The sequence below is a fragment of the Larus michahellis genome, chromosome W (genome assembly GCF_964199755.1).
Source record: "Larus michahellis chromosome W, bLarMic1.1, whole genome shotgun sequence".
NCBI lineage: Eukaryota > Metazoa > Chordata > Aves > Charadriiformes > Laridae > Larus > Larus michahellis.
Window position 1 is genome coordinate 24,670,958 of NC_133929.1, and position 144,179 is coordinate 24,815,136.

The following is a 144,179-nucleotide window of genomic DNA, read 5'->3' on the forward strand; positions in this document are numbered from 1 at the left end:
GAGAGATGGGATAACCTACTATCTGGCAGTGACACCCAATTCCTACATCTTGGTTACTCAAAGATAAATCTAATGAATGTGTTCATCTGCAAGAAAGCTGCCGGGTCTCCTTTCTTTGCGGGATTGTCTCCAAAAAAGGAGAAATCACACTTGTGTATTTTGCTTATGTAGGTTAACTGTTTTAGAAAAATCTGTATGTAAATTCTTTTTATTCAGCAGCTTTTAGAGAGTGTTTGTCTCCAGGAAAAGGTTTTTTCCCCTGTAGTAACAATCAATTTTTCAAAGCCTCATTAAAAGGCATTAAAGGGTAGCTGCATGTTCTTAGCTATATATGCCTTTTGATCTGATGTTTTTGTGAATGATTTTGGCTTTCAAAGAGTATATCTGTCTATGTGTTAGTCATGTACTGGCAAATCCTGCCCTCTAATTTGACCAAGAGTGCAGAAAATGGAAAAGCAAATGACCACTGAAGTTGCTTGATGGACTCGTACCTTTTGGAATAGAATTACAGGAGCATAATGGTTGTGAATGGAGAATGAAGTCAATAACTGGATACTTATGAATGTGAGGGAGACCCACGTATAGATCGTTCAGATCCATGTCTTCTACTCTGTCAAGGAGCAAATGTCCCTTCACCAGCACTGAAAATCTATGCAAAATTAGTAGAATTACTCAATTTCTGTGTCAGTCAACAGATACCATATAAATTTGATGGATAAAACCAGGGGTCACAGCAAGCCGTTCTTAGATTATACCTCTTGCATCACTGGAAGAACATAGGAACATTACCCGCTGAAAGGTATATATATTCATAAGGAAGATTCAGTATGATTTTTTTGCAGTTATTAATAGCAGCACAACTCAAATTTAGGATTTGCTTAGTGTATTGGGGCATATCCTGTTATGTGCTGCCTTGGGCATGTACAAGCTGTGGATCTGGTGACAGCTATGTTAAGCCTCACACAGTCTAAAGAAGAAAAAGCTATCTTTCACCATGTGATATGTATCCAGGTGGTTTGGTGTACAGAGTAAGCCAATGTTTCCAGGGATGTCTCTAATTTGCACTGTCACTAATGTGGTCTACATAGACCTTCAGGCATCTCATAATACTTACATAGTACACAATAACTATGCTTGCTTTGTTCTCCAATACATTGCTTACCAATACAGCTCAGAAAAGTGTGGTTTTGTTGAGTTTGGCTTTTTCCATGAGACAATAATGATTGTGACTTGATTTTTTTTGATAATGGAGAAATTTCAAAAGAAAAGTTCCTTTCAGCTATTTGGCCATTTAATCTCTCTCCTTTTTCCATTTAAAATTTCAGTCACTTGTGCCAAACTTGACTTGATGTACATTGACAGTCTGATTTTGCAAACTCAGAGTCTGAGTTCTTAAACTTCCTACTATGAATGCTTTAGAAGGCAGAACTGTTATTGTATCTCCTACTCTATCCCTTACTTTTTACAGCTTACAGATAATTTATAGAAGGACTTTTAACCCTGGACATCCCTGAGTCCTGTGTTATGTTGATAGCCAGTGTGGGAACAGCTCTTTCAGAAGAGTTCTAGGCAGACAACTTCTCAAAGCCACCTCTGCGTCCATTCTCCCAATTGTCTTCCACTGGACTCTTCCTGTTTTACATTTCATCAGCAACAATTGAAATTAAACTGTTTGTGGCAATGGTACACAAAACAGAGAGAACCCATGCAGGTGTATAAGGTGGGTAGGTAGCAAAACACGTTTTTTTATTTCTAAACTGATCTTGTCCAATCTGGGCATTTTGAAGACAGTTAAATCCCAGCTGTACTGTTAATCATTTTTCACTGTAATAAGAATTGTGCTTTAAAAGCCAAAGCTTCTCTCTCAAAGGGATATGCCAGAGTTATTGAGCTACATTTGTGTTACAAAGTGCAAAAGACAGACCAAAACACTTCAGTGCTGAAAGATTTCACCCCCTCCTTTGTGTTTTCCTATTACTTTTCCCTCTAATTCAATATCTTGAGGAGGGATTGAAGGGAAGTGGTTGTTAACCTATTTTTAAAACAACTTAAGAATAGTTTTTAATTTGCTGGGAAAACTATTACAAACGAACAAGCCATAAAAATGTTTCTTCATGTCAAAGTGTGGTATGTGCCTAAAGCCTTCTTTATTGTTCTGATGTTTTAGAGCAATGCCTGACTTTTTCACGGTCTTGGAGATACTTTAGCCAGAGCTACATATACAATTATAAACCAATAAACACTTACTAAATGGAAGAGTTATCTACTACTAGGACTCATCTGAAGTCCCAAACCAATAAAATGTGAACTGAGACTTTTTATATGTGTTACTGTAACCTCACTGCAGGCATCTCAGATACCACTAGTATCAAAGTTAATAATTATTTTTGACATCTGAAAATAGTGGTGAATAAAGCTTTCAAAATACTCATATCTGATACTTTTAACAACTACATCAATTAGCATGATGGGGCTGGAATATCTTTCCTCGTGATTACTATGATTGCTGACTCAGCAGGGCCCTTACATTTTTTTTTTTTTTAGATGTTGGCTGAGGAGAACACATGTCCTGCTGCTACTCCATACAGAAGAAGCATCATAGGCTTTTGCATGGGATCAGGCCTTTCTTTGACTGGACCACAACAACGTAAGCAGCAGGCAGGCGTACTGTGGTTATACTGGGATTGCACCCTTTGTGGCACATAATCATAGAATCATAGAATGTATTGGGTTGGAAGGGACCCTTAAAGGTCATCTAGTCCAGCCCCCCTGCACTAAGCAGGGACGTCTTCAACTAGATCAGATTGCTCAGAACCTCATCAAGCCTGGCCTCGAATGTCTCCAGGGATGGGGCCTCCACCACCTCTCTGGGCAACTTGTTCCAGTGTCATAAGACAGAACAGAACTATTGAGATCCTGTATTGGGTTTGCATGGCAAGATTTGGGGGGGGGGGGGCAGGGCTGCAGTGGTGGCATCTATTAGGAGACCAGGGGCTGCCCCCATGTCAGACAGAGCCAGTTCCAGCAGGCTGCAAAACTGCCACTAGCCAAAGCTGAGCCAATCAGTGAAGCTGATGGCACCTCTGTGAAAAAAACATATTTAAGGAAAGAGTAAAGTTGTGAGAGAGAAGAGTGAGGAAAAAAATGTGAGAGTAACAAACCTGCAGACACCAAGGTCAGTGAAGGAGGAGGAGGAGGTGCTCCAGGTGCTGGAGCTGAGATTCCCCTGCAGCCTGTAAAGAAGACCATGGTGAAGTAGGTTGTCTCTCTGCAGCCAGTGGAGGACCTCACACTAGAACAGGTGGATATGCCCTGAGGGAAGCTGCAGCCCATGGAGAGCCCACACAGGAGCAGGCTCCTGGCAGAGACCGCGGCCAGGGGAGAGGAGTCCATGCAGGAGCAGGTTTTCTAGCAAAAAATGCAGCCCGTGGGAGACCCACGCTGGAGCAGTCTGTTCCTGATTGACTGTATCCCATGGGAGGGACCTCATGTTGTAGCAGGGGAAAAGTTTGAGGTGAGGAGCAGCAGAGATGAAGTGTTATGAACTGACAGCAACCCCCCCATACCCCATCCCTCCTGTACCACTCAGCAGGGGAGGAATGGAGGGAAGTTGAGCCTGGGAAAAAGGGAGAGGGTGGGGGGAAGGTGTTTTTAGTTTTGTTTTTGTTTCTCACCATCCTAACTCTATTTTTAATTGGCAATAAATTAAATTATTTTTCCCCAAGTTGAGTTTGTTTTGCCCATGACAATAATTGGTAAGTTATCACCCTGTCTTTATCTTGTCTTGTCCTGCTGAGGAGGGGGAGTGAGAGAGTGGCTTGGTGGATGTCTGGCAGCCAGACAAGGTCAACCCACCACTTCTAGCACCCGATAGAACCAATGCAGCCACACAGACAGAGCTCCTATCAAAGCATGCTACCACCCAGGTTTCCAGCTGTGGGATGTGTGCAGGGATATTCCTGGAGGTGGAGAGTTATTGAAGGCAAGCCTGTGGGAGGTGTGACCAGATAGATGAATTGCTCTGCTTGGTGGCTGGGCTGCAGGAGGAGGTGGGCAGACTGAGGAGTATTTGAGAGTCTGAGAAGGAGATTGACCAATGGAGCTGTGCTCTGCCATTTCTGATGCATGCAAGCCAACTCAGTGTGGCCACTATGGAGGCAGGTCCAGGATCTGTTTTGTGCCAGGAGGAAGTCAGCGTTACAAAGAACAAGAAGGGGTGGAAGAAGGTTACAGCACGGAGCTGTAAGAGAACCCCCTCCTCACTCTCTCAGCTACCTTTACAGAATAGGTACAAGGCTCTGGGTATGGTAGATGAAGGAATTAATGAGATAGGAGGAGCCTGTGCAAGCACTGTCACCAAGGTCAGATCAACCAACCCCTCACAACAAGACCTGCATTAAGATCAGCGCCGAGAAGAAACAACAATGAGTTATGGTCATAAGTGGCTCCCTCCTAAGCAGGACAGAAGCACCCATTTGCAGACTGGACCCTCTTTTCAGGGAAGTTTGCTGCCTCCCTGGGGCCCAAATTAGGGATGTCACCACAAGACTGACGACCTTAGTACAACCTTCAGACTACTATCCATTCCTGCTCTTTCACGTGGGTACTAATGATGTCGCAACAAAAAGTCTGAGGTCAATCAAAAGAGATTTCAGAGCCCTGAGAACAATGCTAAAAAATTCAGGAGCACAGGTAGTGTTTTCCTCAGTCTTCCCAGTAATGGGGAGACACTTTGGAAGAAGCAAGTGTGCCCAAGACATCAATACCTGGCTCCAGGACTGGTGCCTTTGCCAAAACTTTGGGTTTTTAAACCATGGAAGAGCTTTTGAGGCACAAGGTGTGCTGGGGCCTGACAGGATCCACCTGGCCCAATGGGGAAAATGCATTTTTGGGAGTAAGCTGGTGGGACTGATTGAGAGAGCTTTAAACTAGAATTGATGGGGGAAGGGGATACCAACAGGAGAGCTGAAGGTAAGCCAAGGGTTGGCATGTCATTGCCTGAGGGTGGCAATGCTAATGGGAGCATTTATGCTGCTCCAGGGAGCACTGAGGACTTAGGAGCACATCTGAAATGCTTGTACACCAACGAACACAGTATGAGAAACAAGCAGGATGACCTGGAAGGCATTGGTCAGTTCCCAGAGCTTTGATGTCATTGATATTAGTGAGACTTGGTGGAATGAGTCCCACGACTGGAGTGCTGGGATAGAGGGCTGTTTGGGAAGGATAGGCAGGGCAGGCAAGGTGGAGGTGTCACGCTGTATGTAAGGGAGAGGTTTGATTGTACAGCCCTTACAGTTAGGGATGATGTAGTTGAGAGCCTCTGGGTGAGGATTAGGGGGATGGAAAACAAGGGAGATGTCGTAGTGGGTGTCTACTACTGATTGCCCAGCCAGGATGTAAGCACTGATGAGTTATTCTATAGGCAATTAGGAGAAATCTCTGGATTGGTAGCCCTTGTCCTTATGGAAGATTCTAACTTCCCAGACATCAGCTGGGAATACCATACTGCTGTGGCAAGCAAGTCTGTGAAATTCCTGAAGTTTGTGGGAGATAACTTCTTGTCGCAAGTATTCAGTGACCAACTAGGAAAGATGCCCTCCTAGACTTGTTATTTGTGAATAGAGAAGGACTCATGGGAGATGTGATGGTAGGTGGCTGTCTTGGCCACAGTGATCACAAAATAGTTTAAAATTTTTGGTGTAGTGAGAAAAATGGACAGCAGAGTTGCTACCCTGGATTTCAAGAGAGCTATTCAGGGAGCTAGTTAGCAGTGTCCCCTGGGAATCTGCCTTTGAGGGCTTAGGAGTCCATGAGTGCTGGTCAGTTTTTAAGAACCACCTTTTAAAAGCACAGGAGCAGGCAATTCCATTGTGTTGAAAGTCAAGCAAGTGGGGCACAAGACCAGCTTGGCTGAACAGGGAACTCCTTGTGGAGTTCCTCAAGAGGAAAAAGAAATTGTGCGATCTCTGGAAGCAAGGTCAGGCTTCGCAGAAAGATTACAGAGTCGTAGTTCACATATGCAGGGAGAAAGCACAAAAGGCTAAAGCTGAACTAGAGTTGAAACTGGCCAGTGTTGTGTCAGGCAACAAGAAAGGCTTTTTAAAGTATGTCAATAGTAAGAGGAGGTCTAAGGAAAACATTGGACCAATACTTATTGAAGATGGTCACCTGACTAATAGGGATGAAGAAATAGAGGAGGCATTCGATATTTTTTTGCCTCAGTCTTTAATAATACTGATCGACCTAGGGCTGCCCAGTCCCCTGAGTCAGAGGACCACGAGTGTGGGAACAGTGGCTTTCCATTTGTGGTCACTGAAATTCTAAGGGATCAGCTGAATGACCATGGGGCAGGATGGGATTCATCCCAGAGTACTGAAGGAGCTAGCAGATGCTACAGCAGGACCCCTCTCGATCATCTACCAAAGGTCTTGGGAGTCTGTGGAGGTCCCCACTGACTGGAAGCTAGCCAACGTTATTCCACTTTACAAGAAGGGCGTGAGGGAAGACCCAGGGTCTACAGACCTGTTAGTCTAACCTCAGTACCTAGAAAAATTATGGAGAAGATCATACTGGGTGCTATTGAAAGGCGTTTAAAGAACAATGCAATCATGAGGCACAGTCAACATGGGTTCACAAAGGGAAATGTCGTGGTTTGGGTTGGACTGGCCACTGAATGAATGACAGCTGCTCTCTTCAACCTCTCTCCCTTCAGAGAAGGGAGAGAAGAATGAGAGAGAGACTTATGGGTTGAAAAAGCCACTAAACTAATGAAAAATTAATAATAAAATAATAAAAAGAAAATATAATAATATTGAGAAGAAAATAATGAAATATATACAATATATACAAAACCATATCGAGCTCCCAGGATGACAATCGCATCACTGGCAGTTACTGGGAAAGTCCCAGACCAGTGTCAGCAACTGATGGGAACTGGATTCCGGATCTGGGTTCAGGAACACATGGAGCAGGATCAAAGGCAGACAAACAGACAGAGTCTTCCTCAGATGCCGGCCATTGAAGAGAGAGGCTGACCCCTTTGATCCCTCAGCTTTTATACTGAGTATGAGGCAGATGGGATGGAATACCCCATTGGTCGGTTTTGGGTCACCTCTGAACCCTGACTCTTTACAGTCAGGTCTCTTTCCTCTACCAACTGAGATAACTTTGTTTTTTCATCTTTTAAGATTTTTAATTTAATCCTGCAACTCTACAATACAAAACTTACTCTCTTCCATTGGTCCTGTCTGCTCCTCCCCACAGCTGTGACCCCTCTACGCTCTTCTGCTTCCGACCCTCCAACGTGGCACACAACAAAGTTAGCTGACCTTGGTTGTTATAGCAATAAGTATAAGCAAGAGCCTCTCTGCATACCATTCCTTGGTATTAAGTATAACCATAAGGCGTTATCACTCTGGAAGCAGATGCTGCCTGAAGAATATGCCATTAATTTCAGAAAGTGCAGTTAATTAGAAAAGACTTAAATGAAAAAGGAAAATTACTGAAAAGAAAATTGGTTCTGTTTTACCTCAAACCAGGACAGGAAAGTCCTGTTTAACTAATTTAATATCCTTTTATGATAAGGTCAGCCACCTAGTGGATGAAGGGAAGGCGGTCGATGTAGTTTTTTTTGGATTTTAATAAGGCTTTTGGTACTGTCCCTCACAGCATCCTTCTGGACAAGTTGTCCAACTGTGAGATGAGCAGATACACAGTGTGCTGGGTGAAGAACTGGCTGAAGGGCAGGGCTCAAAGGGTTGTAGGGAATGGGGCTACATCTGGCTGGCGGACAGTCACCAGCAGTGTTCCTCAGGGCTCAATTCTAGGGAGAGTTCCGTTCAATATTTTTATCAATGATCTGGATGCAGGAGTTGAATGCACCATTAGCAAGTTTGCTGGTGATACCAAACTGGGAGGTGCTGTTGACTCTCTCAAAGGACAAGAGGCCTTGCAGGGGGATCTGGATGGATTGGAGCATTGGGCAATCATCAATGGCATGAAATTTAACAAGTCTAAATGCTGGATTCTGCACCTGGGATGGAGTAATGCTGGGCACAAGTATAGATTGGGAGAGGAGTGGCTGGAGAGTAGCCCTGCAGAAAGGCATCTGGGGGTGCTGGTTGCCAGCAGGTGACCAATATGAGTCAGCAGTATGCCTTGGCAGCCAAGAGGGCAAACCGCATCCTGGGGTGCATTAAACACAGTATAACTAGCTGTTCAAGAGAGGTGATTATCCTGCTGTATTTAGCATTGGTGCGGCCTAAACTTGGGTACTGTGTGCAGTTTTGGCCCCTGCGAATGTGTCCAGAGGGGGCCAACAAAGCTAGGGAAAGGTCTGGAAGGCATGTCCTGTGAAGGAGCGGCCAAGGACACTGGGTTTATCTAGTTTGGAGAAAAGGAGGCTGAGGGGCGACCTCATTGCTCTCTACAGCTTCCTGAGGAGGGGAAGTGGAGAGGGAGGTGCTGATCTCTTCTCCCTAGTATCCTGTGACAGGACACGTGGGAATGGCACAAAGTTGCATCAGGGGAGATTCAGACTGGACATTAGGAAGCATTTCTTTACCGAGAGGGTGGTCAAACACTGGAATAGGCTTCCTAGAGAGGTGGTCGATGCCCCAAGCCTGTCAGTGTTTAAGAGGCATTTGGACGATGCCCTTAATAACATGCTTTAACTTTTGTTCAGCCCTGAAGTGGTCAGGCAGTTGGATTAGATGTTCATTGTAGATCCCTTCAAACTGAAAATCCCCTCCCCTCCCCTCCCCTCTCAACTGTTGAGTACCTCAGAACTCTCCAGGAGTTCCCTGTCTTTCTTGAACTGGGGAGCCCAGAACTGGACACAGTACTCGAGATGTCGCCTCACCAGGGCAGAGTAGAGGGGGAGGATGACCTCCCTCGACCTGCTGGCCACACTCTTTGTAATGCACCCCAGGAGACCATTGGCCTTCTTGACCACAATGGCACACTGCTGGTTCATGGTCATCCTGTTGTCCACCAGGACTCCCAGGTCCCTCTCTGCAGAGCTGCTCTCCAGCAGGTCAGCCCCCAACCTGTACTGGTGCATGGGGTTATTCCTCCCTAGGGGCAGGACCCTACACTTGCCCTTGCTGAACTTCATTAGGTTCCTCTCTGCCCAACACTCTAGCCTGTCCAGGTCTCGCTGAATGGCAGCACAGCCTTCTGGTGTGTCAGCCACTCCTCCCAGTTTTGTATCATCAGCAAACTTGCTGGGGGTACACTCTGTCCCCTCATCCAGGTCGTTGATGAATATGTTGAACAAGACCAGATCCAGTACTGACCCCTGGGGAACACCGCTAGCTACAGGCCTCCAACTGGACTCTGCGCCCCTGATCACAACATTCTGAGCTCTGCCATTCAGCCGGTTCTCAATCCACCTCACTGTCCACTCATCTGATCCACGTTTCCTAAGCTTACCTATGAGGATGTTATGGGAGACAGTGTCAAAAGCCTTGCTGAAGTTGAGGTAGACAACATCCACTGCTCTCCCCTCGTCCACCCAGCCAGTCGTTCCATCCTAGAAGGCTATCAGATAGGATTTCCCCTTGGTGAGTCCATGTTGACCATTCCCAATGACCTTTTCCTCTACATGCTTAGAGATGACATCCAGGATGACCTGTTCCATCACCTTTCCAGGGATGGAGATGAGGCTGACTGGCCTGTAGTTTCCCGAGTCCTCCTTCTAGCCCTTTTTGAAGACTGGCTTGACGTTAGCTTTCCTCCAGTCCTCAGGCACCTCTCCTGTTCTCCATGACCTTTCAAAGATGATGGAGAGTGGCTTGGCAATAACATCTGCCATCTCCCTCAGCACTCGTGGGTGCATCCCATCAGGGCCCATGGATTTGTGGGTGTCAGGTTTGCCTAAATGATCTCTAACCCAATCCTCTTCAATTGAGGGAGAGTCTTCCTTACTCCAGGCTCTCTCTCTTACCTCCAGGGTCTGGGATTACTGAGGGACGGCCTTAGCAGTAAAGGCTGAAGCAAAGAAGGCATTCAGTAACTCCACCTTCTCTGCATCCTCTGTCACCAGGGCACCTTCCTCATTCAGCAGCAGGCCCGCATTTTCCCTAGTCTTCCTTTTACTGATGATGTACTTGAAGAAGCCCTTCTTATTGTCCTTGACATCCCTTGCCAGGTTTAATTCCAAGCGGGCCCTAGCCTTCCTCGTTGCATCCCTGCACACTCTGACAATGTTCCTATATTCCTCCCAAGTGGCCAGTCCGTTTTTCCACATTCTGTAAACTTCCTTCTTCCATCTGAGTTTTTCCAGAAGCTCCTTGCTCATCCATGCAGGTTTCTCACTGCCTTTGCCTGATTTCTTGCTCCTAGGGATGCATTGATCTTGAGCTTGGAGGAAGTGGTGCTTGAATATTAACCAGCTCTCTTGCACCTCCTTCCTTCTAGAGCCTTAGCCCCATGGGATTCATCCAGGTAGGTCTTTGAAGAGGCCAAAGTCAGCTCTCCTGAAGTCCAGGGTTGTAATTCTACTTTTTGCCCTGCTTCTTCCATGCAGGATCCTGAACTCCTCCATCACATGGTCGCTGCAGCCAAGGCTACCCCCAACCTTCACATCCCCAACTAGTCCTTCTTTGTTTGTCAGCACAAGGTCCAGCGGTGCACCTCTCCTCGTTGGTTCCTCCACCGCCTGTGTCAAGAAGTTATCATCAATGCTCTGCAGAAACCTCCGGGACTGTGCATGCCTGGCTGTGTTCTCTTTCCAGCAAATGTCAGGGTAATTGAAGTCCCCCATGAGAACCAGGGCCTGTGATTGTGAGGCTATTTCCAGCTGTCTGTAGAAGGCCTCATCAACTTCCTCTTCCTGATCCGGTGGCCTGTAGTAAACACCCACAACAGCATCTCCCATATTAGCCTGCCCCTTAATTCTTGCCCATAAGCTCTCAACACGTTCTTCATCCAACCCTAGGCAGAGCTTGATACATTCCAGTTGCCCTCTCGCATAGAAAGCAACTCCACCACCACGCCCTGCTGGCCTGTCTTTCCTAAAAAGTATGTAGCCATCCATGACAGCATTCCAGTCATGTGAGCTATCCCACCACGTCTCTGTAATTGCAATGAGATCATGGTCCTGTGACTACACACAGATCCCTAGTTCTTCCTGATTATTCCCCATGCTGCATGCGTTGGTGTACAGGTATTTCAGAGAGGTAGTCGAGCATGCGGGTTTCCGTGGAGGGGAGCAAGAGGATGCACCACAGCCATTCACACCCTTGAGGTGGTTGGCCTTCCGGATCTCATCTTGGGAGTCAGCTAAGAAACATTTGTCACTGCTCTGGTTAGCCTGGCTTATTCCCCAGTTGAATAAGTTGATGTGAGCATTGCCACCTTGGACTCCACCCCCTGAGTCCTTCAGTTTAAATCCCGCTTCACCAAGTTGGCCAGCCTGTTGCCAAAGATTCCCTTGCCCCTTCTAGACAGGTGGATCCCATCCCTCTCTAACTGGCTGTATTCATCAAAGAATGTCCAATTGCCATAAAAGCCAAAACCCTCACAACGGCACCAGCCATGTAGCCAGGAGTTGATATGCACTATCCATCTGTTTCTGGCTGCTCCCTTTCCTCTAACTGGTAAAATGAAGGGAAAGATAACTTGGGCACCATTTTTTTTTTTCACTTGCACCCCCAGGGCTTTATAGTCTGCCTTAACTCTGCCCAGGTTCCGGCTTGCAGTGTCATTCATGCCCACATGAAAGAGTAACCATGGGTAGTAGTCTGTGCTCTTGACAAGTTGTGGCACCCTCTCAGCAACATCTCGAACCTTAGCTCCCAGGAGGCAGCATACCTCATGTGATTCCCTGTCAGGAGGACAGATGGGCACCTCAGTGCCCTTTAACAGGGAGTCACCCACTACTAGCACTCATTGTTTTTTATGATATCTACTGTGTGCTGCTGGTGCAGGTCCTCCTGGCAGACCTTGCTCCTGGGTGTCTATAGCTGTTAAAGCCTTATATCTGTTTTTTGTTGTGATGCTAGAGGGTGGGGGCTGAAGCGTAGTCCTGCTTTTGTGGGTCATCAGGGTCCAAGGTGCCTCATTCTCAGTGGTATCTGCTACAGGAACATGGTTATGAAACCACCTATCTATCTTTGTCTCGGCTCCTCTGATACTACGCAACCTTTTAACATTTTTTTGCAACTCGGCCACCTGACGTAACAGATCATTGACCTGTGCACACCGTGTGCAAGTACTTACCTTTCTGCCAGGAGAAGGAGAAGGGTCTGGGCACTCACTGCAGCCTACCACCTGTACCGAAATCTCCCTCCTTATCAGTTCTGTCTGGGTATCAGGCATCTGAGGTGAGCGCCCACCATTTTGGCAGAGACCTTGAGCACTTCCCTGGGCTGTGAACCAACAAGCAGGCTGCAGGGCCCGTCCTGTGTGCCCCTCCCTGACTGACATGCCATGCCCTGTTTGCCCGCCCTGGTCGCTAGCGCCCCCTAGGGCCATTTAAATCTCCCATGGTTGCTTCTGGCAATGCCTACGCTGCCATGTCAGCCTTGCTTGCGAGAGCTGCTGGCTCCTGATGAGGCTCTCTGCTCTTCCTCGGGTTTCCCTGGCTCTGGGAACCCCCTGTCTGCCTCAGTCTAGCTCCCAGCCACAGAACTTACTGTTGCTGTCACTGCGTTCCTCACCAGCTGAGTGCTGCTTTTGGTTTTGCCATCTTTAAATCTCCTGCGGTTGCTTCCAGCAACACCCACACTGCCATGTCAGCCTCACTCGCGAAGGTGCCTTGTCCCTGAAGACATCTTCCCAGGAGTTCACATCCACTAGTTCCTTAAACAACTGAAAGTTTGCTCTCCTAAAATTCAGGGTCCTGACTCTACTCTTCACCTGGCCCATAGCTCTCAAGATTGTGAATCCCACCAGGGCATGATCACTGCAGCTCAGGCTGCCACCAATCTTGACCTCTAATTACTTCATCGGTGTTGGTGAGCAAGAGGTCCAGTAATCTTTCTCCTCTGGTCAGGCTTTCTATCACCTGGATTAAGAAATTATCCTTGATGCACATCAAGAGTCTCCTGGACTGCTTACAGCTTGCTGTGCCGCTTTTCCAGTAGATGTCAGGGTGATTGTAGTCCCCTAGCAGGATCAGGGCCTGCGATTGTGATGCTTCCCGTAGTTGAAGTAAGAACACTTCATCCACAGGCTCCCCTTGGTTGGGCGATCTGTAGTAAACACCAGCGACAAGGTTTCCTTTGTTGGGTTGACCCCTAATTTTTACCCATAAGCTGTCAACCTATTTTTCAGACAGCTCTGTGCATTCGGTCCATTCTTTTACATAGAGGTCAACCCCCCCGCTCCTCTTTCCTTGTCTATCCCTTCTGAACAGCTTATAGCCATCGATGCCAGCACTGCTCAGCAGTAGCCAAAACACTGGTGTGCTATTAACACTGTTCTAGCTACAAATACAAAGCACAGCGCTACCAGGCTGCTATGGGGAGAGTTAACTCCATCCCAGCCAGACCCAATTATTTCTGCAAGTCAAAAATCCTCTCCTGATTAGCTGTCTGCCCTGTCAAGAATGGCTTTTTCTCCTCAAGCATCATGCTGTCTGCCCCATAATATTCTGGCTGTGGAAGAGGGTCTACATAACTTTGATTTTCAGCAGTGTTGAAAAAATGGGGGGGATAACCTTTGCAGCCCGCAATTCCCAATGCTTGGGGAAGGCTGCTTAGTTTCATGGGTAAAAAAATGTACTATATACTGTAATAAATACTCACACTGGGTATTTCTATATACATGTGTTTACCACCTTGGGCAGTTAATTTCATGTCCATTTTTCCTTTCAAAAGCTGGCTAATAACGAAGTCATCGTAGCCTTTGACATTATGTGCTAGGAAAGCGTAGCCCCAAAACTTTGTGTCCATAAACAACTGAATAAAGTCCATGAGACGCGTATCCCCCTTAAACTCCCGTTCTCCTTCAGTTTTCCTTTCCATCCCTCCTTCTTCTTAATCCCAAAGGGCATCTCTGTGAGCCGACACAGGCAGGATGCAGGAACAACCACAAAACCACGGATGAAAGGCAAATAACAAATTTAATCTCGATACCTCGCAGACCGGGGGATCTCCAAAGCAGCACCCGAGCAGAGGCACCCAAGCAGACACTGCAGAGTGAGAGAGAGTGTGAGAGTGTCCGAACCTGCTGTTCTCACCTGTATTTCAGGGATTCAAGCAGGCATAGTTTTCCACTGTGCTTTGATCTTCTCCGACAGCGGGGCAGGAATCTCAGGCATGTTCGATAAGGTGCCTCTAAGTCCATCTCCGGCCTATGTTATTTAAGTGCAGATGTTCTACTTGTCAAGCACACAAGACCAAACAATTAGTGTGATATATGTGTTTTTCAACACCCCATGTGCGAGACACTTGAGCATGTTTACAGTCCTCTTTGCTGATCTTCTGTTACTTCCCACATTCTACCCCCTCGCTCAAGAGACCTCTTCCGCTGGGGCTGATAAATCTGGAGATGTTCATTTAGGCTTGTGGGGTGTAGCGCAGAGTAATTTACAGAGGCGTGCAATAAACACATATAGAGAAAGGAATAAACATATCTCTACAATAATACTTTGAATCAGGTGTCTTGTTCCTCCTGTCAGGGAATTAAACCACTCAGCCAGGCAGGCACCACCAGTAGGTTGTTTCATTTGATGCGTTAAGTCCTGTAGAATGTTGAATGTCATGCTCTATGCTGGCTGATTCATTAGTTATGTTGAAGCCACACATGCTTTCAAAATCAAAGCAGCATTTCTGGTGTTGAGGGAGGAAATAGTCCACCATCAGTCGATTTTGTAATAGTCATTGGCATACAGCTATTATCTACTCAGAAAAGATAGCAATGAGAGACATTAATATCAAAATCACTTAGCATAGTATAATTCTATAACACAGCTGCTGGGGTTGACACACCACTGAAACAAGTCGTCCAAAGATCTGCAGCTGTTAATCTTCCATTAATATAAAGAGGCTAACCAAATCTAAGTATTTACATATTGATTTTGCAGAGATGTATGTAGGGCATGTGCCTGTAGTATAAGAATTCAAAGCACGACAAGCCAGGGGAGGAAAACAGGAGTGTTATCTCCTTCCAGTAATACATACGTGTTGCTCCAGCTCCTTCAGCCAATATTACTCTGGGTTTGATAACCTGATGTGGGGTAATTGCCCATACAGATTGGAGAGCTGTGGCTTGTGCTTTTTCAGACTGGACTTCAATTCGATGTCCTTATGAAGTTCAACAAGGGCAAGTGTAGGGTGCTGCACCTGGGGAGGAACAACCCCATGCACCAGTACAGGTTGGGTGCTGACCTGCTGGAGAGCAGCTCTGTGGAAAGAGACCTGGGAGTCCTGGTGGACAACAGGATGACCATGAGCCAGCAATGTGCCCTCGTGGCCAAGAAGGCCAATGGCATCCTGGGGTGCATCAAGAAGACTGGGGCCAGCAGGTCGAGGGAGGTCATCCTCCCCCTCTACTCTGCCTTGGTGAGGCCACACCTGGAGTACTGTGTCCAGTTCTGGGCTCCCCGGTTCAAGAGGGACAGGGAACTGCTGGAAAGGGTGCAGCAGAGAGCTACAAAGATGATTAGGGGACAGGAACACCTCTCTTATGAGGAAAGGCTGAGGGATTTGGGTCTCTTCAGTCTGGAGAAAAGACGGCTGAGGGGTGACCTTATCAACACTTATAAATACTTAAAAGGGTGGGTGTCAGGAGGATGGGGCCAGGATCTTTTCAGTGGTGTCCGGGGACAGGACAAGAGGCAATGGGCACAAACTTGAACATAGGAAGTTCCACCTAAACATGAGGAGGAACTTCTTTACCCTGAGGGTGGCAGAGCACTGGAACAGGCTGCCCAGAGAGGTGGTGGAGTCTCCAACTCTGGAGACATTCAAAACCCACCTGGACGTGTTCCTGTGTAACCTGCTGTAGGTGACCCTGCTCTGGCAGGGGGGTTGGACTAGATGATCTCCAGAGGTCCCTTCCAACCCTATGATTCTATGATTCTATGATTCTATGATTCTATGATTGGGTTCGTGATACCAATAACACCGTTCCAATGCTATCTCCTCTAGATAAGGCACAGGTATTTGTCAAAGATACCTGAAATACAAGAACTCGAGAATCTGATATTAACAAAGGATGTAAAATAAGAGGAGAAGTTGGGGTATAATGTATAGGGGGAGCCTTGTAATGCCTTGGACCAAAATCCTACAGGTTCTTTCTGATTTTTCATCCCGGTCATCTGCCACAATCCCCACGAGACTATATCATCTGGAATTGTTACTTCTAATTCAAAAGGATATCCTCACTTAGGAGTGTATAATTGTGCATGCTCAATCAAAGCATTTTTGCAGTCATCAAAGGCTTCTTGTTGTTGCTTGGTCCCCTGCCAAACAACTTTCTTCCTAGTTAATTTCTGCAGAGGGCACATTAATATCACCAGATGTGGGATAAAAGTTGTCGAATATCCTAAAAGTCTCAAAAAGGTACTTTTGTATATACTGTATCTATTTCATTATTTTCCTTTTTATTTTATTATTAATATTTCATTAAAGTAGTTTAGTTTCTTCTAAACTCGTAAATCTCTATCTCTCTTCCTCCTTGTCGTGGTTTTGGCCAAATTGGCCAATGGCTGGCGACGCATGCTCTCCCCCCCACCTCTCGCACATGGAGAGGAGGAGGAGGAGAGATAAAGAGATATATACAATGCTTTTCTGTTTCCGACCCTCCAATGGGGCAAATAACAAAATTAGCTGACCTTGGTTGTTATAGCAATAAGTCTAAGCAAGAGCCTCTCTGCGTACCATTCCTTGGCACTGATTGTAAACATTAGTCTTGTCACTCTGAGAACGAACAGTTTTCTGCACAATATGCTGTTAATTTCAGAGAGTTAGAAGAGGCCTAGCTAAGAAGTAAAATTACTGAACAGAAAGTTGGTTCTGTTTTACCTCAAACCAGGACATTCCAGCTCTTATTCCATACCATTTGCGCCATGCTCAGATGACTAATACTTTTATCTATCAAATCTATAGATATATATATATAGAAATAGATATATGCAGGTTACTCAACTATGATTTATCTACAAAAGTCCACTAAGTCCGTTTAGTTCATAACTGTAGAGTTTCATCTCTCAGAGGAGGATTCTCAGGGTAGGAAAGATGAATGAAATTCATTGTGGTCCATGCCCATGGGTAGTATGTCCATCTTAAAGAGTTTTGCTGGATGGCACTTGATGAAGCTGTCTCAGGTTTCATCACCACTATGTTCTCCATTCTCCGGCATCACCCACCAAGTACATCCAGGTCCTTGAGCAAAAACAGTCCCACGAATGGGTTTGCCTTTGCCTGAGGCAGGAAAAAAACAAACAGTTTTCCCCAGCATATTCCTTTCATGCACCACAGGGACTTTATCCCCTTCTACTGTATGTAAAAGGTCTGACTGAGCAGGACCAACTCGATTGATGGATCCCCTGGTGTTAACTAACCAGGTAGCTTGTGCTAAATGCTTGTCCCAGTTTTTAAAGGATCCACCTCCCATTGCTTTCAGGGTGGTTTTTAACAGTCCATTGTATCGCTCAATTTTCCCAGAAGCTGGTGCATGATAGGGGATATGATATACCCACTCAGTGCCATGTTCTTTGGCCCAATTACTTATAAGACTGTTTTTGAAATGAGTCCCATTGTCTGACTCAATTCTTTCTGGAGTACCACGTCACCACAAGACTTGCCTTTCAAGGCCCAGGATGGTATTCTGGGCAGTGGCATGGGGTACGGCATAGGTTTCCAACCATCCGGTGCTTCCTTCCACCATTGTCAGCACGTAATGCTTACCCTGGCGCGTTTGAGGGAGTGTGATGCAGTCAATTTGCCAGGCCTCCCCATACTTATCTTTCAGCCATCGTCCCCCATACCACAAAGGTTTTAACCATTTAGCTTGCTTGATTTCGGCACATGTTTCACAGTTGTGGATAACCTGCGCAATAGCATCCGTGGTTAAATCCACCCCTCGGTCACGGGCCCATTTATATGTTACATCCCTTCCTTGGTAACCTGAAGTGTCATGGGCCCACCGAGCTAAGAATACTTCACCTTTATGTTCCCAGTCCAAATCCGTCTGGAAAATCTTAGCAGCCTGGTCCACTTGCTGATTGTTTCGATGTGCCTCAGTGGCTCGACTCATGGGTATGTGGGCATCTACATGGCATACCTTCACGACTAGTTTCCCTAGCCGGTCAGCAACATCTTGCCATAATTCAACAGCCCAGATGGGTTTACCTTTGTGCTGCCAGTTGCTCTGCTTCCACTGCTTTAACCACCCCCCAGAGCATTGGCCACCATCCATGAGTCAGTATAGAGACAGAGTATTGGCCACTTTTCTCATTCAGCAATGTCTAGGGCCAGCTGGATGGCTTTTACCTCTGCAAATTGACTCAATTCACCTTCTGCTCCAGCCACTTCTGCGACTCGCCATGTAGGACTCCATACAGCAACTTTCCACTTTCGATGCTTTCCTGCAGTGCAAGACCCATCAGTGAACAGAGCACACTGTTTCTCATTATCTGAGAGTTCATTATATGGTGGGGCTTCCTCAGCATGAGTCACCACCTCCTCAGGTGGCATTGTGAAGTCTTTGCCTTCGGGCCAGTTTGTGATCACTTCCATGATTCCTGGACGATTGGGGTTTCCTATTCGAGCTCGCTGCGCGATTAAGGCAACCCACTTCCTCCAGGTAGCATCGGTGGCATGATGAGTAGAAGGAACCTTACCCTTGAACATCCAGCCCAGCACTGGTAATTGGGGCGCCAGGAGGAGCTGTGCTTCCGTACCAATTACCTCTGAAGCAGCTCTGACTCCTTCATATGCTGCCAAGATGTCTTTCTCAGTTGGGGTATAGTTGGCCTCGGAGCCTTTATAGTCTCCACTCCAGAATCCTAGGGGTCGACCTCGAGTCTCCCCTGGTGCTTTCTGCCAGAGGCTCCAGGTAGGCCCATTGTTCCCGGCTGCGGTGTAGAGCACATTTTTAATGTCCCATCCTGTTTGGACTGGTTCCAAGGGCTACTACATGCACAATCTCTTGTTTAATTTACTCAAAGGCTTGTTGTTGCTCAGGGCCCCACGTGAACTCATTTTTCTTTTGAGTCACTTCATAGAGAGGTTTCACAATCTGACTGTAACCTGGAATGTGCAGTCTCCAGAAACCCACAATGCCTAAGAAGGCTTGTGTTTCCTTTTTGTTAGTTGGTGGGGACATAGATGTTATTTTGTTAATCACATCCATTGGTATCTGGCGACGACCATCTTGTCACTTAATCCCCAAGAACTGGATGTCTCATGCAGGTTCTTTGACCTTACCTCTTTTTATGGCAAAACCTGCTTTCAGAAGAATCTTGATTATATTCTTACCTTTCTTGAAAACTTCTTGTGCTGTATTACCCCACACAATGATGTCATCAATGTACTGCAGGTGTTCTGGAGCTCCACCCTTCTCCAGTGCAGCCTGGATCAGTCCATGGCAAATAGTAGGGTCGTGTGTTTCCACCCCTGGGGCAGTCGATTCCAGGTGTACTGGACACCCCTCCAGGTGAAAGCAAACTGTGGCCTGCACTCTGCTGCTAAAGGAATAGAGAAGAATGCATTAGCAATGTCAATTGTAGCACACCACTTGGCTGCCTTGGACTCCAGTTCATATTGCAGTTCTAGCATGTCTGGCACAGCAGCACTCAGTGGGGGTGTGACTTCATTCAGGCCACGATAGTCTACAGTTAGCTGCCAGTCTCCATCAGACTTTCGCACTGGCCATATAGGGCTGGTAAAGGGTGAGCGAGTCTTGCTGATCACTCCTTGGGTCTCCAGCCGACGAATCAGGTTCTGGATGGGAATCAGGGAGTCTCGGTTAGTGCGATACTGTTGTCAGTGCACCATGGCAGTAGCAATTGGCACCTGCTGTTCTTTAACCCTCAGCAGTCCCACCACAGAAGGGTCATCTGAAAGGCCAGGTAAGGTAGACAGCTGTGTAATGTCCTCAGTCTCTACAGGTGCTATACCAAAAGCTCACTGATACCCTTTTGGGTCTTTGAAATACCCTCTCTTGAGGTAGTCTATGCCAAGGATGCACGGAGCATCTGGGCCAGTCACAATGGGGTGCTTCTCCCATTTATTCCCATTCAGGCTCACTTCAGCCTCCAGTACAGTCAGATTTTGAGACCCTCCTGTCACACCAGAAATAGTGACAGATTCTGCCCCTTTATGATTCGATGGCAATAGGGTACACCATGCACCAGTGTCCACCAGGGCTTTGTACTTTTGTGTCTCTAATGTGCCAGGCCATTGAATCCACACAGTCCAATAAACTCTGTTGTCCCTCTCCTCCTCCTGGCTGGAGGCAGGGCAACCCTAATGTTGAGAACAGCATCTACAATTAGCAGATGAGTTCCTACAAGGACCGGAGCATCGCTTACCATGGACTGGAGCAGCCATCCTCCTGCAGAAATTCTTTCTTCCATCTGCTTTGCCTTGCAACTCAAGCACTTGTGCCTGTAGGGCCGGAGTAGGTTTTTTATCCCACTTACTCATGTCCTCTCCGTAGTTGCAGAGGCAAAGCCACAGGAAATCTCGTAGTGGGTCCTGTTTCCCTTGAGTTGATCTTGTAGGAGGGCGTTTTTTCTTAATGACTGCGACATGGTGTCTTCTCCCAACGGCTGCAACATGGGTCTGTTCAGGGGAAGAGTGGGATTCTTTCCCCTTCTCGGACAGTTTTTCAAGCAGCTCATGAAACAGCTTATCATTTTTCTCATTTTGCTCAGCTATTGACTTAATAATTTTCTCTATTGTCTCAGCCATTTTCTCGGTATTCTTAGCCTTTTTCTCAGTTGTCTCAGCCATTGCCTTGGTTTGATCAGCCATGGTCTTAGTTTGCTCAGCCATTTTCTCCACGGCTGCTACATGAAGGGGACGAGAGAGACTGTCTTCGTACTGTTGCACCTTGTTAGCCACCTCATTTACAGTTGGTGTATCAGTATCAGATCCTCCCCAGACCATTGCTGACAATGTGTGGGAATAATTTGATGGTGCGCTCTGCACAAACTTTCTCATCAGAGATCGTTTGCATGGCATTTCATCAGGGTCTACATTCACTTGCCAGTTGCTATAAATCACCTCTCGCACAGCCAGTTCTCTCAGGTACTTAATACCTTTCTCCATGCTGGTCCATTTGGTTGGACGGCATTCGATGTCATCCTTAAAGGGATACCTGCCCTTCACAGCTGATAGCAGTCGCCTCCAGAGACTGAGGACGTCTGCCTTTCTCCCAATCGCTTTATCAATCCCTCCATCTTTGGACAGGTTTCCCAACTGCTTAGCTTCTCTGCCATCTAAATCTGTGGTATCAGCTCCATTGTCCCAGCATTGGAGCAACCAGGAGACAAGTGTCTCCCCTTCATAACAACTAAAGTCTTTTCTTATATTTTTGCAAATCCTTCATAGAAAAGGATTTGATGATTATCTCTGCATCTGAGTCCTCATCCTGTGTTAATGTTGGCTGAGAAGATCCCTCTCCTGGATCTGCTTTAGCAGGACCTTTTCCTTTACCTGCCTGAGAAGGACCCTCTCCTGGATCTTCCTCAGAGGAACCCTCTCCCACGCTGTCTGGCTTGGGCTGGTCTTTGTCGTCAGAGGCAGGGGAACGAGCTAACTTTTTCTGCTTCCTGGTCACCGGGACAACTTGTGCCGGTTCTGCTGGAGTTTGAGTAGCAGCAGCGCTCGTTGTCGGAGCAGCCGGAGCAGTGACCGTGCTCCTTGTCGGGGCTGGAGCAGCCGGTGCCGGTGCGGGCGGGGGAGGGGCTGGCGATACAGGTGTGGGGGGGCAGGCGGCGGAGTGACTTTGACCGCAGGCTGCTGAGTGACTGCTGCCGGGATGGGCCGGGCCGGGCCGGGCCGGGCCGGGGCTTTTGCCGGTGCCTGTCGGGGGGCAGCCGTTGGCGCCGGTGTCGATATGGCCGGAGGCGTGGCTTTCGCCGGGGCCGGTGGAGGGGCAGCCGATGTGGGCCTGGCCGATGCCGGGGCCTGTGGGGGGGCAGCCGATGCCGCTCGGGCTGGTGTCGGGGCCGGTGGCGTTGTTTGTGTCTGTGTTGTGGCTTGGGCAGTAATCTGAGTTGTTTGAGTTTCTGCTGTAGCTTTCAGTGGGGGGGTCGTCTGAATTCCTACTGCAGCTTTCGGTGGCAGGGTTGTCTGAGTTTCTGCTATGGCTTTTGGAGGTGGGATTGTCTGAATGCCTGCTATCTTTGACTTTGGCCGTGGGGTTTGAGTAGCAATATCAGATGTCACATAATACTCACTCCTGCACTGATATTTAACAATAAACCACCCCTGCAACACATTCAGGAAACCCAACAACAGAATCACGTACGAATGAAAGTGACATTCACTCTCCAAACAGCCCGAAGGTTTTTCATCCCCTAATTCTGTTACTGTCACTTTGGCATAATCATCAAAGGGCAAAGTAAACTTTCCCCAGGTAAGACCAAGAGTGTAATTAGTAAAAGAATCCATCCCATAAGTGTAATTAGTAAAAGATTCCATCACGTGATGCCCAAGATATGCAAGTAGAACCGTTATCCAAGCAATTATTTTATATGTCTGAAGGCAAATCCACACCAACATAGCACGCTTAGAGCACCGCATCCAAACACAAAGAAGAAATAGACCATGCAATATATTCGACCAGTTAAACCCCACTGCATCAATTAACTTCATGCAAAGCTCTCTAAAGGCACGATACAAGATTTCATGTAAGAACGACATGATGTGAACTGTCTGTTCTCCCTGAGCAAACTGGAATTCAAACTATTCAGGCAATCTATCAGAGCTCCGTTTGTGCCCCACGTTGGGCACCAATAAATCTGTCGTGGTTTTGGCCAAATTGGCCAATGGCCAGCGACAGATGCTCTCCCCCCTGCCTCTTGCACACGGAGAGGAGGAGGAGAGATAGAGAGAGATTTACGAGTTTAGAAGAAACTAAACTAATGAAATATTAATAATAAGATAAAAAGGAAAATAATGAAATAGATACAGTATATACAAAACCATATTAAGCTCCCAGGCTGACGTCACCGTCAGGCACCGGGGAAGTCATAGAATCATGGAATCATTGAATCATAGAATCATTTAGGTTGGAAAAGACCCTTGGGATCATTGAGTCCAACCATCAACTCCACTCTACAAAGTTCTCCCCTACACCATATCCCCTAACACCACATCTAAACGAGTCTTAAACACATCCAGGGATGGTGACTCCACCACCTCCCTGGGCAGCCTATTCCAGTGTCTAACCACTCTTTCTGTGAAGAATTTTTTCCTAATGTCCAGCCTAAACCTACCCTGCTGCAGCTTGAAGCCATTCCCTCTTGTTCTATCGCTAATTACCTGTGAGAAGAGACCAGCACCAACCTCTCTACAATGGCCTTTCAAGTAGTTGTAGAGAGCGATGAGGTCTCCCCTCAGCCTCCTCTTCCTCAAACTAAACAGTCCCAGCTCCTTCAATCGCTCCTTATAAGATTTATTCTCCAGGCCCTTCACCAGCTTCGTTGCCCTCCTCTGCACTCGCTCCAGCGCCTCGATATCTCTCTCGTATTGAGGTGCCCAGAACTGGACACAATACTCAAGGTGTGGCCTCACCAGTGCTGAGTGCAGGGGGACAATCACCTCCCTCCTTCTGCTGGTCACACTATTTCTAATACAAGCCAGGATGGCATTGGCCCTCTTGGCCACCTGGGCACACTGCTGGCTCATGTCCAGCCGCCTGTCAATTAGAACCCCCAGGTCCTTTTCTGCCAGGCATCTCTCCAGCCACGCTGCCCCAAGCCTGTAGCGATGCATGGGGTTGTTGTGGCCCAAGTGCAGGACCCGGCACTTGGCCTTGTTGAAGCACATTCCATTAGCATTGGCCCATCGGTCCAATCTATCCAAGTCTCTCTGTAGAGCCTCCCTATCCTCATGTAGATCAACACTCCCGCTTAGCTTCGTGTCATCTGCAAACTTGCTGATGATACCCTCTATGTCCTTATCAAGGTCATCAATAAAGATGTTAAACAGAAATGGTCCCAACACCGAGCCCTGAGGGACACCACTTGTGACCGGCCGCCAGCTGGATTTAACTCCATTGACCACCACTCTTTGGGACCGCCCATCCAGCCAGTGCTTGATCCAGCAGATCGTATGCTCATCCAGGCCATGAGCGGCCAGTTTTTCCATGAGAATTCTATGGGGGACAGTGTCAAATGCTTTTCGAAAGTCTAGGTAGACAGTGTCCACAGCCTTTCCCTCATCCAATAATCGGGTCATCTTGTCATAGAAGGAGATCAGGTTCGTCAGGCAGGACCTGCCTTTCCTAAACCCATGCTGACTAGGCCTGATCCCCTGCTTGTCCATTATATGACTTGTAATGGCACTCAAGATGATCTGCTCCATGACCTTCCCTGCTACCGAGGTCAGACTGACAGGTCTATAGTTTCCCGGATCCTCCTTTCTGCCTTTTTTGTAGATGGGCGCTACGTTTGCTACCCTCCAGTCCATTGGGACCTCCCCAGTTAGCCATGGCTTCAGGTAGATAGTGGGAAGTGGCTTGGCGAGCACGTCTGCCAACTCTTTCAGCACTCTTGGATGTAACCCATCCGGTCCCATAGACTTGTGTGCATCCAAGCGGTGTAGCAGGTCACTGATCACTTCCTCTTTCATTGTGATGACCTCGTTCAGCTTCCCCTCCCTGTCTCCTAGCTCACGAGGCTGGGTGCCCAGGGAACAGCTAGGTCCACTGCTAAAGTCTGAGGCAAAGTAGGCATTGAGCACCTCAGCCTTTTCCTCATCCTTTGTGACTATTGTCACATTGTGTCCCAGGCTGGACTCATCGAGGGGTGGGAACTGGATTCCAGAGCTGGAGTCAAGAACACATGGATCGGGATCAGAGGCAGACGAACACACAGGGTCCTCCTCGGACATCGGCCATTGAAGGAAGAGAGCTGACCCTTCGATCCCTCAGCTTTTATACTGAGCATGGGGCAGATGGGATGGGATAACCCTGTTGGTCAGTTTTGGGTCACCTGTCCTGTCCACTCCTCCCTGCAGGTGGGACGCCTCTACGCTTTTCCGTTTCCGACCCTCCAGTGGGGCAAGTAATGAAATTAGCTGACCTTGGTTGTTATAGCAATAAGTATAAGCAAGAGCTTCCGTGCGTACCATTCCTTGGCACAGACTGTAAACATTAGTCTTATCACTCTGAGAACGAACCGTTTTCGGTACAATATGCTGTTAATTTCAGAGAGTTAGAAGAGGCCTAGCTAAGAAGTAAAATTACTGAACAGAAAGTTGGTTCTGTTTTACCTCAAACCAGGACACTCCTCTCCGTGTGCGAGAGGTGGGGGGAGAGCATCTGTCGCCGGCCATTGGCCAATTTGGCCAAAACCACGACAAGTTTTTAGGATGTCACCTACATACTACTGTGGCATGTGCCCTCAGATGTCTTTGCCTTCAGCAATACCAGTCATGCAGTTTGTTAGTAAATTGTCTTCTTGTCAGCTAATTTCCCTCAGCAACATTCAAGCACTGCTTATGCCATTATCTCTATGGATATTGCATGGTCTAATTGTTAAAATCAATCTTGGTTATTATATTCATAGTGAGTTGAGCATCTATGTTTTTGGTTTGTGAGTTAACAAGAATTTGGATTTTCCAAGGTAGGTTCATGCAATTGCTTGACATATGTACGCTCATCTAAAAACATCTAGCATTGCATTTTCAGGCTTCCAATTGATACGAGTATACATGACGTGTGGTTTTTGACATCTTAAATGCACAATTGTGGTCTATCCTCAGCTTTGGTCATAACCTTTAAACTTATATTCAAAGGCATCCAAAGTCTCAATTAAATATGAATCTTAGGGAGAGTGCTTTATTTTGTTAATCTTAAATATTTGTCAAATATCTTAAGTTAGAGAATTACATTTTATGCTGAGAGTTGGCACAGAAGAAAGGAATGTCATTAAAGGACCAATGTGCTACAACACAGACCTTAATTTTGGCAACTTTATTTGCAAATTGAAACATTTATTAATGGACCTTTCTCTCTAGTTAACAGCATTCACTGTTAAACTGGAGACTGCTGCCCTTTTTCTTTCTGATCGGTGATAGCAACGCTCCGACTTTATTAATAAATCTTGTGTACGTTCAGTTGTCCTAAGTACTCTCTAACTTGATTTTCCTCTACTGTGGGTAATGCTTTACTCCCCCTAGACTCTGCCAGTAGACACAGAGACCCGAGGGAGAACTTTACCAATGAAAACTGAGGCAAGGAAATTATTGAGTACCTCAGCCTTTTCCATGTCCTCATTCACTAGGTCCCCTGCCCCATTGTGTTGGAGCCCACATTTTTTCTTAGCCTTTCTTTTACTGCCAATATACTTAGAGAAGCCCTTCTTGTTGCACATCCCTCACTAGTTTCAACTCCAGCTAAACTTTGTCTATCCTAACTCCATCCCTGTGTACTTGGGTAATGTCTCTATATTCCTCTTGGGTAGCCCGTTCTCGACATCCAACTTCTGTGTACCTCCTTGTTGCATTTGAGTTCAGTCAGGAGTTCCCTGTTCATCCATGCTGGCCCTCTGCCACACCTGCTAGACTTCCTGCATGTCAGAATAGACTGTTCTTGTGCATTGAGGAGGTTCTCCTCTGAGATCAACCAGCCCCTTTGCTCTCCAGGGCAGTCTCCCATAGGAGCCTGTCAAGCAGATCACTAAATAAGCTGAAATTTGCTCTCCTGAAGTCCAAGAATGTGATTCTACTCTTTGCCTTGTTTCCTCATCTCAGGATCTTAAACTCCACCATCTCACAGTTGCTGCAGCCAAGGCTGCCCTTGATCTTCACATCCCTAGCCAGCTCTTCCTTGTTTGTAACAGATCCAGCAGAGCATCTCCCCTAGTTGGCTCTTTGATCATCTACATCAAGAAATTCTTTGGCACACTCAAGAAGTCTCCTGGATTGCTTGCACCCAGCCATATTGCCTTTCCAGCAGATATCAGGGTGTTTACAGTCCCCCATGAATACCAGAGTATGCACACATGAAGATTCCTTTAAACAACTGGAGTAAGCCTCATCTACTTCTTGATCAGGTGGTGTGTTGGATTAGCCTTGGCTAAGGGCCAAACTCCCACCCAGCTGCTCACTCACTACATCTCATCAGCAGGACTGGGGGAGAAAATAGGATGAGAAAGCTCATGGGTCGAGATAAAGGCAGATTACTTACCACTTACTATCGCAGGCAAAACACACTCAAGTTGGGGTAATTTAATTTATTGCCAATTAAAGTAGATTAGGGTAGTGGGTTCTCTACAGGCTGCAGTTCATGTCAGGAAAATCTGCTCTGGTGTGGGGTCTTCCACAGGCTGCAGGGAATATCTGCTGTGATGCCATGGAGCACTTCTTTCCCTTCCTTCTCTGACCTTGGTGGTCCCTTTTGCTGTTTCTCACTCTTTTTGTTCCCTCTTTCTGGTGGGTTTCTTTGCCCTTTCTTAAATATGTTTTCACAGAGGTGCCACAAACTTCAGCTTTGGCCTGTGGTAGGTCTGTTGCTAAGCCAGCTGGAACCAGCTGTGTCTGGTATGGGGCAGCCCCTTACCTCTTAGAATCAGAGAATCATCTAGGTTGGAAGGGACCTTTAAGACCATTGAGTCCAACCATCAACCTAGCACTGACATAAAACATCACTAAATCATGTCCCCAAGCACCACGTCTACCTGTCTTTTAAATACCTCTAGGGATGGCGATTCTACCACTTCCCTGGGCACTCTGTTCCAATGATTGATCACCCTTTCAGTGAAGAAATTTTTCCTAATATCCAATCTAAACCTCCCCTGGCGCAACTTGAGGCTGTTTCCTCTTGTACTTGGGAGAAGAGACTGACACTCACCTTGCTACAGCCTCCTTTCAGGTAGTTGTAGAGAGCGATAAGGTCTCCCCTGAGCCTCCTTTTCTCCAGGCTAAACAACCCCAGCTCCCTCAGCCGCTCCTCATAAGACTTGTTCTCTAGACCCCTCACCAGCCTTGTTGCCCTTCTTTGGACCCACTCCAGCACCTCAATGTCTTTCCTGTAGTGAGGGGCCCAAAACTGGACACAGTATTCGAGATGGGGCCTCACCAGTGCCGAGTACAGGGGGACGATCACTTCCCTGGTCCTACTCACCACGCGGTTCCTGATACAGGCCAGGATGCTGTTGGCCTTCTTGGCCACCTGGGCACACTGCTGGCTTGTATTCAGCCGGCAGTCGACCAACACCCCCAGGTCCTTTTCTGCCAGGCAGCTCTCCAGCCACTCTTCCCCAAGCCTGTAGCGCTGCATGGGGTTGTTGCGCCCCAAGTGCAGGACCCAGTACTTGGCCTTGTTGAACCTCATACCACTGGCCTCGGCTCATCGATCCAGCCTGTCCAGATCCCTCTATAGAGCCTTTCTACCCTCAAGCAGGTCGATACTCCCACCTAACTTGGTGTTGTCGCATCCCACTCTCAGGAAAGAGGGGGGGTAAGTGACTTCAGATTCGTAAATTCTCCACGGCGCGGACTAAGGTGAGATAAATCTCAAGGTCCATATAGAAACATTTATTAGCTTCCCAAAATGGTTAGTATAGGTCTTAACAAGTCCACAATAATTGGTTAGGTATATAACAAATTATGGCAAGTGGTGAGGTATGCATTGTGTTACTTAACAACAGGTATAGGGCAACTTATGGCAAGCGGTACTTAAGGTCATACTTAAGGTCGTTTCTTAGGGATAGAGAAAGAAAAAGACAGAGATAAAGAGATCACCGGTCCTGGTTCCAGCGTCTTTTTCAGGGAATCTTCCCAGGCATAATCTTCTTCTTTCTTGGAAAAATCTTCCCAGGTACGGTCTTCTTTCTTGGGAAGAATCTTCCCAGGCACTATCTTCTTCTTTTGTTTCTTCTTTGTTCCCCTCTCTAGGGGCACTTATGTTCCCCTTTTATGTTTGCTGAATGAGCATGGTCCACCCCCCTTGCCGAGGACAGCCTGGTCTCAGGTTTCTCCCTTCTCCCAGGTGATGTGTAGCATGATTTGGGTGGAGAGACGAGTGCCATAGTCATACATGTTTAGCATGATCTCTATAATCTTCATTAGCATATGCAGGGGCGTGCGCTTTCATATGCATTTCCCGGATAATGAAGCAAAGGTCACTCATTGGACACAATGGCCTTGAGAACTGAGAACTAGCAAGCTCACCACACGAGTGGCAGAACTATCCCGTCTTCACAAGACAGTTCTCCCACACTTTCAGGCGCCAGAAGTGTGAGCCTTATCAGTTCTTTGAAGGCCAGGCCTGCATTATTTATTTCCTCGCGAGTGTTTGAGGCATTCCATTGAAGGCTTGGAAGGCCTTCTGCCGCTCATCAGGGAATTTACGGTTCATCTCTTACAGAGGTAGACTGCAGAGTTCTGCACACCTCAATCCCCAACAGCTTTTCCAAGAATGATAGCCACGTGGAAAGTCTGATCAAAACACAACTTGCTCTTACTTTGCAGGAGAGTACCAACCCAGTCTAAAAATTTCACAGCATTCATGTCATTAAATTGACAGTAGGAAAGTATAAAGTTGTGCATGCGGACAGCTTTAAGACAGAGCCAAGCGTAATCGCCAGGTTCAAACAGGTGTCCTAAGTGGTCAAAATTTTGCTCTACCTCCCAAACAAATGTTTCATATGCTTCATTAAATCATACCTGGTCTAAATTAACAAATTTGTATTCTTCTACACATCACCTAGTCCTGAACCTCTGGATCACACTTGATGGTGTCATAAGCCCTTGCCAACAAGACGCTTGTAGTAACGCAAAATTCATTTAGCTTTTCTAATTAGCAGTTTTTGTTGTAACAGTTTTTTTCTGTTTTGCTAGCCTATGAGCCAACATCCCAGAATTAACAGGACCACCAGCCCCTTTATGCCCCCCTCCTTGGCTGCTACTACTGTACCCGATAATAATCATGGTCTTTCAGCTTTGCAACACCACCATTGCTCTTTCTGCTCCCCTTGCTCTTTTTGCAGTAGCTCTGGTCCATAGATTGCCAAGCTGTGTACTCAAAGCCTGAATCTTGTTGCTTCCAAAGTATTCATGGTCTAAAAACACAGGAACCTGAACAGTTCCCATCACGTTTCTGTCTTCTCCCTCCTGTCAGTCAGCTAGAGTTGTTTAAAATGTTCTATAAGGTCTTAATTGACCGAAGAATAAGAAAATACATGTAGCACAAGCCTACACCCCATAATATTCTTACAGGTAGCTGTAAGCTCTCTCACAGCTGTGGGCAAAGGGAGCTCCCACCACCACACTGCCTGCCTGTGTGACACTTACCTCAAAACATAGTTTCCCATTCGTGGGCCCATTGGCTAGTTCTTCTCATTCGCATGGTCTTTTGGCGAGAATCCCGTGGGGGCTTTTCCTTATTGTCCCCACACACACGTTTTCCTGAAGTTGGTATTTTGTCCTGGTTTTACACTTTAGCGGACCGTGTTGCCTGCATCTTGGAGCACAGTGGAAAGCCCAAAAGCTGCCCCGATAATAATGCATGTCCATCCTGTTGGGCTGGGGCCGGATGCCAGGGGCCTCTCAGTCCAGCTCACAGAATAGATCTCTTCTTTGCATGGGGAGGGGGTTGCACAGGGGTCCCTTGGTGGGCCTCCTAGGAGGGGTCTGTAGTCTTTAGGCATGTTCCAACTTGTTTGTGCCCCCCACCCCAAACATGTTAGGGCTTGTCAAGCACACTTGTAACATGGGTGGGGGGGACACAACCCCATCTTTTTACTTTTATTTTATTAATCTCTATTCACATTTATAAATATCTATCTATAAATGAACAGCACATATATTTATACATAATTTACACTCCTTTATATATCTATCTAATATAGGGTTTTTTTATACATGGTCCAAAGGAGATGGGCAGCCTATCAGAGGATGTTCTGAGATCACATGGGTATGATGGTGTCAAAAAATTGCAACCAGCCAATCATAGAGCACAAAAATGGAGGAGTGAAAACAAGGGAGGAACAAGCTGCTCTACTTTTCTCACAACTTCTTTAACTGTTTAATGTTTTCCATGCTCAATAGACTTTTTTTTGTTAGTCATCCATTATGACTAGCAGCATTTTAACAGCAGCAGTCAATTTTAACAAGAAAATACATATATAAAAGAAAAACAAACACCCATCCCATTTCCCATTCTACTCTTAATTAAAAACCCAAGTGAACAATTTTTTTTTCCTCTGAAAAGACTGTTTCAGATGTTCAGGATGCACTGTATATAAATCGCTTCTGAGTACATCCTGAGCAGGATTCTTTCTCTCCTTATCAGCCAAACTTTAAATGTTACTAGTTTATGGTTAACTGTTCTAGTAAGTTGTCTGCTAAAGAGCCAAGGGGAAAACTGTATTAGAAATGGTATGTATTTGAGCCAGTATTATGTTTTTATTAATATTATTATATTATTTTGTATGTCCCTAATGGTATAAAAAAAGGTATAAAAGGTTGGACCAGATGATCCCTGAGGTCCCTTCCAACCTGGTATTCTACGAGTCTATGATTCTGTTCCCAAGGGTGGTTCTTGGCGAATTGCATGTAAGAGCCAAATGCTATTCTGTGGGTAACAATAGGGGACTGAATTACTTGGCATCTTTGTATTAAAATACTTTTTCTCCCCTCTTTGCTGTACGTTACTCACTTCTGTCTGATGTTTGGAATTTGTAGTCGGGACAAATAAAGACCTAGTAAAGTGATTTTCTTGGAGTTTAAAAATTCCTGGAGGAAGACTGAGAAATATCTGACTAAATATTGTATACTGGAAAGGCAGAGAGCTGTTTCAAATTTGATTTGATGGGAGGAGTATATTATTCCTTGCATGGAATATCAGATCATGTTTAAAGATGAACCCCACCAGAGTGGAGGAAATTCTCTTCCAAAATTTTTTAAATATGTTGTACGAATGTGTGTACGCACAACCTTGATAATAGCCATCATTTTGTGTGCTAATTAGCAAAGCTTTGATAATTCAGGAAGTTCTGTAATTTTAAAAATAACATATGTTCTCTTATATAAAATGTAGAAGAAATTTAATGTAATATCTACAAGCTAAACTTTATTGATTTTGCTCTTTTCCTAATTTTCTATTTTATTACTTGTTATTGTGGGCCTATATACATAGTCTGCTTCTGTCATTGTGAAATAGTTATACAATACTTGCAAATGTAATGCATTGCAGTATTCCTGTTTGTGCTTCTGTGGATGCTTTAGTCACAACTACATAATAACAATGTAGCAATTACTTGTTTACTTCCATATTACTTTTCCACATAGTTTTTTACCAAAAATTGGTCTCATGATTCACTTCTCTACTGATTTCATTTCTGCCACCCCAGTATATTATTTTGTTTCAGTTCACTGTTAATGCAGTGTTAGCTCGCTCTGTGTACTTTCAAGGTAGAAACCGCTAGCTGTTTTCTTCATCAACTTTTTCCTCAGTCTTATCTATCACTGTTTCCCTTGTGCATAAAACTTGACATCCATGCCCTGTTTTAAGGGATTTGGGGGAGTTTTGTAGAATAATTTAGATACAGAACATAGTTTCACAAATTAATTGAAAATAAATCATTCAGAGGCTGGAGAGTACAGTTGCTATCATCGGTTAAGGAAGAATGGCTTGACTGATCTATTCTGTAAGGTCATATATTTTGTTCTATTCAGATATTTCTACAAAGTCAAATTTTTAACATGTAGTGAAATTATTATATGTAGGGCTGATATGGGAAACTTCTCAAGGTAATAAATTCCCATGCTAGGTGAATAAGCAAAGCTGGCCGTTAATGCTGCAGCTGCTGCTGATTAAGGGTAATTGATAATTGCTTACTTTCTCCAAGGTTGAGTTAAGTGGTTAGTAATAGGCAATTTAAAAAACATTTTTCACTACTTCTGTTCATTTAAGTGCAAACCCTGATGAGCACTAAGCAGTAAGGGAAAATACAGCTAATATTTTTTTGAGACCTTTAAGGTCAAATATGTAATTGAAATATATTGAGTAGGTGTTGCGTGAAAAGGGGCAAAGCGGTTTTGGCAGAAGATAAACCCCCTTGCATTCTAACACTCCTCACCGAGGTGGGAGGCTAGGTGCGGCTAGGTTTAAATTCTGAGTGATGCCCAATTCAGCACTATCAGTCCAATCGCGTTTAATATGTATTAAACTATTACGATTTGGATACACTAATAGTGGACTGCACCTTCAGTCTAGTCGTGCTCATGAACTAGCACGGCCACTCTCGAGTCTTTGGTCGCGTTCAGTGAGAAACCAAAACGACTAGCTACTTAAAAAAGTGCAGTTTATTTAAACAACAGATATATAGGTTCTTAGGATTGCCGGTGATAAATACACTGTCTGCAAAGCACGTGCAAATGAAAGTATTGCTACATATACAAAACGCGCGACAAAGTTATAAACGATACAGCCTGGCTTTAAATGTAGAAAAGAGAGTCTCTAGAGAAATTTCTAAGTTTCCCGAGGAAGCACTCGGTATAATCTAAGTCTTACCCAAAGGCGTCCCTATGGAGGGGGGAAGAGAGGCTCAGCCCGTCGACTGATCCCAGAAGTCAGTGATGTAATTCTTTATGATGGTGTCTTCCCTGGGTATCCCCCCTCTCTCGGGCTATTTTTATACTATTTGTTATCTTCAAGGTGGAGTTTGAGTGACTTTAGTCATACATACTTTTATCATGATTGGTGTAAATTTCTCTCGCTTCACAACTAAAGGTATAGTTTACGAGAAATTCAGGGCGCAGACTCAAGAAGGAGTGGTCGCACCTTGGAGGCGGGTAGCCTTCGGGATGGAGGTGTGTTTTGGTATTATAATGACATTATAATGAGCAAAGTTCGCACAAAGGACAGCATTTCATCAAAATTTGACAAAATGTTGGCTCTGAGCATCTAGCGGGCAGCTAATTGGCAGCTTATCTGTTTCATGGTATCATCCCATTCCTGTATCCGCTATACATCATAAGGTAAAGCCACGGAATAATTGCATCCCGTCCCGTACCTCATGTAGCTTATCAGGGAACCACAGATGTTGTGTCCTTCATGCCAGCTGCGGCTATTTTCTACCTCAGAAGCCTCTTGATTTTATACTTTTCCTTAATGTGTGAACAATGCTGTACTTTTGTATTTTTTAGCCAATTTAGTATTTATTCCACAGTAGGAGAACAAAACTGAGAATTCTGGCTGACAGGCAAGTTGGTGAATCTAGTTCTCACTCCACCTGCCCCTTTTCTGAAGAATTTCCTCTTGCCCTTTTTACCATCTTCAGGCTATATTAGCAAAAATCTGCCTTCATCAATGGTTTGTGATAATATGACACACTGTTGAGCATCTGAGGTGCAAATATACATTTTTGCTTCAAGGTGGCCATGTCTAGCAAGGGGTGGACAGTTGCAGGCAATAATTTCTTAAGCCACAGGAACGAGTCTGTCAGCTCTTACATAAATGAAACACTCCTGTGATGATCACTGAGAGAGATTTTTCTGTGGCTGTGATAATCTAGACCTTTCAGTTTTTGTTCAAGATTAGCTTCATGGAGAAGCAGTCTTTCTCCATGTTTTGACAAAACAACCCAGAACACTGTTGTCATTTTCCACTGAGCTCTTCTCTCTGAGACCACATCCCTTAGGCCAGTGTAATGTTGTAGTGTTACCATTGTGATGATACTGGTTTCATTTCTATAGTTGAGTTTTCATTCTATTTTAAGATTTTATCTGTCATAGTTTGGGAAATGTAGCTGGTGCTACTGGCCTTGACTTAGAATACAGACAAAAGACTGCACTGGAACAATCAAAGTATGTTCCATATGTTCCTTAAGGTATGTTTGAACACTGATTCATTATTAGTTTGTGTATGCCTTAATTGTTGACTTTTTTACTTCATTTTTTTCCCCTGTATGTTGTTGAGTGAAACATTTAAATGTTGAGAATATAATGGCCCTTTCTGAACCCACACTGTGAAAGTTGGAGAATTCTTCACAGTTGATGTTATGGCTTGGAAAAGGATGAATGTTCCAGTTCTCATAAATAAATAAAATAAATTAAAAAACCCTGTTCAGTTATCCAGCTATTACAGAATACTGGAATTTTCACTTTGTGAAGGAGTATACCAACAAAGTGTAGTATTCATTTTACATGAGGCATGTAAGAAAGGCAGGTATTGCTTTTGCAGAGGAGAAAAGCCGTTTCCATCAGAGGTGACATGATAAGGGAATGACTAAGACAAAGAGGCTCCAGCAAAGGCTTGTAGAACACCTCTTATCACACAGACAAAAGGACAAACTGATTCCTACCGGATTAGTGTCTAGAAGGGTAGTCAAACATTTAATCAGGGCTAATGACATTGAGCAATTTTTTTACCAAAAAGGAAAGAACTAAACTAGCCAGATAATCCCTTTAGGTGTAGCATAAAGAGAAGTAAACAGAGGCAGGACATCCGGGAAGAATTTTAGGCGCCCCGGACAGACTGTGAGCCCTGGAGTACCCAACCAATGGGAAACAGGGGAGGGAAAAATTCATCCGGGATTAGGGAATAAAAAGGTGTGTTTCGAGAACTGAGAGTGTGCCTACTTGCTAGGTCACCCGCTCTTGCAAGAACGTGAATAAAAATGTGCTTCACAGAGGATTCTGCCTGAGCCTATTTCATTCGGACCGGAACTTATTTCTCACAGGCACATGCAACAACTGAAAGAGATTTCAAAGGGATGGGTTCCTATAATGACTTCATTAAGCCTTGCAAAAGTGAGAGATGGAATTTTTCCTTTAGCCTGTGTGTCTGATCCCAAATACAGATTTCATAAGATGGGTTCAGAAGATACGACCTGCAAGAAGCATGGCTAATGAAATGTAATGGGAAAAGAAACCACAACCTTCTTACCTTTGTGCTGTTTGCTAAATGTAGTTGATAGAGTTTATTGCACTGAAATAGCGAGAAGTTCATGCTAAGGTAGATGGATTTAGAATATCAGTAATTCAAGGCTCTTCTTTTTGCATATTTGGTTTAACATAGTTAATTTGGGTTTGGTCAACATGTCAAAATAAGCCGCCAGCTGAAAAATCTACAATTGTCCTAGCTAGGGCATTATTAGTTACTGTACTGGAGGACTTGATTTTCAGCCTAGAAAAGAGAAGGCTTGGGGGGGATCTAATCACAGTCTTCCAATGCCTAAAGTTGTTAGAGAAGGTGGAGATACTCTTTTCACAAGAAAACACATTGATGGGACAAGAGGCAACAGGCACAAGTTGTTTCAGAGGAAATTCTGTTCAGATATAACAGAAAAATTCTTCACTGTGAGAACAATTTAACACTGGAATAAGTTGCCCAGAGCTCTCCCTCACTGAAAATATTCAACGCTTAGTTTGATGGGGCTCTGAATAACCTAGTCTAAGGCCTTGCTTTCAAAATAAGGTTGGACCAGATGATCTCCAACCTAGACTTTCTGTGATTCTAAAACAGAGCAGAGTACATCTTAAAACTACTCTAGGATTTCAAGAACAAAAGAGGAAAGGAGTTTTTACAAGGCTCATTTTTTGTGTTGTATAACTTGTCAAAAGTTATGAGGGTACATCGAACTCCAGAAAGAATACATGGTAGCTGTTATGCATTTACAAGGTTTAGGGGCAATTCTAGTAACTTCATTCACTCATCTTCTGTTGGAGCAACTGGAGCAGGATTGTCAGAAAAATTAAATTGAAACCATTGTTGGTTGCTGAAATCTTAACTAGAGGCATAAATATACATTTTTTTTCAGACTCTTTAAATTAAGGATTCAAGTTTGGCTAGAGTTGGATGACTGTAATCTGTGCTTTGTTAAATTTTACTGGAATGTTTAAAAAAATTATAGATGTCCAGACAGTTAATTTTTTGCACCTTCCTAACTTTTTGGCAGCTGGTGGCTCCTGGCTTCTCATGACAGACTTGCTTTTTAGCAGTCAATGCTTTACTCATCTATCATTGTGCCTGTTCTAATAGATGGAGTCAGACAGCTAAGCATGTGAATTTTTGAAGGCTTCCTAGTAAATATAGAATCATAGAATAGTTTGGGTTGGAAGGGACCTTTAAAGGTCATCTAGTCCAACTCCCCTGCAATGAGCAGGGACATCTTCAACTAGATCAGGTTGCTCAGAGCCCCATCCAACCTGACCTTGAACGTTTCCAGGGATGGGGCATCTACCACCTCTCTGGGCAACCAGTACCAGTGTCTCACCACCCTCATTGTAAAAAAATCCTTCCTTATATCTAGTCTAAATCTACCCTCTTTTACTTTAAAGCCATTACCCCTTATCCTATTTCAACTGGCCCTGCTAAAACGTTTGTCCCCATCTTTCTTATAAGCCCCCTTTATATACTGAAAGGCCACAATAAGGTCTCCCTGGAGCCTTCTCTTCTCCAGGCTGAACAACCCCAACTCTCTCAGCCTGTCCTCATAGGAGAGGTGCTCCAGCCCTCTGATCATATTCGTGGCCCTCCTCTGGACCCACTCCAACAGGTCCATGTCCTTCTTGTGCTGAGGGCTCCAGAGCTGGACACAGTACTCCAGGTGGGGTCTCGCCAGAGCAGAGTAGAGGGGCAGAATCACCTCCCTCGACCTGCTGGACACACTTCTTCTGATGCAGCCCAGGATACAATTGGCTTTCTGGGCTGCGAGTGCACATTGTCGGCTCATGTCCAGCTTTTCATCCACCAGTATATCCCCAAGTCCTTCTTGTCAGGGCTGCTCTCAATCCCTTCATCCCCTAGCCTGTATCGATACTGGGGGTTGCCCCAACCCAGGTGCAGGACCCTGCACTTGGCCTTGTTGAACCTCATGAGGTTCACATGGGCCCAATTGTTGAGCTTGTTCAGGTCCCTCTGGATGGCATGCCATCCCTCAGGTGTGTCAACAGCACCACTCAGCTTGGTGTCATCTGCAAACCTGCTGAGGGTGCACTCAATCCTACTGTCTGTCATTGATGAAGATATTGAACAGTACTGGTCCCAATACAGACCCCCTGAGGGACACCACTTGTCACCCATCTCCATCTGGATATTGAGCCGTTGACCACTACCCTCTGGATGCAACCATCCAACCAATTCCTCATCCACTGAACAGTCCACCCATCAAATCCATATCTCTCCAACTTAGAGAGAAGGATGTTGTGGGGGACCGTGTCAAAGGCCTTATAGGAGTCCAGATAGATGACATCCGTAGCTCTTCCCTTGTCCACCGATGCAGTCACTCCATCATAGAAGGCCACTAGGTTGGTCTGGCAGGACTTGCCCCTGGTGAAGCCATGCTGGCTGTCTCGAATCACCTCCCTGTCCTCCATGTGCCTTAGCATAGCTTCTAGGAGGATCTGTTCCATGATCTTCCCAGGCACAGAGGTGAGGCTGACAGGGCGGTAGTTCCCGGGGTCCCCCTTTCTACCCTTTTTAAAAATGGATGCAATGTTTCCCTTTTTCCAGTCACCGGGGACTTCACCTGACTGCCATGACTTTTCAAATATCATGGAGAGTGGCTTGGCAACTCCATCAGCCAATTCCCTCAGGACCCTGGGGTGCATCTCATCAGGTCCCATAGACTTGTATATGTTCAGGTTCCTCAGGTGGTCACGAACTTGATCATCTCTTACAGTGGGAGGGACTTTGCTCCCCCAGTCCCTGCCTTGCAGTCCATCCACTCGAGAGGTGTGGGGAGAGGGGTTGCCAGTGAAGACTGAGGCAAAAAGACTGTTGAGAACCTCAGCCTTCTCCTTGTCTGTTGTTACCAGTTTGCCAGTCTTGGTCATCAGGGAGGGTACGCTTTCTTTGACCTTCCTTTTCTGGCTGACATACCTCTAGAAGCCCTTCTTGTTATTCTTTGGGTCCCTTGCCAAGTTCAGCTCCAGCCGCGCCTTGGCCTTCCTGACCCCATCCCTACACAACCGGGCAGCATCCCTATAGTCTTCCCAGGATGCCTGTCCCTGCTTCCACTGCCTGTGCATTTCCTTCTTGCCCTTTAGTTTGACCAGCAGGTCTCAACTCAGCCATGCTGATCTCTTGCCTGCCTTTCCTGATTTCTCTTACACCTGGGGGTCGAGAGCTCTTGGAAAAGCGCTCTATGGAAAGCATCCTTGAAGATCTGCCGGCTCTGTTCTGCTGCCTTGTCCCTGAGGGCAGTTTCCCAGGGGAGATCCTATTTACTAACTCCTTGAAGAGGTGGAAGTTTGCTTTCCTAAAATTCAGGGTCCTGACTTTACTCTTTGGCTGTCCCATATCACTCAGGACTGTGAACTCCGCCAGTGCATGATCACTGGTGTCAAAAGCCTTACAGGCTGCCTCCAATTTTGACGTCACCGATTACAGTTAGCTCGCTTGCATTGGTAACCATCAGGTCCAGTATCCCATCCCCTCTGGTAGGGCTGTCTATTAGCTGGCTTAAGAAGTTATCTTCGATGCACTCCAGGAGTCTCCTGAATTGCCTACAGCTCGCCGTGCTACTTTTCCAGAAGATGTCGGTGTGGTTGAAGGCCCCCAGCAGGACAAGAGCCTTCAAGCGCGATGCTTCCTGTAGGTGGAGTAAGAAGGCTTTGACAAAAGGCTCTCATTGATGGGTCGGCCTGTAGTAGACACCAACCACAAGGTTCCCTTTGTTGCCTCAGTCTCTGATTCTTACTCATAGGCTTTCAATCTGCTCATGGCTATTCTTCAGAGGCAACTCCACACTCTATCCCTTTCTTGATGCAGAGGGCATCCCCTCCACCCCTCCTTCTTTGCCTGTCCCTTCTGAACAGCCTGTAGCCATCGATAGCTGCAGTATTGTCTTTGATATCCAGCAGTATTATCTTAGATTGCTATTTAAAGATTATTCTTCTTCATCCCATTATTAGAAATACAACAATATCTGTATGAGAACGGGAGCCCATTTTCTTTTCTGATTAATAGAGGTCAGTAACTGCTTCATAAGTAGGTACAAAAATCACTATACTCTACTACATAATATTACAACATTATTCACTAGAGAGCAAATATTTCCTATTCTCTGTGAATAAGCGTTTGGCTTCTGTAGATACAGACATATGTATAACATCCTGTGTAACAGGATTTTTTCATTCTATGTACAAGTCATATATTTGTTCTATATATTAAGGGGGTATGGAAGGGGAAGATCTCTTAAAACGTAACAACTAAATCTTAAGTTCTATAGTATTTGATGACAGCATCACTTAGCTTCCGGCTTCTTTGGGGTGGTCTTTTTGAGCCTTGATTATCTTGCATAAAGTCATAGAAAGCCATAAATACAAATGTACACCCTTATTTAGCTGACAGCTTTTAAAGCCAGATGCCATTTGGTATCTAGAGTCCCTCATCTGTACTACAAAAGGATGTTTTAATGAAAATTAAGATAATACATGGGTGAAGGTTGTCCTGCGTCTGCTACTTTAGCAGCTCAGCTACTTTGTAGCAGAATCTCACTGCAGACTTGATTTTGAAGGAACTTTGTTCTTCATGAGACTGAGGCCTCTCTTTAGCCAACCTTTAATTACTGGAAGTCAAAGGTGTTTCCATCTCTTCATGATACATGTGATTTGAACTGAAACAAAGTGCCTTTGTAATGACTTTTAATTCCTGACTCTAAATTCTGAACAAAAAACGCATGGTAACATTCTCCTCCTAGTATATTGCAAATTCTTTCTGTAATATTTTGTCAAGACTGCACGTTAGAATAGTGCACAAAAATGAAATTTTTTTTCCCTTCAAAAGCCTGCTGCATCTATAAATAATTTTGTTTAGTGATAATGAACTAGATTTTATTTAGAGAAAGTTAAAGTGGCATTAATGAAAAAAGTTACCCTTGAGGCCATGCTTTATTTATATAGTATTTCTAAAGATTTAGAAAGCTCTGACCCTTTCTCCTGGTTTGAGGTAAAACAGAACCAACTGTCTGTTCAGTAATTTTACTTCTTAGCTAGGCCTCTTCTAACTCTCTGAAATTAACAGCATATTGTACCGAAAACGGTTCGTTCTCAGAGTGATAAGAACAACGTTTACAGTCTGTGCCAAGGAATGGTACGCACAGAAGCTCTTGCTTATACTTATTGCTATAACAACCAAGGTCAGCTAATTTCGTTATTTGCCCCATTGGAGGGTCGGAAACAGAAAAGCGTAGAGGGGTCCCACCTGCAGGGAGGAGCGGACAGGACAGGCGACCCAAAACTGACCAACAGGGATATTCCATCCCATCTGCCCCATGCTCAGTATAAAAGCTGAGGGATCAAAGGGTCAGCTCTCTTTCCTTCAATGGCCGATGTCCAAGGAGGACCCTGTGTGTTCGTCTGCCTCTGATCCCGATCCATGTGTCCCTGACTCCAGCTCTGGAATTCAGTTCCCACCCGTCGCTGAGTCCAGCCTGGGGCTTCCCCAGTGCCTGCTGGTGACATCATCCTGGGAGCTTAATATGGTTTTGTATATATATACTGTATCTATTTTATTCTTTCCTTTTTATTTTATTATTAATATTTAATTAAAGTAGTTCAGTTTCTTCTAAACTCGTAAATCTCTTTATCTCTCCTCCTCCTCTCTGTGTGCAGGAGGTGGGGGGGGAGCATCTGTCGCCCGTCATTGGCCAATTCGGCCAAAACCACGACACCCTTCAAGGCCCCTTCAGAGTTTTTAGCAGATGTGTTACATCTTGATGCAGGTATGAACTTGTTTTCTCAGCGCTAAATAGAGGAAATAGAAGAACACAGAGAGTAATTAAGGTTTAGATAAGCTAGTGATCATTTGTCAAAAGTGGAAAACTGGTTTAATAGGGCCAAATCTGATTGGTCAGAGATTGTTTTTCTCCACCTATAATCTTGTAGAAAAGGTTTCCCCTTCTCTTTTGTGGCAGGGATTATTCAGCACCCAAAAGAGGCTGTTCTTGAGACTTGAGCCAAGACCATATCCCAAGTAATTAATGGTTTGAACAGTCTAATACATTTTAATTGAAAAGAGGCTGCTGGAACGCACCTTGCTTAACTGTGTTGGAGACTGGCTTCACAAACAGTGGACCAAAGCTAATGTCTTGGTGCTGCCAGAGGGAATCTACAACTCTTCTGTCTGTGCAGTCCAGCCTCTTGCCTTGAACCTCAAGTCATTCCTAAAGTGTACCTAAGCTTTAAAGCAAACCTACTTGTGTGGTAGGTGCTGCTTGAGTAAGACTCCATGTGAAATAAGAGCTTCTTTGAACAATACAATGATCAGATTACACAGCTTTGATAATCAAGGCAACCAGATATCAGGTTAAAATGGTAGCATTTTCTGACAGGTTTTGTCATGGGAAAACCTAGTGAAGATTGGATTTGGGAGTTGAAAGGTGTAAAGGTTTTCCAAACAAAAGTTCAGATTAAACTTTACTAGTCTAATAAAGCATAGCATGGTTACAATATGCAGCTACTGTACAGTAAACCCCATAACTACAGTAATATCAGTTTTAAACCTCAAAACAAGTGCAATTATTTTTATAGTCCTTATGAGACCATTAAACCATCTTTCCTATGGTGGATCTGTCACAAATGGGAGAATTTATTTGGCCAAATTGATCCTTTGTTAAAAAAATATTTCAGAAGTCTATTGTAGCTTCATTTGAAATTATTAGATAACCAAACTCCTGCCTTATTTGTCTGCCCTAAACTTGCAGCTACTGGTTCTTGTCTATGCTCTTCAGTACCAGGATTTTCTCCTGTAAGTAGCATGAAGTTGCTTTTGCAGTGTAATCACATTCCTGTTGTCTTTTTGAAGGAAGTTCTTTTTTTTTTTTCTTGCAAAACCTTTCAATAGATTTGTAGCTCTCTACCTTCTCAAAGTTTTAACATTGCTTGGAAAAACCTTGGTAACAAAACCATATTAAGTGTTTGGTATAGATTTTGTCATTATCTTGTGTAAAATCCTCAACCAGTGTACACCCACTGTACACTGTACTGTACCCATCTCTACTCTCAGTACTTTCTTGCTGCAATGTTGCAATTCAGACTCATGTTTTCATGCATCCATGTAATGAGTGGAAAACCAGAAAGGTGCACCTCTGTGCTGTGTAGAAAGTATTTTAGAAACATTGAAGGGCAGAGTTCTAAGACCGCTTTTAATGTCTCAACCAAGAAATCTTGTTTAATTGTCATGCAGGATTCCAGTGTGATGATCAGAAATAAAGTTTCATAAACAGACGTTTTCTAGTGGGCAGTTTCTTTCATGAATATGAAAAAATCATTATGCTTATTCTTTATTTTCTATTGTGTAGGCCTGACCCAAAGAAATTCTCCTGGTTGCTGTGGATTTTATAAAAAACCACACTACTAGAACGTCACTGTAATTGTTAGTAGTTTCTTCCTTCTCTTTTTAAGTACTCCCCAAAAATCCAACTAAGTTTTCAAGATTTCTTCTTCCTGAGTTTCACAGGCTGTCTGTAATTGAAGAACCTGTGTCGAGGAATCATAAAATAATTTAGATCGGAAGAGACCTCTGGAGGTCATCCGGTCCAATCCCCTGTTCAAAGCAGGGCTGATTTCAAGGTTAGGGCAGGTTACTCAAGGCTGTGACCAGTTGAGTTCTGAGTATATAACCTCTCTGTTCAACCTGTCCCAATGTTTGACTACTGTCTTAGTGGCTCTCTGTTGGACTTGCTTCAGTGTGTCAACATCATCTTGTAATGGAGAACCCAAAATTGGACACAGTACTCCAGATGCAGTCTCACAAGTGCCAGATGGACTGCAAGAATCATTTCCGTGGACCAGCCAGCTACCCTCTTGCTAATACAGTCCAGTATATGATTGGCTGCCTTTGTCATGAGGGCACACTGCTTCCTTCTGGTCTACCTGTCATCCACCCCCTCTTCCTTTTCTGCAGAGCTGCTTCACAGCCAGTCAGTGCCCAGCCTGTCCTGATGCATAGGGTTATTCTGTTCCAGGTGCAGGACTTTGCACTTGCTTTTGTTAAGCTTTATGGCAGATCATTTCTCCAGCCTATCAATTCCCTCTGAATAGCAGCCCTACCCTCCAGCCATATCGACTACCCTCCCCAATTTGGTGTCATCTGTGAACTTACTGAGAGTGCACTCTGTCCCATCATCCAGGTCACTAATAAAGATGTTGAACAGTATTGGCCTCAATATTGATCCCTGAGGGACATCACTAGTAACAGGCTGTCAATTGGACTTTCTACCACTGATCAACAAAACTTTGAGCTTGGTGGTCCAGCCAATTTTCTTCCTACTTTCTAGTCCACTTACCCAGTCCATATCTCACCAATTTGGCTACAAGGATACTATGAGAGATCATTTCAAAGGCCTTGCTAAAGTCAAGGTAAGCAATATTCACTGTTCTCCCCTTGTCCACACAACCCATCATGTCATTGTAGAAAGCTATCAGGTTGGCCTTTGGAACAATTTGCCTTTGCCATGCTGGCTGTTCCCAGTCACCTTCTTTTCCTTAATGTACCTGGACATGGCTTCCAGGAGGATTTGCTACATAACCTTCTCAGGGACTGAGATGAGACTAACTGACGTGTAGTTCCCTAGATCCTCCTTATTGTCCTTCTTGAAGATGGGTGTGACCTTTGCCTTTTTCCAGTCATCAAGAACCAATCCAATTGCCGTGACCTTTCGAAGATAGTATACTGTGGCCTCAAAACAACATGGGACAGCTCCCTCAGTGCCGTTCAATACATCCCAGCTGTTTCTATGGGCTTGTGTGTGTGTGTGCGTCCAATTTAAGTGTTCCCTAATTCTTTCTTCCCCTACTGTGGGTAATGCTTCACTCCCCCAGATTCTGCCACTGGGCTAAGAGACCTGGGAGGCCTGAGGGCAGACCTTACCTGTGAAAACTAATTAAAAAAAAAAGTCACTGAGTGCCTGTATTGGGAGCCTTGCAGAAGACATTGTATTCAAGGAGTTAGTGATCTTGAGCAGGCCATGTTTGCTCGTCTGGGCCTTGTACTTAAGGCTTGAAAAGCCCATAATTTTGCATGATTAGTTGCTGTAAGGGACTCTTCTGAAATGTCCTGTGCCGGTCTGTGCTTTGCACTGGTGGATGTTATTACGGAGATAACATTCCAATTTGTCAGGAGAAGATATATAATTATGTTTGTTACACAAAATAAAAGGCACCATGGCATGGAAGGGAGCAGGAACCGCTCTATGGACAGGATCTGCACAGCATGCTGTGGGAAAATCCATCTGGGGTCTGTCCAATGCTGCATGAAAGCAGGGTTCTCAGCATCTGAAGGGACATAAGATTTACTCACTATCAATATTCCTCTTTTTATTCTCTCTTATTAAAACAGCTATTTTATTATGCCCTTTGTTGTCAGGCCTTTCTTATTGAGATCGGATTGTACATATTTCCTCCCACTTGATGAAAATTAATTCATTAACCTGTTTACCTGCTCTTTGAAGTTTGTGGCGCCCTCTGATGATAGCTTCCCGCATATGGAAGAAATTATTTAAGAGTACCACTCAGATATGAGTATTTGAGAAATGACTGTAATAATGAAAGATCTAATACCTTCACAAGTAGCTTCACTGTCTCATAGAGAGGCTATGCATGCTGCTAATTGTAGCTTCACTTATTAAAGCAATTTTAAATATTGAACTGAGGAGAAATAACTGGACTCCAGACGATCCAATGTGAATCAACAGAAGCCGTTTATTAAGCACAGATCATCATCTTTTATACCCTGTGTTGTAGCCGTACACGTGACTCACTTATTTCTGATTAGCTAGTTACACTGTCCACGCACTGTCCATGCAGTTCATTCACACATCAGATTGGTTACAAGAATTCACATAGTAAATTGCTTAGTCATTAGCACAACATGTTTTCTGCCTTCTCAGTTCCCGTTTTTCCCATGTACTAATTCCATCTTCTACCACCTGTTTTGCCCTTAATCTAATCTCTCACAGTAGGGAGGCTGGCTCACATGGCCATTTTCTCTCAGACACATTCCTACAATACCCCCTTTTTCTTCTTGAGCCAGCCAGACCTTATGCATGGCATTTTCTATCATGTCAGTCACTTTGTGGAGAACACACGAGGCTACCATAACCAATAATAATATAACCAAGAATAGCATGAGCCCTTGTTTTAGGAAGTCTGATAACCATCCCGTTATACCCCATGAGCTTAACCAGTCATCGAAACCGTTTTTGACCACTTTTAATTTGGACATGTTATCCTTCAGCTCCCGTAACTGCTTATGAATGGATGATGAGTGGTCGGAAAGGTTCATACAACACATACCTTCAAAATCTTCATATCCATGACCCTGAGCTAACAGCAAAAAATCAATAGCCACTCTATTTTGCAACATAACATGCCGAATGCTATCAGCATCAGTAAGCAAGCTAGATATGATTTCAGTTGTAAGGTTTATCTGTTTACTTGCCCAACACCCTATCTTATTCAACGTATTTAATGCCGTTGCTGTTCCTAGCGAGGGAAGAATACTTAGCCCTATTCTTTGTCCGAGATTCGAAAATGTTATATGGTCGTCACAGGATGGAGTGAAGGTATGAACTGTTCTCTTGGCTCTGTGTTTACTGTGTGCTCTGCCCACTGTGTCTTTGGCCGTACGCAGGCCTCTGCTCGTAGATCTGCCACATCTCCCCCTTTTTTGTTTAACACCAGACCATTTATTAACAAGGTCGCCATGACTTGTGCTTCTACTCGTTGTGACGCTCTTAGCAGGTCATATACTAAACACAATTAAAAACAGAATCAAAAAGAACCCTGCTAAGGCAATAAATACCCAGATTCCTAAATTTAGCCCAGAAAGCCAATTTCTTTGGATTTACCCACGAGAAATCCTTTTGTAATATTTCAAATACATTGCGGTTCATTAAGTCTTGAATCTTTAGTATTTGGGCTTTTAGCTGATCATGTAAAGGACGAATATTTTGTTGCAACGACATGTCAAAAGCACCTTGGAGATGGTGTTTAACCATTTCTCAGCCATGTAGCAACGTATTCCAGGGGAGAGATGTAACACAAAGTCTTCGAGAGTTGTACTCCCAATCCCAATACAGAGAAAGACGTGTTTTTAATGCATTTTGACGATCCCCTATCCATGTTACTGCTGTTTTATACCTTACTCGCATTAAATTTACACAATAAGATTGATTACATTCTTGTATACTTGCATTTTGAGCTGAAGCAAACATACGGATGAGAAGTACAAATCATTACAGAATTGTCTTGCTCACAACTTCTATTTGTTGCAGTATTATCTGTGGTTAGCATGCACCCCGACTTAAGGTGCTTGTAATACACCTTCGGTTGTTCAGGCCATTCAACAGTTCTTACAAAATGTCGCTCTACTGCTGTGGATGACAAAGAAGACATGTTTAGAAAATTGAAAACATGAGTTGCTTTATACAATCACTCTTGAGGTGTCATACCTACGGGATTCCCCCTTTTTTGTTTAGCAAGCATGGTTTTTAAAGTATGATGCATACGCTCCACAATTGCTTGCCCAGTCGGGGAATGAGGAATACTGGTGACATGTTTAATACCCCATATCTGTAAAAAAAAAAAAAAGACCTGTACTTTAGCAGACACATAAGCTGGTTCATTATCAGTTTTTATAGTTTTCGGTACTCCCATGACTGCAATGCATTGCAACCAATGTCGAATAACATCACGAGCCTTCTCTCCTGTATGAGCAGTAGCCACAACAAAGTGAGAAAACAAATCAACTGAAACATGTCCAAATTCCATAATGCGCGTAACATCGGATTGCCAAAGTTCATCAGGTGGAAGCCCTCGTGGGTTAACCCCCGCAAATGATGGCAGAGGAGCCAGCTGCTGACAATCGGCAAAAATACCCACTCTAATGCAGTCAGGTTCTTTGCGAGTGCATCTTCCCATTGTCCTGTCAGGGCATAAAGTTGAAATTCTTGTAGGAAGGTGTTCAATGCGTCTTGCAGCAGTAGCAGACTATATCTTATCTTGCAACATGCTGTAATGCCTTCGGAGCTGTTGGGGTTAATGAACATAGAACGTATGGGGGGGGGAGGGGCGCGGGGGCAGACACAGTGCTTCAGGGCATCCCCTGTATCTTCAAAGTGCGCTCATGTCTCTCTCCCCCTCTCTGACCCGAGACAGCCTCCTTATATCCTGCACTGGACTGAGTGGAGAAGTACAGGCTAGAGTCACTGCATGCATGGCCAGTGCACGCAGCGAGTCCCACCAGACTCTCCTGCACTGGATCGAGTAGAAAAGTACAGGCTAGAGTCACTGCACGCGTGGCCAGCGTATGCAGCGAGTCTCACCAAACTCATGATCCAGCTTTGCTAACAGCGGCTGCCTGATACGTGACTACACTGTTGTAATCCCTTCTTGTTATCTTCTTCTGTGAAGGTCAGGTTCTCATGGATACACACATAGTTTTTAGAGCAACATATTCTACAACTCGTGCAAGGGTACGATGCAAAGTGGCATCTACAGCTGATCGTATAATGCTTATTAAACACGGCAAACAGCATACTAAACATAACAGACAAATTCCTTCCACACAGGCAATGAGTATAATTTGCTTCAACCAACCCCACCCCCAAGTCCATCCAGCAAAGAGATTTCACCCAGTGGTCTCCACAAGTTGCTGGTTCGGTCGGTGCAGTTCTTGCAACTGGGCATGGATGGATGTGGAGTGGTCACTTAGATTCATACAATACAGTCCTTTAAAATCTTGACAACCATGTCTGTGAGCTGAAAGCAAAAAATCAGTAGCAGCTCTGTTTTGCAACATCGCATATCGAATACTATCTACATCTAGCAATAACTCAGCAATAGCGGTACTAGTAGCATTGTTAAACTTATCCTTGGCAGCAAGAGAGTCCTTGTTATCAAGAATCCTTGGCAGCAAAAGAGTCCTTGTTAGCAAGAGCGCATGCGGACTCCCTGTTCTTGCTGGTACTGTGCTTTGATCTTCTTCCACAACGGGCCAAGATTCTCAAGCAGCTAGATAAGGTGTCCGTGAGTCCATTACAGGCTTATGTCATCCAAATGTTTTTCTTGCCAGCACCCGAGACTGAATAACAATTGGTGTGATATCTGTGTTTTCCAGCACCCAGGTGCGAGTCCCTTGAGCGTATTTACAGTCCTCCTTTCCGATCTTACGTTGCTTTCCCATATTCCACCCCCTTGCTCAAGAGACCGCTTCTGCTGGGTTCATTTTAGTCTCGCAGGGTATAACACAGAGCAATCTACTAAGGCATGCAATAACATAGACACATATAGGAAAAAAACAAAAACATATCTCTATGGTATTGCTTTGAATCAGGTGTCCTATTTCTCTTTTTCTGATGCTTTCTCGTAATGCGTATGGCATACTTTTGTGCTAACGTGGCACATTTCCCATCTAATTGTTCCTGTTTGGTTTCTTTTTTTTTTTTCTTTTTTTTCTTTTTTCTTTTTTTTTTCTTCCTTTTTTTTTTCCCATCACTTACGACTGACATAAAAGTCTGCCTTTGCAACAAGAGCTCAGTTTCTCATTTTTCCTTAAGTTTCTCATTTTCCTACAGAGCATCCTATAGATTTTGGCTCAACTCCTTTTCCCAATCAACCATGATCTTATAGGCAAACAACAAACAACCAGCGATACGCCCTGCACGGGCGAGCCGTTCCTGAGACCGTAAACATGTCGGCTGGTGAAAACTCCCCCAATATTTCAGGACTTCCATCGGTTCTACAGCCCATGCTGGTGTATCTGCCTGGGGCGTGCTCGCCTTACGTCTAAACATTGTATATATACAAACTTCTTCACTTGACGGAGTGTCAGCCCTAGTCGCGTACGAGAACAGTACCACACCGGGCAGAACACCTGCTCAAGGGGAGTCACCTAACGACACTGCACACAACAAAAGCAAACAGTAGCACACATGCTGATCAGCAGGTATAAGCTGGCGCCCACACACACTTACACAGCAGACATACAAAACCAGCACTTCTATCTCAGGGAGGCGACTGGGGAGGGGAGGAGGCGAGGTGGGCAATGGCAGGAGCAAAACAGCTCCGGCTCTGTCCGTCTCTGCTGACATTCTGCCTCCTCCCTCGGCCTCAGGTGGAGCAGAGGGGATCAGCAGGGGATCGTCCCAGACCTTCGGACCTGGCCTGTTCGATCCCCCTCCCGTGGGTTGTAATGCTGCAAAAGCCCCAGCTGCCGTGGCTCGCTCCGCCTTCATGTCTTGTAAGGTCGATAACACCAACCACCATGTCGTCGCTAACGGTGATGCCTCTTTGTCTCCTTTACTTATCACTTCCCACAGTTTTTTCCCAACAGCCTCCCATATTTCTGATTTCAAAGCTGTCTGGGGCTCTGGTGCGAATCCGTTCCCTCTGCACCAGGTTAACAACCTTCGGAGCATACACTCATCGTATTTCACCCCTCTCTTAGAGAGGATATGCAGGAGAAGTCTTAATATAGCCCCTTCTTCTTTTGTTACTTGTTGCCCCATCTCCTGCCCCGGCTGCTCACCTCTCTCTGGGTGTCCGTGGCCACGTCGTCTGTTTATTCCGGATTGCCGCCCAATCCGCCCAGTCTCAGTCCAGCTGAGCCGTCCTCCAGCCAGTGGATCTCCTTCTGGGTCTTCCGCCCCTCGCATTCCGTTGCTCAAGCCAAGCGCCGATCGGTATCACGTCGGGGTCACCATCTGAGGAGAAATAACTGGACTCCAGACGATCCAATGTGAATCAACAGAAGCCGTTTATTAAGCACAGATCATCATCTTTTATACCCTGTGTTGAAGCCGTACACGTGACTCGCTTATTTCTGATTAGCTAGTTACACTGTCCACGCGCTGTCCATGCAGTTCATTCACAGATCAGATTGGTTACAAGAATTCGCATAGTAAATTGCTTAGTCATTAGCACAACATGTTTTCTGCCTTCTCAGTTCCCGTTTTTCCCATGTACTAATTCCATCTTCTACCACCTGTTTTGCTCTTAATCTAATCTCTCACAGTAGGGAGGCTGGCTCACATGGCCATTTTCTCTCAGATACGTTCCTACATTGAACTATTTCTTTCTATTCAACAATAAAGGTGTTTCTAGCTAGTTTATTTTATTAAACATAGCAGGAAGAATTTTGTCAAAGCTTTGAATATTTTAAAACTTTATTTTGAAGAAAAAATATTTTCAATGTTGAGGCATTTTATTAATTCCAGCAAAACTTCCTTGCTCCAAATAAGTTTGAACTTATTGTTCTTCTTTTAGGTGGCTGGAGTGAGTGAGGGTCTCAACATCAGTAGTTGGAGGGGCCATGGATCTAAGGAGCATGTGTCTGGAGCGTCAACTATTGGGAAGATGGTTATGAGTGAATATAGGGCCAGCAATTGGAGTCAGACCAGGGGTGTACGCACCCCTGGGCCTGTGGTGCCAGCAACTAGAGCAAGTAGGAGTCTCAGTGACAGCAACTGAAGTGGGTGAGGGTCTTGGTATCAACCACTGGGCCGGGACCGTAGGTCATAGGGCCCGTTTGTGTCCTGGGTGCCAGCTACTGGGGAGACCAGGGTGAGTGAGGATCACAGCATCAGCAACTGAAGTGGGGACAGCAGGTCACAGGGCTCATCTGTCTAGGTGCCAGCCAGGGGGGTTGGAATGTTTGTATTTTACCATAACCTGTTGTGCATGGGTGTGTGCATGTGTCTCTGCAGTTTGCTAGCAAACTTCAAGCTGGACTAGACATTAAGTAGGAGGCCCAGGATCTCGGCAGGGGTATCAGGCTGGCTGATTATCAAGATATAACAAAGCTATGCAGGGGGAAGATTAGAAGGGCCAAAGCTCAATCAGAACTCAGCTTGGCCACTGCAGTTAAAGACAACAAGAAGAGATTTTTCCAGTATATCAACAGAAAAAGGAAAACTAGGAAAATATAGGTCCACTGATGAATGAGACGGGTGCCCTAGTGGTGGAAGACACAGAGAAGGCAGAGTTACTGAATGCCTTCTTTTCTTCGGTCTTCACTGATAAAGCCGTCCCTCACGCATCCCATACCCTGGAGGCAAGGGGGAAGGTCGGGAGAGAGGAAGATTTTCCCTTAGTTGAGGAGGACCGGGTCAGAGACCACTTGGCCAAGCTGGACATTCATAAATCCATGGGCCCTGAGGGGATGCACCCGCGAGTGCTGAGAGAGCTGGCAGATGTTATCGCTAGACCACTCTCCATTGTCTTTGCAAGGTCATGGGGAACAGGAGAGGTGCCTGAGGACTGGAGGAAGGCTGACATCACTCCAATCTTCAAAAAAGGCAAGAAGGAGGACCCAGGGAACTACAGGCTGGTTAGTCTCACCTCTGTCCCTGGGAAGGTAATGGAGTGACTCATTCTGGATGTCGTCTCCAAACACGTAGAGGAACAGGAAGTTATTGGAAGTGGTCAGCATGGATTTACCAAGGGCAAATCATGCCTGACCAATCTGATAGCTTTCTATGATGTTATAATGGGTTGGCTGGATGAGGGGAGAGCCGTAGATGTCATCTACCTTGACCTTAGCAAGGCTTTTGACACTGTCCCCCATAACATCCTCATTAGGAAGCTGAGGAAGTATGGGCTAGACGAGGTGACAGTGAGGTGGATCGAGAGCTGGCTGAGTGACAGAACCCAGAGGGTTGTGATCAGCGGCACAGAGTCCAGTTGGAGGCCTGTAACGAGTGGTGTCCCTCAGGGGTCAATACTTGGACCAATTTTGTTCAATATATTCATTAATGACCTAGATGAGGGGACAGAGTGTATCCTCAGCAAGTTTGCTGATGATACCAAGCTGGGAGGGGTGGCCGACACTCCAGAGGGCCGTGCTGCCATCCAGCGTGACCTGGACAGGCTGGAGAGCTGGGCAGAGAAGAACCTAATGAGGTTCAACAAAAGCAAGTGTAGGGTCCTGCAACTGGGAAGGAAGAATGCCAAACACCAGTATATGTTAGGGGCGGACATGCTGGGAAGCAGCTCTGAGGAGAAGGACCTGGGGGTCCTGGTAGACAGCAAATTATCCATGAGCCAGCAGTGTGCCCTTGTCCCCAAGAAGGCCAATGGCATCCTGGGCTGCATAGGGAAGACTGTGGCCAGTAGGTTGAGGGAGGTCATTCTCCCCCTCTGCACTGGTGAGGCCACAACTGGAGTACTGTGTCCAGTTTTGGGCTCCCCAGTTCAAGAGGGACAGGGAACTACTGGAGCGAGTCCAGCGTAGGGCAACCAAGATGATTATGGGACTGGAGCACCTCCCTTATGAGGAAAGGCTGAAAGAGCTGGGACTCTTTAGCCTGGAGAAGAGAAGGTTGAGGGGGGACCTGATTAATGTTTACAAGTATCTAAAGGGTGGGTTTAAGGAGGACGGAGCCAGGCTCTTTTCAATGGTTCCCAGTGACAGGACAAGGGGCAATGGGCACAAGCTAGAACATAGGAAGTTCCGTTCAAATACACGGAAAAACTTCTTTCCAGTGAGGGTGACAGAGCACTGGAACAGGCTGCCCAGGGAGGTTGTGGAGTCCCCTTCTCTGGAGATTTTCAAGACCCGCCTGGATGCAGTCCTGAGGGATGTGCTTTAGGCAATCCTGCTCTAGCAGGGGAGTTGGACTAGATGATCTCTAGAGGTCCCTTCCAACTCTGAAGATTCCGTGATTCCGTGATTCCGTGAAAGGGCCAGTGCTGATATTGGAGGGATCTGAGAGTGTGGGGGTGCCTGTGAAATGAGTGTGTGAGCGCATACACCTGTTGCTAGTGAGTATCAAACTAGACTAGCTGGCAAGTAAGAGACCCATATAGTGAGTAAGAGGGCTCAGGATCTGGGCGTGGATATTAGATGGACAGAGGGGCTGTGCTGATTTGAGGGATCTCTGAATGTATATGTACTTGTGAATCTATAGTGAGGGTACATGTGTTTTCATTAGTGAACTTCAATCCTGATCAGACAGAGAGGAGGAGGGAAAGTTGGCTAGCTGTACCTATGTCTTATGTGAGTTCTAGTCATGTTATATGTGGGTGTTGTTAAAGGCAGCACCCTGTCTGTGGCAGTTTATGTAGCTGGACATGGTAGTGTCCTCTGTGAGAGAGAGTGTGTGTGTGTGTGTGCATGCGCACGCATCTCTCGGCTACACACTCAGCCTTGTTACTGGTTGAACCCGCAAACAGGAAAGCAGCAGCCACATCCATTGGCTTGGGACAGAGAGATCCCTGGGCTTGTCTCCATCAGCTAGGCAGGAGGAATCCTGGAGTCTGCCAGAGGTAGCAGCCTTATAACATCCCTTAACAGTGTTCACTCCTGTTCTGGACTCTGATGAGAGAAGGCTAACTTCTTGTCTTGCATTAAAAAAACATTTAGTACAGATGAGAACTACAGTTTGCCAATCTATCAAGTTACTAAGAGCAGTCCTAGCAGTTTGGGTACTCCTGCAAATAAAATAAAATACATGTTAATGCATGTTAGCACTCACTTGGCCCGAACTTGTTTGTATTAAGGGTTAGTAAGTATCCTTGCCCAGGCACCAATAGCTGGTCTAGATTAAAAAAAAAAAAAGAAAAAAAAAGTGTACTTCATTCTTAGCTTTCATAATGCATCATTGTCTTATTGTATTCAGAGCATGTAGCAGTAGGACCAGTTTGGCATTTTTCCCCTCTCAAGAAGATAAGTGCCACTCTTTCCTTCCATCTGAATTACAACGTTGCTGTGTTCTCTCCAAGTAAGGGAAGATATTTATTTGATAATCCCTTTTAGAAAACATCTTCACTGATCATAAGCTTGTGTTGTGATGTGTTCTCAGAATGCTCTGGTGATAAACCTGTAATTCAGTTTCTTCAACCACAATATAAATTAGGACATTTTTTGCTGAAGGAATGGATTCTGTTGCAGCAGATGCATCCTCAAGTCCATTCTCCTCTACAGCCAAGGGATTTTCTATTCTCTGTGTGAAGTTTTTTGTTGTTAGTACAAACAGAAAGACATTTAATGCCACTCTGCTTTCAGTGTGGCAATGTTTAACATTTCTTTGAATTTTCTCTGAATGCAGTAAAAAAAAGTACCTGAAGGAGGTGCTGAGAGATTGTTCAGTTGCACTGCATTCTGGTTTTTGCCTATTGCTGTCATGAAGTTTCATTGTACCATAGTGTTCATCATTCCTTAAGCAATATAAAAGCAAAATTAATAATTACAGGCTATGCCTTTGATTTTGATGGAAGAAGATAAAGAAGCAGTATTCATTGTTTGTCTTTATAACATCTGGATATTTCCTGTGTGAATTAACTTTAAAAAATTGCCTTCTTTTGTGAAGCTAAAATGTTCATGTGATTATCCTATGTTTGGAAAGTGATGGAAAAATATTTTTTCCTTTTATGTTGGAAAATATATGAAAATTTTGGAGATATGAGAGATTCCCATCTGAATTTTTTTTGAAAATTCAGTGAAATGGAGAGCAGATACTTTTAAATAGATTTTGAGAATAATACTGCTTGCTGTGGGTCTTCAAACACAAATCTTCTTTTTAACAGACCAATCATTTTCTTCTGTCGTTCTTATTTGTGCATATATGGTACATTGACCCAAGCTAGCAGCTAAGCACCACACAGCCACTTGCTCACTTTTCCCCACCAGCGGGACAGGGGAGAGAATAGAAGAGCAAAAGCAAGAAAACTCATGTGTTGAGATAAAGATAATATAATAAGCTAAGGAAAGAGGAAGAAAAAAGACAAAATGAAAAAAAAAAAAGACAATGCAAAGGCAATCACTCACCACCTCCTACAAGTAGACCAATGCCCAGACAGTCCCTGGGCAATGGCTACTTACCCAAACACCCCCCCCCTCTGATTTTATTGCTGCTGCATGACATATGGCATGGAATATCCCTTTGGTCAGTTCAGGTCAGCTGTTCTGGTTGTGTCCCCTCCCAACTTCTTGCACATCCCAACCTATGCGCTGCGGGGCAGAGTGAGAAACAGAGAAGGCCTTGACACTGTGTAAGCACCGTTCGGCAATAGCTAAAACATTGGTGTGTTATCAACACTGTTTTGGTCATAAATCCAAAACAGCACTGCACTGCCACAGCTCTTCCTCCTGAATAAGCTCTGCTACCCATGATGGGCTCCAAGCTGTCTGTGGATGACACTGTGCGTGTTGTGATTGTCAGAGGCGCTTTGGAGGCATTGCAGGTGTCAGGCAGCTGAAGTCCTGAGCAATCCCCTTTGTGCTGGTGGTTAGCACCATACAGGCTGCTATGAAGAAAATTAACTCCATGCTAGTCAGACCCAGTACAGCAGATAATTGATTTTTTTGGTATTTTTGCCACCACATGCTATCAGGACTGCTTGAATTTTGGGCTGTTTTTACTTTTCTGTGGTAAGCTTGTCCTTTCATAGAGGATATCACATGGATGTTTCCTGAAGTTCCTTTTTCTTCTAATTCTGGCAGGCTTTCCTTTGTTTTCTTTATAAAAAATGAACATTTGTTTTTCCTTTGAGTTGTTTTGAATGAATACATGTGCATATTGTTAGGTGAGCTTAGTAGGTTAAGATTTCTATGTGGTGGCTGGATTTTAAGGAGTTTTGGATGCTAATTTCCAGATTATTTTTCTGTCTTTTCAGGTCTCTTGGATGGCAGACTGAAAAGAAATGCAGTTTTAAGAGGTATGCCTCATGTAGCCCAAAATATTCCTGACTAGCATATACGCTAATGATAAAGCCACTCCTTTGAGGAGGGGTCTCTTTGATTGTCTTCTGTTTCTGTGAGTCTACTCTAAGTTTTATTTGCTGGAATCTCTGAAAGCTGCTTCTTCAAACCTGTTTTGTTAGTGGCATAACTTTACTGAAGAGGTCTGTAATATACTGCTTACCATTCTGGTTGATAATTTTAACAAGACATTGCCTTAGTAGAGAAAGTATAGCATGACTGAGCATACTTGACTGACACGTCTACCCTCTTCCACCCTCTTCTGTTATGGATTTTCTTTAAATTTGGAGTGTACTCCAAATACTTTTGTCGTTTCCTCTACTCCATCCCTTGGTTGAATACTTGAGCTATCAGGCACTGATACTGTTTCTAGCCTCAGTTTGGTATAGCATATCATTATTTAGGACCAAAAAGAAGAAATACTAGTCTCTCTTCAAACAATCATTTTGGCATATTGGCTGGATATTTGGATCTGATTGATTGATTGTTTTTTTGTTTTGGTTTTCATGTTCCATCTATTCAGAGGTCTGCCTCTTACTCCTCTCCAGTGTTGATATGTTGTGTTTGAATAATTCAGTGCTTTACAGCTGCTAGCAAAAGCACTCTCATAGAAATTAAATTTGCTAGTTCTTCCCTTATCAATTTCAGGATTCATTCAAGAAATTGTAGGGAATCTGTTCCCTTTCTTACAATTTAGAACAGATTTTAGAAAAATAGCCTTTTTTTACTCATTCTCACAGAAAGCTAGGTCTTATTCAATCTTTTTAGTAGTCTCGTTTTTCTAATTTTTCTGAAGAAAATGTTTCCTTCTCTTCATGATTGAGTCAGGTCTCTGAAACTTTAGAAGGTCTCCTATTTCTTTAAGTAGCCACAATGTGGATTTTATTGTTCTGTCTAAAGAATGGTTCCTAGTGAAAAGTACTTATTTTTGGGTTAAAAACAGCTCTTTGGCTCATCACAGAACTGCTTATTTCACTAGCTTCTAAGCTCTGTTTGCAAGGGTCCTAAAGAGTGATCTAACCTGCAAAGGGCCAATTTCTCACATTTCATGTTTCCTGCTTTCTTTTTCAGTAACTGGGACACAAATTAATTTTAAAGAGGTATCCTTTATCTGAGAAGAGTTTTATCATTTAAAAATTGTGAAATTAGAGTTGAGAGTAGCTTCCTCTCTTCCAATAATGGATTTGAGGGTAGGGGATCATGTTATGATGCTGGTTCTCACTTAATAACTGGGTTAAAAGTAAGATGTTTCTGATCAAATGCCACTGTGCACTAGATAAAGAATTTCAGACAGTTATTTACAGTACTTCTCTGTTTAAGACTTTCTGCTGTAACAGATCATTTAAACAAGTAACTTCATACCTTTTTGTCAAAGATAATATTGTAGAAGGAATTAAGAGGAAAGCTTGAATTTGCCTAGAGAATAGGGTTAGTTAAAGCAAGATGGCTAATCTGTCTTCCTAATCTAAGCTTTTTTTGGACCTTGTATTAGCTTGCTATATAGTGCTGGTCCTTATCTGCCACATATCAGGTTAATTACCTGCGCAGAAAATGTCAGTAGTCTGAGCAGAAGAATGTTATTTCAAGTGGAATTGTCCAGAGAAATTTAGTTGCTGGTAAACATGCTTTTCACAGTATCATTTAGATTGGAAGGGACCTCGTGAAATCATCTAGTCCTCAAGCAGAGTCAACTAGAGAAGGTTGCCCAGGAATGTGTTCATTTGGGTTTTGAATATCTCCAAGGACAGAGACTCCACAACCTCTCTGGGCAACCTGTGCCGGTGTTTGACTACTCTCACGGTAAAAAAAAAAGTATTTTCTTCTGTTGAGTCAGAATTTCACATGTTTAAATTTGTGCCAATTGCTTCTTGTCTTGTTACTGGCTACTTCTGAGAAGAATCTGGCTCCCTCTACTTCCTGCTAATAGGTTCCAGCGTGTTCTTTAAACAACTACTGAGTTTTCTGGTGTGCTTTTTGCAAGTTCTATAAAACTGTCACCAGGTTTATTTGCTGCTTAGGTGTAATCAGGGATTCTACTAGATGTATATTTTTCCTTTACCAAAAAAATCTGATTTTTATTTTCCATTCATTAAATAGATGTTTGTCTAGATGTTTGCATTATCTTTGCTATCCTCTGTTTCCCTGACAAAAATGGCTTTAATTAGGCTGCCTATTTTGTAGCATTTTTTTTCTTTATTCTACAATTATTTCACATTTTATTATATTTTGTCCTACCTGAGCTCTTACTGGTTGATGCCTCATTTGGCATTGCTTGACTACACTATAGTGGTGGAAAAAAATATCCAGTGTTCTCCAGAGGAGAAATTATTTCTTTATTTCAGTTTTTACCATAATCCCTTTAGCTTCTCATCCTGGTTAATGCTTGGATTCACTTCTGTATTTCACATTTCTTAGTACAACAGGGTGTAGCTTTACTGATGGGACAAGAAGTTTAGTTTGCCATATTTTCTTTATTTAAATTGATTTTTGATGTTTAAGAAACCCGGTTTATTTTACTTTTCAGCTCTGTTTTTCAGATATGGATTCAAAATCATGCTCTAATCATAAGGAGATGTGAGGCTGACACTTAGTGTGGTTAACCCAAATTTGTCAAATCAGACCTATTCCTTTTTTTTTGCATTTGCCAATTACAGGAGGAGCATCTCTCTTCACTTTCAGATGTCTTAATTACTAGCTTGACTGAAATTACTTAGATAGTATGATTTGGTCTTAAATCTGCATCCCTTGGTGTATTGGATGTAAGTGGCATGGGGGGCAGGCTGCAGGGGTGTGGCCTCTGTGGGAAGAGGTCAGGGACTGCCCTGTGCTGGACATAGCTGGCTTGGCAGTGGACCCACCACAGGCCAAAGCTGAGCCCATCAGAAAAGTTTGTAGCACATCTGTGAAAACATATTTAAGAAAGGGCAGAAAAAAATAGACAGAGAGAGGAGGAGAGAACAAAAAGAATTAGAAACAACAGAGGCAACACCAGAGAAAGGAGGAGGAGGAGGAGGAGGAGGTGCTCCGTGGTGCTGGAGCAGATATTCCCTGCAGCCTGAGGAGGATCCATGCCAGAGTAGATGGACGTTCCTAAAGAAACTGCTCCCTGTGGGGAACCTGCAACAGAGCAGAGGAAAAGTGTGAGAAGGAAGAAGCAGCAGAGAGAAACCATTATGTACTGACTGTAACCCCCCACCCGCATTCGCCCTGTGCAGCTCAGGGGGGTGGGGTGGAGGAGTCTGGAGTGAAGGAGTGAAGTTGGGCATGTGTCATGGTTTTGGCCAAATTGGCCAATGACGGGCGACAGATGCTCTCCCCAAACCTCTCGCACAAGGAGAGGAGGACAAGAGATAAAGAGATTTACGAGTTTAGAAGAAACTAAACTACTTTAATGAATTAATAATAAAATAAAAAGGAAAATAATGAAATAGATAAAATACATACAAAACCGTATCAAGCTCCCAGGATGATGTCACCAGCAGGCACTGGGGAAGTCCCAGGCTGGACTCAGCAATGGGTGGGAACTGGATTCCACAGCTGGAATCAGGAACGCACGAATCGGGATCAAAGGCAGATGAACAGACAGGGTCTTCCTTGGACATCGGCCATTGAAGGAAGAGAGCTGACCCTTCGATCCCTCAGCTTTTATACTGAGCATGGGGCAGATGGGATGGGATAACCCTGTTGGTCAGTTTTGGGTCACCTGTCCTGTCCGCTCCTCCCTGCAGGTGGGACCCCTCTACGCTTTTCCGCTTCCGACCCTCTAACAGGGTAAATAATGAAATCAGCTGACCTTGGTTGTTATAGCAATAAGTCTAAGCAAGAGCCTCTCTGCGTACCATTCCTTGGCACCGATTGTAAACATTAGTCTTGTCACTCTGAGAATGAACAGTTTTCTGCCCAATATGCTGTTAATTTCAGAGAGTTAGAAGAGGCCTGGCTAAGAACTAAAATTACTGAACAGAAAGTTGGTTCTGTTTTACCTCAAACCAGGACAGCATGGGAAATCGGGGGAGGAAAGGTGTTGGTTTAATGTTTGTCTTTTTGTTTCCCGCTATCCGACTTAGTAATTACATTTTTATTTTAGTTGGCAATAAATTAAGCTAATTTTCCCCAAGTTTAGTCTGTTTTGCCTGTAACTAATTGGTAAGCAATCTCCCTATTTTTATCTCAAACCGTGAGCTTTTTCGTTCCTATTCTTCCTACTTTCTCTCCCTGTTCTGCTGAGGAGGGGCAGTGAGCAAGCAGCTGGGTGGGAGTTTGGCAGTTAGTCAAGGCTAACTAACCCACCACACTTTGTCAGTGTTAATAATGTACTAGGACTCTTCCACTCTGAAACTTTGACATATAAAATAGTGTAGATTTCAATTGTTTCACCATTCATTTTTATCATCTTTTAAAGGTTTAGTACTCAATATATATGCATAAGTATACAAGAGCCTGAAGCTATCTACATAAGCATATCTTTAAAGTGAATTATAGTTACTCATTTATTCCAAAACTGCTTTTACCTCATCCGTACATCTGAGTTGCTATGTAATGTGTGGGTGATTTTTATTTTTTTTTACAGATACCAAAGATGATGACTAGAAAGATTAAGCTTTGGGACATTAATGTCCATATAACCTGTCATTTATGCAACGGATACCTGATTGATGCCACCACTGTAACAGAATGCTTACATACTTGTAAGTAGGAATATAATGCTGTGAGTAAGCTAAAATTGTTTTTTTTACTTGATGTGCTAGATGTTTTAACAGTTTTAGTTGAAGTGTAAAGTTTTACTGTGTATCAGATCAGCCAGAATAATGCATGCTTTGCTATGCACTTATAATTTTTCAACAAAAATATATTGTTTTGTGAGACAAATAAGGAGAACAAACTTGAAACCATATAAAGTAAATGGCAATGTATATATGTTTAGGAATGTAATTTTTCTGCTGAATATTAGAAGAAATGTGGCATGCTTTACAGAGATGATATGATGTTTCAGATTTGCCAGAGATAATTTTTTCCACTAGATTTGATTTCTAGATGCTGTTCATCAGCTTTAATGTATTTGCTTTTCTTGGTTTTCTTCCCATTCCATTTTTAGCTCGTTCTTGAGTCCCTTCTTCATGTCCTCCAAATCTCAAGTTCCTTGGTGTTCTGTTTTTGCTTTGTTTTGTCCCAAATTCTGTAATGCTGCCATTAACTATTAAAATTAGTCTTGCTAGAGGGTCACTTTTTCATTGTTCTAAAATTTATTTATTTATTTATTTATTTGCAACCCTGAAACATGCGCTGCAAGCAGGTACGCTTGGTTCACATAGCCATTCTATTTCTCAGGAATGCATTTTTAAAGCAAATCTATGGGGTGTCTTGTGGAATATCCCTTATAAATGTATGTTTTCAGAAAGTTTTGTTGCTTTTGGTTTCATCCTTTGACTTATGATATTAATTCTGAGAGGAGACATAGCCTCATATTATGGGTAGAAGCGGGGGGAGCAGCTTTTACGAGAACAGCTATAGGGAAAGTGAGTTTTCCCACTTTGTTTCTACATTTGTACCTTTTTAGTTTGCCTGTGACAAACTGAGCTGACGTGTGCTGAGTTTAGTTTTGGAGGGGTTGGTATCTCCTTATTCAAAACTGGAGGATCTACTGATGGCAAGTGAGAAGTTAGTGGTTTTAGAAGATGGGTTTGGTTCTTTTGTTTACTTGATTCAAACAGGTTATAGCCTCACCCTTGCAACTGGATCTGCTGGAGCAGACTGTAATGCAAGATCTGGGCTTAGTGGGCAAAATTACTAGGATTGGTCCAATAATAACCTCTACCAGCAACAGTAATTTAATCTTAAATGTGTAAATACAATATATAAGCAAAGCAAATATAATTACTTTTTTGGCTTTAACTAGTGTTTATTCAAACATACCATCATGTCTGAGACAGGTGGCACTACAGCTACAGTTCTCTTGCCTTATACCATAAGGGCTGTTGTAAGGCTGCCGAAGATTAAAGGAATCCCTATTAAGGAAAAGATGTTTAACCTTTTAAAAAATAAAATATATATATATAATTTAGGTAACAAGCTTTTTTAATTTCTGAAGTTTGAGCTGGAGTTCGTTTAGGACTTCAGGTCAGGAAAACACTTAATACCGTAATGTATTATTATTAGTGAAAAAAGAGTAGTACTGGTTAAAATGAGGGAATTGTTTTTCTTTGAATCAAATATATGGTTGTGTATAGACTTAGAAACAGTTCCAAAAGCATGCTGCCCCGCAGTATCCATTTCAACAGTTTTTATCTGTATACTAAAGACCTTTCCTCATTTAATTTTCTGATTGATGTTTAATTGTAGTGTATTTTGTGAAAGTGAAAAGTTAAATTGCATTTCAATAAAATGATTCAAAGCATATGGCTTGAGAATAAAGAAATTACTCTTTTGACAAAGATTTATTATCATAACATATTTTTCTTCTATGTGCATCCATGATAAACAGCAAATTGGCTAGGTATCTTAACGTCATTCAGTGTCCGTAGCATCCTTTGAGAAAGCTGAACAATCATAGAAATATAGAACGGTTTGGGTTGGAAGGGACCTTAAAGATCATCTAGTTCCAACCCCCCTGCCACGGGTAGGGACACCTCCCACTAGACCAGGTTGCTCAAAGCCTCAACCATCCTGGCCTTGAACACCTCCAGGGATGGAGCATCCACAACTTCTCTGGGCAACCTGTTCCAGTGTCTCACCATCCTCATTGTAAAAAATTTCTTCCTAATATCTAATCTAAATCTACCTTCTTTCACTTTAAAATTGTTACCCCTTTGTCCTATTGCTACACTCCCTCATAAAGAGTCCCTCCACATCCTTCCTGTAGGCCCCCTTCAGACACTGGAAGGCCACAACAAGGTCTCCCTGGAGCCTTCTCTTCTCCAGGCTGAACAACCCCAACTCTCTCAGCCTGTCCTCATAGGAGAGGTGCTCCAGCCCTCTGATCATATTCGTGGCCCTCCTCTGGACCCACTCCAACAGGTCCATGTCCTTCCTGTGCTGAGGGCTCCAGAGATGGACACAGTACTCCAGGTGGGGTCTCGCCAGAGCAGAGTAGAGGGGCAGAATCACCTCCCTCGACCTGCTGGACACACTTCTTCTGATGCAGCCCAGGATACAATTGGCTTTCTGGGCTGCGAGTGCACATTGTCGGCTCACGTCCAGCTTTTCATCCACCAGTATATCCCCAAGTCCTTCTTGTCAGGGCTGCTCTCAATCCCTTCATCCCCTAGCCTGTATCGATACTGGGGGTTGCCCCAACCCAGGTGCAGGACCCTGCACTTGGCCTTGTTGAACCTCATGAGGTTCACATGGGTCCACTCCTCAAGCCTGTCCAGGTCCCTCTGGATGGCCTCCCTTTCCCTCTAGGGAATCAATTGCACCACTCAGCTTGGTGTCATCTGCAAACTTGTTGAGGGTGCACTCAATCCCACTGTCTGTGTCATTGATGAAGATATTAAATATCTTTATCGGGTCAGTCGCTGATGGGAGCTGCTCCGGAGCTGGCCCAACCCACAGCGGAGTGGCAGAGCTCATCACACAGGCAGTTTTTCTGAGGTAAGGGCACGCCAGGGCAGCAGAGAGACCCACCAGGAGCCGGCAGCTCCCGCGGGAGGCGCTGATGAGGCATGGGCGTTCCCAGAGCAACGGCGACCAACCCCTGCCTATAAAAAGCAACCTAAGGAACGGGAGCGACCGGGGCGTGGCACAGCAGTTTGCGCAGGGAAGGCACCTCTTCGAAGGAAGAGTACTCCACTGGTCAAGCACCGGGCACTGTTCTGTGACCATCTGCATGGGTCAAGGGCACTCATCCTACCTGACCCTCAAGGCAGAAATGTGGGCACTTGTTTGAGAGCAAAGGCTGCAGCTCGGGCTGGGGGCCTGCATCATCCACCCCAGCAGTGGCCAATGCCTCAACCCAGATGGAGCTGCTGAAGGGAAAGGCTGCAGTGCAGACCTCAGAGTGGAGGAGGTGACTAGACCCTTCTCCTGGGGTAGGTATAAGCAGCACAACTGCTTGCAAAAGGTGTGGCCAGGTGGAGGGCCTCCTGCAGCAGGTGTCTGAGTTACAGGAAGTGGTGAGGAGGTTGCATAGCATCAGGGAGGCCGAGAAGGAGATAGATAGCTGGTTCCAAACGCAGTCTGCAGTGGATCAACAGCCCATGGCCAAACAGTCAAAAACTCCCACTCTGGCACACACAAAAGGGAGAGGGGCCAGTAATATGGAAGACTGGAAGCTTGTGTTGGCAAGGACCAGCAGGAGGAAGAGACTTCCCCTGAAGCCTGAGGTGCCCTTGCAGAACTGCTTCACAGCTCTGCGGAGTGAAGAGAAAAGATGCATTGCATCAGATGAGGCACTGGAGCTGAGTAAGGCAACCCGATCTGCTCCCCATATAACAACTAGCACAACTAAGAAAAGGCGATGGGTGACAGTAGCAGGTGACTCGCTTCTGAGAGATACAGAGGCACCCATTTGCCAGTCCTCCTGGTCAAAGGGAAGGGGGTTGATAGGGCCAATCGAATCTGGCTAATCAACAAATGGTTACAGGACTGGTGCCACAGACAGGGTTTTGGCTTCTTAGACCATGGGACTTGCTTTGAGAAACCAGGTCCACTGGGGCCTGATAGGGTCCCCTTGTCCATAGAGAAGGGGAAGAACATATTTGGTCAGAGGCTCGTCAAGCTCGCGAAGAGGGCTTTAAACTAGAGTTGCCGGGGGAGGGGAACCTCAATCCATCCCACTCCTACCAGTATGATGCCAATGCCAGTAATAGATGCCCCAGAGACTGAAGAAGGGTCACAGGTCAGCGGGAGGGCACCTGGAGTGCAGCACAAAGGAATTCCAGCCACTCCAGCCAGTAAGTCAATTTCATCAGGGGCCCCACTTAAAGGCTTCTATGCAAATGCACGTGGCATAGGGAATAAACAGGAGGAGTTGGCTATGATCTTATTGGCATCACAGAGATGTGGTGGGATGGCTCCTATGAGTGGAGTGTTGGAATGGAAGGATACAGGCTCTTTAGGAAGGACAGGCAGGGAAGATGAGGCGGGGGTGTTGCCCTCTATGTCAAGGACCAGAATGGAGTGCATGGAGCTCTGCCTGGGGATGGATGAGGAGCCAACTGAGAGCTTATGGGTCAGGATTAAAGGGAGGGCGGGGACAGGTGATGTTACAGTGGGGGTCTGCTACAGGCCACCCGACCAGGAAGACTGAGCGGATGAGGCCCTCTATAGACAGATAGGAACAGCCTCACGTTCACAAGCCCTGGTCTTCATGGGGGACTTCAACCATCATGATATCTGTTGGAGGGACAACACAGCAGGACATAAGGAGTCCAGGAGGTTCCTGGAATGCGTCAATGATAACTTCCTTCTCCAAGTGATAGAAGAGCCAATGAGGAGGGGTGCTATGCTGGACCTTGTTCTCACCAACAAGGAGGGGCTGGTGGGGAACGTGAAGCTCAAGGGCAGCCTTGGCTGCAGTGACCATGAAATTGTGGAGTTCAAGATGCTTAGGGCAGCGAGGAGGGCACACAGTAAGCTCACTACCCTGGACGTCAGGAGAGCAGACTTTGGCCTCTTGAGGGATCTGCTTGGTGGAGTACCATGGGACAAAGCCCTGGAGGGAAGAGGGGCCCAAGAAAGCTGGTTAATATTCAAGGATCACCTCCTCCAAGCTCAGGAGCAATGCGTCCCAAAAAAGAAGTCAGGCAAAAAAGCCAGCAGGACTGCATGGATGAACAAGGAGCTCCTGGACAAGCTCAAACAGAAAAAGGAAGCCTACAGAGAGTGGAAGCAAGGACAGGTAGCCTGGGAGGAATACAGAGAAATTGTCTGAGCAGCCAGAGATGAGGTTAGGAAAGCTAAAGCCCAGATAGAATTAAATCTGTCTAGGGACGTCAAGGGGTTGCCTTCTATAGAAAGCCTTCTATATGTATGTCATTGATAAAAGGAAAACTAGGGAAGATGTGGGCCCTCTCCAGAAGGAAACACGAGACCTGGTCACCTGTGACATGGACAAGGCTGAGGTACTCAATGACTTTTTCACCTCGGTCTTCACCAGCAAATGCTCTATCCACACTGCCCAAGTTGCAGAAAGCAAAGGCAGCGATGGGGAGAATGAGGAACCGCCTACTGTAGGAGAAGACCAGGTTCGAGACCATCTAAGGAACTTGAAGGTGCACAAATCTGTGGGACCTGATGAGATACATGCGCAGGTCCTGAGGGAACTGCTGGATGAAGTTGCCAAGCCACTATCCATCATATTTGAGAAGTCATGGCAGTCTGGTGAAGTTCCCAGTGACTGGAAAAGGGGAAAAATAACTCCCATTTTTAAAAAGGGGGAAAAGGAAGACCCAGGGAACTAACATGGCTTCATTAAGGGCAAACTGTGCCTGACAAATTTGGTGTCCTTCTACAGTGGCATGACAGCATTTGTGGCTAAGAGCAACTGACATCATCTACCTGGACTTGTGCAAAGCATTTGACACTGTCCTACATGACAACCTTGTCTCTAATTTGGAGGGACATGGATTTGACAGGTGGATCACTCGGTGCATAAGTAATTGGCTGGATGGTCACACTCAAGGAGTTGTGGTCAACGGCTTGACGTCCAATGGCAACCAGTGATGAGTGGAGTTTCTCAGGGGTTTGTATTGGGACCAGTACTGTTTAACATCTTTGTTGGCAACACGGACAGTGGGATTGAGTGCACCCTCAACAAGTTTGCTGACGACACCAAGCTTTGTGGTGCAGTTGACATGCTGGAGGGAAGGGATGCCATCCAGAGGGACCTGGACAGGCTTGAGAGGTGGGCCCATGGAAACCTCATGAAGAACACGGCCAAGTGCAAAGTCCTGCACGTGGGTTAGGGCAATCCCCAGTATCAATACAGGCTGGATGATGAAGGGATTAAAAGAAGCCCTGCCAAGAAGGACTTGGGGGTACTGGTTGATGAGAAGCTCAACATGACCTGGCTATGTGCGCTCGCAGCCCAGAAAGCCAACAGCATCCTGGGCTGCATCAAAAGAAGCATGGTCAGCAGGTCGAGGGAGGTGATTCTGCCCCTCTGCTCCAGTCTGGTGAGACCCCACCTGGAGTACTGTGTCCAGCTCTGGAGCCCTCAGCACAAGAAGGACATGGACCTGTTGGAGTGGGTCCAGAGGAGGGCCACGAATATGATCAGAGGGCTGGAGCACCTCTCCTATGAGGACAGGCTGAGAGAGTTGGGGTTGTTCAGCCTGGAGAAGAGAAGGCTCCAGGGAGACCTTGTTGTGGCCTTCCAGTGTCTGAAGGGGGCCTACAGGAAGGATGTGGAGGGACTCTTTATGAGGGAGTGTAGCAATAGGACGAAGGGGTAACAGTTTTAAAGTGAAAGAAGGTAGATTTAGATTAGATATTAGGAAGAAAATTTTTACAATGAGGATGGTGAGATGCTGTAAAAGGTTGCCCAGAGAAGTTCTGGATGCCCCTTCCCTGGAAATATTCATGGCTATGTTAGATGGGGCTTTGAGTAACCTGGTCTAGCGGGAGGTGTCCCTGCCCATGACAGGGGGGTTGTAAATAGATGATCTTTAAGGTCCCTTCCAACTCTAACCATTCTATGATTCTATGATTAAATAGCATTGTTCCCAGTACGGACCATTAAAGAACACCCATCGTTACTGGTTTCCACTTGCACATTGAGCCATTGACTGTAACTCTTTGGACGTGGCCATCCAGCCAATTCCTTACCCATCTAACAGTCCACCCATCACACCCATATCTCTCCAATTTAGTGACCAGAACGTTGTGGAGGACTGTGTGTGAGCCGATGCAGGCAGGACGCAGGAACAACCACAAACCACAGATGGAAAGCAAAGAACAAATTTAATCTCAGTACCTCACAGACCAGGGAATCTCTGAAGCAACATCCGGGCAGAGGCACACAAGCAGGGACTGTGGCGCGAGAGAGAGTTCTTGTTAGCAAGAGTCCTTGGCAGTGATAGAGTCCTTGTTAGCAAGAGCAGGCATGGACTCCCTGTTCTCGCTGCTATTTAAAGGGTTCAAACAGGCATAGTTTTCCCACTGTGCCTTGATCTTCTTCAACAACAGGCCAGGATTCTCAAGCGGCTAGATAAGGTGTCCCTGAGCCCATCACAGACTTATGTCATCTAAGTGCAAGTGTTTTTCTTGCAAGCACCCGAGACTGAATAACAATTAGTGTGATATATGTGTTTTCCAGCACCCAGGTGCGAGTCCCTTGAGTGTATTTACAATCCTCCTCGCCGATCTTCCGTTGCTTTCCCACATTCCACCCCCTCGCTCAAGAGACCGCTTCTGCTGGGGTTCATTTAGGCTTGCGGGGTATAACACAGAATAATTTACAAAGGCATGCAATAAACATATATATGGGAAAAGGAATAAACATATCTCTACAATAATGCTTTGAATCAGGTGTCCCATTCCTCTTGTCAGGGGATTAAACGACTCAGCCAGGCAGGCACCACCAATAGTTTGGTTCATTTGGTGTGTTAAGTCCCAGAGAATGTTGAATGTTGTGCTCCATGCTGGCTGCTTCATCAGTTATGTTGAGGCAACACATGCCTTCACAGTTGAAGTGGCATTTCTGGTGTCGGGGGAGGAAATAGTCTACCTTCAGTTATTATTGTAATATTCATTGGCATACAGCCGTTACCTACTCAGAAAAGATAGCAACGAAAGACATTAATATAAAAAAATCACTTAGCATAGTACCATTCTATAATACAGCTGCTGGGGTTGATGCACCACTGAAAACAAGTTATCTAAATATCTGCAGCTGTTGATCTTCCCTTAATATAAAAGGCAAATGAGTTAGTTACAGTAGAGGCTAACCACATCCAAGTATTTATGTGTTGATTTTGCAGAGATATATCCAGGGTGTGTACTTTTAGTACCAGATTATAAAGCACGGCGAGCCAACCTGTGATAGGGGAGGAATACAGGAGTGTCATCACCTTCCAGTAATACATACGCTGTTGCTCCAGCTCCTTCAGCCAATATTACCCCAGGTTTGACGACCTGATGCAGGGTAACTGCCCACACAGATTGGGGAGCTGTGGCTTGTGCTTTTTCAGATTGGACTTCAATTCGATACTGGGCTCACGATACCAATAACACCTTTCCAATGCTATCTCCTCTAGATAAGGCACAGGTACTTGTTGAGGACACCTGAAATACAAGAACTCGAGAATCTGATATTAACAAAGGATGTAAAGTAAGAGGAGAAGTTGGGTTATGATGTATAGGGGAACCTTGTAATGCTTTGGACCAAAATCCTACAGGTTCTTTCTGATTTTTCATCCCAGTCATCTGCCACAATCACGAGACTGTATCGCCTGGAATTGTTACTTCTAATTCAAAAGGGTATCCTTGCTTAGGAGTGTATAATTGTGCATGCTCAATCAAAGCATTTTTGCAGTCATCAAAGGCTCCTTGTTGCTGCCTGGTCCCCTGCCAGACAACTTTCTTCCTAGTTAATTTCTGCAGAAGGCACATTAATATCACTAAATGTGGGATAAAAGTCCTCCAATACCCTAAAAGCCCCAAAAAAATCTGTAACTGTTTTACTGTGATTGGTAAAAGAAATCGCTGGACTGTTTGCTGTACCTGATTTGCTATTTCTCTAATCTGTCCATGCCAAACTATTCCCCAAAATTGTACAGTAGCACTAGGGCCCTATATTTTCTTTGGATTAAGTGCCCGGCCTCAGTCCTGCAAATGCGCTTTCAGCAATTCGGCAGCTGCTTCACTTTCTTGTTGTGACTCTGCCATAATCAATAGATCATCAATATAATAGTAAACAGTAACGGTACCTGACCATACTGCTAAATCAGCTGCTATCATTAGGTGGCAAATGGAGGGACTGTGTGTGTATCCCTGAGGCAATACTTGTAAAGTATATTGCTTTTGTTCCCGGGTCACATCTTGCATTGAGGTGTCAGGCAGGGCGGAGGGGGGGCGCAGAGTTGGTGGTGGGGCTGGGGGCAGTCGGCTTTTTTGCATAAATGCTAACTTTTGCCACCAGGGAAACATTTCTGATGTTGTGATCCCATCTCTTTCTGATTGTGGAATACCAGCTTGTACAAAATCATTCCGCTTTTGTTTCCTTCTCACCCATGCTGTAACTGCTTTCTGTTTTGTCGGCTTTCCTTTATTGACCACCCACACAGATGGTCCCGAAATCACAGCCTGAGTTTCCCTCAAGGTATTTCCTAGGGCACCTACAGTACCCATAGCATTTGTCACTGCTGGTATAATCAAGGGATTTAGTGAGGCAGGCACTCCTCTCAAAAACTGCATTTCGATACTTCTCGTCACTGCTACAGTGTCCGGATTGCATCCTGTACCCAACACATGAGCCATCCCCATCTGCCGCACCAAATTAATACCTTTCTTGGTTGCACACCAGTTTCCAAGGGACAACACTAATTCAACCAGTTCTGTATATGCTGTTAAAACTGCTGCACACAACCACTGATACAACGTAGGTGCAATAATGTCTTGCCCGTCAGGACCTCTGACATTTTGCAGCTGAGCATCTCCTCGTATCTGATCACGAATGGGGACAGGGCTTAATAAATCTTTTTCACTCTCTGATAAATGGATAGATGCAGCTCCACTATCCCAAGCTGGCAGGATCCATGCCAGTATACCTTCCCCACTCTTTTGCTGATAAATCTCTCAAAATTCCCTTAACTCTTTCGGAGTGTCAGTACGCGCGATCTGCACTCCCCTGTCTGCTCGTTCCTGCTCCCCCCTCATTTGAATGAGGGGTCGTGCTACCACCACCTCACTGCTTTTTAAGTCCACATCAAATTCAAACTCAGTCTCAGAGTCAGAGGGTTCACTCCAAATATTTACATCCCATTCCTCGGGATCCCATGACCATTTTGTGGTGAGAGCACGAATTTGGGAAATTGAAAGCTTACTTTTCCCATATTTCTCCCTTTGTTCATTAACAATACCCGCTACCAACCGGTCTACATTATCTTGCAGCTCATGGCACCACTCTGCTTGAACAGTAATTACTTCTTGCGCGATCTCCTTTGCATCCTGTAAACTCCTGTATTCCTTTTCCAACTCTCTCACTTTACTATGTAATGCAACGACTTCACAATTAAGAGCTCCAAGTCCAGTAGCTAACAGCCAGCCTAATTTCCCTGCTGATTCACATGAAGAACGCGATGCTGTTTTCCACAGCAACTGACGCATAGCCGTTTCAATTGCCTGGGGGGTAATCACTGCTCCGTCATCTAATTCAGGCCATGCCTGTGGCGGAGTCAGTTGAGCCAGAAAAGCAGCAACAGGAGTCCAGTATTCAGTACTGGGCCATCCTGAAATATAGGAAGACATCTCAGTTTCCCCCCCAGCCCACCATTTTTTCCTCAGCCATGGCATGGTTGTTCCTGGAGCTGCTGACTATGCCAAATGTGTGAGCCGATGCAGGCAGGACGCAGGAACAACCACACACCATGGACGGAAAGCAAAGAACAAATTTAATCTCGATACCTCACTGTTGTGGTTTTGGCTGTATTGGCCAAGCAGAACAACAGATGGCCCTCCCCCACCTCTCTCCTCAGAGAGGAGAGGAAGAGATAAGGAGATTTACGAGTTCAGAAAAAAGAACTAAACTACTTTAATGAAAATAATAATAAATAAGAAAATAGTAAATAATAATAGAATAATAAAAATTAAAGAAAAAAGTATACAATATACATAAAACCGTATCCAGCTCCCAGGATGACGATCGCGTCACCAGCAGACACAGGGAAAGTCCCAGACTGGAGTCAGCAATGGACAGGAGCTGAATTCTGGAACTAGAGTCAGGAGTGCTCGGATTGGGATCAAAGGCAGACGAACAGACAGGGTCCTCCTCAGATATCAGCCACTGAAGGAAGAGAGAGTTGCCCCTTTGATCCCTCAGCTTTTATACTGAGCGTGATGCAGATGGGATGGAATAGCCTGTTGGTCAGTTTTGGGTCACCTGTCCTGTCTGCTCCTCCCTGCAGGTGGGACCCCTCTATGCTTCTGCGCTTCCGACCCTCTAACGGGGCAAGCAGCGAAGTGAGTTGACCTTGGTTGTTATAGCAATAAGTCTAAGCAAGAGCCTCTGTGCATACCATTCCTTGGTATAATCAGGTCTTATCACTCTGAGAGTGAACAGTTTCTGAACAATATGCTGTTAATTTCAGAGTTTAGTCAGTTAGAAGAGGCCCAGCTAAAAAGTAAAATTACAAATCAGAAAACTGGTTCTGTTTTACCTCAAACCAGGACGCTCACAGACCAGGGAATCTCCGAAGCAACATCCGGGCAGAGGCACACAAGCAGGGGACACAGGCACCGCGGCGCGAGAGAGAGTTCTTGTTAGCAAGAATCCTTGGCAGCGAGAGAGTCCTTGTTAGCAAGTACACGCGCGGACTCCCTGTTCTCGCTGCTATTTAAAGGGTTCAAACAGGCATAGTTTTCCCACTGTGCTTTGATCTTCTTCAACAACAGGCCAGGATTCTCAAGCGGCTAGATAAGGTGTCCCTGAGCCCATCACAGACTTATGTCATCTAAGTGCAAGTGTTTTTCTTGCAAGCACCCAAGCCTGAGTAACAATTAGTGTGATATATGTGTTTCCCAGCACACCGGGTGCAAGTCCCTTGAGTGTATTTACAATCCTCCTCGTCGATCTTCCATTGCTTTCCCACAGACTGTATCAAAGGCCTTGCACAAGTCCAGGTAGGTGATATCTGTAGCTCTTCCCTTGTCCACTGATGCCGTTCTCCATCGTAGAAGGCCACTAGATTAGTCAGGCATGATTTTCCTTGGTGAAGCCATGTTGGCTGTCTCTAATTGCCTCCCTGCCTTCCATATGTTTCGACATGTCTTCCAGGAGGATCTATTACATGATCTCACTGGGCACGGAGATGATGCTGACTGGTCAGTAATGCCCAGGGTCCTCCTTTATACCCTTTTTAAAAATGGGTGTTTGCTTCCCTTTTTCCAGTCACCAGGGACTTCACCTGACTGCCATGACTTTTCAAATATGATGGAGAGTGGCTCGTCAACTCCATCAGCCAAATCCCTCAGGACCCTGTGGTGCATCTCATCAGGTCCCATGGACTTGTGTATGTTCGGGTTCCTCAGGTGGTCTCAAACCTGATCTTCTCCTATAAAGGGAGGGACTTCATTCCCCCAGTCCTTGCCTTCAGGTTCAAGGGCTTGATAGATGTGGGAAGAGAAATTACCACTGAAAACCGAAGCAAAAAAATTGTTGAGTACCTCAGCCTTCTCCATGTTCGTTGTCACCAGTTCTCATGTCTTATTTATCAGGGTGGGTACATTTTCTTTAATATTCCTTTTCTGGCCAACTTACCTGTAAAAGTCCTTCTTATTATTCTTTGCACCCCTTGCCAAATTCAGCTCCAGCTGCACCTTGGCCTTCCTGCCCCCATCCCTACACAGCTGGGCAGCGTCCCTATAGTCTTCCCAGGATGCCTGTCCCTGCTTCCACTGCCTGTGCATTTCCTTCTTGCCCTTTAGTTTGACCAGCAGGTCTCAACTCAGCCATGCTGGTCTCTTGCCTGCCTTTCCTGATTTCTCTTACGCCTGGGGATCAAGAGCTCTTGTGCTGTGTGGAAAGTGTCCTTAAAGGTCTGCCAGCTCTCTTTGGATCCTTTGTCCCTGAGGGCATCTTCCCAGGGGGTCCTATTGATTAATTCCTTGAAGAGGTGGAAGTTTGCTTTCCTAAAATTCAGGATCCTGACTTTACTCTTCACCTGGCCCATAGCCCTCAAGACTCTGAATCCCACTCAGGGCATGATCACTGCAGCCCAGGCTGCCACCAATCTTGACCTCTCTAATTAATTCATCTGTGTTGGTGAGCAAGAGGTCCAGTAACCCTTCTCCTCTGGTTGGTCTTTCCATCACCTGGACTGAGAAATTATCCTTGATGCACACCAAGGGTCTCCTGGACTGCTTACAGCTTGCTGTGCTGCTTTTCCAGCAGATGTCAGGGTGATTGTAGTCCCCCAACAGGATCAGAGCCTGCGAGTGTGATGCTTTTTGTAGTTGAAGTAAGAACGCTTCGTCAACAGGCTCCCCTTGCTTAGGCATCCTTTAGTAAACACCAACCGCGAGGTTTCCTTAGTTGGATTGGCCAACAAAGGAAATTTTAACTCGTAAGCTGTCAACCTGTTCTTTACTAGAGGTAGGAGGATAGAGGTAGGATAGAGAACACCACCTGTGCATCCTTTTAACATTGCTCTGAGGGACAGATAGTCTCTTTTGATGGTTCTAAGTTGCCTTGTCACAGTGTCATTGGACCCTACATGGAATAGTAGGAGCAGATGATAATCTGTAGGATTCACCAGGCTCGGCAGTCTCTCAATGACATTGCAAATGTGAGCTCCTGGTAGGCAGCAAATTTCTCTAGAGAAATTGTCTGGACAGCAAATGGGTGCTTCGGAGCCTCTCAGTAAGGAGTCTCCAATTACTAATACTTTCCATGCTTTTCTGGTGGCACTGGTTCTAATGCAGGTGGATAGTTGGATCAACTTTGCATGGTCAGCTCTTCCTGGATCTTGTCTGTTACTCATGTGCTCTTCGTTCTCCAACCCCAGAGTGTTGTCTCTGTTATGCAGGGGCAATTTAGGGGAAGGTTCTTCCTTCTGCCCTGAGCAAAGACAAGGGTCCAGTCTTATTCATCTTGTGAGTTTCTTATATCAGTCAGCTTGAGGTTGAATTCAGGCTTACCTTCCCCTTGCACAGCAGGTTTACCTTCCCCTTGCACAGCCTTAAGGCCGGACTGTCGCTCAGCCTGGGACAGTGCACAATACTATATATTGATCTCCCACTCACATTCCTGGATACCGCACTGCCTGTTGAGCTCCTCTTGTAATATAGCTACTTGTTTGAGGAGTTCTAGCTGGGCACACTTGCAGCTATGACATCCATCACTGCCTTCAGGTGTTAGGGGGACTTCCAGGTGCTGCAGCTCCATGCAACCTGAGGTCTGGACAGCTATTTCAGTCCTTGGGAGGTCTGTTTGGGTGGAGACAGCATAAGTAGGCTGTAGTGCTTCTGTTTGGGTTTCAGCCTCAACCTTGCAGTGGCAGCAGGTGGACACCTTTTTCTTTTAGCAGGTCACAGTCTCCTTGTAGTTCTCAGAAAAAAAAAGTCCCACTTACTTATAGAATGGTAATTCTTTTGAAAGATATCATCCTTCTAATTCTAATTCCCTGGAGACCTTGAGCTTCTGGGTAGGCTTGCACAGCCACATGTTATTTGGGGTGACCATCAGGGCTGCAACCTAAGCCTGAAGGTGTCCAGAGCAGGGAGCAGCCCAACAACTGACAAGTTTCATGAAAACTGCCAACACCACTCCCAACTGATGCCACACTCTTGGTTGCTAGCACTCTCTAGGGGCCTGTTATATGCGGCTTCCCGGGGTTTGAACTGGCCATGGGGACCGCCAGCACCATCCAACTCTTGCCCGCCCCTCTTGCAAGACCTGTCTCCTGTCGGCCAGTCCCTCCACAGGCATAGCCCAAGGGTGTCAGAAACCCACTCAGATACCCCTGGCAAACTCACAAGTTTCTTCAAACTACATCTCGTTTTATTTCTTTTTAATTATTAATGTTCTTGTTATTAGTCTGTAGAAGCTGCTTGGTGAAGTATTTGGAGGAAAACAACACCTGTCCAACATGTCGGATTGTTATACACCAAAGCCATCCATTACAGTATATTGGGTAAGTAAGTGTGCAGTATGAAGGGAAAAGCACAACTACTTACTCTCTGGACTGTACAAACCTCTCAAATACAGCACAATTTCTCTCTACATTTTTTTTATTTGCTTATCAATATTTTAAATATATATAAAGAATCTTGATTAGAAGATAGAAGATCTATATAAAAGATATTGAATTCTGCTGTGAATTTGCAATTCTTTTGATGCAAATCCTTTTCTCTTGAATCAGACAAACACAATAGACTTTATTGTTTAATTCCTGAGTCAAGTTTAATGAGATTTAGTCACTTCCTGTTTTGCATGCCTGGATCATAGAGGTTGCACATATGGAACATCTACATGAATTACATTTTTATTAAATCTTCAGAACAATGACAGTGGTTTTCAGTGACTGAGAGGGTGTGTTCAAAGACTTTGCAAATACACAGCATTATTGTTGATTTAGTCTTTCAAAGAACTGTTTAGTTCATAGGTGCAGATGAAAAAGCTGCTAGCAGAAAAGTTAGAGTAGTGGCTTCAACATCTTGAATGGAACAGTCTCTGATAGATTTGTGCCTGTTTCTTTCCATTCCCATACAGAGCTCCCTTATTGTGTGACCTAAAATGAATGGGGTGTAGTATCATAATTTCCTTCTTTTTCAGTGTATTTTTCTGTTTCTTTGTACATTACCTTTCTTTTTCTTTAACAGTTTCCTCTCATTTTAAAAATTTCAAAGGTAGTCAAATGTTTATAACACCTGACTTGGCCAAATCTGCACTAGAGATTTGTACCAAAGAAACTTTCATTGATAGAAATGTATTGAGACAGTGTGGTCACAATAGCTGCTGCATGTTGTGTGAACTCTTGTCTACCTCCATGCAAAGTTTTTTTCATTTGTGGCACTGCTTCAAATGTGCACGTCTCAGTTCTAGTGCAGCTTTTGAAGATGTGGCTATAGAAAATGAATATGATTCTCCATTTTCACTGAGAATTGCGCACATCCTATAAAAACTTTCTGAATTGCTCAAAACTGAGTCCCCTTCAGGAGTCAGAAATAAGATAGGTTTTTCTTCTACCTTCCAAGAATGATGTAGAGACTGTACTAGAGTGTATTTTGAAATATGACAAAACAGTAATGACAAATCCATGCCAGAAGGCAAGAAGAAACAAATGTCACTTAAGACAACATGGTTGTCCTTTGTAAAGCTACAGGAATACATGTGTATTGGTTCAGAAGCTTGTTTTCAATGCTGAGAGGCCTGGGAGCATAGCCTCGGACTGAGCAGTTAGAAGTGGATTTGACAGTTGTTTGTGGACGCTGAGTGCACAGTACTGTCTTTTTAAAAAGTGATCCACTTCTTCAGTCTAGGTTTTTTGCTCTACTGCTTTGAAAAATGAAGATGCCCTCCTAGAGAAGTATTTTTCTGAGCTAGTTACAAAATACTGCCCCTTAAAGATCAAAACAGATAACCTTTGTCCAACCTGCTTTTGCAAGTCTGTGGTTTCTTCAATAGAGAATTAATAGGGAGGAACGTTGTATTATGCCTTAGTTACAAGAATCTGTGATCTAACTCATCCCCATCCATCTGGGAAATAGGTAAAACAAACACATCTCATGTTTCATCTTTAAGAATGCTGTTAAATTCTCTGCTCTCATGATGGTGGCTAAAATAATTCATTTAGATGGAAATGTTTTTGGAGATGTTCCTGCAATATCTAAATGACATTTAAAAGCCCTAACCTGAGAGTCAAAGTTGGAATTTGGTATTGTAAACTCTTCTGGAGTTAATACCCTGGTAGCAGCTGAGGCTGACATTTTAGTTTGTATTGGATTTTATTTATAGCTTGGAAGACAGGGTAATGTTCTGGTCCTTTCAGGCAATGACTTGTTTTAGAGTAATCCAGGAAATGGCAGCTTGTAGTTAAACTTTGGTTGAAAACATCAGTGATTAGAATCTTAACTAGTCCTGCTTCCCCACCATTTCCTTCCTTCTGTGCCGGATCAGTCTTTTTTGCTCCACCCGTTTTAGCTAGATGGGATTCTGAGCTACATGATGTTGCTCTTGGGTAAAATGCTGGATTATAAGAGCAAACACAATTTTTCTTTCCTTTATTCTCTTCTTTATTCTCTTCTTTTTTTCCCCTATAGGCTTTTTTCCTCATGTTTTTTAAAAAGCCCATTATGGATAGATAAACAACCTAGCAACACAAGAGATTAATTAAAAGGGGTAAGAAACAGTCTAGTTTCTAGAAACAGAAAAGTGTCTAGTGTCTAGAAACAGAAAATAAAAAAATGCTTTTGTCAAAATTGTCAAGGAATTTTGAGAGTTATGTTACTGATACACATGCAGTTATATGGCATCTCTCACAGAATGCCATCCTTTGCATCATAAAGACCATCCTTCCTAGCATTTCTGTTAAACTTTTGTCAGTTTAACTTTTGTCAGTTCTTGTCTTAGCCTGAACCTTATCTGCATTCCTTTCTTGTTACTGTAATATCATGTTTGATATTTCAGTTATCCAAGATAAATATTTTCATTTCTTATAAGACTTTAGAGGTTTGCAGAGTCAATTTAATACTGAATGTCTTTAAGAGAAATGTTTTGAATCAAGATGGCTAACTTAAACCTTCAATTTTTCTTTTTTTTTCCTGCTAGTCATGATAGAACAATGCAAGATATTGTTTACAAACTTGTGCCAGGCCTCCAAGAAGGTAAGTTTTCTAGTATAACCTATTTTTACTGAATGTTCGATTTACACATAGTTCCTTTACATTAACAAAAGGAGGAAGTGAGGAAAATTACATTTTCACTTGTTCCGGTTCTAGTACTACTTTTCCTCTATACTTCAGTGCTTTTTTAAATTTTAGATTGTACTAGCAGTGTTACTGAAAAAACTTTAGAAATTAAAATGCTGGTGTCGTTTCAGGGAAAAGTAACATTATGTAAACCTAAATAGCACTACAACTTTTTCATGCTGGCATTCTATAATTTGCTTACATTCTTCAATAAACTGTGTACATATTCATGTCTTTTTTGACAGCTTTGAAGAGTTCTCAGAGGTAGAATACTAATGTAGCATAACTTTTAGCTTCAGTGAATTTTTCTTCTCCTAAGATGTACTTAAATCCTTTGCTGGCAGGTACCTTTGTATTTATGTTCTTATAATCTACTTTGATAATGAATCTGTTGAACTAAAGGAATGCTTTATAGTAATTGTTCAGTATTATTTTTCAGTGGTGTGTTGCTACTTTTATTTAAGTATAATATTTCAATCCAATTAAGCTGTCAAGTGAGAACATTATTGGACATTTATAAGCAAGTTTAGGTAAAGAGATTATTTTAAAATTATTTCTAGGATATTGAAAATCAGAAGTACAGATAAAAATTCAAAACCAATATATTGACAGAAATATTGAAGGGGGAAAAACCACAAAGTATGGCATAGTATTTAAAATTTATTTTATATGTAATAACAGAATAGTGTAATAATAGCTCTGCAGATGACTTGGTAGTATTCTGCTTCTTAAGAATAAGATCTGGGGTAACTCGATTATGGCAACAAGAGTAGAGAAGTAGCAAAAAGTGCTAATACCACTTCCTGCCTGACAAGCTTCTTTTACAGAACAGAGGAGGATTTTGGAATACCTTGATAAATATTTTGTTGGAACTTTATTACATAACTAATATTTACAATTTTAAACAGCGGAAATGAAAAAGCAGAGGGAATTCTATCACAAACTGGGTATGGAAATACCAGGGGACATCAAAGGGGAGACATGGTCTGCAAAGCAACATTTAGATTCACATCGCAATGGTAAATGGTCTTATGTTTATTCTGTCTTGGGGTGGGGGCACAGGCTGCCATTAAGTTGCTGAAAGGATCTGTCAGATGTAGGTGTCTAGCTAATATTTATTAGCACTCATAATTGTTGTATAATATTGTACAAGGCTTGCTTGTGCTTATATATTGGACTATATACAAGAACTCACCACTTTGAAATCACCGTCTAAGTGCAGTATTATTTTGCATCACACTTGTTATAGAATGTGTTCTTTTTGCTGGCTGTAATGTGTTCCTGGTTAAGATCTTCAGTAGTATCTATGTGGGAACTCTGTGATAAGAAAAAGTTAATTTTTATCCCAGTGCTGACTTTCTTTAACTGCAGAAACTACTGATGTTAAGTGTAATCTTGTGATAGAAATGCTGTAGTGGTTGCACTTAAAATGTATGTGTGTGTGTATTTATCCAAGAGCAAAATAATTTTCAAATTTGTGACTGTCAGGAGAGCATATCAGTTTTACAGAATAGTGAATGAGCCCTGGCAAATTTGTAGCAAGGTGTCTTGAACTGATTTTCTGCTACCAAGAATAAAGCTGCTTTCCAACTTTTTTCCTGGTTAGAAGAGAAGCTGATCATACTCTGACAAGCTTAATTAGTTAAAAAATACAAACCCAAACAAAAAAAACCACATTTGCTCTTATAGTCTTGACTTTGTTTCAGCATTACCTGTCATCTGATATGTCTAATTTAATTATTGTAATGCTCTTATTTCTTCTGAAAGGTGAAACTAAACCAGATGAAAATGCATACAAAGAAACTTCTGAAGAAAAACAGGAAGAAGATAATGACTATCATCGAAGTGATGAACAGGTGGGCTTACTTTTGATATAGGGCATTTCTTAGTTTTATTTTGTATTTCCACTTTATCTTTAAATTATTATTTTTATTTGATAAACTTTTTTCCCTCTGACAGTGTTCTCCCATGCTTTTGTGTAAACTTGAGCTTCATCTTTTTTATTTAGGTAGCTGTGGAGAAATTTGGTTTTGAGAATTTCATTAAGGTTTGATAGTTATAACTATTCCTGTGTTTCCTGAATGTTGGCTTTCATCTCAACTAGATTTCAAGTCATTTGGGCCCTTTATCTGAGAGTCTACTCTCATGCCACTCTGGTGCATGAGGACTAAATATGTTTCAATAATTAGAATGAAAAGTCTTTTTTTACTTAGTATTTAGCGTCAAGTTTTAAACACAAAACCTTTTTGAGTATGAAACTTGCTATTGGAATACACAGGTCACTGCCTTCATGTTTCCCTGCTAACTGTGTCCAAAGTAAATTAAATTTGGATTAATTTTCCATTTAATGATAGTGCAATGGTAGTATTCAGATGGATTGTGCTTTGTAACAGATCATTTAAGTGCACAGAATAAAACTTGTCCTAAAGAGCTTTGTCGTGGTTTTGGCCAAATTGGCCAATGGCTGGCGACAGATGCTCTCCCCCAACATCTTGCACACAGAGAGGAGGAGGAGAAATAAAGAGATTTACGAGTTTAAAAGAAACTAAACTACTTTAATGAAATATTAATAATAAAATAAAAAGGAAAATAATGAAATAGATACAGTATATACAAAACCATATTAAACTCCCAGGATGATGTCACCAGCAGGCACTGGGGAAGTCCCAGGCTGGACTCAGCGACGGGTGGGAACCGGGTTCCAGAGTTGGAGTCAGGAACACACAGATCGGGATCAAAGGCAGATGAACAGGCAGGGTCCTCCTCAGATATCAGCCACTGAAGGAAGAGAGAGCTGACCCTTTGATCCCTCAGCTTTTATACTGAGCATGGGGCAGATGGGATGGAATATCCCTGTTGGTCAGTTTTGGGTCGCCTGTCCTGTCCGCTCCTCCCTGCAGGTGGGACCCCTCTACGCTTTTCCGCTTCCGACCCTCCAATGGGGCAAATAACGAAATTAGCTGACCTTGATTGTTATAGCAATAAGTATAAGCAAGAGCCTCTCTGCGTACCATTCCTTGGCATGAACTGTCTTATCACTCTGAATGAACTGCTTTAGACACAACATGCTGTTAATTTCAGAGAGTTAGAAGAGGCCTAGCTAAGAACTAAAATTACTGAACAGAAAGTTGGTTCTGTTTTACCTCAACCCGGGACAAGCTTAGACTAAATAAAGAAAATAGATAATTGAGAAAAGAAGAGGGAATTGAAGCACAGAGATCAAAAGGCCATTTTTTCACATATAATCTTTTGAACTTCAAAAATTTGTTGCATCATCTACATCAGTAAATTTTAAAATTCAAAATATTATTTTAAAACATGCCTTAAATATTAAACCATGTCACCGGATTCAGAGGTTAGATTAGAAACAGTAATTAAGAAGTGGTAATGGTTTTGTGAGGGAGCAGGGGCAGGCTGCTGCTCCATAGGGGCAGGCAAGCCAGGAGCCAAGAGTGACAGCAAGGCAGACAGGGCACTGACCTCAACCATCAAGGGGTGCAGTTCCACAATAACTGAATAAGGAGAGCACAGCAGCTCTGGTGATAGTGACCAGATTCAGCCACAGTCCAGTGATCACCAGGTAAATCTTTAGTGATGAGGCAGGTCCAAGGTTAAGCCAGAAAGTAAAATCAGCAAGTTGAAGTCAGGTCCAGAGATGACAGTAATCAAGATCATACACAGTCCAGTGATCACCAAACCAAGTCCATAGTGATGAGACAGGTCCAAGGTCAAGCCAGGAAGTCTAATCTGTCAGTCAGAGTCTAGGCCAGGCATGGGCATGGTTGCAACATAGCTCATGCAGGGCAACCAACCAAGGGAGGGAGCTTCAGCTTAAATGATGCTGCTAAGTGGAGCAGAGTGAGCTCACACTGAAAATTCTTCAAGCTTTTTCTCAAACAGCTCTTTCTTCACAATAATTTCATGGTCATACAGCTGCTTATCAAAATTGGCCCTGAGCTCAGGCAACCAAACCCACAGCGGGAAGGGCAATGAGCTCAGGGTCCTGACAGGTTTTTATATTAGATATCTCGCTTTGGCCTTGACCTAGGCTTCTTCTGAACTAGTTGTAACCTCTGCAGTTAGGAAAAAAAGCTCTGGAACAAGACAGCCCTAAAGTTTTGCTTTGAATTTTTGTCCAGATCCCTTTTGAGTTGAATGGTGCTTAACAGTAAGCTGACAAAATACAAGACAACCTTTTTTTTTAATGACACTGCATGCGTTTTTCTTTAAAAAATACTGGTATTCTACATTTTCACCTTTTTGTTGGACTCATAAATGCTGCATTACAGGGACTGTGTTTGCTTTTTCCTGAAGGTAAGCATCTGCTTGGAATGCAATAGCAGCAAATTACGTGGATTGAAACGAAAATGGATCCGCTGCTCAGCACAAGCAACAGTCTTGCATCTAAAGAAGTTCATTGCTAAAAAACTTAACCTTTCTTCTTTTAATGAGGTAATGTTTTAATGTTTTAACATGATTTTGCAAATGAAAATCTTATGGATTATTTTCATAACAGTGTCTTTCCTTCCAATCAGATTTAAAAAAAACCTGAAGCACACACTATTTGCTAATATAAAGAAACAGAAAATGGCTATTTAAGTTGAGGAGCTGAATGCAGACAAATAGGTTTTCCTCCAAATTTACCTCCCCCCTCCTTTTAATTTAAAGATGCTGATCATCTTCCCTTTTTTTTCTGCCCCTCCAATACAATGTAGCTCTTACTGGTTCCTGGCTTTATAAAAAGTTGGCAGTGCAGCTCAGTGTGTTGTTCCATGACTAGTTTTAAAACATACCAAGAGGCTTGGTTATGTGTTTTCCACCTGTGTTAAAACTGAGTCCTGCAAGATGCTTTTTTTGGTGGCCTTAAATGAAGGGATACGCTGCCCTAGCAGAGATTTTTCACTCAGTGCAGAGAATGGATTATAAGACTTGAACACTACTGAAAGACTGAGTAAATGGATAAAAGCACATATACTTTCTTCTGTTTCTCTACTCTGAGTGAAACTCATCCTTGTGTAGTATCAGCTGGTGCCACCGTCTCTGCAGGGAGTACATAATTGGACTGTTTGTGGGAAGAAATCATGGTGTAGGGTAAGGGGAGAAAGAGGCTTTTATATACTCTGCAAGTTCTGTCATTTCAGATTCTAAAACTAGAACAGATAATGGCAGCAGGCATGTGAAAATGCAGCCTCTGTTTCCTCTTTGTTTGTATTAGTCACAGTCCGCCTCCATCCAGTCTGACTCTCAAACTGCCATCTCTCAATCTTGAAAACTTCCAAGGATGGTGATGCCATGACCTATTTGGGAAACTTGTTCTGGTGCTTAATGATTCTTGTTGAGATTTTTTTTGCTCCTTATAGTCAGTCAGAACTTCCTGTTTCCATTGATGACCATTGTCCCTCATTCTCCTACCATGCATATCGGTAAAGAGCCTAGCTCTATCTTCTCTATAGGCTTCTCTTAGCTATTGGAAGGCTGTAACTAGGTCCCCTTTAAGCCTTCTCTTCTCCAAGATAAACAGGCCCAGTTCCCTCAACCTCTCCTTATAGGGCCTGTGTTCAAGCACCCTGACCACCTTGGTGACCCTCCGCTGAACTTGCTCAAGTTTATCAACATTTTTCTTGTACCGGAGGGGCCAAAACTGGATGCAGCATTACAGATGTGGTCTAATGAATGATGAGTTAAAGGGGAATAATCACTTAGAATCATAAAATGGAAGGTTGGAAGGGACCTTCAAAGATCATCTAGTCCAACCCCCCTGCCATGAGCAGGGACATAGAAGCATGGAATTGTCTAGGTTGGAAGGGACCTTTAAGATCATCAAGTCCAACCATTAACCTAACACAGATAAAACCACCACTAAACCTTGTCACTAAGCACCATGTCTACACATCTTTTAAATACCTTCAGGGATAGTGCTTCAACCACTTCCCTGGGCAGCCTGTTCCAATGTTTGCTAACCCTTTCTGTGAAGAAATTTCTCCTAATAACCATCCTAAACCTCCCCTGGTGCAACTTGAGGCCATTTCATCTTGTCCTATCACTTGTTACTTCAGAGAACAGACCAACCCCTACCTCTCTACAACCTCCTTTCAGGTAGTTGTAGAGAGCGATGAGGTCTCCCCTCAGCCTCCTTTTCTCCAGACTAAACAACCCTAGTTCCCTCAGCCACTCCTCATAAGATCTGTGCTCTAGACCCCTCACCAGCTTCGTTGCCCTTCTCTGGACATGCTCCAGAACCTCGATGTCTTTTCTGTGGTGAGGAGCCTAAAACTGAACATGGTATTCGAGGTGCAGCCTTATCAGTGCTGAGTACAGGGGGACGATCACTTCCCTAGTCCTACTCACCACAATATTCCTGATACAGGCCAGGATGCTGTTGGCCTTCTTGGCCACCTGGGCACACTGCTGGCTCATATTCAGCTGGCTGTCAACCAATACCCCCAGGTCCTTTTCTGCCGGTCAGCTTTCATTAGACATCTTTCACTAGACCAGGTTGCTCAAAGCCCCATCCAACCTGACCTTGAACATTTCCAGGGATGGGGAATCCACAACTTCTCTGGGCAACCTGTTCCAGTGTCTCACCACCCTCATCATAAAGAATTTCTTCCTTATGTCCAGTCTAAACCTACACTCTTTCAGTTTAAATCTGTTGCCCCTTGTCCTATCACTACAGGCCCTGGCAAAATGTCTTTTTCCATCTTTCTTAAAAGCCCCCGTTACATATTGAAAGGCCACAATAAGGTCTCCCTGGAGCCTTCTCTTCTCCAGGCTGAAGAACCCCAACTCTCTCAGCCTGTCTTCATAGGAGAGGTGCTCCAGCCCTCTGATCATCTTTGTGGCCCTCCTCTGGACCCGCTCCAACAGGTCCATGTCTTTCTTGTACTGAGGACCCCAGAGCTGGATGTAGTACTCCAGGTGGGGTCTCACCAGAGCAGAGTAGAGGGGAAGAATCACCTCTCTCGACCTGCTGACCATATATCTTCTGATGCAGCCCAGGATACAATTGGCTTTCTGGGCTGCAAGCGCACATTGTTGGCTCATGTCCAGCTTTTCATCCACCAGTACCCCCAAGTCCTTCTCTGCAGGGCTGCTCTCAATCCATTCATCTCCCAGTCTATATTGATACTGGGGATTGCCCCAACCGAAGCGCAGGCCCCTGCACTTAGCCTTGTTGAACTTCTTGAGGTTCGCAGAGGCCTACTCCTCAAGCTTGTCCCTCTGGATGGCAGCCCTTCCCTCTAGGGAATCAACTGCACCACTCACCTTGGTGTCATCTGCAAACTTGCTGAGGGTGTACTTAATCCCACTGTCTCTGTCACCGATGCAAATATTAAATAGTATTGGTCCCAGTATGGACCCTCGAGGGACACCACTCGTTACTGGTTTCCACTTGGACATTGTTCCGTTGACTTCCTTCAGTTTATTGGCTGTGCTTCTGTTGATTCACCCCAGTATCCTGTTAGGCTTCATCACTGCCAGAGCACACCGCTGACTCACGTTCACCTTGCTTTCAACCAGGACCCCAGGTCCTTTCAGCAGAGCTGCTACCCAGCTTGTAACGTCTCATGACTTTGCTGTTATTCTTGTTGAATTTCATGAGATTCTTGTCAGCCCATCCTTCTGCCCTGTCCAGGTCCCTCTAAATGGCAGCCCTGTCCTCAAGTGTGTCAGCTGCACTCCCCTAGTTTGGTGTCATCCACAATCTTGATGAGGTGGATTTTGTCTCCTCTTCCAGGTCACTGATAAAGACATTCAACAGCACAGGTCCCAGGATAGACTCCTGCAGTACTCCACGTGTTACTGGCCTCTACGTAGAGTACAACCCATTTAACCACTACCTTCTGAGCCTGACAGTCCACCTGGGTCTTCATTCATCAGGTAGTCCACCCATCCAGATCATAATGTCCCAATTTGGATACAAGGATGCTGTGCAAGATGGTGCTGAAAGCCTTGTTTAAGTCAAGGTTGACAACATCCACTGTTCTCTCCTCATCCATCGATCTAGTCATTTCATTAAAGAAGGCAATCAGTTTGGTCAAGTATGATTTTTTCCCTTGGTGATTGGGAGTAGCCAGCATGGATTTACCTTTGCCTTTATGTGCCCAGAAATGGCTTCCAAGAGGACCCACTTCATAACTTGCCCAGGGATCACCAAAGTGAGGCTGACTGGCCTCTAGTTCCCTAAATAGTCCTTTCTGCCCTTTTTGAAGATGGGTACAACATTTCTCCAGGCATTGGGTACTTTCCCTGATCTCTGTGACCTTTCAGTGATGATAGTGTGGCCTCACAATGACATCAGCAAATTCTTGTGGCAACCCTTGGACGCATCCCATCTGGTCCCATGGACTAGTATGGGTTGAGATTTCTCAATAGATCCCTGACTCTATCCTCCTCTGCTACTGGCAGTTCATCTCCTCCTTGAACCCTGTCTCTAGGCACAAAAAGGCTGGGAGACCTTGCTGGTGAAAACCAAGGCACAGAAGGCACTGAATACCTCAACCTTATCTGCAGACACTGTCACTAAATTGTCCACCCCATGCAGCAGTGGGCTCACATTTTACTTGCTTATTCTTTTATTAATAATGTAGCAGTTGAAGTTCTTCTTGTTGCCCTTGATGTCCCTTGCCAGTTTCAGCTCCAGCTGAGCTTTGGCTTTCCCCAAACCATCTCTGTATACCCAGGCAATGTTTCTGTATTCCTCCTTTGTAGCCTGTCCTCACTTCCACCTCCTGTATATGTCCTTTTTCTCATGAGCTCCCTGTTTGGCCAAGCTGGTATCCTGATACATCTACTCATTTTTCTGAGTATTGGGATGGACTTGTGCTTGGAGGACGATGTCCTTAAGGTCTTGTCATCTCTTGAGCTCCTTTGCCCTTCAGAGCTGCCTCTCATGGGATCCCACTTACTAGCTTCCTGAAAAAGCAAATTTCTTCCCAGGATCTGTATTCTGCTACTTGATTTCCTCGCTCCCTTCAGGATCTTGAACTTCACTATGTCATGGTTGCTACAACCAAGGCTGCCATTGATTATCATGTCCCCAGAAAGGTCTTCCTTTTTGGTGAGTAGTTGATCCAGCTGTATGTCACCTATGGTCGGCCCATCTAGCATCTGTGTCAAAATTCCTAACACCTTTCAGAACCTGGATTGCTTTCTTACTAATTACACCTTTTGCTTTTGTGTTTAAACTCACTATTCCACTGCAGCAATCTCTGGTTTTACAACCTATTTGGTTCTTATTGAAATGTAAGAATGTTCATTCAACAGTACTTGTGTTTTGGGAGTCCTCCCTCACCATTTAAGGGCACATGGCATTTTTGTGGAAACAGTGTATTGGTATGTCCAGTGAAAAATATGTTTTTAGGATGAAGGCCCTAAGGATGTGAACACTTGGTTGAATGTTATAGACAAATCCTGGTTTGAGTTATTGTCTGTCAGCTAAGTTAGTGGACTGCATGCACATTCTTAGCTTTCTCAGATTGTGGTAAAGTACGATTAGCATATGTCACTTTCATGGTGACTTACCCTTTCAGTATATGTCACCTTGCAGTCAAATAGGCTAAGATCATGTGCATGATCATCTATTGCAATTCAGCTGATGGCTGATCACATGATCTCACATTTGCATATGAGTCCATACCCTTGCTATTTCCAGTATCAAGATCTTTCAAAGCTGACATAGAAAAGAAAAAACAACTACGAAGTTTCTGAAAAAAAAAGCCCTAAACACTGATGTATAAGTGGGGGATAGCCTTTTAAAAATGTATTTTCAAAGTAGAACATTACTTGCTGGGTACTGTGTAAACATTTTCATAGCATGTTAAAGGACAAAGCTGTCTTTACATGAGAATTGAGTTCTGTTTCTTTGATCTTTTTATTGGGCCTTACCTGAAGTGTATTGTTTCAAAGCCATGTTCTGTGTCTCAGTGAATTAATTATTTCTTCTTTTTACATCAGCTGGATATATTATGCAATGAAGAGATTCTTGGCAAGGACCACACACTCAAGTTTGTAGTTGTTACTAGATGGAGATTTAAGGTATGACACAACTGCTTTTCATCAAAATTTTCATGTTCCATGTAAATCATTAGCTGACTAAAGAACAAAGTTCATAAAGCATGTATCATGCAGGCCTATACTGCAATAACTTCAAAATGGTTTAATATATTATATTAATATAATATATTACATGTTAAATATTAAATATATAATATATAAATAAATAATAATTAATATATATTTTTAAATGTCTAATAAACTATCTTTAAACATAGGTATTTTTCTTAATTCAAGAGAAAAATGGGGGAAAATGTAAAATGTGCCACTAAGGAAAAGGGGAAGTTAATGGTAGATGTCAATTTGATAGTCATTAAAAATGTATAAGGTAAAAGAGGCTGAAGCCATTAAGAGGGACGTTTTTCTCAGCCGTGTCAGTCAGATATGACTAATATTACTCTATGTAGGTTGTGAAAATGGTTACAATGAAGAGACAAATATTCAATACATTCGTATTCTGTAGTTTGGCAGAGAGAGGCTGAATATACTCATTAAAGGAGGTGGATGAATTAACTTTGCTCCCCACTTCAGTTCAAGAGACTTGTAGCAATATTTAGTAGGCATAAATTGATTCGAGACAGCCAGCATGGCTTCACCAGGGGCAAGTCCTGCCTGATCACAGAATCACACAGAATCACAGAATGGTTTGAGTTGGAAGGAACCTTAAAGATCATCTAGTTCCAACCCCCCTGCCATGGGCAGGGACACCTCCCACTAGACCAGGCTGCTCAAAGCCCCATCCAGCCTGGCCTTGAACACCTCCAGGGATGGGGCATCCACAACTTCCCTGGGCAACCTGTTCCAGTGCCTCATCACCCTCACAGTAAAGAATTTCTTCCTGATATCCAATCTAAATCTACCCTCTTTCAGTTTAAAACCATTTATCTTTGGATGCATAAATAGAAGAATAGGTAGGCAATTTTTTTCTCTCTATGAAGAAGTAATTAATTTCAGATTAGGAAACAGAAGGTAGGAGATTGTAGTCAGTTATGACATATTTGTGAATGACCTGGAAAAGAGGTTAAATAGTGAGGTGACCCTGGCACCAATAAAGTTATTCAAGACACATAAATGTTGGTAATGAAAGGTTGCAGGAGGCCTTTACAGTACTGGATGATCAGGTGATAAAATGTCACCTAAAGTTCAATATGGGTAAATGTAGAGATGCATGCTGGGAAAAACATGTATCTGAACTTTATATATAAAAATAGTGGGCTCTGAGTTGACTGCCATCAAACAGAAATCAGGTTTTGGGGTTAGACATAAAGATATCGGCTCAGTAATCGTCCAAGAAAAACCTAAATGAAATGCTAGGAATTATTAGGAAAAGAACAGAGCGCTAATCAAGAGCACTGCTGTGCCTCTGTATAAATCCACTATATATACGTATCATGAAGATTTATACAGTAATGAGTGGCATGGAAAAGGCAGCAACTGTAAACTGGTTTATTTGGTGAAAGAGATGAAGGGTATCAAGTGAAACTTGTAGGTATGAGGTTTAGAATGAACAAAAGGAAGTGATTTTGTTGTAAATTCCATTTACCCTGATAGGGGATTGAATTGGGGAAGACACAGATCATAACCAATATTCATTAATAACAGCTTTTATAAATCATAGAATCACAGAATCATAGAATCACAGGTTGGAAGGGAACTCAAGGACCATCTGGTCCAACTTTTCTTGGCAAAAGCACAGTCTAGACAAGATGGCCCAGCAACCTGTTCATATGAATCTTAAAAGTGTCCAATGTTGGAGAATCCACCACTTCCCTGGGGAGATTATTCCAATGGCTGATTGTTCTCATTGTGAAAAAATTTCCTCTTGTGTCCAATCGGAATCTCCCCAGGAGTAATATTTCCCCTTGTCTTTTCCGTGTGATTCCTTGTAAAAAGGGAGTCTCCATCTTCTTTGTAGCCACCCCTTAAATACTGGAACATGGTGATAAGCTCTCCCCTAAGCCTTCTTTTCTCAAGGCTGAACAAACCCAGTTCTCTCAGTCTTTCCTCATATGGCAGGCTTCCCAGTCCTTTGATCATCTTGGTGGCCCTTCTCTGGACCCTCTCCAGCCTGTCCACATCTTTTTTGTATAGCAGGGACGAAAAATGAACACAGTATTCCAGGTGTGGGCTGACAAGCGCTGAGTAGAGTGGGATAATGACTTCTGGTGATGCCCTTGTTGATGCAACCCAGCATCCTGTTGTCTTTCTTTGCTGCAGCAGCACACTTTTCACTCATATTGAGTTTGTTGTCCACCAGGACCCCCAGGTCCCTTTCCACAGAGCTGCTCCCCAGCCAGGTAGATCCCAGCCTGTGCTGTACTCCTGGATTATGTTTTCCCAGGTGCAAGACCTTATATTTGTCCTTGTTGAACTTCACATGGTTCTTGTTAGCCCACTCTTCCAGCCTGTCCGGGTCTTCCTGCAGGGTGGCTCTCCCTTCTGAAGTATCCACTGCCACACTCAGTTCGGTATCATTGTCAAACTTCATCAGGCTATTATTAATAGCAGATAATTTTATATGGTATATTCATTTATTTCCTCACACACTCGGTCATAGTCACCCAGTTGGAGGAACAGCAGGGGGACCAACCCCAGCTGTGTACTCAGAAGCAGAGTGTCATACTGACATGCCAGTGGCTTCTAGTTAGGTGTTCAAACAGTCCTGTTGATACCTAAGTTAAACTTATGGTATTGTCAATTTTCATTCAGTTTATATAATCACAGAATGTTTCATTAGCTGTATAATCATTATAAGCATAAACATTTTGATTCTATACTATTTTATGATTATTACAATTAATAAAACTATCCATTCAAATGCAATTAACCATACAACAGGGTGTCTTAAGAGATATACTGATATTTCCTTAAGCTTTATTTCTTAAAAAATTTTACCTAATATCTCCTCATAACATGTGACAATGATGAAATGTTTCTCATTCCTCATATAATTTAGTTAACCAATGTGTTCTCTTTTATCATGAGTAAGATTACATTTACAGTAGATCTTTCCCAATTCTATTAAACATGTACATTTTACAATATCTTGTCAGGTATCTTAATATAATTGTCACCTAATGTAGCCCCAGTACAGGAATAGTGATATTCCTGGTCACTACTGAAAAAGTTAACACATGATTGTAATGATCAAAGCAGTTTCATCTGGCTTTCACTGTTGATAGTAGTGGCTTGATCTAACCCAAAGTTCTCAGCTAGCCTTGCCCTGCTTTTGCCCTTCTTATCTTCTTGCAGGTTTCAAAGAAAACTTTGTGTTTTTCTCAGATATGTGTCCCAAGGTTATGCAGCTGCATAGCATCAGCTGGGCTTTGGATCCTCAGCACATAGGCAACTGAACAGTTGAGGGAAGGGAGAAGGAGAAATAGCAGAGGAGAAAATACACAGAGTTGTTCACGTAATCAGTCGTCACATTCACGTATAGACTTCTACCATTTTCTTTCTTTTTTTTCTTTTACAGAAATGATGAGTTTAGTGATTAAGTTCTGATTATTAGATATAAGTAACCTCCAATACCTGGCATAGATAAGTATCTCACTTCAGTGTTACTTCTATTCTGGTTCAACCATAATATTTCAGTATTCATTATATATTATCCTCTTTCAGACCTTGATATATACACATGTGTAACCCTCAATTCTCTCAACCTTTAAGTACTGTTAGTACTCTGTTTCCCCTCTGTTTCAAACCTCTCTTTCTCTTTCCTTTCTTCTTTGATATCTCTCCCAAATTCCTTTTATATTTATACATTTGTTTAAAAGAACATTACTGAAATCAACAGTTCTGTCACTTGGTCTGGCTGCTTCTATTCAAATTGTTTCTTTGAGTATTATCTTGTAAACAAATAAAACTACCAAGGTTGTAAGGTTATTATAACTTTAGAGCATTTTTCCAAAGCTTTAACTGTGATCCCCCGCAGCCTGTGTGGACCCAAATCCTGAGTTGTAACACTTAAATCTGTTAGAGCTCTAAAAGGAGTCTTAATTCAAGTGTCTTAAACTGTTGTTATTACATTAAATAGTTAGACCAAGCTAAGCAAGACAAAGACAGGTTGAGTCACAGATTAGCTATCCAGCCATGCAAAACTTCATTGTAAGAATTACTGGCTACTCCAGTTAAACAAAAAAAAAATAAAGCTCCAAACAAGCAAAATATGACAAGTGAGGCCTATATTGAATCTGTGGCCTTGTTAGCAACAGCAATGCCATTTTTCCTGGGCTACAAGGTCACTTCTATCCCTCTCCTTTGGTAGTCCATGAATCACAGATTATTGCTCAATGAGTCCAACAAGGATGCTGCAAACTCTCCTATGGCTCAGGGCTCCTAATCAGGACTGAACAGAGACTCTTCTTGGAGGCATTCACTTTCTCCTATCAGGTCTTGCCTCATGATAATCTGTAAAGGTCTGACAGTTGTTCATGTCAGTCAGTACCTGATTTGCTAAATGTCTATGATTAACACAATTTATAAAAACAAGCAAACTATTGCTATAGGATGTAGAGCCAAGTTAAGAATTCCTGCAATTTCAGGAAACCTCTCTGGGTCTGATAGGCACTGATATGTACCGCTCACTATAGCTCAAGTCTACTAACCGCTACTGAATTAGGTCCTTCTGGGACGCTGCATATCTTACTCCTTGGTCTTGCCTCAGAGTTTACCTTGTTACAGTATAACTTTGTCAGCCCTTGCTTGTTGATGGAATGTTGATGTTAAGTATGTTGACCTGCAAAAATCAAAGCATAAAACAATAATATTAGTATAAGTATATATGTAGATCTAATAAACACAAGGTAAAATAACATGTAAGCTATACCACCTCCCTTACTTTTTATGGATATGATTACATGTGGTCTTACTGTGAGTAGGAAGAAAGGGGAACTAGACTAAATAGCCTCTGGAGGTAGATCTTTCAGGAAATTTCTGTGTCCCCACTCTTGGCAAATCCATGCAATCAAGGAACAGTCGAGGTTTGAAAAGAACTCTAGAGATCATCTAGTCCGACTCCCCTGCTCAAAGCAGGGTCAACTAGATGAGGTTGCCCAGGACCATGTCCAGTCAAGTTTTAAATATCTTCATAGATGGAGACTCCACAACCTCTCTAGGCAACCTGATCCAGTGCTCAGTCACTCTTACAGTAAAAAAGGTTTTTTACATTTAAATGGAATTTCTTGTATTTCAATTTGTGCTGATTGATCCCTTCACTGGATACCACTGAAAAGAGGCTGGCTCCATCTTCTTTACTGCCCCCCCATCAGGTATTTGTACACATTGATAAATTCCTCCCTGAGCCTTTGTCGTGGTTTAGCCTCAGATGGCAACAAAGAACCACGTGCCGCTCGCTCGCGCCTTCCTAATACAGGAAGAATCGTAAGAAAAGGCAAGACTCTTGGGTTGAGACAAAGGCAGTTTAACAGAACAGCAAAGGGAACAGGCAAACAACAACAACAACACGGATGGGGAATATACAAACACGATTACGGAACCGCCGCTCCCCGCCGCTCGCCGGCCGGACCGGACCCGGGACGCCCCAGCCCGCTTTTAAGCAGCAACTTCCTGCCCCCTCCCCCGGCAGCTCAGGGTGGGCGTGGCTCACATGGCATGGAATACCAGGAAAAATTAACCCTATCCCCGCCGGAACCAGGACATTATCCACCCCTTATTCCATACCATCTATGCCATGCCCAGCAGGTTCCAATGAATTGCCACCACTTTCCCCTGTTATATATATATATATATATATACACACACACATATAATGCCCTTAGTTTATGGGCCATCCCTCCAAAGTGTCCGTTGAGTTCTTTTAATCCACGGCTTTGGGCTCCATCTGTTAGAACAGTCTCTCAGGGCAGGTGAGATGCTGGGTGGTGCTGGTCTGTTGCATGCTGTATTTTTCGGAGCTTGTGACTGGTGCACCTGGTGTGGCTCATGCACGCAGTCCGTGGGCTGAAGATGTAGATCTTGAGGAAACTGCTGGGCGCCAGCTGCTGAGATCAGTTCTTATCCCATCATCCCTGTGCCTTACTTGTAGTACAACTGATAGCAATTATGGCAATGAGGACATACAGTGACAGTGTTACTTAGCAATTAACAGCACACAATCTGATTCATTGGCTATTCTCGCCCAAAATCAGATCCCCATGAGGTACACATCGGACTTCCCCATCCTGCCGCATCACCCACCAAGTGCACCCAGGTCCTTGGGCAAAAGCAATCCCACGGATGGGTTTGCCTTTGCCTGAGGCAGGACTAACCCAGACTGTCTTCCCTAGCATATTCTTCATGTGCACTACGGGGACTTTATCCCCTTCTATGGTATGTGGAAATTTTGATTGGGCAGGGCCAGCCCGATTGTTAGATCCCCTGGTGTTAACTAGCCAGGTAGCTTTTGCTAAATGAGTATCCCAGTGTTTTAAAGTCCCACCACCCATTGCTCTCAGTGTAGTTTTTAACAGTCCATTGTATCGTTCTATCTTCCCAGAGGCTGGTGCGTGATAGGGGATGTGATACACCCACTCGATACCATGCTCTTTGGCCCAGGTGTCTATGAGGCTGTTTCGGAAATGAGTCCCGTTGTCCGACTCAATTCTCTCTGGGGTACCATGTCGCCACAGGACTTGCTTTTCAAGGCCCAGGATAGTGTTCCGGGCAGTGGCATGGGGCACAGGGTATGTTTCCAGCCATCCAGTGGTTGCTTCCACCATTGTGAGCACATAGCGCTTGCCTTGACGGGTTTGTGGCAGTGTGATATAATCAATCTGCCAGGCCTCCCCATATTTGTATTTCAGCCATCGCCCTCCATACCAAAGAGGCTTCAAACGCTTGGCTTGTTTGATCGCAGCGCATGTCTCACATTCATGGATGACCTGTGCAATAGTGTCCATGGTCAAGTCCACCCCTCGGTCACGAGCCCATCTATATGTCGCATCTCTCCCTTGATGGCCTGAGGAGTCATGGGCCCACCGAGCTATGAATAGTTCACCCTTATGTTGCCAGTCCAGATCCACCTGAGCCACTTCAATCCTAGCGGCCCGATCCACCTGCTGGTTGTTCTGATGTTCCTCCGTGGCCCGATTCTTCGGTACGTGGGCAACTACATGGCGTACTTTCACAACCAGATTCTCTATCCGGGCAGCAATATCTTTCCACAGTTCAGCAGCCCAGATGGGTTTGCCTCTGCGCTGCCAGTTGCCCTGCTTCCACTGCTGTAACCACCCCCACAGAGCATTTGCCACCATCCATGAGTCAGTGTAGAGATAAAGTACTGGCCATTTTTCTCGCTCAGCAATGTCCAAAGCCAGCTGAATAGCCTTCACCTCTGCAAACTGGCTCGATTCACCCTGTCCCTCACTGGCTTCTGCAACCCGTCGTGTAGGACTCCACACAGCAGCCTTCCACTTTCGATGCTTTCCCACAATACGGCAGGACCCATCAGTGAACAGGGCATATTTCTTCTCATTTTCTGGCAGTTTATTATATGGTGGGGCCTCTTCTGCACGCGTCACCTCCTCCTCTGGTGACATTCCGAAATCCTTGCCTTCTGGCCAGTCCATGATCACTTCCAGAATTCCTGGGCGACTGGGGTTTCCCATTCGAGTTCGCTGCGTGATCAGTGCAATCCACTTGCTCCATGTAGCATCGGTTGCATGATGTGTGGTGGGGACCCTTTCTTTGAACATCCAACCCAGCACCGGCAGTCGAGGTGCTAAGAGGAGCTGTGCTTCTGTACCAACTACTTCCGAAGCAGCTCGAACCCCTTCATATGCTGCCAATATCTCTTTTTCTGTTGGAGTGTAGCGGGCTTCGGATCCTCTGTATCCACGACTCCAAAACCCTAGGGGTCGACCTCGAGTCTCCCCTGGTGCTTTCTGCCAGAGGCTCCAGGTAGGGCCGTTCTCCCCAGCTGCGGTGTAGAGCACATTTTTAACATCTTGTCCTGCCCGGACTGGCCCCAGGGCCACTGCATGGACTATTTCCTGTTTGATTTGTTCAAAAGCTTGTCGTTGCTCAGGACCCCATTTAAAATCATTCTTCTTCCGGGTTACTTGATACAGAGGGCTTGCAATTTGACTGTAATCTGGGATATGCATTCTCCAAAAACCCACAATACCTAAGAAAGCCTGTATTTCCTTTTTACTAGTTGGTGGAGACATAGCTGCTATTTTGTTGATCACATCCATTGGAATCTGACGGCGTCCATCTTGCCATTTTATTCCTAAAAACTGGATCTCCTGCGCAGGTCCCTTGACCTTACTTCGCTTTATAGCAAAACCAGCGTTCAGAAGGATTCGGACTATTTTACTCCCTTTCTCAAAAACTTCTTCTGCTGTGTTTCCCCATACAATGATGTCATCAATGTACTGCAGATGTTCTGGAGCTTCACCCTGTTCCAGTGCAGTCTGGATCAGTCCATGGCAAATGGTGGGGCTGTGTTTCCACCCCTGGGGCAGTCGATTCCAGGTGTATTGGACGCCCCTCCAAGTGAAAGCAAACTGTGGCCTGCACTCTGCTGCCAAAGGGATTGAGAAGAATGCATTCGCTATATCAATCGTGGCATACCACTTGGCTGCCTTGGACTCCAGTTCGTACTGGAGTTCTAGCATGTCCGGCACGGCAGCACTCAGCGGTGGCGTGACTTCATTCAGACCACGATAGTCTACAGTTAGCCTCCACTCTCCATTAGATTTTCGCACCGGCCATATGGGACTGTTAAAGGGTGAGCGAGTCTTGCTGATCACTCCTTGAACCTCTAGTTGACGAATCAGCTCATGGATGGGAATCAGAGAGTCTCGGTTAGTGCGATACTGCCGCCGATGCACCGTTGTGGTAGCAATCGGCACCTGTTGTTCTTTGACCCTCAACAACCCCACAACAGAAGAATCCTCCGAGAGACCAGGCAAGGCAGACAACTGTTTAACTTCCTCTGTCTCCAAAGCAGCTATGCCAAAGGCCCAGCGGTACCCTTTTGGGTCCTTAAAATACCCTCTCCTGAGGTAATCTATACCAAGGATGCATGGAGCCTCTGGGCCAGTCACAATGGGATGCTTTTGCCACTCATTCCCAGTTAGGCTCACTTCTGCCTCCAGTACAGTCAACTCTTGGGATCCCCCTGTCACCCCAGAAATACAAATGGGTTCTGCCCCTCTATAGCTTGATGGTATTAAAGTACACTGTGCACCCGTGTCCACTAGAGCCTTATACTCCTGTGGGTCTGATGTGCCAGGCCATCGAATCCACACCGTCCAATAAACCCGGTTGTCCCTTTCCTCCACCTGGCCGGAGGCAGGGCCCCCCTAATACTGGTCATAGTATCCATTACTCACTTCTTGCATAAATGACTTGGAAGTTCCTTCAAGAGGATCAGAAGCAAGATCAGGCCTTCTGCTTTGTCTGGGGAACGGCCCACTGGAAACTGGGGCGGCACTTTTCCTGGAGGGATCCCCTTTTGTGGTTGTCCTTCCTTGCAACTCCTGTACCCGTGTCCGCAGGATCCAAGTAGGTTGTCCATCCCACTTCCTCATGTCCTCTCCGTGGTCCCGCAGGTAGAACCACAGGGTGCCTCGTGGTGTGTGCCCTCTGTACTCTCTCTCTTGAGTGGGGAAATGCCTGCTTCTAATAGCTGAGATGCTGGCCCGTGCAGGTGGGGGGTAGGACATATTCTCTTCAAGTTGCTGGACCTTCCGGGACAGTTTCTCCACAGCTGAGACAAGGGGGGAAGAGAGACTTTCTTCATATCGCCGGAGCCGGCCAGCTACCTCATCCACCGTTGGTCCCTCTTCGCCTTTCCATTCCATTACTGCCAGGGAGTTGGCATATGACGATGGTGCGCTCCGTACAAACTTCCGCCACATGGGCCTTGTGCATCGCACCTCATCAGGGTCTGTGGGTAAGTCTGCATTGTCCAAGTCATAATAAATCATCTCCCGCACAGCTAATTCTCTCAGGTACTGGATACCTCTTTCCATGGTAGTCCACTTGCTTGGCTGACATACAACATCCTCACTGAAGGGGTACCTCTCCCTCACGCCTAACAGGAGTCGTTTCCAGAGGCTGAGGGCTTGGGTCTTTTTCCCAATCGCCTTGTCAATGCCGCCTTCCCTAGACAGGGATCCCAGCTGCCTGGCCTCCCTACCCTCTAATTCCAGGCTACTGGCCCTGTTATCCCAGCACCGGAGCAGCCAGGTGACAATGTGCTCGCCTGAAAGTCGGCTGAAATCTTTTCGCATATCCCGCAGCTCACTCAAGGATAGGGATCAAGTAATTATCTCTGGTTCTGCCTCTTCCTCCTGCTCTCGTGATGGCCCTGGTTCATCATCATCTCTTACTAAGCGAACTGATTTCTTTGTGTACTTCTTCTTCTGTATGGGGGCAACTGATACCGGCACGGGTTGGTTCCCTGGTTCAGTGGCAGTGGCTGCCGCAGGGGCAGTGGCTGCCGCAGGGGCTGCTGGTCTGGTTTCCATCTCTTCCCCTTGAGGGTGCTGCATAATTCTGAGCAGTGCCTGGTAGATACTGGCCAGGGCCCAGCACAGCGCGGTGAGTTGTGCCTCTCTAGAATAGCCACAGCATTTTCCCTTCAAATATTCTACCACTTTATCAGGGTCCTGTAATTGTTCAGGGGTGAAGTCCCAGACCATTGGAGGCGAGTAGTTCTCTAGGTACCTGCCCATGCTCTCCCACATGCCATGCCACCCCTGACTATCCAGCCTCGGGGGAGATCTCCGGGTGGTAGTCTTAAATAGTCGCTTAACCCTAAACAAGACCTGGAACGTATTCAGGAGACATAGCACTAGGAACACACTAGTTTGAGTATCCCAAGGATATTCAAAATTCTCAAAAGCTGTCATACCTGACCCGAAGGAGAAAAGGGAGGCAAAAGGGCTGGGGAAATTATTAACAAATTCTGAGAGACGGTGTCCAATGTACGGACAGGACAGCAAAACCACATAAACACCCCAAAATAGCCGTCTGAACAGTGATGTTATCATATCATAAACAGATAACGCACAGGACAGCAGAATGATAATCCTCATCCCTCTTCCAGACATGGTAAACAGCATCGCAGGGAGTACATAAGCCATATAGGAATTTATGTAACACAGCCATGAGAACAAACCAAGCAACATGATGACCAGTGACTATTTACCTAATAAAATAAATGCATACAAAAAAAAAAAACCAAAACCGTTTTTTCCACGTTCTAGTTGGATTCTGTCGTTATCTCAACCCTTCGAGCCCCACGTTGGGCGCCAAAAAGGACTGTCGTGGTTTAGCCTCAGACGGCAACAAAGAACCACATGCTGCTCGCTCGCGCCTTCCTAATACAGGAAGAATCGTAAGAAAAGGCAAGACTCTTGGGTTGAGACAAAGGCAGTTTAACAGGACAGCAAAGGGAACAGGCAAACACCACCACCACCACCACCACCCACCACCCACCACCCACCACCCACCACCCACCACCCACCACCCACCACCGATAGGGGAATATACAAACACGATTACGGAACCGCCGCTCCCCGCCGTTCACTGGCCAGACCCGGGACGCCCCAGCCCGCTTTTAAGCAGCAACTTCCTGCCCCCTCCCCCGGCAGCTCAGGGTGGGCGTGGCTCACATGGCATGGAATACCAGGAAAAATTAACCCTATCCCCACCGGAACCAGGACAGCCTTCTATTCTCCAGGTTAAACAATCCCAGCTCTCTCAGCCTCTTCTCAAATGCCAGACACTCCAATACCTTAATGAACTCTTTGCTGGACTCTCTCCAGTACGTACATGCCCTTCTTGTGCTGGGGACACAGGACTTCAGGTGTGGTCTCTCAGCAGTGTTGAGCAGAGGGCATTAAAAATGTCCCTCAACCAGCTGGCAACACTTTTCCTAATTCAGCTCAGGATACTATTTGCCTTGTTTGCTGCAAGGGTGCATTGCTGGCTCCTGTACAACTTGATGTCCAACAAGACTCACAGGTCTTTTTCTGCAAAGCTACTTTCCAGTCAGTTAGCCTCCAGCCTGTACTGGTGTCTGGGGTTATTCCTCCCCAGGTGCAGGACTTGGCATTTTCCTTTGCTTAACTTCATGAGGTTCCTGTCAGCCCATTTCTTTGGTCTGACAAAGTCCTTCTAAGTAACAGCAAAACCATCAAGTGTATCAACCACTCCTTCCAGTTTTGTATCATCTGGAAACTTGCTGAGGGTGCACTCTGTCCCATTGTTCAAGTCATTAAGGAAGATGTTAAACGGTATTGGCCCCAGTATAGAATCATAGAATCATAAAATGGTATGGGTTGGAAGTGACCATCAAAGATCATCTAGTCCAACCCTCCTGACATGGACAGGGACATCTTTCACTAGATCAGGTTGCTCAAAGACCAACCCAACCTGACTTTGAACACTTCCAGAGATGGGGCATCCACAGCTTCCCTGGGCAACCTGTTGCAGTATATCATCACCCTCTGTCGCGTTAAAAGGACTGTAGTTTCGATATTTGTCTGTCAGAGTCCCAGGACTTTCACTGATTTACTATCAGAGTCCCACCAAAGGACTTTCACTGAATCAGATTCACAAATAATCGAAATTCGTTATTTTATTGAGAGCGACAGTTGCAGATTCGAGATTGCCGTTGATAAATTCACTGACTACAATAGCGCTAATTACTTAAGGTTAATATTGCTAGCAAAAATAACAATAGTACAACAACCCGGGGTAACATTCCCCAGAGGGTGAAAGGCGCAGCGCTTACCCAGAAAGGCGTCCCTGCCTGGGGTGGAGGGAGAGAACACAGCCTGTCGACTGGTCCGTCAGGTATCAAGTTTCTTCTCTCCCAATTTAACAGTCATTTTCTCCATCCTTTTATCCCCAAAATTACAAGGTTTCCCTCCCCTAGGTGACGCATAGTATGATTTGGGTGGAGAGACGAGTGCTATAGTCATATATGTTTAGCATGATTTCTAAAATCTTCATTAGCATATACAGGGGTGTCAACTTTAATATGCATTTCACAGGTAATGAGGCAAAGGTCAATTATCGGGCATGGTAGCCTCTCAAGGAAACAAAGAGCTACACAAAGTCTCTGTTATCTTGATTTTACTGTCTCTGCTGACGAAAAGCAGGGCTGTCCTGGCTCCACAAGACTACCCCGTCATTTATGTATCCTGCGATAGCCGGACAAGTCTTCACTCCCCTGGGCTGCACAAGAGATAGCAAAGCCAGTCTTAATTGCTCTTTGAGCACAGAGACTTCACCTCATTATCCAAATTCCAGACCCTCATCGTAAAGAATTTCTTCCTTATGTCCAGTCTAAACCTACACTCTTTCAGTTTAAATCTGTTGCCCCTTGTCCTATCACTACAGGCCCTGGCAAAAAGTCTTTTTCTATCTTTCTTATAAGCTCATGTTATATATTGAAAGGCCACAATAAGGTCTCCCTGGAGCCTTCTCTTCTGCAGGCTGAACAACCCCAACTCCCTCAGCCTGTCCTCATAGGAGAGGTGCTCCAGCCCTCCGATCACCTTCATGGCCGTACTCTAGACCCGCTCCAACAGGTTCATGTCTTTCTTGTACTGAGGACCCCAGAGATGGACACAATACTCCCGGTGGGGTCTCACCAGAGCAGAGTACAGAGGCAGAATGACCTTCCTCTACCTGATGGCCACGCTTCTTTTCATGTAGCCCAGGATACAATTGGCTTTCTGGGCTGCAAGCGCACATTGTTGGCTCATGTTCAGCTTTTCATCCACCAGTATATCCCCAAGTCCTTCTCTGCAGGGCTGCTCTCAATCCATTCATCTCCCAGCCTGTGCTGATGTTGGGATTGCCCCAACCCAGGCGCAGGACCCTGCACTTGGCCTTGTTGAACTTCTTAAGGTTCGCAGAGGCCTACTCAAACCTGTCAAGGTCCCTCTGGATGGCAGCCCTTCCTCTAGGGAATCAACTGCACCACTCACCTTGGTTTCATCTGCAAACTTGCTGAGGGTGTATTCAATCCCAATATCTATGTCATTGATGGATATTAAATAGTATTGGTCCCAGTATGGACCCTCGAGGGACACCACTTGTTACTGGTTTCCACTTGCACATTGAACCATTGACTGAAACACTTTGGACACAGCCATCCAGCCAGTTCCTTATCCATCTTACAGTCCATCCATCAAACACATATCTCTCCAGTTTAGACGCAAGAATGTCGTGGGAGACCATATCAAAGGTCTTACAGAAGTCCAGGTAGATGATGTTCGTAGCTCTTCTCTTATCCACTGATGCAGTCACTCTATTGTAGAAGGCCATTAGATTAGTCAGGCCTTTCTCCAGTCACCAGGGACTTCACCTGACTGCCATGACTTTTCAAATATGATGGAGAGTGGCTCGTCAACTCCATCAGCCAAATCCCTCAGGACCCTGTGGTGCATCTCATCAGGTCCCATGGACTTGTGTATGTTCGGGTTCCTCAGGCTTGTGCTTTTTCAGATTGGACTTCAATTCGATACTGGGCTCACGATACCAATAACACCTTTCCAATGCTATCTCCTCTAGATAAGGCACAGGTACTTGTTGAGGACACCTGAAATACAAGAACTCGAGAATCTGATATTAACAAAGGATGTAAAGTAAGAGGAGAAGTTGGGTTATGATGTATAGGGGAACCTTGTAATGCCTTGGACCAAAATCCTACAGGTTCTTTCTGATTTTTCATCCCAGTCATCTGCCACAATCACGAGACTGTATCGCCTGGAATTGTTACTTCTAATTCAAAAGGGTATCCTTGCTTAGGAGTGTATAATTGTGCATGCTCAATCAAAGCATTTTTGCAGTCATCAAAGGCTCCTTGTTGCTGCCTGGTCCCCTGCCAGACAACTTTCTTCCTAGTTAATTTCTGCAGAAGGCACATTAATATCACTAAATGTGGGATAAAAGTCCTCCAATACCCTAAAAGCCCCAAAAAAATCTGTAACTGTTTTACTGTGATTGGTAAAAGAAATCGCTGGACTGTTTGCTGTACCTGATTTGCTATTTCTCTAATCTGTCCATGCCAAACTATTCCCCAAAATTGTACAGTAGTACTAGGGCCTTGTATTTTCTTTGGATTAAGTGCCCGGCCTCAGTCCTGCAAATGCGCTTTCAGCAATTCGGCAGCTGCTTCACTTTCTTGTTGTGACTCTGCCATAATCAATAGATCATCAATATAATAGTAAACAGTAACGGTACCTGACCATACTGCTAAATCAGCTGCTATCATTAGGTGGCAAATGGAGGGACTGTGTGTGTATCCCTGAGGCAATACTTGTAAAGTATATTGCTTTTGTTCCCGGGTCACATCTTGCATTGAGGTGTCAGGCAGGGCGGAGGGGGGGCGCAGAGTTGGTGGTGGGGCTGGGGGCAGTCGGCTTTTTTGCATAAATGCTAACTTTTGCCACCAGGGAAACATTTCTGATGTTGTGATCCCATCTCTTTCTGATTGTGGAATACCAGCTTGTACAAAATCATTCCGCTTTTGTTTCCTTCTCACCCATGCTGTAACTGCTTTCTGTTTTGTCGGCTTTCCTTTATTGACCACCCACACAGATGGTCCCGAAATCACAGCCTGAGTTTCCCTCAAGGTATTTCCTAGGGCACCTACAGTACCCATAGCATTTGTCACTGCTGGTATAATCAAGGGATTTAGTGAGGCAGGCACTCCTCTCAAAAACTGCATTTCGATACTTCTCGTCACTGCTACAGTGTCCGGATTGCATCCTGTACCCAACACATGAGCCATCCCCATCTGCCGCACCAAATTAATACCTTTCTTGGTTGCACACCAGTTTCCAAGGGACAACACTAATTCAACCAGTTCTGTATATGCTGTTAAAACTGCTGCACACAACCACTGATACAACGTAGGTGCAATAATGTCTTGCCCGTCAGGACCTCTGACATTTTGCAGCTGAGCATCTCCTCGTATCTGATCACGAATGGGGACAGGGCTTAATAAATCTTTTTCACTCTCTGATAAATGGATAGATGCAGCTCCACTATCCCAAGCTGGCAGGATCCATGCCAGTATACCTTCCCCACTCTTTTGCTGATAAATCTCTCAAAATTCCCTTAACTCTTTCGGAGTGTCAGTACGCGCGATCTGCACTCCCCTGTCTGCTCGTTCCTGCTCCCCCCTCATTTGAATGAGGGGTCGTGCTACCACCACCTCACTGCTTTTTAAGTCCACATCAAATTCAAACTCAGTCTCAGAGTCAGAGGGTTCACTCCAAATATTTACATCCCATTCCTCGGGATCCCATGACCATTTTGTGGTGAGAGCACGAATTTGGGAAATTGAAAGCTTACTTTTCCCATATTTCTCCCTTTGTTCATTAACAATACCCGCTACCAACCGGTCTACATTATCTTGCAGCTCATGGCACCACTCTGCTTGAACAGTAATTACTTCTTGCGCGATCTCCTTTGCATCCTGTAAACTCCTGTATTCCTTTTCCAACTCTCTCACTTTACTATGTAATGCAACGACTTCACAATTAAGAGCTCCAAGTCCAGTAGCTAACAGCCAGCCTAATTTCCCTGCTGATTCACATGAAGAACGCGATGCTGTTTTCCACAGCAACTGACGCATAGCCGTTTCAATTGCCTGGGGGGTAATCACTGCTCCGTCATCTAATTCAGGCCATGCCTGTGGCGGAGTCAGTTGAGCCAGAAAAGCAGCAACAGGAGTCCAGTATTCAGTACTGGGCCATCCTGAAATATAGGAAGACATCTCAGTTTCCCCCCCAGCCCACCATTTTTTCCTCAGCCATGGCATGGTTGTTCCTGGAGCTGCTGACTATGCCAAATGTGTGAGCCGATGCAGGCAGGACGCAGGAACAACCACACACCATGGACGGAAAGCAAAGAACAAATTTAATCTCGATACCTCACTGTTGTGGTTTTGGCTGTATTGGCCAAGCAGAACAACAGATGGCCCTCCCCCACCTCTCTCCTCAGAGAGGAGAGGAAGAGATAAGGAGATTTACGAGTTCAGAAAAAAGAACTAAACTACTTTAATGAAAATAATAATAAATAAGAAAATAGTAAATAATAATAGAATAATAAAAATTAAAGAAAAAAGTATACAATATACATAAAACCGTATCCAGCTCCCAGGATGACGATCGCGTCACCAGCAGACACAGGGAAAGTCCCAGACTGGAGTCAGCAATGGACAGGAGCTGAATTCTGGAACTAGAGTCAGGAGTGCTCGGATTGGGATCAAAGGCAGACGAACAGACAGGGTCCTCCTCAGATATCAGCCACTGAAGGAAGAGAGAGTTGCCCCTTTGATCCCTCAGCTTTTATACTGAGCGTGATGCAGATGGGATGGAATAGCCTGTTGGTCAGTTTTGGGTCACCTGTCCTGTCTGCTCCTCCCTGCAGGTGGGACCCCTCTATGCTTCTGCGCTTCCGACCCTCTAACGGGGCAAGCAGCGAAGTGAGTTGACCTTGGTTGTTATAGCAATAAGTCTAAGCAAGAGCCTCTGTGCATACCATTCCTTGGTATAATCAGGTCTTATCACTCTGAGAGTGAACAGTTTCTGAACAATATGCTGTTAATTTCAGAGTTTAGTCAGTTAGAAGAGGCCCAGCTAAAAAGTAAAATTACAAATCAGAAAACTGGTTCTGTTTTACCTCAAACCAGGACGCTCACAGACCAGGGAATCTCCGAAGCAACATCCGGGCAGAGGCACACAAGCAGGGGACACAGGCACCGCGGCGCGAGAGAGAGTTCTTGTTAGCAAGAATCCTTGGCAGCGAGAGAGTCCTTGTTAGCAAGTACACGCGCGGACTCCCTGTTCTCGCTGCTATTTAAAGGGTTCAAACAGGCATAGTTTTCCCACTGTGCTTTGATCTTCTTCAACAACAGGCCAGGATTCTCAAGCGGCTAGATAAGGTGTCCCTGAGCCCATCACAGACTTATGTCATCTAAGTGCAAGTGTTTTTCTTGCAAGCACCCAAGCCTGAGTAACAATTAGTGTGATATATGTGTTTCCCAGCACACCGGGTGCAAGTCCCTTGAGTGTATTTACAATCCTCCTCGTCGATCTTCCATTGCTTTCCCACAGACTGTATCAAAGGCCTTGCACAAGTCCAGGTAGGTGATATCTGTAGCTCTTCCCTTGTCCACTGATGCCGTTCTCCATCGTAGAAGGCCACTAGATTAGTCAGGCATGATTTTCCTTGGTGAAGCCATGTTGGCTGTCTCTAATTGCCTCCCTGCCTTCCATATGTTTCGACATGTCTTCCAGGAGGATCTATTACATGATCTCACTGGGCACGGAGATGATGCTGACTGGTCAGTAATGCCCAGGGTCCTCCTTTATACCCTTTTTAAAAATGGGTGTTTGCTTCCCTTTTTCCAGTCACCAGGGACTTCACCTGACTGCCATGACTTTTCAAATATGATGGAGAGTGGCTCGTCAACTCCATCAGCCAAATCCCTCAGGACCCTGTGGTGCATCTCATCAGGTCCCATGGACTTGTGTATGTTCGGGTTCCTCAGGTGGTCTCAAACCTGATCTTCTCCTATAAAGGGAGGGACTTCATTCCCCCAGTCCTTGCCTTCAGGTTCAAGGGCTTGATAGATGTGGGAAGAGAAATTACCACTGAAAACCGAAGCAAAAAAATTGTTGAGTACCTCAGCCTTCTCCATGTTCGTTGTCACCAGTTCTCATGTCTTATTTATCAGGGTGGGTACATTTTCTTTAATATTCCTTTTCTGGCCAACTTACCTGTAAAAGTCCTTCTTATTATTCTTTGCACCCCTTGCCAAATTCAGCTCCAGCTGCACCTTGGCCTTCCTGCCCCCATCCCTACACAGCTGGGCAGCGTCCCTATAGTCTTCCCAGGATGCCTGTCCCTGCTTCCACTGCCTGTGCATTTCCTTCTTGCCCTTTAGTTTGACCAGCAGGTCTCAACTCAGCCATGCTGGTCTCTTGCCTGCCTTTCCTGATTTCTCTTACGCCTGGGGATCAAGAGCTCTTGTGCTGTGTGGAAAGTGTCCTTAAAGGTCTGCCAGCTCTCTTTGGATCCTTTGTCCCTGAGGGCATCTTCCCAGGGGGTCCTATTGATTAATTCCTTGAAGAGGTGGAAGTTTGCTTTCCTAAAATTCAGGATCCTGACTTTACTCTTCACCTGGCCCATAGCCCTCAAGACTCTGAATCCCACTCAGGGCATGATCACTGCAGCCCAGGCTGCCACCAATCTTGACCTCTCTAATTAATTCATCTGTGTTGGTGAGCAAGAGGTCCAGTAACCCTTCTCCTCTGGTTGGTCTTTCCATCACCTGGACTGAGAAATTATCCTTGATGCACACCAAGGGTCTCCTGGACTGCTTACAGCTTGCTGTGCTGCTTTTCCAGCAGATGTCAGGGTGATTGTAGTCCCCCAACAGGATCAGAGCCTGTGAGCATGGAACCTTACTTCCTGGAGCTGAAGTAAGAATGCTTCGTCAACCTTATCAGTCCCTGGGGTACACCACTCATGACTGGCTTCCAGCTGGATTTCATGCTGCTGATCACAACCCTTTGAGTCTGGCAGTTCAGTCATTTTTCTGTCCGCTTAGCCCATTCCTACCTCATTAGTTTGTCTGTGAGGCTTTTATGGGAGACAAATCCCTGATTGATTCCACACTTATTTGCCCCTGTAGGGAGAGATCTGAGAAACATAAATCCATTTATATGTCAGGAAGGAGTTAGGGCCAGCTGTTTTGGTTGCAAATCCAAAACATAGCACCGTAAGAGCTGCTATGAAGAAAACTAACTCCATCCAGTAGATAAGTAATTGTACTGGCTCTAGGTGACCGTGCTTGAGCAGGGAGGTTGGACCAGATGACCTGCAGAAGTCCCTTCCAGCCTCAGTCATTCTGTGATTCTCAGCATGTACTTTTCCTCTCTTTGTCCTGCTCTTTTCAGGTAACTATTGCTCCATCCATGCACATAAGTACCTAAAGAGCCAATTCACACAAATTCGTGCAGAAGAGGCTTTTATGACTAGTCTTTATGTTGTGTAAACTTGAACTGTAGAACTCTGTACTGTGAGATATTGTAGATGTTAAAAGTTTACATAGCTTTAAAAAAAGCCACGGGTAAATTCACAGAACTATTGAGTGAGGAATCTTAATATAAGACTCTACATCTGGCTTAGGAAATTCCTGAGTTGTTTGAGATTGGGGAGCATTCTGGAGACTATTGCTATTTACTTGCCCTGTTATTATGCCCTTCCCCAAGGGTCTGCGATTCACTCCTGCAGGGAGCAGGTTCTATTCTAGATGGCCAGATCTAGTGTTAGCTAGCTACTCTTAGGATGATCGATTACTGAGACAAAAGTAGAAAGATTCTTTTGGTGGGGTATCTTGGTGAAATTTTGGAATATAGCTACTCTGATAGTCTCTCTAAGCTTTAATTTATGAAACAGATAAGTTTTATTTATAAAGTATATGAATTAATTTTGGTTTTTCCCCTTAACCTGTCTGATGATTCTGTCTTGCAGAAAGCACCTCTACTACTACATTACAGACCCAAAATGGACTTGCTGTAGGAGAACTTTATTGTCCTTCTGGACAGTTTGTTTTGCAGAGACTATCATCTGGCACCTTAGTGCAGCACTTAACTCTCATGTGACACGAACCAGCAGAATCATTTTGGAAGACTGTAGTACTTCTATAGCAGACTGTCCTGAATATTTCTAAGGATGTGCTGCATGGATTTTTGGACAAAATAAAATAAAATATTTATTTTTGTACAAATGAAATAAATCACAACTCAACAGGATTCTACCAGCACTGAGTTTACAGGTAGTAAAAACACTTCACGGTTCCATGGAGCTCAGCCTGATTCATCTATTTGTATTTACACAAAAATAAGTTAAAATGGTGTGGGAGAGATTTAAAATGTTGCTTTTAACACCAAATTACTACATTTACTTTTTTTTGGTCTTTAAACTTTACAATTTGTTTCAGTATGTTTTTCTGAGGTGTTCTTGTTTCATGTAGTAAGCCCAATTATGTCAGCTTTAATCAAGCTGTTCTACAGAGCATTGAACATACCTAATGATACAGTGACTGGCAATATTTATTATGCTGCATTAAAAACTTCCTGAAAGTCTGGAGATCAAATTACTTCATTAGTTTTGCACAATGTTTGTTCTTTATTTTGTATTTCAGTAATGGCTTAATATCCCCCCTTTGCATGTTGATTTGAAATGAGTTCACTTGATTTTTTAAAATATGCTGTAATATTTTGCCATGGCATAAATTACATCCAATCATAACAAATACTCATAAGTGCTGAACTTGTGAAATTGTTTTAAAGCAAATATGTCATATAATTGGTGCTTGCAAAAATCAAATTTTACTTTAGGGAGTATTTGCTATTTCATTAGCTGTTAAAACTATGGCTGTTGGGCACCTTTTAAGTTGATGTTGCACAAGTTTCCATTTCACTAACTAAAAATTCTTCAGTTAACTGCAAACCAATTCTGTGTTTCTTTTACTGTTTTCTATATGAAAACATAGCTGTTTATAGCTCAATCACTATTTATCTTTGAGGTCAGATTAGATTACAGGGGCACCATCTGGCCTTAACTGATAATTTTGCTTGTGTCAAGCCCTGAGAGATGCAAACTACCATATGTGTATGTGTGTCTGTGTACAGACACGTGCGCACCTTAGAGAATCCACCCTCAGTAGTGCTTAGCAGTGTTGACTACACTGATTGAAAGGCTTTTTAAAATAGTCAGCTTCATAAAAATGCGGTAGTAGTTGAAAGTGACTTCTGCAAGCTGTATGCTGCATAGCATTATATATAGCATGGATGCAAGTGTGTCTGACATGGGGTCTTAAGTAACTGAAAAGAAGATAAGCAGTATTATTAGCAGCTGGAGGCTGACAATAATTTTTAACTCTTTGAGTTTTCCTGTCAGCTGAAAATGGCAGTTATATCAAACACTTTATTTTTTAATAAAATGTCAATGGCTAGGAAAATCAGTATTGCCTGTTTGCACTGTCCTGCTTTTTCCAGCTGTGCTCCCCTACTTTGCAAGAAAGCATTCCTTAACATTACTTGATAATAGGAGGTTGATCTCATAAGAGGCTTATTCAAGTATTCTAAATACTACTGCCTCTTCTTGAGTTTTCCAAGCACCACATTGCTCTATGCATCTCCTATGCTTTTCTTAATTGAACTTTTCAGTTCTTCTTTTCCTAGTTCTGCTGTTGCCAGAGGGAAGCTCTAAGTTCACTTGTTTGTCTTAGGAAACGGGGCCCTTGTTTTCATTTATGGCCACAGATGGTGAATGGTGAAGAAGTTGAAAGAAATGCAAAGAGAAAGAAAAAGTCTACTGAACTATGGGGATGGTTAAGAGAGTCATAGTAAGGCCAGTGGAGTACTGCCATCTCTGCAAATGATGATGGGAGACCATTACATTTGAACACCTGAGTTGTTAGACAGGACTTCTTTATGTTGAGGCTTAGAGAATGTGCATGTGATGGAATTAGAAGTTTGCTCTGGTTTTGCTATACTGTTTCTGGACTCGCTTACCTGCAATTTAGCTTTTTATCTGCTTTTAACATTAATAGAAGTGACAGAAGAGGACAGGTGAGATCTAATTAGTCTCTTTTTTTGGTAGTTTTTCTCAGAATAGTGAATACAGGTGATATGGATGTATATGTCAGTTAACATAAAAGGCCTTTCTGGAGCTCTTCATGTGGCTGTCGTATACTTCCCAGTGTAAATCAGGGGTTGGTTCCAGTTGGTAAGGCCTCCAGAGAGTGCAAATATGGTTATAAACACCCATCCTCCATGCACCCCTAATGTACCTGACACAGACATGGAGCTCAAGCCCATAGACCATGTAAATGCCTAATTCATTGTTCAACTATAGTCTAAGGGTTTAATAAATATATTTGTGATTGGTCTACCTCAGTATATATACACTGTGGAACCGTATTGCAAGATCAGATGTTGATGCAGTGCTGTTGAAGTGTATTGGGAGTTTAGTGTTTCCCTGTGTAGCTCTACAACTGAAAGAGGTTAGCAGTTACAAACCTGTAAATTCAGAAAGCTCTCTGCCATTCAGTTCTAAATCTTGCTCTAACAGTCTATAGTATAGAATATATGTTTGCAAGTTTGTAACTACCTTTGGAATCACTCAAATTTGTTACGGTGCTATATCAATATATTTAAATCTGTTTATATAGGTACGCATCTGTAGCCAGTGTTAACACCTATAGCTGGTGTTTGCTCATAATTGTGTGTAACTGCTTTTGTAATGTGTTTAACCTGATAAAACCTCAGCAGTGCTTTTAAAAACAAAACAAACAAAAACCCCCAACCACAGCCCTATTATCACAATAGATATCAACCTTACAAAAACTATTTTCCATGGGGAGGGATGGAATGGCGTCTGCACCATTTGTTTGCTTTCTAGCTTTATAGAAAGACTAGACTACAACTGAATTCGATTCAGAGACAAGCCTTGGGGTCAAAGTTCTGTTTTACTTCTTTTGAAGCTTAAGAAACAGTTGATTTAATGTCAAGATTATATTGGCTAAACCAATACTTACTTCTCTTTTTTTTTTAACTTTTAAATCTGCAAGTTGGACTCAGTATAGATATTTCTTGAATCCTGATGAGGTCATGATTAATTTATTTTGATCTTAATGAAGACAGCATTACTGTGAAGTAATTTTTACAGCTACTTACACTGGTAAATAATTGCGGTTAAAAGATATCTTGTAGCATTATCCTCAGCAGCAATGAGACTAAGTTATCCCAGGCTCAGAGTCTCACTAGATATAGTTTTCATTAAAAATAGGTAACTCAGAGAAAATATATAATATTGAATTAAAATAAGATTTGGGAGCTTGGAAAAATTAACTTTATAAAAATTATTTATTATATTAAACATTCTGTTTTATTTTATCATTAAGAGTATTTTTTTGGTTTCAAAGGTCCAGCTTTATTTGCAGGCATATAAAACTGTAAAAAGTTTTTACAACTTCTTCCTGTTATATTAGATTTGAATGGCTTTTATTTGTATGTCTTTGCTATGTATGGCTAAAGAGCTTTGCTTTTTCTTTTGTGCCATTGGTTAGAAACATGCATTTATAAGCATATGTTTGAACTGTAAATGTAGCATCTACTTCTAAATTGAAAAGCAAGGTAGATGGGGATTTTCATATATACATTCTGTGGGGTTTTGCTTGGGATTTTCATTTGTGGTTTGTTGGATTTTTTGTGTTTTTTTTAAAAATGAAGTTTGGGGTTATAAAATCTTTCAGTACAAGAACTACCCATCAGCAATATTTTAAAATGGATGATCTAGCAAGAAACTTCAATATGAATTGTGGAAGTAATATGCAAAAGATGCAGCCTATCCAAAATTGGTTTGTGCCATTGTTATGTCTGGTATCTTTGTGTGTCATCTAACCTGAGAATATTTATTTTTATTGGTTGTGCAATGATATACACAACCCTGTCACCTCTGGGAATGTGGGACTGAAAAATGAGACTACATTTATGAAGGTACTATTTTTTCAATAGACTATGAGCCTTTGAAGGCTTATCTGGCTATATTGTTGTTATAGCGGCACAATTAGTCTTAGGAGATTTACGTTTCTTCCTACTGGATGGTAAATGAAACTATACAGCTAGCCTATTTTTCAATTATATGAATCTTACCATTGAGTTAAGTATAATTGGGAAGAGCCAACTGTTCAGTACAATAACACAATATTAATAAATGCATTTTCTCAGCAGTACTTAAGAAATGTATTTAGTACATAAGGCTGAATTTTACAGAAAAATCTAGTTTCTGTATTTCCTCAGGTAATTGATTCAGTTTGGACATTTCACTGGAGATGTTAATACAATCTATGCTTCAGTTTTTCTGCCTGAAGTTAATTACAAGAAAAAAATGTCATAAATACTAGAATTTTTGCATAAGATTCACTTAACTGTAATTGAGAGGTATTGACTTCTGTCTCTTTTAAAGGTGCAGAGAGAGCATTAAGGTGCCTAACATCAGCATGGAAAAATAATGCCTGCTTTCATCAAAATCTGTAATCATGTACAGACACTCTCTAGGTACCTGCCTTTTGTGGGAAGCCAACAGTCATATTTTTGCAATTGAGTTTGATATGCCTATACACAAATTTAAACCTCTGTTGTTGTTTGAGCCACTTGAGTGGATCCTCAACGCTTCTTGGAAACCTTTTGAAGCCACCATGATCTGCTGAGGTCAGATTGCAAGATAGGGGCTAAAAGGCCAATTCTGCAAACTCTTACAGTGGTAACTTTGTTACTAACCTAGATGGTTCTGCTGAAAGCAGTGGAATCATTCATGTGGACAAAATTGCTTAAATGTGTCTGCAAGATGGAGTCCTAATTTTTGAAGGATGGACTGATGTTTCTGTATCTTTTAACTTAAAAAGCATTGGTTTAATAAAGTTCTTTTATCCAAGTAATTTAATTAGACAAAAATAGTTTGTTCTTTTTCTGCAACAACATTAAATTAAGGTTAAAGGACGATAAACCAGTACAATCACTAACCATTTATCCTTGATATGTGGCATAATAAAGACACTGAAGCTATCACAGTGTAAGACCATATTTTTTACTTGGTTTCATCTGAGAGATTACTTTTTTATACTGTTTCCTGTGTGATTTTTGTACTATTGGTGGCTAGTTTTGGTCTGAAGAAGCCTTTTGGGATTATTGCTTAATGTTTTGATTTTACGATAGTGATGCTTGTATCCAGTGTTTTGCCAAATAATATTATATGCTTGTTAATAAAAGTAAAAAAGCTAACTGAAATCCTGCCAGGCTGGTGATAGTTGTTCCGTTCCCCCCTCCCCATCCCGCACATACTATATTATGTGATCTAGTCCTTTATGTTCTTAAACACAGTGTGACTGGAAGAAAAATGACATGCATGGTTCTGTAATCAATCTTTATTCACATCTTACTCAGTTGAGATGTTGGCATGACCCAAAGGAGTATTTTATGACATGCGATGCTGAAATGTCTGTGCCAAATGTGTGGCCATAATTGCCTATCAGTTAATTAACATGTCTTCTGTTGAGGGGACAGGAAGCAGGCACTTTACCATTTTCATGTATTTGTGAGTATAAATATACTTAGAATAGAATATAGAATAGAACTGCACACGGTATTTAAGGTGAGGCCTCACCAACACTAAATACAGTAGGATAATCACCTCTCTTGACCGGCTGGTTATGCTGTGCTTGATGCACCCCAGGATGCGGTTTGCCATCTTGGCTGCCAGGGCACAGTGCTGACTCATATTAAGCCTAATGTCAACCAGCACCCCCAGATCCCTTTCTACAGGGCTACTCTCCAGCCACTCCTCTTCCAATCTATACTTGTGCCCAGCATTACTCCATCCTAGGTGCAGAATCCAGCATTTAGACTTGTTAAATTTCATCCCATTAATCATAGCCCAATTCTCCAATCTATCCAGATCCCCCTGCAAGGCCTCTTGTCCTTTGAGAGAGTCAACAGCACCTCCCAGTTTGGTATCACCAGCAAACTTGCTAATGGTGCATTCAACTCCTGTATCCAGATCATTGATAAAAATATTGAATAGGACTGGCCCTAGAATTGAGCCCTGAGGAACACTGCTGGTGACTGTCTGCCAGCCAGATGTAGCCCCATTCCCTACAACCCTTTGAGCCCTGCCCTTCAGCCAGTTCTTCACCCAGCACACTGTGAATCCACTCATTCTACAGTTGGACAACTTGTCCAGAAGGATGCTGTGAGGGACAGTATCAAAAGCCTTACTAAAATCCAGAAAAGCTACTTGCCCTACTTATACATGTTACTTTAAGTTTTGCTCTTATCTGATGATGCAGATGCAGAGGGGTAGACCAGACTGTGACACTCTTTTGGACACGTCAGATTAAAAAGCATGCTAACCCAAATTCTGACTTTTCTCTTTTCTGAATAGGGAGAAAGAGGGCATAGCTGTCCCTGATGGGCTTGGGAGAGGGTATTCTTGCAGCATCTTCCTACAGTACTGTGAATTTACAGACTATTCTATTGCTGTTTGTATTGAGGAATGCAGAAGGGTTTGTAAGAGAAATCTAAGTATTGTTTTTGCAGAGGAACAACGTGGCCAGTCTGCAATGATGTAGCTAGGGAATGATTAACAACACAAAGGCTTATCAGGAGACATGCAGGAATGCTCATCCCTTAGACAAAGGAGAAACCAGTCTATGCCACATCGGTAGTTTAACGGGAGGATGAATGTTTAACTGAGACCAGCTACCATGGGCAATAATACCAAAAAAGGGAAGAAATAATCAGGTGAAGCAAGGGGTTTAGGAGGGGTGATGGGGAGAAGTAAACAGAGGCGGAGCGAATGGAAGTAGTTTTAGGCGAATCGGATAGGCTGTAAACCCTGAAGTACCTAGCCAATGGGGAAACAGGGGAGGGAAATTTCGGCCGGGAATAGGGAATAAAAAGAAGTTATTTTGGGACCTCAGGTGTGCCTACCTGCTAGGACACCCGCTCTTGCAGGAATGTTTAAATAAAATGTGCTTCGTATTGATCACTGCCTGAGCCGTTGCTATTGGATAAGGAGCGTTTCTCACAGATTCTTTTTCTGCTAATAAGTTAGGAATTGTCAAGAGTTTTTGGATTGGTTCAAAGTCAGAGGTTTATTCTTGCACACAGTTCTCACACCAATAGTAGCCACATATAATCATCCCAAGGAGATGCCACAGATTGCCACTGATTTGTTCATTGAAATACTAATTTCAAAAGATCTAACAGAGGAAGGTCACTTTATTATATCCATCTAAGAGTGGATAAGCATTAGCACTAATTCTACTGCCAGAGCAAACACTGCAAATTTTAAATCTTACATGTTCTCATTAGTGGTTTTGACACTTCCCCTGTCCTTTCTACTGCTGTTCATCTGTCTGTGAACTAGTTGATGACACTGTGCTGTTTTTAGCGAATTTCAGGAATCCAGAAAAAAATAGTGCTAGAAATGTTCTATTCCATAGTATTATAATTATAGATTTTATTTTTTCCAACTCCTGTACCATGCTGAAATAGTGAAACTAAAGTGACTGCTATCTGTAACCCAACATGTTTGGACAGAAGTACATAATGATATACAGTGTATAAGCTATGGGTTCTTAATTGGCATATGTTTCACAGAATGGTTGAGATTGGAAGAGACAGCTGGAGATCATGTATTCCAGTTCTCCTCTTCTCAAAGCACAGTCACCTAGAAGAGATTGCTCAGACACGTCTAGTCAGATTTTTAATATCTCTGAGGATGGAGACTCCACAACCTCCCTGGGCAACCTGTTCCAGTGTTCAATCACCCTCATGGTAAAAAAGGTTTTTCTTATGTTTAGATGGGATTTCTTGTATTTAAATTTGTGTCCATTGCCACTTGTCCTGTCACTGAGCACTACTAGAAGAGTCTGGCTCCATCTTCTTTACTGCCTCCCATCAAGTTTTAACACACATTGATAAGAAACCCCCCTGAGCCTTGTCTTCTCCAGGCTGAACAGTCCCAGTTCTCTCAGCCTCTCCTCATGTGTCAGATGTTCCAATTCCTTAATCAATTTTGTGGTTCTTTGCTGGACTTGCTCCAGTATGCCCATGTCCTTGTATTGGGGAACTTCAGGATTGGACACAACACAACAGATGTGGCCTCACCAGCGCTGAGCAGAGGATAAGGATCACATGTACTGGTGCATGGGATTGTTCCTCCCCAAGTGCAGGGCTTGGCATTTCCCATTGTTGAACTTCACGAGATTCCTGTTGGCCTGTTTCTGCAGCTTGTTGAATGGCAACACAACCATCTGGTCTATCAAACACTCTTTCTGGTTTTGTATCATCTGCAAACTAGCTGAGGGTGAACTCAGTTCCATTGTCCAGATCATTAACAAAGAGGTTAAACAGGATTCGCCCCAATAATGACCCCTGGGGTACACCACTAGTGACTGGATTCCAGATGGACTTCATGCCACTGGTCGCAATCCTTTGAGTCTGTCAGTTGAGACAGTTTTCAGTCTACCTCACTGTCTACTTATTAGCCTGTACTTCATCAGCTTCTCTATGAGGATGTTGTGGGAGACAATGTTGGAAGCTTTGCTAAAGTCAAGGTAAACAAATATCTACTGCTCGTTCCTCATCCACCTTAGCCAATCATCTCACTGTAGAAATCTGTCAGGTTGGTTAAGCGTGATTTTCCCTTCCTAAATCCATGTTGACTACTCCCAGTAACCTTCTTGTCTTTAATGTTTGGAAGTGGTTTCCAGGATTAGTTGCTCCATTGGCTTCCCAGGGACTGAGGTGAGGCTGACCAGCCTATAGTTCCCCAGATCCTGTCTTTCCCTTCTTGAAGATAGGAGTGACATTTGTTTTCCTCCAGTGTTCAGGAACCTTTTCTGATTGCCAAGACCTTTCAAAGATAATAGAGAGTAGCCTTGCAGTGACATTGGCTGGCTCCCTCAGCACTTGTGGATATATCTTGTAATAAGTAACTAAAGGTGATTTGCTGATCGAACAAGTTAAGCAAGAGGAACGAACCCATTGTGGCAGTCTTGAGAACTCCCTGTTTTACCAGAAGAGACATGTCCACAATGTTATCTTGCTACACCAACATGGGAACTCCTGTTTGACAAAAAGCTTAACCACAATGTTATCAGAATGTATTGTTTTGAGCTGATTCTGTGACCAACATTTTATCTAAACTACCTCAAGCAAGAAGCTATGGAGGGGCGTACGGAAGATGTCGAAACCGACCTCCGTGAAGATAAAAAGAGCTGCTCAGCTTGCTTGAATTTGCGAGCCTTTGGTGGAGCTGCGACTCCCCGGCCGCCCAGCGCTGCTTTTGCCTTCCTACCTCAATAAATATTTATTGAATCTAATTTGGACTCGATTTATTTTAAATTCAACTATAACAAATTTGGTGCCGTGACTCGGATCCAGACAGCCGACTCGGAATTCAACTCTGGGAGGGCGCCCCATCTTCGGATGGTCCCGGAGGAGATTCCGACTTAGCTCACCTGGATTTTCCGAACTGAGATAGGAAAGCAAAAAGAAAAGAGAAAGGAGATACTGCAGTTCCCCGTATTTTTTGTGCACGAAGATCCGGACGAAGACTCGGGAGTGAGTAAGTATATTGCGGTTCCGTTCGGTCGGGGATTGGGTACCCGGGTGCGAGTGACTGAGACGTCCACTGGGCTTAGTAGCCCACCGGACGAAGTGAGTGTGGACCTCCTAATAGTGCGGTTCCCATTGTCCGCGAGGGCGTGGGCCACGAATGGAGGGAAGTGAGTGAATTTTGAGTGAAAGAAGGCACTTTCGGAAGATGGGACAGAAGAAAAGTAGGACTTCTGGTTCCATGCAGGAGATACGGGGTGGGGGTGGGCTCCCCGATATACCCCAAGATAGCCCGTTAGGCCTAATGATTCAATATTGGGATAGTTCCCCTTCTCGAAAAGGGAAATCCAAGGAGAAATTGGTCTATTATTGTATGGAGGTATGGGGAAGAAAACAGATAAGAAAAGATTTATATTGGCCAATTCATGGATCCTTAGAGGATTGGATATGCCAACAATTAAACATATATGTTAACAACAAACGACCATTTAATAAGGAGGAGAGTGAATACGCCTTTTTATGGATCCTGGGCACGGCTCAGGCCGATAATTTGTTTCCATTAAAAGAAAAGAAAAATGATAAAAAGAAAAGGTGGGATGTAGACGAACCTCCAGCGTCTCCCCCACCCTATGTCCCCCCTCCGCAAGGTCCTGAGCAAGATCTCCCTCCAACAGCCCCCACAGAACCTGGGGAAGAGGCTCCTCCTTCTAATCAAAGAATAACTAGAAGTCAAACTCGAGAAAGGAGGGAGGAAAACTTGTTGTATCCCTTAAGGGAGACTGCTATGGGGGGACCACAACCCGGAGTTGGATTTGTATCTGTACCCCTCAGCTCCGGGGATGTGAGGGAATTTAAGAAAGAAATGGGACACTTGTTAGAGGACCCATTAGGGGTAGCAGAACGTTTTGATCAATTCCTTGGGCCTAACATTTATACTTGGGACGAGATGGAGTCTATTTTAAAGATCTTGTTCACAAACGAAGAACGAGGAATGATCAGAACGGCAGGCATGAGGCATTGGGATCAGAGGCATCAGCATGGTCCCGCCGGAGATGTAAAATGGCCCTTACAGCGGCCCAATTGGGACAATCAAGACCCCGCACATAGAAATAACATGATTGATCTCCGGGATATGATAATTCAGGGGATTAGAGATTCTGTACCCAGAGGGCAAAATATTAATAAGGCCTTTAATGAACAACAAAAGAAAGATGAAACCCCCACTGAATGGCTGGAAAGATTGAGAAAAAGTTTACAGCTATATTCCGGGTTAGACCCCGATAGCCAAGTGGGTCAAGCCCTGCTGAAAACTCAATTTGTAGCTAAATCTTGGACAGATATAAGGAGAAAGTTAGAGAAAGTAGAAGACTGGCAGGAAAGGGGGTTAGATGAATTATTACGAGAAGCTCAGAAGGTGTATGTGAGAAGGGAGGAAGAAAATCAGAAGAAACAAGCCAGAATCCTGATGGCAGCTGTAAGGAAAGGACAAAATCAGGGCAGGAGAGGAGAAAGTCCCCGGAAGGGCCCAGTAGAACCGAGAAGAAGAAGATTTAGTTCGCAGGACATAGAATGTTTTTATTGTCGCAAGAAGGGACATCTACAGAGAAATTGTCGGAAAAGAAGGCAGGATGAGGAGATTTTTAAGGAAGATTAGGGGGGTCAGGGGCTCTATTTGCTGGGGACCCCTAAGGTTACCGAGCCCTTGATAAAATTGAAATTGGGTCCTCAGCACGAAGTGTTCGAGTTCCTTGTGGACTCGGGTGCCGAAAGATCAACAGTCCAAAAGTTACCATCTGGATGTGTTGAATCAAAGGATAAACTCCAAGTAATTGGTGCAAAGGGGGAACCTTTTAAGGTGCCCCTGATAAGGAATGTAACAATAGAAGCCCCAAATAAATATGGAGTGGGAACATTTTTATTGGTCCCAGAAGCTGAGTATAACCTCTTGGGACGAGACCTGATGGTGGAATTAGGAATCAATTTGGAAGTAGAGCAAGAGAAATTAAAAGTAAGATTATGCTTATTAACTGCAGAAGATGAAGCCAAGATTAATCCAGAAACTTGGTATAGCCCAGGGTCGGTGGGAAAATTAAATATCAAACCGATCACGGTCTCCATAAAAGACCCAGACCAGCCAATTAGGATAAAACAGTATCCCATCTCTAGAGAGGGGAGAGAAGGGTTGCAGCCAGTAATTGAGAGACTTTTGGCCCAAGGGCTTTTGGAACCCTGTATGTCTCCCCACAATACTCCCATATTGCCCGTAAAGAAGCCGGATGGGTCCTATCGTTTAGTACAAGATCTGAGAGCCGTAAATGAACGAACCATTACCCGGTTCCCTGTGGTGGCTAACCCGCACACTATACTTAATCAGTTAAGTCCAGATTATAAATGGTATAGTGTTATAGATTTAAAAGATGCTTTTTGGGCTTGTCCCTTAGAAGGAAAATGTAGGGACTATTTTGCTTTCGAGTGGGAGAACCCCAAGACCCATAGAAAACAACAATTACGGTGGACCGTTTTGCCCCAGGGATTTACAGAGTCTCCGAACTTGTTTGGACAAGCTCTGGAACAGTTACTGGAATCTTATGAATTAAGTCAGGGACTAATTCTAATACAATACGTGGATGATTTATTGATCGCTGGAAAAACTCAAGAAGAAGTCAGAAATGAGAGCATCAAATTATTGAACTTTTTAGGCCTCAAGGGATTAAAGGTTTCTAAGTCCAAATTACAGTTTACGGAAGAAGAGGTAAAATATTTGGGGCATTGGCTCATAAAGGGACACAAGAAATTAGATCCCGAAAGAGTAAAAGGAATTTTGTCTCTAACAGCACCCACTAATAAAAGACAGATAAGACAGTTATTGGGATTATTAGGGTATTGTCGACAGTGGATAGAAAATTACAGCAGTAAAGTAAAATTCTTGTACGAAAAATTAACTAAAAACGGGTTGGTAAAATGGTCCCCTGAAGATGAGAATCGTTGGGAAAATATAAAAAGAGATTTGGTAGAAGCACCTGTCCTCAGTTTACCTGATATCCGTAAACCCTTTCAACTCTTTATCAATGTAGATAACGGGACAGCTTATGGGGTTCTGACCCAAGGATGGGCAGGGCAGAGAAAGCCTGTAGGATATTATTCTAAAATACTGGATCCTGTAAGCCGCGGGTGGCCCACCTGCTTGCAAGCAATAGTGGCCACTGCATTAGTAGTAGAAGAAGTTGGAAAAGTCACCTTAGGAGGTGAACTAAAAGTATACACCCCCCATAACATTCGAGGAGTATTGCAACAACGGGCTGATAAGTGGCTTACAGATAGTCGACTGCTAAAATATGAGGGAATTTTAATTAACTCCCCTCGACTAGAAATGGAAACCACTTCTATTCAGAATCCTGCCCAATTTTTATACGGAGAACCTAAAGAAGATTTGACACGTGACTGCCTCCAACTAATAAATTTGCAGACTAAAATAAGGGAGGACTTAGAAGACGATGAATTAGACGAAGGAGAAAAATTATTTGTGGACGGCTCCTCACGAGTGGTTGAAGGACAACGGAAATCAGGATATGCTATTGTGGATGGGTATACTTTTAAGATAAAAGAATCAGGACCATTAAGTAAAGCCTGGTCCGCACAAGCGTGTGAGTTATATGCTATGCTAAGGGCATTAAAGCTCTTAGAAAATAAAGTTGGAACTATTTATACAGATTCAAAGTATACCTTTGGGGTGGTACATACTTTTGGAAAAATTTGGGAAGAGAGAGGCTTAATTAACACCCAGGGAAAAGGATTAGTCCATGAAAAGCTAATCTTAGAAGTTTTAAAGGCATTAAGAGGTCCACTAAAGATAGCCATAGTCCATGTAAAAGGACATCAGAAGGGACTAACCCATACTGTAAGAGGAAACAATCTAGCCGACGCGGAGGCAAAACGGGCGGCATTATTAATGGTTCAGACCTTGAGAGAGGAACCTGCAAGGCTAAAATTAGATAAAACTTTCACTCTCCAAGAATTGGATAAGCTAAAACAAATTGGAGCAAAAAGAGATAGTGATAAATGGCTGCTACCAGACGGCAGGGAAATTCTTCCAAAAGGATTAGCTCGGGGAATACTGAATAAATTACACCATAAAACTCATTGGGGAATTCAAGCTTTAGTGGATCAGTTTGAGACAAACTATGCCTGTGTCGGAATATACGGTCTAGCTAAAAGGATTTTAGAGGGATGTTTAACCTGTCACAAAGTGAATAAACGACAACTTAGGGAAAAGGTTCAAGGAGGTCGTGAATTGGCTAAAAGACCCTTTGAGAAAATACAGGTGGATTTTACTGAATTGCCAAAGGTGGGGAGATATCAGTATTTATTGGTCTTGGTTGATCACCTTACGCACTTTGTAGAAGCCTTTCCAGTGGTAAGAGCTACTGCAAAGACAGTTATTAAGATTCTCTTGGAAGAAATTATTCCAAGATATGGGACTGTTGTGGTAATTGACTCAGACCGAGGTCCACATTTCACATCCAAAGTAATTAAAGAGACAACTGAATTGTTTGGTACAAAATGGGAATACCATACTCCCTGGCACCCACAGAGTTCTGGGAAAGTAGAAAGAATGAATGGGGAGATAAAGAAACACCTAACCAAACTTATGGTGGAAACAAAAATGAATAGGGTTAAATGTTTACCATTGGCTTTGCTTTACATTAGAACTCAGCCAAGAACAGATGCTGGTATATCCCCCTTTGAAATGTTGTATGGAATGCCTTATGACTTTGGGTTATTAGTGGAACACCCAAAAGTCGAGGATAAACTTTTAACAGAATATATTTTAGAACTTACAAAAAGAAGACAGGAACTAAGAAAGAAGGGCTTGGTAGTACAAAGACCTCCCTTGGACATTTCCATACACCGAATCCAGCCCGGAGACCAGGTACTAATCAAAACCTGGAAAGAAACCTCCCTAACACCCCGTTGGGAAGGACCCTTTGTTGTTTTACTTACCACAGATACGGCTGTACGGACAGCAGAAAAAGGATGGACTCACGCTAGTAGGATTAAGGGACCTATCTTCCCAGAGAAGTGGACTGTGACGTCGGAACCAGGAGATCTTCGAGTAAAGATAAGGAAAAGCGAGACCGGTAAATGAACCACTCCAGAAGGGAACTAAGAGATAGTTTATATCGATGGTTCCAAATACCACCAGGAAATACTCTACGAAAGGTATATTTTGCACCTTGGAGTGAAGAAAGGATACCGGACCAAACGGGGGGGGTGGATTATACAAACTAACAGGAACTCCCCAGGTTTTTCCATTTTGTTGCGAAAGAGAGACGGAGATACCCGAATCACCCAGAATAGGAGATCTCTGGGGAATACCCTGCTTAAAACACCCTACTTCTGGACATTTATGTTGGGTTGTTTGCCGATGTCTAAATTGTAATAGAGATTGGTCCTGTGTTTCATTTAAGAGACAACCCTACTGTATGAAATGTCGCAATGATTTGATACGTGCCAGGGGACCAGAGGATCCAGTGGAAATTCGTAAATTATTTTGTGGGTGGGAACTGTCAGTACCTGAACTTTGGGAAGTATATGAAACAGACTGGTATAGAGTTTTAAGACAGTGTGCTATAAGATTCGCCTGGAAACGGGCACAACAACCACATAGGTGGAAATATATTTGAGAGATAACTAACTCTTTAGACCTTGGAAATTATTGACAGGATAACAGCAAAATTCCCCTGAAGACTATCTGCTGCTGCCAAGAAGATCTTGATATCCCGTTGCTCTCTGCAAAGGAGTAGACGAGGAAGGCAGAGAGGTACTAAACAGTGGGGAAATGAAAGCTGGTATCCTATTAATGGTATTGATTACCATGACTTTAGAAAATGAACATCAACCCTTCAATTGGACCTTAGGTCGATGGGAAGATTCAATGGAAGTTCAGTATAATGTGACAGCCGGACCCCCAGAATTCCAAGTTAAATTGGAAGATTTAGTCTTTTATGAACTAGACCCACCTGGCCGACGAGAAAGAGCAATAAAACCTTTTTATCTCTGCCCCAGTTCGAATCCAGGGAAAAGCTATTGCAATTTCCCTAATCACTATTACTGTGCATATTGGGGATGTGAAACCATAGCTTCAAACTGGGACGTAGCCATTAAAGATAGATTTTTAACTATAACATGGGGACCCAGAGGATGCAACCCGCCAGCTCCTAGCTGGGATGGACACATAGAGGGCCCCCACCTTGGCAACTGTAAGCATGTTATACTAGAAATCCTGCAGCCTAATGACCACGGATGGTTATTGGGACGAACCTGGGGAATGCGATATTGGGAATCTGGAACTGATAGAGGAGGACTAATATTCATTCAAAAACGGGAAGTTAAAATGCCACAAGCAGTAGGGCCCAATCGAGTCATCACAAAGCAAAAAGGGAAAAAGAAGCAGCCAAAGGTAGGAAACTCCACAGCCTCAGTCACCCCAGGGACATACCTAACCTCTACAAATAAAGTGGAGAAAATACCCAAAGACAATGAACCCTTATGGGCTGTAATGCAGGCAGCCTATCAAGCTTTAAATACAACAAATCCAAATTTTACCATTTCCTGTTGGTTATGTTATGACATAAAGCCCCCTTTTTATGAGGGGATAGCTGTGTCATCTCCTTTTAATACCTCTACCGAGGACAATCCCTCCAGATGTAATTGGAAGGAATGGAAGGTGGGGATTACTCTCCAACAGGTCAGAGGGAGCGGTTGGTGTATAGGGAAGGTAACGAACGAGAGAAGAACTCTATGTACCAACCAGACTCAAAACTTTACATCTAATACTAAATGGGTTCTGCCCAGTCCTGGGGCATGGTGGGTCTGCTCCATAACCGGATTAACACCGTGTTTGTCCACTGCTGTTCTCAAGAAAAGTATCTCAGAATTTTGTGTACAGGTTACTGTGGTACCTAGAATCCTCTTACATGGGGAAGAAACTATGTATTTACACTGGAGCGATTTAGGACATAAAATCAACAAAAGAGAGCCAATACCTACAATTACTATAGCTACTCTACTTGGTTTAGGGGTCGCTGGGACCGCCACTGGCATAACCTCCTTGGTGCAACAACAGCAGAGTCTAACATCTCTAAGAGCTGCAGTAGACGAAGATTTGGCCCGAATAGAAAAATCTATTTCCTATTTAGAGAAATCATTGACCTTATTGTCGGAAGTAGTTTTACAGAATCGAAGAGGATTGGACCTTTTGTTCTTGCAAAACGGAGGATTATGTGCTGCCCTAGGTGAAGAATGTTGCTTTTATGCTGACCATACAGGGGTAGTAAGAGATTCGTTAGCTAAACTGAGAGAGGGATTAGAGAAAAGAAAACGAGAGCGAGAGGCTCAGTCCTCCTGGTATGAATCTTGGTTTAATCAGTCACCATGGCTGAGTACCTTAATTTCTACTTTGGCGGGACCCCTCATGGTGTTGCTATTGGCTCTGACTTTTGGACCCTGTGTCATTAACAAATTTGTAACCTTTGTTGAAAGCAGGTTAGAAAAAGTGCAGCTAATGGTGATGAAGCAATCAGAACTGGCAATGAAAATTATACCGAACAAAAATCCTGAATTAGATGCAGCTTGTGAGGTATTGTCTAGGTTTGATCAGCAAATCACTTATAAATAAAAGAAGGGGGGGATTGTAATAAGTAACTAAAGGTGATTTGCTGATCGAACAAGTTAAGCAAGAGGAACGAACCCATTGTGGCAGTCTTGAGAACTCCCTGTTTTACCAGAAGAGACATGTCCACAATGTTATCTTGCTACACCAACATGGGAACTCCTGTTTGACAAAAAGCTTAACCACAATGTTATCAGAATGTATTGTTTTGAGCTGATTCTGTGACCAACATTTTATCTAAACTACCTCAAGCAAGAAGCTATGGAGGGGCGTACGGAAGATGTCGAAACCGACCTCCGTGAAGATAAAAAGAGCTGCTCAGCTTGCTTGAATTTGCGAGCCTTTGGTGGAGCTGCGACTCCCCGGCCGCCCAGCGCTGCTTTTGCCTTCCTACCTCAATAAATATTTATTGAATCTATTTCGGACTCGATTTATTTTAAATTCAACTATAACATATCTGATCAGGTCCCACGGATGGAGCTTTTTGAAGCCGGGAAAAGCGGCAAGCCCGGGCCGGTACCCGGCAGCTCCGGGGGGCTGTGATAGCTGAGGAGGCGTGGGCGGAGCCAGCACCCCCGGCGGCAGATCTAAACGAGGCGTAAATTCCCCTCCCCCCATAAAAGAAGCCTTTCGGGAGAACACCGACCAGGTCGCTGTGCACTGAGTAAGCAAGCAGCAAGTGGGCGTCGCCCAGGGTGTCACCTGAAAGCACCACGACAAGGGTTGTCATCCCACTCTCTAAGGAGCTTAGCTATGGTGTCTGCCTGGAAGAAGGTTGTACGCTCAGCCTCAGCCAGAAAGGATGTGGGAACCCAAACGGAGCTCCCACAGAAACACACAGCCACCCAGGTCACCGGCTGCAGGGAGTGCCAGAGCCTTTTGCTGGCAACGGGAGGCAGCTATGAGAACTGCTGTGTATGTTGCAAACAGGTAAATGATCTGCTCAGCCTGGTGGCAGAGTTGAGAGAGAAAGTTGAAAGGTTAAGAAGCATCGGGGAGGCTGAAGAAGAAACTGACTGGTGGAGCCAGGCTCTGCCCTCCTTGATACAGAAACAGGAGCACCTGGCAGAAAGTAGCCAGGATCAAGGGGCCCCTGTACCCTGCTCCTGTCAGGCAGAAGCCTAAATGAAGGGAGTGAATGGAGGTGAGTTCACAGTTGGGGCAGTGGGCGAACTCCCTCCTTGCACACACACTCTCCCACACACCCCGGTACCTCTGAACAACAGATATGAGGTACTGGATGAGGAAGGCCAGTCAAATGAGGATGTGGATGATGGGCAATGTACACCAGAGACATCTTCACAGTCAGAAAGGCATACTGCCTGTATTATGACCACATCCACAAGGAAGAAAAGAAGGGTTATAGTTGTTGGTGACTCCCTCCTGAGGGGAACAGAGGGTCCCATATATATGCTGGGTAGACCCTCCTCACAGGGAAGTCTGCTGTCTTCTGGAGCCCGGGTTAAGGACATCACCAGGAAACTCCCTAGTTTGATACAGTCCTCGGACTATTACCCATTACTGATTTTCCATGTAGGTGGAGACAAAGCTGCGACTCATAGACCAAGAGCAATCAAAGGGGACTTCAGGGCCTTGGGAAGGTTGGTGAGGGAACCTGGGGCACAGGTTATTTTCTCCTCACTCCTTCCAGTTGCAGGCAGTGACATTGGAAGGAACAGATGTATCCAGTCCATTAATACATAGCTCCATGGCTGGTGTTGCCATCACAATTTTGGTTTTTTTGATAATGGGATGGCCTACATGGCACTGGGCTTATTGGCATCAAATGGGAAACACCTTTCTCAAAGGGGGAAGAGGGTCTTTGCCCAAGAGATTGCAGGGCTGATCAACGGGGCTTTAAACTAGATGTGAAGGGGGAGTGGGATGATAATATTAGGCTTGTCTGTGACAAGCTGTGGGATAACACGTCAGGGTTAGAGGGACGGGGCGCTAGTAAGGACCTTCGACCTGTTGCCCCGAGGCATGCTATATCACAAAGTCTTACAGAGGTGAGCCAGGGGCTCCTGAGGTAGTCTGAGTCAGCAGGGAAACACCAAGGGGTGCTCCTCTAAGAAGGTGACACAGCCAACAGCCCAGCTGAAGTGCCTCTACACAAACACATGCAGCATGGGCAACAAACAGGAGGAGTTGGAAGCTACTGTGCTGCTGGAAAGCTACAACATAGTGGCCACTACTGAAACCTGGTGGGACGAATCCTATGACTGGAATGTGGCTATTGATGGCTACAGGCTGTTCAGAAAGGACAGGCGAGGAAGGAGGGGCGGAGGTGTTGCCCTCTATGTTAAGGGAGGGATAGAGTGTGAAGAAATATCCCTAAAGAATAGCCAAGAGGAAGTCGAAAGCTTATGGGTAGGAATTAGAGACCGAGGCAACATGGGGAACCTTGTGGCTGGTGTCTGCTACAGGCCGCCTGATCAAGGGGAACCTACTGATGAAGCCTTCTTCCTCCAGCTACAGGAGGCATCACACTCAAAGGCTCTCGTCCTGCTGGGGGATTTCAACCACCCTGACATCTGCTGGAAAAGTAACACGGTGAGCTGTTGACAATCCAGGAGGTTCCTGCAGTGCCTCGACGATAACTTCCTAAGACAGGAAATAGACAGCCCTACCCGAGGGGATGCCATACTGGACCTCATAGTCACCAATGCGAGTGAGCTCATCGAGGATGTCAAGATTGGAGGCAGCCTGGGATGCAGTGACCATGCACTGGTGGAGTTCACAGTCCTGAGGGATACGTGTCAGACAAGGAGCCTAGTCAGGACCCTGAATTTTAGGAAAGCAAACCTCTGGCTCTTCAAGGAGTTAGTCAACAGAATCTCCCCTTGGGAAATGGTCCTCAGGGACAAGGGGGCAGAACAGAGCTGGCAGATCTTCAAGGATGCTTTCCATAGAGCACAAGAGCTCTTGATCCCCAGGTGCAAGAAATCAAGCAAGAAAGGGAAGAGATCAGCATGGCTGAGCTGGGACCTGCTGGTCAAACTAAAGGGCAAGAAGGAAATGCACAGGCAGTGGAAGCAGGGACAGGCATCCTGGGAAGACTATAGGGATGCTGCCCGGTTGTGTAGGGATGGGGTCAGGAAGGCCAAGGCGTGGCTGGAGCTGAACTTGGCAAGGGACCCAAAGAATAACAAGAAGGGCTTCTAGAGGTATGTCAGCCAGAAAAGGAAGGTCAAAGAAAGCGTACCCTCCCTGATGACCAAGACTGGCAAACTGGTAACAACAGATGAGGAGAAGGCTGAGGTTCTCAACAACTTTTTTGCCTCAGCCTTCACTGGCAACCTCTCTCCTCACGCCTCCCGAGTTGCAGGACTGCAGGACGGGGACCTGGGGGAGCAAAGTCCCTCCCACTGTAAGAGAAGATCAAGTTCGTGACCACCTGAGGAACCTGAATATATACAAGTCTATGGGACCTGATGAGATGCACCCCAGGGTCCTGAGGGAATTGGCTGATGGAGTCGCCAAGCCACTCTCCATGATATTTGAAAAGTCATGGCAGTCAGGTGAAGTCCCTGGTGACTGGAAAAAGGGAAACATCGCACCCATTCTTAAAAAGGGTAGAAAGGGGGACCCCGGGAACTACCGCCCTGTCAGCCTCACCTCTGTGCCTGGGAAGATTATGGAACAGATCCTCCTAGAAGCTATGCTAAGGCACATGGAGGACAGGGAGGTGATTCGAGACAGCCAGCATGGCTTCACCAGGGGCAAGTCCTGCCTGATCACAGAATCACACAGAATCACAGAATGGTTTGAGTTGGAAGGAACCTTAAAGATCATCTAGTTCCAACCCCCCTGCCATGGGCAGGGACACCTCCCACTAGACCAGGCTGCTCAAAGCCCCATCCAGCCTGGCCTTGAACACCTCCAGGGATGGGGCATTGACAACTTCCCTGGGCAACCTGTTCCAGTGCCTCATCACCCTCACAGTAAAGAATTTCTTCCTGATATCCAATCTAAATCTACCCTCTTTCAGTTTGAGGCCGTTACCCTGTGTCCTATCATAACACTCCCAGTCAATCAACCTGGTGGCTTTCTACAATGGAGTGACTGCATCAGTGGACAAGGGAAGAGCAACGGATATCATCTACCTGGACTTCTGCAAGCCCTTTGACACAGTCCCCCACAACATCCTTCTCTCTAAGTTGGAGAGATATGGATGTGATGGGTGGACTGTTTGGTGGATAAGGAACTGGATGGATGGTCGCATCCAGAGGGTAGTGGTCAATGGCTCAATGTCCAGATGGAGAGGGGTGACAAGTGGTGTCCCTCAGGGATCTGTACTGGGACCAGTGCTGTTCAACATCTTCATCAATGATTTAGACAGTGGGATCAAGTGCACCCTCAGCAAGTTTGCAAATGACACCAAGCTGAGTGGTGCGGTTGACAGGCCAGAGGGACGGGATGTCATCCAGAGGGACCTGGATGAGCTGGAGAGGTGGACCTGTGCAAACCTCATGAAGTTCAACCAGGCCAAGTGCAAGGTCCTGCACTTGGATTGGGACAATCCTTGTTATCAATACAGGCTGGGGGATGATGTGATAGAGAGCAGCCCTGCGGAAAAGGACTTGGGGGTACTGGTGGATGAAAAGCTGGACATGAGCCAACAATGTGCGCTTGCAGCCCAGAAGGCCAATCGCATCCTGGGCTGCATCAAAAGAACCGTGGCCAGCAGGTCGAGAGAGGCGATTCTCCCCCTCTACTCTGCTCTGATGAGACCCCACCTGGAATACTGTGTCCAGCTCTGGAGCCCTCAGCACAAGAAGGACATGGACCTGTTGGAGCAGGTCCAGAGGAGGGCCACAAAAATGATCAGAGGGCTGGAACACCTCTCCTATGAGGACAGGCTGAGAGAGGTGGGGTTGTTCAGCCTGGAGAAGAGAAGGCTCCAGGGAGACCTTATAGCGGCCTTCCAGTACCTGAAGGGGGCCTACAAGAAAGCTGGGGAGGGGCTGTTTGGAAGGGCATGTAGCAATAGGACGAGGGGCAATGGTTTTAAGCTAGAGCAGGGTAGGTTTAGATTAGACATTAGGAAGAAGTTCTTTACAATGAGGGTGGTGAGGCACTGGAACAGGCTGCCCAGAGAGGTGGTGGAGGCCCCATCCCTGAAGACATTCAAGGCCAGACTTGCTGAGCCTCTGAGCAACCTGATCTAGTTGAAGATGTCCCTGCTTACTGCAGGGGGGGTTGGACTAGATGACCTTTAAGGGTCCCTTCCAACCCAACACATTCTATGATTCTATGACTTGGGTATGTCCAGTCTGTTTCAGTGTTCCCTAACTTGATCCTCCTCCACCAAAGCTAAGTCTTCCTTGATCCAGACTTTCCCACTGGTCTCAGGGACCTGGGATTCCTGAGGGCAAATCTTACTAGTAAAGACCAAGGTGAAGAAGTTGTTCAGTACCTTGGCCTTTTCCATATCCTTTGTCAAGTCCAGAGGAAGCTCTTTAGGTTTGCAGTAGGGATGGCTTGCATGTATATGTCATTTCAGGAATGGTTAAAGACAGCACTATCAATGTTTACTATGAATGTGACCTTTGCAAAATATCCTGTTGTAAAAATTGTTTTTCAGTTTAATGTTTTGTATCATTCTGTGTATATTATACTTGTAGCAGTTCAGATTTTCTCTTTTTTTTTGCATAGAAATATAATTTCTTTGACACTTTATTTTTTATTTCCATTACTTTTTTTGTAACTTGATTCCTCTATACTAGACTCAATCGTACATCATGGAAAATCTAAACAGAACTGTGGGGTGGAACAGAGCAAACCCCCTCTTGTTGCCTAATCATGGTGCTTAAACCACCACACACAGAGGAGTAGAAGCAATTGTAGGTTGCCCATGGAATTCCTAAAGTCTCACATAAGCAGCTTTGGTAATAATCATGTAAGTGAATCCTGAAAGCATAAACCTGTCTCTGCAGTTAATGAGCAACAAACTATATTTTTCTCTAGAGGTCATTCAACATGATAAAAATTCCAACTGCAAGCATTTCATCTATTTATAATCTTTCTGACTTGAGTATTTAAGCTATTCTGCAATAAGAAAGAGTAATTACAAGATAAATGTCTCCTTTTGTACAATAGCTATGAGTTTTTTGAGATAGGGACATTCAGAAAAAAAAAATCCGTATTATGTCTCAATATAAGTTTATTTAAGTGAATTTGAAGTGTGCCTCTATGGACAACTACTCAGGACTAAATTGACCTTATATTCACTTAAGCTTAAATCACTTTCACTTCTGAATTAAGTGTCTGAGTAGGGGTATAATCGATATAATGGTATAATACAATCCATGTTAAAAGTTCACTTGGATTAACTCTTTATGTACCTGGATATGAAAAAACCCCTCTGCCTTTAGCTTGTAAAATGGGTATTACTTAGCTCTTTATTTCTTTCTTTTTGCTATAAGACATTCTTGTTGATTTACTTTTATCTTAAAGAAACTCAAGTGGTGAGTTGGACTTAGCGTGAGAAAAAATTTACAAGAGTACTTTTTTGGTAGATATATCTCACAAGATTTAAGTCATGCTCCATCTTCTGAAAATTCACTCTAAGGCATCTTTCACATGATAATTTTCTTTGGTGTGCTTTGTGATCATGTCTGTAGAGGTTTTGTATTGCTGGGTATGAATTAGAGCATGACTAGTACTTGGTGTGTTCTGTGTAATGACTGTATTTTTGCATGTATAAACATATACTTCTGTTGCATAGTACTGTAATCTGTGTGATGCTATGGTCCTGCCATTTACGATTCTGTAGCCTGATTTCCACTTGCAGATCCGTACCCTTTCACCTGAGATGCTGTGGCAGTGTTTTCCAGAACCTCTGTGTCAGCATTTCTCCCTTATTCTCATGCTGTTGTTCTGATGCTGTTATTCTTATAGCCTTGCACCTGCACACTCTAATACTATTATGTCAGGTTCTCATGGGAAGCGAAGGCCACTGGTGTGAGAATCATCCCTTCCTCTTCCTGCTCCTTGTTTTGTAGCTTTTAGTTTACATTAGGGGAAAAGACAATGAATAATGAAGTGTAGATAACAGTTATTTAAATATCTGATAAGTATTGTCCATTACTATGCATGCACAAAGCTTATCAACCAACCAGTATGCAACACTTGTGCCTAATTAATCAAGCTCCAATCAGTGCTAATAGTGGCATAAGTGGGAACAACCAATAGGGAGTTTGAGCAGGTCCTGATGAAAAGTGTATAGTAGTAGGTGAAAGGCATGGCAAAAACTTCATCATCATTGCCTTCATCATCGCCACCTGCTGCACTGTAGAGAATACCCTAGGAAGGATGCTTGTTTGGGAATCCTGTCACTTCTCTTCCTGTCTGACCACTGGGAGAGGTTTCTCCCTTTTCCCCCTGGAATCTTTTAAGTCAACGTATACCATCAACTACAGAACCCATGAATAAAATTTATTACATGTAAGCCTGTCTCAGCATTCTTTATGCAACAGTTCATCTATGAAAATGAATCATAGAATCATTTAGGTTGGAAAAGACCCTTGGGATCATCGAGTCCAACCATCAATCTAGTTGCATAATCCAGTTGCTTGGATTAGTCTTATTCAGTCTTCCCATTAAAAATGAATCTATATGAGTGTATGTATGCAAATGTACATAGCCTGGAAACAAGCAGGAAGAATTAGAGCTGTGTGCCACCACAGAACTCCAACATTGTTGAAATAAGTGATATGGGGTGAGACAGATTGCATGACTCAAGTGCTGCAGGGGATGTATACAAGCTTGTTTGGAAAGACAGGCAGGGAAGATGAGCAGAGGGCATTGCTCTCTGTATGAAGGAGTAGCTCAAATGTACAGAGCTCTTCTATGAGACAGATGACAGTCTGGATACAAGCTTGTGCATCAGGATCAGAGGAGAGGCCAGTAATGGTGAGACTGTGTTGGGACTCTGTTGCAGACAACCTGAACAGGATGAGGAAGTGAACAAAGCCTTCTTTAAAATCAAAGTCTGCATCAGAGACCCTGGTTCTTATGGGGAACTTCAGCCTCCCTGATATCTCCTGGAAAGGCAACACAGTGAGATGCAAACAAGTCAAGATTTCTGGAGAGTGTCAGGAATAACTTCTTGATATAGGTACCAGATGGGCCAACCATGGGTGATGCACAGTTGGATCTGCTATTCACTAACAAGGAGGAACTTTTGGGTGACAATCAATAGCGGCCTTGGCTGTAGTGAAGGCATTTCACTATCCTAAAGGCAATCAATATCCTGAGGGGAGTGAGGAAGGAGAGTAGCAGAGTACAGACCCTGGGCTTTGGGAGAGCAGACTTCTGCTTATTTAGAGAACTGGTAGGTGGTATCCCACAGGAGGCAGTTCTGAAGGGCAGAGCTCCAGAGAGCTGACAGGTCTTTAAGGACAATGTCCTACAAGAATTCAGGACAGAGCTCCAATGCACAAAAGCAGCATGCAGGAGGTGGAAGCAGGAACAGGCTACAAAGGAGGAAATTAGAAACTTTGTCAGGAAAGTCAAAGCTTAGCTTTGGTTGAGACTTGCAAGGGACATCAAGAACAATGCAAAGAGCTTCTACCTCTACATTAGTTATTTTCTATTTCATGTGTTCATGGTGTTAAGAATACATTGTAGGTCGACCCTGGCCAACAGCCAAGCACAGCTGCTTGCTCACTGTCCTGGTTCCGGTGGGGATAGGGTTAATTTTTCCTGGTATTCCATGCCATGTGAGCCACGCCCACCCTGAGCTGCCAGGGGAGGGGGCAGGAAGTTGCTGCTTAAAAGCGGGCTGGGGCGTCCCGGGTCCGGTCCGGCCGGCGAGCGGCGGGGAGCGGCGGTTCCGTAATCGCGTTTGTATATTCCCCTATCCGTGTTGTTGTTGTTGTTGTTTGCCTGTTCCCTTTACTGTCCTGTTAAACTGCCTTTGTCTCAACCCAAGAGTCTTGCCTTTTCTTACGATTCTTCCTGTATTAGGAAGGCGCGAGCGAGCGGCACGTGGTTCTTTGTAGCCGTCTGAGGCTAAACCACGACAGTCCTTTTTGGCGCCCAACGTGGGGCTCGAAGGGTTGAGATAACTGGTCATCATGTTGCTTGGTTTGTTCTCATGGCTGTGTTACATAAATTCCTATATGGCTTATGTACTCCCTGCGATGCTGTTTACCATGTCTGGAAGAGGGATGAGGATTATCATTCTGCTGTCCTGTGCGTTATCTGTTTATGATATGATAACATCACTGTTCAGACGGCTATTTTGGGGTGTTTATGTGGTTTTGCTGTCCTGTCCGTACATTGGACACCATCTCTCAGAATTTGTTAATAATTTCCCCAGCCCTTTTGCCTCCCTTTTCTCCTTCGGGTCAGGTATGACAGCTTTTGAGAATCTTGAATATCCTTGGGATACTCAAACCAGCGTGTTCCTAGTGCTATGTCTCCTGAATACGTTCCAGGTCTTGTTTAGGGTTAAGCGACTATTTAAGACTACCACCCGGAGATCTGCTCCGAGGCTGGATAGTCAGGGGTGGCATGGCATGTGGGAGAGCATGGGCAGGTACCTAGAGAACTACTCACCTCCAATGGTCTGGGACTTCACCCCTGAACAATTACAGGACCCTGATAAAGTGGTAGAATATTTGAAGGGAAAATGCTGTGGCTATTCTAGAGAGGCACAACTCACTGCGCTGTGCTGGGCCCTGGCCAGTATCTACCAGGCACTGCTCAGAATTATGCAGCACCCTCAAGGGGAAGAGATGGAAACCAGACCAGCAGCCCCTGCGGCTGCTGCAGCCCCTGCGGCAGCCCCTGCGGCTGCTGCAACCCCTGTGACGGACACTGCGGCTACTGCAACCCCTGCGTCAGCCACTGTAGCTACTGCAATCCTTGCGACAGACACTGCGGCTACTGCAACCCCTGTGGTAGCCACTGCAGTTACTCCAACCCTCATAGCAGCCACTGCCACTGAACCAGGGAACCAACCCGTGCCGGTATCAGTTGCCCCCATACAGAAGAAGAAGTACACAAAGAAATCAGTTCGCTTAGTAAGAGATGATGATGAACCAGGGCCATCATGAGAGCAGGAGGAAGAGGCAGAACCAGAGATAATTACTCGATCCCTATCCTTGAGTGAGCTGCGGGATATGCGAAAAGATTTTAGCTGACTTTCAGGCGAGCACATTGTCACCTGGCTGCTCCGGTGCTGGGATAACAGGGCCAGTAGCCTGGAATTAGAGGGTAGGGAGGCCAGGCAGCTGGGATCCCTGTCTAGGGAAGGCGGCATTGACAAGGCGATTGGGAAAAAGACCCAAGCCCTCAGCCTCTGGAAACGACTCCTGTTAGGCGTGAGGGAGAGGTACCCCTTCAGTGAGGATGTTGTATGTCAGCCAAGCAAGTGGACTACCATGGAAAGAGGTATCCAGTACCTGAGAGAATTAGCCGTGCGGGAGATGATTTATTATGACTTGGACAATGCAGACTTACCCACAGACCCTGATGAGGTGCGATGCACAAGGCCCATGTGGCGGAAGTTTGTACGGAGCGCACCATCGTCATATGCCAACTCCCTGGCAGTAATGGAATGGAAAGGCGAAGAGGGACCAACGGTGGATGAGGTAGCTGGCCGGCTCCGGCGATATGAAGAAAGTCTCTCTTCCCCCCTTGTCTCAGCTGTGGAGAAACTGTCACGGAAGGTCCAGCCACTTGAAGAGAATATGTCCTACTCCCCACCTGCACGGGCCAGCATCTCAGCTATTAGAAGCAGGCATTTCCCCACTCAAGAGAGAGAGTACAGAGGGTACACACCACGAGGCACCCTGTGGTTCTACCTGCGGGACCACGGAGAGGACATGAGGAAGTGGGATGGACAACCTACTTGGATCCTGCGGACACGGGTACAGGAGTTGCAAGGAAGGACAACCATAAAAGGGGATCCCTCCAGGAAAAGTGCCGCCCCAGTTTCCAGTGGGCCGTTCCCCAGACAAAGCAGAAGGCCTGATCTTGCTTCTGATCCTCTTGAAGGAACTTCCAAGTCATTTATGCAAGAAGTGAGTAATGGATACTATGACCAGTATTAGGGGGGCCCTGCCTCCGGCCAGGTGGAGGAAAGGGACAACCGGGTTTATTGGACGGTGTGGATTCGATGGCCTGGCACATCAGACCCACAGGAGTATAAGGCTCTAGTGGACACGGGTGCGCAGTGTACTTTAATACCATCAAGCTATAGAGGGGCAGAACCCATTTGTATTTCTGGGGTGACAGGGGGATCCCAAGAGTTGACTGTACTGGAGGCAGAAGTGAGCCTAACTGGGAATGAGTGGCAAAAGCATCCCATTGTGACTGGCCCAGAGGCTCCATGCATCCTTGGTATAGATTACCTCAGGAGAGGGTATTTTAAGGACCCAAAAGGGTACCGCTGGGCCTTTGGCATAGCTGCTTTGGAGACAGAGGAAGTTAAACAGTTGTCTGCCTTGCCTGGTCTCTCGGAGGATTCTTCTGTTGTGGGGTTGTTGAGGGTCAAAGAACAACAGGTGCCGATTGCTACCACAACGGTGCATCGGCGGCAGTATCGCACTAACCGAGACTCTCTGATTCCCATCCATGAGCTGATTCGTCAACTAGAGGTTCAAGGAGTGATCAGCAAGACTCGCTCACCCTTTAACAGTCCCATATGGCCGGTGCGAAAATCTAATGGAGAGTGGAGGCTAACTGTAGACTATCGTGGTCTGAATGAAGTCACGCCACCGCTGAGTGCTGCCGTGCCGGACATGCTAGAACTCCAGTACGAACTGGAGTCCAAGGCAGCCAAGTGGTATGCCACGACTGATATAGCGAATGCATTCTTCTCAATCCCTTTGGCAGCAGAGTGCAGGCCACAGTTTGCTTTCACTTGGAGGGGCGTCCAGTACACCTGGAATCGACTGCCCCAGGGGTGGAAACACAGCCCCACCATTTGCCATGGACTGATCCAGACTGCACTGGAACAGGGTGAAGCTCCAGAACATCTGCAGTACATTGATGACATCATTGTATGGGGAAACACAGCAGAAGAAGTTTTTGAGAAAGGGAGTAAAATAGTCCAAATCCTTCTGAACGCTGGTTTTGCTATAAAGCGAAGTAAGGTCAAGGGACCTGCGCAGGAGATCCAGTTTTTAGGAATAAAATGGCAAGATGGACGCCGTCAGATTCCAATGGATGTGATCAACAAAATAGCAGCTATGTCTCCACCAACTAGTAAAAAGGAAACACAGGCTTTCTTAGGTATTGCGGGTTTTTGGAGAATGCATATCCCAGATTACAGTCAAATTGCAAGCCCTCTGTATCAAGTAACCCGGAAGAAGAATGATTTTAAATGGGGTCCTGAGCAACGACAAGCTTTTGAACAAATCAAACAGGAAATAGTCCATGCAGTGGCCCTGGGGCCAGTCCGGGCAGGACAAGATGTTAAAAATGTGCTCTACACCGCAGCTGGGGAGAACGGCCCTACCTGGAGCCTCTGGCAGAAAGCACCAGGGGAGACTCGAGGTCGACCCCTAGGGTTTTGGAGTCGTGGATACAGAGGATCCGAAGCCCACTACACTCCAACAGAAAAAGAGATATTGGCAGCATATGAAGGGGTTCGAGCTGCTTCAGAAGTAGTTGGTACAGAAGCACAGCTCCTCTTAGCACCTCGACTGCTGGTGCTGGGTTGGATGTTCAAAGAAAGGGTCCCCACCACACATCGTGCAACCGATGCTACATGGAGTAAGTGGATTGCACTGATCACGCAGCGAACTCGAATGGGAAACCCCAGTCGCCCAGGAATTCTGGAAGTGATCATGGACTGGCCAGAAGGCAAGGATTTCGGAATGTCACCAGAGGAGGAGGTGACGCGTGCAGAAGAGGCCCCACCATATAATAAACTGCCAGAAAATGAGAAGAAATATGCCCTGTTCACTGATGGGTCCTGCCGTATTGTGGGAAAGCATCGAAAGTGGAAGGCTGCTGTGTGGAGTCCTACACGACGGGTTGCAGAAGCCAGTGAGGGACAGGGTGAATCGAGCCAGTTTGCAGAGGTGAAGGCCATTCAGTTGGCTTTGGATGTTGCCAAGTGAGAAAAATGGCCAGTACTTTATCTCTACACTGACTCATGGATGGTGGCAAATGCTCTGTGGGGGTGGTTACAGCAGTGGAAGCAGGGCAACTGGCAGCGCAGAGGCAAACCCATCTGGGCTGCTGAACTATGGAAAGATATTGCTGCCCGGATAGAGAATCTGGTTGTGAAAGTACGCCATGTAGATGCCCACGTACCGAAGAATCGGGCCACGGAGGAACATCAGAACAACCAGCAGGTGGATCGGGCCGCTAGGATTGAAGTGGCTCAGGTGGATCTGGACTGGCAACATAAGGGTGAACTATTCATAGCTCGGTGGGCCCATGACTCCTCAGGCCATCAAGGGAGAGATGCGACATATAGATGGGCTCGTGACCGAGGGGTGGACTTGACCATGGACACTATTGCACAGGTCATCCATGAATGTGAGACATGCGCTGCGATCAAACAAGCCAAGCGTTTGAAGCCTCTTTGGTATGGAGGGCGATGGCTGAAATACAAATATGGGGAGGCCTGGCAGATTGATTATATCACACTGCCACAAACCCGTCAAGGCAAGCGCTATGTGCTCACAATGGTGGAAGCAACCACTGGATGGCTGGAAACATACCCTGTGCCCCATGCCACTGCCCGGAACACTGTCCTGGGCCTTGAAAAGCAAGTCCTGTGGCGACATGGTACCCCAGAGAGAATTGAGTCGGACAACGGGACTCATTTCCGAAACAGCCTCATAGACACCTGGGCCAAAGAGCATGGTATCGAGTGGGTGTATCACATCCCCTATCACACACCAGCCTCTGGGAAGATAGAACGATACAATGGACTGTTAAAAACTACACTGAGAGCAATGGGTGGTGGGACTTTAAAACACTGGGATACTCATTTAGCAAAAGCTACCTGGCTAGTTAACACCAGGGGATCTAACAATCGGGCTGGCCCTGCCCAATCAAAACTTCCACATACCATAGAAGGGGATAAAGTCCCCGTAGTGCACATGAAGAATATGCTAGGGAAGACAGTCTGGGTTAGTCCTGCCTCAGGCAAAGGCAAACCCATCCGTGGGATCGCTTTTGCCCAAGGACCTGGGTGCACTTGGTGGGTGATGCGGCAGGATGGGGAAGTCCGATGTGTACCTCATGGGGATCTGATTTTGGGCGAGAATAGCCAATGAATCAGATTGTGTGCTGTTAATTGCTAAGTAACACTGTCACTGTATGTCCTCATTGCCATAATTGCTATCAGTTGTACTACAAGTAAGGCACAGGGATGATGGGATAAGAACTGATCTCAGCAGCTGGCGCCCAGCAGTTTCCTCAAGATCTACATCTTCAGCCCACGGACTGCGTGCATGAGCCACACCAGGTGCACCAGTCACAAGCTCCGAAAAATACAGCATGCAACAGACCAGCACCACCCAGCATCTCACCTGCCCTGAGAGACTGTTCTAACAGATGGAGCCCAAAGCCGTGGATTAAAAGAACTCAACGGACACTTTGGAGGGATGGCCCATAAACTAAGGGCATTATATGTGTGTATATATATATATATATATGACAGGGGAAAGTGGTGGCAATTCATTGGAACCTGCTGGGCATGGCATAGATGGTATGGAATAAGGGGTGGATAATGTCCTGGTTCCGGTGGGGATAGGGCTAATTTTTCCTGGTATTCCATGCCATGTGAGCCACGCCCACCCTGAGCTGCCGGGGGAGGGGGCAGGAAGTTGCTGCTTAAAAGCGGGCTGGGGCGTCCCGGGTCCGGTCCGGCCGGCGAGCGGCGGGGAGCGGCGGTTCCGTAATCGCGTTTGTATATTCCCCTATCCGTGTTGTTGTTGTTGTTTGCCTGTTCCCTTTACTGTCCTGTTAAACTGCCTTTGTCTCAACCCAAGAGTCTTGCCTTTTCTTACGATCCTTCCTGTATTAGGAAGGCGCGAGCGAGCGGCACGTGGTTCTTTGTTGCCGTCTGAGGCTAAACCACGACACTCACTCAAGTAGGTTCTCCATGTGGAAGGGCTGCCTCTTCTCAAACTAGCACTAAGTTTTCTTGCAGATTCTTGGTATGGCAGGAAGTTGATATGCTGTAATAAGTCCAGCTGGCAAAAATACTTGGAATACATTAGTGAAACTGGTTCAGCATTGATCAGCTGTTTTCTTCACTTAAATTCAGTTGGCTTTATTTTCCAGACTGCAGCCTTCAAGTCCAACACAGTTTGGATACATTATAATAAAGAATGCTCTCATAATGAGTAATAGTTTTTAAATAAAACAGGGTAGATTCAAACTAGACGTAAGGAAGAAATTTTTTACAATGAGGGTGGTGAAACACTGCAACAGGTTGCCCAGAGAGGTGGTAGATGCCCCACCCCTGGAAACATTCAAGGTCAGGTTGGACTGGCCTCTGAGCAACCTGATCTAGTTGAAGATGTCCCTGCTCATTGCAGAGGCATTGGATTAGCTTGCCTTTAAATGTCCCTTCCAACCTAAACTATTCTGTGATTATATGATTCTATGATTATATAAAAATTTAGAAAATGTCTACTACATAATACATATAAAATCAATGAGTATGACATCTCTCCATCACACATCGTCTCTTCCGCTCCTTCCTCACACTCTTCCCTGCTCCAGCATGGGGTCCCTCCCAAGGGGGACAGTCCTCCACAAACTTCTCCAACGTGGGTCCTTCCCATGGGCTGCAGTTCTTCAAGAGGCTATGCTGGACCTTGTTCTCACCAACAAGGAGGGGCTGGTGGGGAATGTGAAGCTCAAGGGCAGCCTTGGCTGCAGTGACCATGAGGTGGTGGAGTTCAAGATCCTTAGGGCAGCGAGGAGGGCACACAGTAAGCTTGCTACCCTGGACGTCAGGAGAGCAGACTTTGGCCTCCTCAGGGATCTGCTTGGTGGAGTATCGTGGGATAAAGCCCTGGAGGGAAGAGGGGCCCAAGAAAGCTGGTTAATATTCAAGGATCACCTCCTCTAAGCTCAGGAGCGATGCATCCGTGGGTCCTGAGGGAACTGCTGGATGAAGTCGCCAAGCCGCTTTCCATTATATTTGAAAAGTCGTGGCAGTCTGGTGAAGTTCCCAGTGACTGGAAAAGGGGAAACATAATGTCCATTTTTAAAAAGGGAAAAAAGGAAGTCGCGGGGAACTACAGGCCGGTCAGTCTCACCTCTGTGCCTGGCAAGATCATGGAGCAGATCCTCCTGGAATCTCTGCTAAGGCACATGGAAAATAAGGAGGTGATTGGTGACAGCCAACAAGGCTTCACAAAGGGCGAATCATGCCTGACAAAATTGCTGGCCTTCTACAATGGAGTTACAGTGTTGGTGGATGAGGGAAGAACAACTGACATCACCTACCTGCACGTGTGCAAAGCATTTGACACTGTCCCACATGACATCCTTGTCTCTAAATTGGAGAGATGTGTATTTGACCAATGGACTGCTCGATGGCTAAGGAACTGGATGAATGGCTGCACTCAAAGGGTTGTGGTTGCGTGAAAAGGGACAAAGCGGTTTTGGCAGAAAATAAACCCCCTTGCATTCTAACACTCCTCACCGACATGGGAGGCTAGGTGCGGCTAGGTTTAAATTCTGAGTGATGCCCAATTCAGCACTATCAGTCCAATCGCGTTTAATATGTATTAAACTATTACGATTTGGATACACTAATAGTGGACTGCACCTTCAGTCTAGTCGTGCTCATGAACTAGCACGGCCACTCTTCAGTCTTTGGTCGCGTTCAGTGAGAAACCAAAACGACTAGCTACTTAAACAGTGCAGTTTATTTAAGCAACAGGTATATAGGTTCTTAGGATTGCCGGTGATAAATACACTGT

At 44.5% G+C, this 144,179-nt stretch overlaps 1 protein-coding gene across 4 annotated transcripts; it reads left to right on the plus strand.

Annotated features, from left to right (window-relative positions):
* Positions 1–2,533: 2,533 nt before the first annotated feature.
* Positions 2,534–110,718, plus strand: LOC141735520 (polycomb group RING finger protein 3-like). Of its 4 annotated transcripts, XM_074568435.1 has the most exons (10): positions 2,534–2,647; positions 56,703–56,744; positions 61,358–61,475; positions 76,481–76,577; positions 79,214–79,269; positions 80,262–80,372; positions 81,121–81,209; positions 83,668–83,805; positions 89,311–89,391; positions 109,930–110,718. In XM_074568435.1, exons 3-10 carry the CDS (start codon positions 61,367–61,369, stop codon positions 109,975–109,977), a joined length of 729 nt encoding a protein of 242 aa, XP_074424536.1. In that variant the 5' UTR covers positions 2,534–2,647; positions 56,703–56,744; positions 61,358–61,366; the 3' UTR covers positions 109,978–110,718. The 4 variants fall into 4 exon arrangements, with proteins under 4 accessions (XP_074424536.1, XP_074424539.1, XP_074424538.1 ...); XM_074568438.1 differs by lacking the exon at positions 83,668–83,805 and having other exon boundaries at positions 109,930–110,111; XM_074568437.1 differs by lacking the exon at positions 56,703–56,744 and having other exon boundaries at positions 2,559–2,647.
* The last annotated feature ends 33,461 nt before the right edge of the window (positions 110,719–144,179 follow it).

Bases quoted from the DNA above. Each gene is read 5' to 3' on its own strand.
- LOC141735520 (XM_074568435.1), top strand. From the start codon at position 61,367: ATGATGACTAGAAAGATTAAGCTTTGGGACATTAATGTCCATATAACC. The intron at 61,476-76,480 runs GTAAGTAGGAAT...TCTTGTTATTAG, and splicing joins AACAGAATGCTTACATACTT to TCTGTAGAAGCTGCTTGGTG. The intron at 81,210-83,667 runs GTGGGCTTACTT...TTTTTCCTGAAG, and splicing joins ATCATCGAAGTGATGAACAG to GTAAGCATCTGCTTGGAATG.